This window comes from Ursus arctos, unplaced genomic scaffold, assembly GCF_023065955.2.
Source record: "Ursus arctos isolate Adak ecotype North America unplaced genomic scaffold, UrsArc2.0 scaffold_28, whole genome shotgun sequence".
NCBI classification, from domain to species: Eukaryota; Metazoa; Chordata; class Mammalia; order Carnivora; family Ursidae; genus Ursus; species Ursus arctos.
The window spans coordinates 5308089-5450392 of record NW_026622963.1 but is presented as its reverse complement, the minus strand read 5'-3'; the positions used below and the strand labels follow the sequence as shown (position 1 = coordinate 5450392).

General features: G+C 48.6%; 3 protein-coding genes and 1 long non-coding RNA gene across 6 annotated transcripts; 1 reads left to right on the top strand and 3 right to left on the bottom strand.

Moving 5' to 3' along the window:
* Positions 1–17290: 17290 nt before the first annotated feature.
* On the bottom strand, positions 17291–19810 carry RPLP1 (ribosomal protein lateral stalk subunit P1). The gene is made up of 4 exons (XM_026478413.4): positions 19596–19810; positions 18818–18892; positions 17634–17751; positions 17291–17409 (listed from the first exon to the last, which is right to left on the bottom strand). The coding sequence occupies exons 1-4, from the start codon at positions 19665–19667 to the stop codon at positions 17330–17332; spliced, it is 345 nt and encodes a 114-aa protein (XP_026334198.1). The 5' UTR covers positions 19668–19810; the 3' UTR covers positions 17291–17329.
* Positions 19811–19860: 50 nt separating this feature from the next.
* On the top strand, positions 19861–46806 carry LOC130541949 (uncharacterized). Its single transcript, XR_008956092.1, has 3 exons — positions 19861–20326; positions 36438–44040; positions 44195–46806. It is a non-coding gene; the product is annotated as an uncharacterized LOC130541949 (long non-coding RNA).
* KIF23 (kinesin family member 23) lies at positions 36964–63355 on the bottom strand. 3 transcript variants are annotated; one of them, XM_044391945.3, is made up of 24 exons: positions 63151–63355; positions 61628–61697; positions 60407–60535; positions 56844–56949; positions 56318–56454; positions 55999–56108; positions 55388–55558; positions 54073–54114; positions 53238–53350; positions 52964–53085; positions 51593–51695; positions 47513–47592; positions 47308–47427; positions 46953–47079; positions 46457–46615; positions 45362–45519; positions 44508–44681; positions 44039–44218; positions 43439–43750; positions 40462–40692; positions 39505–39587; positions 39242–39320; positions 38561–38631; positions 36964–37524 (listed from the first exon to the last, which is right to left on the bottom strand). In XM_044391945.3, the coding sequence occupies exons 1-24, from the start codon at positions 63159–63161 to the stop codon at positions 37509–37511; spliced, it is 2904 nt and encodes a 967-aa protein (XP_044247880.3). In that variant the 5' UTR covers positions 63162–63355; the 3' UTR covers positions 36964–37508. The 3 variants fall into 3 exon arrangements, with proteins under 3 accessions (XP_044247880.3, XP_057159689.1, XP_057159690.1); XM_057303706.1 differs by lacking the exon at positions 54073–54114; XM_057303707.1 differs by lacking the exon at positions 43439–43750 and having other exon boundaries at positions 63151–63354.
* Positions 63356–68357: 5002 nt separating this feature from the next.
* On the bottom strand, positions 68358–140996 carry PAQR5 (progestin and adipoQ receptor family member 5). The gene is made up of 8 exons (XM_026478401.4): positions 140880–140996; positions 108938–109098; positions 91427–91554; positions 88641–88846; positions 84535–84661; positions 77083–77179; positions 74909–75050; positions 68358–71592 (listed from the first exon to the last, which is right to left on the bottom strand). The coding sequence occupies exons 2-8, from the start codon at positions 108986–108988 to the stop codon at positions 71351–71353; spliced, it is 993 nt and encodes a 330-aa protein (XP_026334186.1). The 5' UTR covers positions 108989–109098; positions 140880–140996; the 3' UTR covers positions 68358–71350.
* Between the last annotated feature and the right edge of the window lie 1308 nt (positions 140997–142304).

The following is a 142304-nucleotide window of genomic DNA, read 5'->3' as shown; positions in this document are numbered from 1 at the left end:
AGGCCGAAGGAACAGCATGTGCGCAGACCTCAGGGCAGGACAGAACATGGCACCATTCAGGAACTGAGGTGAGTTCCTCCTTACACGTCCCCCATTGCACTGCCCACTGGCCTGGGCTCACCGTGTGTGCTCCCGAATTCACAGACTCCCACGACTGCTCCTTTGCTCCCACGCTCATCCCTTTAGATAACTTAAACTGATCACCTCGGGTCACCACTGCAGATCCCCTCAGCTGCATTTCTTAGCCCAGCTGGGCCCACGGCCACCAGATGCATCCCAGCTTTGCTCAGTTTTGTGACAGTGAAACTGCCTGAGTCCCTCTTCGGTCCTCCCCGCTCTCCCCTCCGCATCCTGCCCCAGGCCTTCCTGCCTGGGAGACGAGATGCCCACCAGAACCCCCTTGTTGCAACGTAAATGCAGCATGACATGACCAACCCATGGGTAGGTTGTAGGCAACCTACGCAAGTCCCGGGCTGGGTCCCAAACCCCCCCATCCACCCCCCGCCCCGCCTCTCTGCTCAGCTGCCCCACCCCCCACTGGACCACGTTCGAACACCCACTCTGGCCCCCATGCTGAGTTCTGTTAATAACCAGTCGGGTGCTTACCAAGAATGTGTTGACCTTTACTTTCCAACGGCAGGGACAACGTGAGACATTTCTTACTTGTTGTTTGGAGGTTGCTTCCCCAAAGGCTAAGCGGCCACTCCACCAAACCGATCTGGTGGCCTGTATTTTCACGGGCCGCTCCAATGCAGCCTGAGGTCCTGGTGTAGAGCCCAGAACCACCACCTGGATGCTAGGCGCCTCGGCTCCCAACCAAATTTGGCCGTGGGTACTATGCAACCTACACAAGTGCCGGCCTCTTTGTCTCTTCCCTGTGCACTGAGAAAGAATGGCCATGCTCCCTCCAGTGCCCAGAGAAAATCAAGTTCAGGTCTGCCTGACAGACCACCTCCCCAGTTAACGTTCTCCCTGTAAATCACTTCTTTATAGTATCTTTAATACCATGCTTGTTGTCTGGGATTTACGAGAGGTAGGGGGTGGCAGTGTATGCGCATGTCTCCCAAATTCAATGCAATATTTTTTTTTTTTAAGATTTTATTTATTTATTTGACAGAGATAGAGACAGCCAGCGAGAGAGGGAACACAAGCAGGGGGAGTGGGAGAGGAAGAAGCAGGCTCATAGCGGAGGAGCCTGACGTGGGGCTCGATCCCATAACGCCGGGATCACGCCCTGAGCCGAAGGCAGACGCTTAACCGCCGTGCCACCCAGGCGCCCCTCAATGCAATATTTTTTAACAAACCAAAGTGTCAGAAAAGAATCAAGACGCACTCCAAATACAACTCAAAAAAGGTCCAAATCAAGTTGTGTTTTGAAAAACATGAAAGGATGGGGCGCCTGGGTGGCTCAGTCGTTAAGTGTCTGCCTTCAGCTCAGGGCGTGATCCCAGGGTCCTGGGATCGATCCCTGCATCGGGCTCCCTGCTCTGCTGGAAGCCTGCTTCTTCCTCTCCCACTCCCGCTGCTTGTGTTCCCTCTCTCGCTGGCTGTCTCTCTCTCTCTGTCAAATAAATAAATAAAATCTTAAAAAAAAAAACAAAAACATGAAAGGAGCAACAAAGTGGGCCGTGCCTCTTGGCTGTCACTGGCACACAGAGAGGCCAGATTCCTATGTGGGGACAAGTGCTTGTGACTGTCCCTAGTAATGACGGGGTGACCTGGGAGCCAAGCTTGAAGCATGTGACAACCTCACATGATTGTTTCTTACATATCAAAGCATTTTACTATAGTTTATAGTTAGATCCAGGGCATTGGTTGGGATCGGGGTTGACAGGTAAAAGAAAAAATGTTCCCCCTTTAAAAATAATAGAAAGAACATAAACAGAAGGAAAGGAAAGGAAAAGAAAGATGTTCCCAGAAGCGTTTTCACAGAACAGCTCATTTTCGGAGATAAATGACTGACATTAAGCCGGAGATATTGTGAGCTCGTCCCATTTGCATGGTAGTAGTATTCCGGGGAAACGCGGTGTATATTAAAGCCTTGCAAATATATTTGGTGTTTATTATGTAAATCAGAGTTTAGTTTTTAGCTCAGATAATCATCTACATCAATGTCTGGAGAGACGTTCTAAAGTCATGTGGAATGCGAGACAATTCTTCATTGTGAGATGGGCTCAGGCACTGCAAAAGAGCTGGCATCCTGGCCCCTCCCAGGCTCCCCAATGCCAGCAGCACCCCTGTCAACCCTGTGACCACTGGAAATACCACCCCCCCAACATTTTAATCCCCTGGGTTTTTCCTACCTTCATGGTGAAATGATCTGAAAGAACACAGTCACCAAATGCATTAGGGTGGGTGAGGACAGGGCATGGGGATGATTTCAAGGGCCCCACCATTCTTTCCATGGGCATTTTTTTAATTGAGATATTCACATACTATAAAATTCCCCCTTCGAAAGCGGTTTTTAGTGTATTCACAACGTTGTGCAACCCTCACCGCTAATTCCAGAACATTCTTATCAGCCCAAAGAGAAGCCTCCTACCCACTAGCAGTCACTCCCATTCTCCCCTCCCCCACGCCCTGGCAAGTTCTCATCCACTTTCCACCTCTACGGATCTTCCATATAAATGGAATCATATAACATGTGGCCCTTTGTGTCTGGCTTTTTCACTTAAAACAATGTTTTCGAGATTCTCCTATCCTGTAGCATGGACCAGTACCTCCTCCCATTGAATGGCTGAGTAACATTTCGTTATATGGGTATACCACAGCTCATTGGTTCATTCATCCGTTGATGGACAGTTGAATGAGGGCTATTTTTGACTACCAGGAATAGGGCTGCTACGAACATCTGTGTATAATTTTTTGTGTGGATATACATTTTCTATTTTCTTGGGTACATACCAAGTTGTTGCTGGGTCATATGGTAACTCTACACTTAAATTTTTGAGGGCCTGCTTGTTCTGTTGGGTTTTTTAAAGTGTTTATACTATTTTAAAATTCCACCAGCAATGTATGAGGGTTTCCAATTTCTCCACATCCTCACCAACCGCTTGTTACTGACAGTCTCCTGGATACCAGCCACCCTCGTGGGTGTGAGGTAGGGTCCGATTGGGGGTTTTGTTTACATTTCCCCAGTGACCAATGATGGAACACATCTTTCCAGGTGCTTAGTGGCTTTTTGTATATGTTCTTTGAGAAATGTCTGTTCAAGTCTTTTGCTCATTTCTAACTGGGTCACTTGTCCTCTCTTGTTGAATTGTAAGCGTTCTTTATATATTTCGATACAAGTCCCTTAACAGATGTATGATTTGTGAATTTTTCTCCCATTCTGTGGGTTGCCTTTGCATTTTCCTGATCATTTCTTCTGGAACACTGAGGTTTTTAATTTTGATGAAATTCAATGTATCTTTGCAGTATGCCATGGACCTTTGAACCAGCTGTCCCAGGAGCCCCACCTCACAGCGCAAAGCCAGAGAATGGAGGCTGCTGTGATTTGAATGGGGGGCCACACCCTTCCTGCTTCCTAGCCTCTTGCTGGGATTCCATAAATAGGGTTTAATTTCTCTAGATTAAAAAACCTCTGTCCCAAGAATGGGTAGCACCAATCCTACCAGTCATTCAAATCTTAGAGGCAACTACCCTCCCGGCCCTTACTCTAAGAGCAAACCAAGCTGAGGGTGTGGAGACTCTGAACCCTGAGCGGGCACCACGTGGGTAAAGGGACACGAGAGGGGCAAGCCAGACAGTAGGAAGGCCAAGGTCACCGTTTTGCAGAGGGAAGTCACCACAAGCTGTGTCCTCCATGGGTCTCAGCTGGGAACCCGCCCCTTCCCTAACTCAGGCCACACTCGGGTTTCACAGCAAAGGGCCCTACTAAAACATAAATACGTCTGCAGGCTGGGGACACATTCCTGGACGGCTGAGGCTGGACTGTGCTGCTCTCCTACAGCCCCTGCAGCTGGGAAAATCGAGGCCCGGTGACAGCAAGGCACTTACAGCGAGTCCCCACTATCCTCCTGCTCCCCTCGCTGACCTCCAGTGAGCATGTTGGCCAGAATGAGGTTCATGGGTCTCTGGCAACAGGCAGGGCCCGTAGGACATGAGCAGCTCGCTTGGACAGAAGAGGCACAGAGAGGTCCATGTTCCAGCAGGTGAGCCCAGTGCCGGAGCACAGCAGGGGAGCCCGAGCAGCACAAGGACACTACGCCTTGGCAGGCAGGAGCCTCACCTCTTTGGACCATAACAGCGGCCATTCCTTATGCCGTTCCTGCTTCCTTGTGCGCCAGGTACGGTGCTAAGAAATGCACACGCACCGAGGCACGGATCCTCCCAGCAGCCCCAGGAGACACACAGTAAGTTTTTTCGACGAGGACACCGAGATGACAAGAGCTTCAGTGACTTGCCCATGATCAGGAACTGTAAGAGCTGAGCAGTCTTTCAAACCCCAGCTCGCCAACTCCAAAGACAGTGCTCGTAATAGCCATACTTCCTGGTTTCTGGAGATCCCTGGGGTTCTCAGCTCTCTGGTCGAAGATCCTCGAGGGAGTGAATGGGTGGACTGCTACTCTTAGCCGGCCTCATCAAGCTGAGCCTGGCTCTGGAGCAGTCAGAACCCCAGTCTGTCCCCAGAAGGAAGCCTTGGCTCTCCTCTGGTGTCACAGCGCCCCCTGCTGCTCACTCCCTCTCTCTTCTGCAAGATCTCTTACTGCCAAAGGGCTGCCTGTTAACAGAGGCTCTGCGGGTTCCCACATGGGAACCCCACTCCCTCACTAACACACCATCCTCTTAAAAGTCCTCCTAGGGCCTGGAGCAAAGCGGAGCGAAAATACGTGTTTATTTCTGGGTGCTGAGGTCTGCCCCGGGCCCCATATCCCTCCAGCTTGCCACCCTCCTGTCCCAAAGCAGGCAAGAGGAAGCACACTGGAGGTCAGCGACCCCACTCCAGCTCTTCACGTTCCTACAGACGTGTGTAAAACCGAGTCTCAGTTCCGTCATCTGCCAACAGGAGATAAAAGTACCTACTTCCCTACTGGGGTACGGCTAGGGTCCAGCACTCCATACAGAGCTCCTTCCCTTCCCAAACCTCAGCTTCCTCATCCCCTGACGTTTCTTGGGCACCTGGCCTTCACCTGCATTACCTCTCTCGATCATCATGGTAATCCACGAGGTGGAATAAGGAAATCAAGGCTCAGAGGAGTCAAGCAAGTTGCCCGAAGTCACGCAGCTGGCAATATATGGAGCCAGGATTCCAACCCAGGCAGCCTGGCTCCAGACGCCTGGCTCATAATCATCATGTCACAGTGTCTTCTGGTGGCAAGATGCCTTAGATGCTATGAAATGTGCAGCCCCTGCATGGGGCTGGGGAGATGCGGAGGAGGAAGAAATTAGACAAATTAGTAATTAGAAGAATAATGCCACAGTGGGAAGACTCCTGGGCTTGCATCCACCTTGGCAGACTTCCTGGAGGAGGTGGGGGCTGAGCCAAATCTCTCTGTGTTACAGGGTCCAGTGCTCAGAATGACTGGTGGAAAAGGGCCTGGCTGCCCTCCATTTGCCCGTCTGGAAAGGGGGGGGTCCCAACTTCACAGGAACTTCAAGAGAACAGGCACGAAGGGACTGTCACACTAATAAACACATTTACTCAGTGTCTGTATGGGCCAGGCACAAGACTAAGTGGGATATCTTTTTTAATCCCCCAAGAGCCCTGTGGGGTAGGAACCATGAATATGGCCCCTTTACACTTGAAGAAACTGGGCTTCCCGAGACTTTGAGTGGCTTTCCCGAGTCCTCACAACAACCAAGAGGAAAAGGCAGGATTTGAACCCGGGTAGCATGACTCCATGCCCTGCATACAAGCCCAAGCCATAGAGCTACACTTTCCCCAGGAAGAAAGCCCCTGGCAGCAATCCTCACTCTCCTGCCATGTCCGTGTGGGTGGGCAACCTGCCTAGATGTTCTTCCTGGTGACTTTGCTCTCGGCTGAAGCCGTGTCCCAGCATCCAGAAGGTGTCAAATGGAGGGTGCTCCCAGAATGAACTGTTCTTGTTTGGCGAAGGCAGATTATCTATGTCTCTGGCGCCCCCTCCTGCCCCCACGGAGAATTTCATGGGACCGCAGCACTAAGGGATCACCCCAGTGCAGGCAGGCAAAGGGGGTCAGGAGCAGTGCTTCCCAAGCCATCCGTGAAGACGGACCAGGTTGTCATTGTTTGTTTGTTTGTTTTAACTTCCAGTCTGCCGCAGACCAAGACTTTTTGTAAGATGCAATACAAATGAATTAGGGGAAACAGTGAAATGCTGCTTAAATCGTACATGGAGCCATGTCAAATTGCTATAAAAGTTTCTAAATGTGATTTTCAAGATCTCAGTAAGAACTTCCTGGGCCTGTCTTCAAGTAACAATCGTCTGTGAGCCCGCATGGGCCCAGGGACCTCGGTTTGAGTAGCACTGGTCCAAAGGGCCGCTGGGCAAAAGGCTGGCCCAAGATCAATGGCTAGCTAAGAGGAGTCCATCCCCTAGGGCACTGCCTCAGTGGACAGCAAGGATCCCTGTGCCATTCAGAGACTCGGGGCTGCTGCCAACTCGGGGGACAGCTCTGCACCTGCAGTTGGGGGGAAAAAAAAGGAGTAGCTTCAGCCTAAGAGAGGCCCAGGGCCAGCGTCCCAAAGAGGGTGCCCAGAAGCCAGGCCCTGGGCTCTGCCCTCCCCATCTGTAAGAGAGATGAGCAGAAAGGTGAAGCTGTCTGATCCAAGAAGGCCTCTGGAAACAGCTCTATCCTCTAACAAGCTGGGAGGTTGGGGGTGGAGGTCTGAACGGGCTGTGAGACCAGGATGGTGGATGCCCTGGTTTCTGGTCCACGCTGGATGACCGCAGCATCTCCCCACACTGAGCTTCCTCTTCCACAAATATTAAAAAGGAGGGGATCGGATTGTCTCTGAGGGCCCTTCTAAATCTGACACGCTGTGCTTATCCCGGAAGATCTACTGCCTGCACTCGGCATGGGGTGGGGGGCAGCAAGGTAACGCACAGCCAGGAGGAGAAACCAGAGTGGAATGGAAACGCATTGGTTGTGCATTGCAGGCTGTGCCCTGGGCTTCTTGAGGACAAGGAGCATCCAGGGCCAGGGATACCAGACCGGGCTTCTGGGCGGGGTGTGCACAGGGCTCCCTTGGAGGGCACAGGTGCGGTGGATTGGTGGGGCAGAGGCATTTGCTGGAACTGAAAGAGCACTTGAGGGAGGCGAAAACAGCTCCTTCTGCGTTAGCGGCCACACACCGCTGCTCTCGTTCCCCCCCCATCTCCACCCCCCCCAACCGTCTCGGGCCCCGCCCCCACCTCTAAGCAAAGCAAACCCAAGCAAAGCTTGAAGGAGAGCAAACAGCTGCGGAGCAAGGAGCCAGCTTCCCACCCATTCCCAGCCAAGGTGAACAGGCTGCGAGTTTGTTGACAGAGAAAAAAGTCATCAATTTTTCATTACCCAGTGAAGGCAACAGAATGTCTCGGGATGTCAACAGTTTCCAGGCAACAAAGACAAACCAAATACACAGTCCCTGCACCTAAAAAGATGTGTCCTTTACAAGCATCAGCTTGGACGGGGAGCGGGGGGAAGACGAGAGGCAGACACAGGTAGGATCACTTGGCAGCCACGGGGCCTGATCCAGACGCTGGGGCTTTGTGGCTGTCTACAGTGACCCTGTTAGCAGACCTTGTCAGACTATGACTCAAGCCGAGCCTGCCTTTTGGAAGCATTCAGGCACAAGACGTCAGAGCCAGACCCAAGAGATCAGCTGGGGTAGCTTATTCTTCCCTTCATTCCAAACAAATACTTGGGAGCATTCTTAGGGCCTGTGCTCAGGCCTGGGGCCCAGGCTCGCTGCGGAAATGCGTCTGCAGACCACTTCCCCTCACCTTACAGATAAGAAAATGGAGAGCCAGAGGGAAGAAATGACTGTCCCAAGATCACGCAACCCCGTGGAGGCCATGCTGCCCTTGAACCCACAGCCGAAGGCGTTCTGCCGCCGTGCCATGGTCCCCAGCATGCTCAGGGCTGGGCTCTTGGCAGGAGGCCGCCCGAGTGGCTGGCCCAGACAGAGTCTTGTCCAGAATCAACACACGCTTTCTAGAGACCTTTAGCAAAAGCGTTCAGATATCGAATCTAAAAACTAAAAGGAGATCATTAGAATCTCTGGTGGTGGGTATATTATTGTGATTTTTAACTCTCAAGGTGGTTCTAACCAAAACAGGAAGGATGGCCCTTTCCGGAGCACTTTGTCAGGCCTGCAGGCTCCCAGGATGTCTCCTTGTGTTTGCGTTGACATTTCCCAGTGAATGTCAATGAAGACTCAAGAATAAGTCAACACAGGTCCTCACAATAAATGCCAAAGCTTGTTAGCAGAGTAAACCGTGTGCTTAGCCTGTCTTAAAAGAATCTTTGCTGAGTAAACAGAAGGAAGGCTTTACTTGAGAGTAAACAGAGCGCGGAGCTGGGCGCGCCCGGAGGGCTGGTAGGTGACTCTGCCGGCAGAGGCTGTACAGACATCTTCGAGGGGGGCCGCGAGGTCAGGGGGCTTATCTAATGTCACACAGCCCGTTCAAGCAGAACAGACCTCTCTCCCCAACTGCCTCTGATCCTTCAAGGAGTCACTGTCTTGGGAAGGAGGCAGAAACCAGGAATGAAAGGAGAACATAGAGGTGCAGCTCCTTTGCTCCGAGGTGTCAAGGAGCGAATGTCTTAACCTTCCCAGGATCACTTTTATTTTTAAACACGATTACAATGAAATGGAGCCCTGATGGTGGCAGTGGGAAAAACAGGCTACCAGCTTTCTATGTCTTACTGTCAGCACTGATTCAATATTATCCTTGGTGGCGGTGGATAAGGGAATGAACCTTTATAGCTGCTGAGCTTTTGCCCACAACTTACCACTTCCTTCACGGCCTTATTTACACGAGCTTCTCGTTTTCCCAAGTAAAGACACAATACAGTCTGAAATCTTTGACCCATAAACTTGTTAGTCTCAAAAACCCAAGTGCAATCACCGACTACAAGTCATCTCAACTATCTTTTCACCAAAAAAAAAAAAAAAAAAAACCTCAAATATTCTGCTTTTCGTTTAATTTACGGATGCCTCGCCTCTTTCCTGAAAGAACATGAGAACGTAGATCAAAGCCCAAATATGCAGTGAAAGCATTAAAAGAGCCACACACAAAAAAATTTTTAATTAGCACCAAGAAAACAAAGGGAAACATGACCCATCTTGGGTTAATTTAGCTGCCGAGAATAGGCATCCGGCCTGGCACTCTTTCCAAGTAGCCGAGGCTGAGAGGCAAGCAGGATAAGTCACGGAGCTCTTATTAGGATAAAAGAGGCATGGCTGCCAATTCGTCAGAGGATACGAACTTTCTCTTGGCCCCAAATTTTAAAAGAATTTTCACATGAGACCTTGTAACAACAAAACAGCCTCCGCAAGTTTTATGGCAAAAGCAGAAGTGGTTTTCATGTGGCTGTTTCTTCCAACAACCTTGGAGGAAAGCCAAGGGCACGCCAGAGAGCACAGCAGCTCAGTAACGTGCTTCTTCTGTTTTCTGACAAGAAATGAACTTGAGCATGTTAAGAGGAAAAGTCAGAGGCCCTAAGTAAATTACACAAGAGGCACGACCATATTAAATAAAGTGCACTTGATTTCCTCTTGGCGGAGTCACTCGTGGGCATACAAACATGCCTCTCCTTTCCTGAGGTGTGGACTGACTTGCTCACTCCTGGGCCAACAGCCCACCACTCCAGCTCGCCTGACTCACACCCCACCCAGCCTCCGTGTGCTCTGGTAAGAAAAGGCCAACTTATCGAAGTAGCCAGTCCAATGATTGGCCACTGTGGGGCAGCACTGAGCCAGCAACTGGGAGACAAACTTCCAAAAAATTCCCTTTGTAAGCAAAACCACCAGTGTATATGCAATTGTACCAATCCACTAAATCCATTAAACCTGACAATCCCCTATTTGGCTGTTCCCATAAATATTTAAGGGTGGAAAAATAAAATAGCCCCTCCGATAGTAGAAATGTGTTCTGTGATTCTGCGCTTACGTGTACCATAGCATGTAATGCTACAAGAACCCCATGAGGTAGGTGTCATCGTTATCCCTATCGTATAGGTGAAGAAACTGAGGCACACAGAGTTTAGACGACTAGCCTAAAGTCACACAGCCCTATTCAGTGGCAGAGTGGGATTTGAGTTAACCCAGGCAGTGTGACAGCATTTCACCTCCCTCCTCCTGTGGTATCTCAGAGCCGCAAGACTTGTCTAGTCCACACCCCTCCCAGGAGCAGACATTGTATTCCCCATCACAGCCTCAGGCTAATGGCCAGCAAAGTTCTTCCTTACTTCCCTTATTTTGAGCTAAAACTGTCTCCCAATTGGTCAGAATTCTTCCCTCCAGAACTATGTAAGTTCAGGTTTTCCTTCCTTTTTTTTTTTTAAGATTGATTGATGGATTGATTGATTTGACAGAGAGAGGGAGCACAAGCAGGGGGAACAGGAGGCAGGGGGAGAGGGAGAAGTAGGCTCTCCACTGAGCAGGGAGCCTGATGCGGGGCTCGATCCCAGCGACCTGAGCTGAAGGCAGGTGCTTCACCGACTGAGACACCCGGGCGCCCCACGTTCAGTTTTTCCTTCTATATTGAAGACCCTTTGCTTTTTAAAAAAATTAACGATAGTGTTAACTGTTGCTCCCCAACCGCTCCCCCTCCCCCCAGAAAAAATAGCCCTGTGGCAGGAATGGGTCATTATACCTGATTTACAAATGTGCCCCATTCCATTCCTGCTGTCTAACAGCAAGTGTTGGAATTTCCCGAAGCAGAGGTTTAACAGATCAGTTGCTTTCATTGGCTAACCAGTGCCTGAGACAACAATGCCATTACCAAACCAGACTTAAAGGCTATTAAAAGTCGTGGTTTTTAAAAAGCCAAGCAATATGGAATGGATAAACTGAAATGGAAAATCTCACTCCCCTCCTCTCCAACTCTTCTCAGAGGCAATCTTTTTTTTTTTTTTAAGATTTTATTTATTTATGTGACAGAGATAGAGACAGCCAGCGAGAGAGGGAACACAGCAGGGGGAGTGGGAGAGGAAGAAGCAGGCTCCCAGCAGAGGAGCCTGATGTGGGGCTCAATCCCGGAACGCCAGGATCACGCCCTGAGCCGAAGGCAGACGCTTAACGAATGCGCTACCCAGGCGCCCCCTCAGAGGCAATCTTTTACCTTTTACTTGTTTTTTTTTCCTTTAACCCTTCCAGAATTTGCTTTACACATACAAACACATGCATGTGAATCTTTCAGGGTCATATTACATATACTGGTCTTCAACTTGCTTGTTTCCCTTAACAAGGTATTTGAGATATCGTTCAATAGCAGCACTCCTGTTAATAGCCACATGAAAGCCTCCTCTCACGCAATTTTCTTCTCTCTTACAAAAATTGCTTCATTGAAATTGCACATATATTTTTGGATGGATTTCTACAAGTGAAATTCCTGGATGAAAGAGCACTTTAAATTCTGAGAGATGAAACCCAATCACACTCCTTAAAAAGTGGTAGTAATTTACACTCCAACCAACAGTCCATTTTCCAAGTGTGGTCAACGTGGTCTATTATCCAAATGTTACCCCGTCCTTCAATATTTAAAGACAGTTATTAATTCAGTCGTTCTTTCAGACCGTGTTTATTATGCACCTTGTACTTGTCAGACACCGCGTGAGCAGCTGGGTTTGCCCTAAACCAGGAGTTCCCAACGCTAACCATCAGACTCTTCTGGAGGGCTGGTGAAAATGCAGACTTCCTGCCCCCCATCGCCTCCCCCAGGTTTCCGTTCCTCGGCCTGCGCAGTGTGCAGGGGCCCAGGAAACTGGGTAGTTGTTGCTGCTTGCTTCTTTCGGGTGTTTTGTTTTGTTCTGTTTTGTGTAACAGCTTCCCAGGTGACTCAGCTGGATGGTGAGCAGCCAAAAGCAGAGCAATCTCACTTCTTAATCTGGGCGGAAAGGCTTTCTGGAAATGAAGAGTTAGTACCCACTTCCCTAAAGTAAAACAGGGAACTAGTTGGGGTGATAGTCACTATCAATGTCCAACCGCCCCTTCTCTCGAAAACCAGCCCTGGGGCAGGAATGGGTCATTATTCCCAGTTTACAAATACGCCCCAGCCCATGCCTGCTGGTTAGCGAAAGTGCTGGAATCTCCCGGCAGAGGGGTTTCACAACGGGCTAGGTGCTTTAGTTCACTCACCAGCACCCGACCCCGCGAAACCTCCACTAAACTAGGCTTAAAACCTATTGCTTGCGGGACCGTGTTAATGAGCATGCGCAAAAGGCTCCCCGGACCCGCGCACGCCCCTAGTGGTCAGTAGGCCTCGGTGCAATCGAAAGTTCGGCTTCGCTCGGCCGCATTCGGCTTTTAGCCCCGCCTCTCGTCCCGCCCTCCCAACACGGACGTTGATTGGCGAGCGGCGGGCAATAAAGGCTCGAGTGCGGGCGCTCGATTCTCAGGCACCTGGGCTGGTTGAACACTTTTCTGGTACGTGGAACCGAGGCGGGCAGAGGAACCTTCATCCCGCCGCCTGTTCTCCGTCTCCAAGCTCGTGCACTTTCTCCGTCCTCCTAAACGACGTGGACGTGGCAGGGAGGGTGACAGGTCACTACGTCCGGAAGGCAGTTTGTGGGCTCCGGGGCGCCACATCTTTGCTTCTGCTGCCTCACCGGCTGAGAATTCCCGGTTCAGCACTGAAGCCTGGCTCAAGCCTCACCTGGGGAAATCTCCGGACGCCCCTGTCTTCCGTTCACGGAGCCGGGTCCCGCGGGTTCCCAGCTCAGGGCCTGACGGCCCACACCTGTACTTGGCAACCTGGAAGTTGCGAACTAAGTGCGGAATGAATGAATGAATGAATGAATGAATGAATGAAGCAAGCAAGCCTGCGCTGGGGGGCAGGCCTGGTTTTGTGCCCCTGTACGGCCTGCTACAATGATAAGAGCATTCGCGGCCTGCTACAATAAGAGCATTCGCTGGTCCAGGGACTTGGGTTCCAGTTCTGGCTGTCCCATTCACTGCTGCTGAGCAAGGTCCTCCTCTCGTCTGCGGCCCGCGGAGAGGGTTGGAAGATGTAATGAATGCATACTGAACACCAACAGTGAGTTAAACATTGTGATAAATACTGGGGGTACAGGTGAGCAGCACAGACAGCCCCGATCCCCAAGCTTACTGTATGGATGGAGGAGGAAGATACTGAACAAACGATCACAAACTCATAAGTACACCTCTACTCTAAGAAGAGGAAAGGCAGGGAACTTTCAGCAGAGGGTTTAACACAGCCTGGGGTGGGCTTCCGAAGGCTTGAAGGAACTGGATTAACTGGGGTAGGTAGTCGGTGGCTTGGCGAGAGTGGGAAATAGCAAGTGCGAAGATAGGGAAAGTGAAACACGCACATTATTTTTTCATTGTAATTGGATGTCCTAATAACCCTCAAAGTATACAAGCCAGAGGAGTGGAAGCTCAGGTGAGTTAAACTGAGTGGAAGTTGGAGGGTTCTTTGGAAGCCCCTAACTCTTTGAGCAATCCTGTGAAAATACGCGATGGCCCCTGACCCCCGTGTCCTGATAGAAGTGTTCAGGAAGATTGTTGAATCAGACCTGACCAGCTCAGGTTTCATGATGCAGGCCGTGGGGTGCCTGTGATCTGACCCTGAGGGGCATCTCCTGGCTGCTTCAGAAGGACTAAAAATACCAATGCTCTCTTGAAAGTGGCCCATGTCCCCCTTGAGCTGAATTATCCAGGCTTGTTTGCAAAGATAAGAAGATGGAGAAGAGGCTTGAACCGTGACGGAAAAAAAATGAAAGGCTCCTCACCTTACAAAAGCGCACGTGTGGAGGGGACGCTGCGTCCTGGTGTAACTACTAGAGACAGTGGGGGGAGGCCCAGCGTTGCCTGCCATTAGCTGTGCGAACCTGGCAAGCACTCAGACTCTCTGAGCAACGGTCTGGTGTATGGACAGGGCGAATTAAGTGCTCCCGGTGTGGTCAATTTCAGAATGGGAAAACCCCTGAAGGTTATTTCTGAACTCTAAAGCACTATGCGACCAAGCCCACCAACACCTGGCTCACGTTGTTCCCTCAGAATTTTTACTGTATATGCTCCTACAAATTATGGGGAGAAAGGATTGGACGTATTTTATTTGAATTTGTAGCAATATACCAAGTTGTTTTGTTGCATCAATATTTTGAATTCTTTCATTTTAATTAGAGTGTTTCTCTTTTCCAAAAGGTGGTTTTAGAATTTCATGTGTGGTTCTCTCATCATTTTTAGAAGAAAGAAGAAAAAAAAAGGGTTAAACAGTTGACAGGAGCTTTGGATTTTTTTTTTTTTTTTTTTTACTCCAATGTGCAACACATTCAGTGACAATATGGATTTTTTAAAAAATTGTTCTTAGGGGCGCCTGGGTGGCTCAGTCGTTACGCGTCTGTCTTCGGCCCAGGGCATGATCCTGGCGTTATGGGATCGAGCCCCACATCAGGCTTCTCTGCTATGAGCCTGCTTCTTCCTCTCCCACTCCCCCTGCTTGTGTTCCCTCTCTCGCTGGCTGTCTCTCTCTCTCTGTCAAATAAATAAATAAAATCTTTTTTAAAAAAAATTGTTCTTAGATGGTTTGTCAGTGAGCAAATCTGTGCCTAAAATTCTCCCCTACACCTAAACCTGGCTCCTTGCTGATGCGAGATTATAAAACGGGTGAGTGAGCCAGCCATGGACCTGGGTATGCTTTCAGTGGAGAGAGTTGAACAGAATCTTAGGAACGATGGAACTTTTTAAACAAAGAGTATACTTGGTGAATAATCAAGAGCATGAAACCAGTCATGAGAAACCATAGCTATTGCCTGATTGCAAAGGACGGGCAGGGAGGGGGTTTGAAGAGCACAAGGCTTAGGCTTGCTGCACCTCAGGATTCTTTTTTTTTTTTTTTTTTTTAGTTTATTTATTTGACAGAGATAGAGACAGCCAGCGAGAGAGGGAACACAAGCAGGGGGAGTGGGAGAGGAAGAAGCAGGCTCACAGCGGAGGAGCCTGATGTGGGACTTGATCCCGTAACACCGGGATCACACCCTGAGCAGACGCTTAAGGACTGTGCCACACAGGTGCCCCTCTGGACCTCGGGATTCTGAGAACCAGCGATGCCAGCTGTGTTCTTTGTAGGTTACCCAGAGGGGGAATAGCATCTGCATACCAGCATGCATTGATGGGCAAGTTCGTTTCCCAATATCAGCTAGTTATTATTCCCATTTTGCTAAGAAGAAATTAAGGGTCACGAGAACTAAAAAAGGGAGTGGAACTGGGCAGACTTTTAAACTCAGTATCAAATGAATAAAAGGTTAGCATTTCTACAATGTGTAAGTGGGTATCCTACTTTAACAGATCATTCTTTGGAAAGGTTTTTAGCTCTATGTAGATTTTTACTACATTAAAAGATTTCTTTTCAAAAGCTGGGCCCACCCATGAGAGCACGTTAACATTTCAGTCTTGCTGTAGTGAACATTTGTCATTGTGTGGTTTGGGTAACTGAACTTGGTATTGATATCCCAATTTACCACTTACTTTTCAGCTGTTCTCAATACTATTTTCCTTTATCTTAAGTATTCTTTAATCCAAAGTATTTCCTTAGCTCAGTGTCCCTATTCCCTCCTCACACTGAAGTGCCCACCGAGTGCAAGGAATTCATTATCTCAGAACTCTCTAGAACCCGGTGAGGCAGGTCCTATAGGTGTAGAGTACTGATGCAGGAGGGGAGAGAGGAGCAGAGACATGGGAAAGATGCTGAAAGCAGGGTTAGCAGAGCCTGGTCTGAACCCTTCCATCCATTTACTAGTCTTGACCTCGGGTTAACCTCTGAACTCCCACTGACCCATCTGTGACATGACAAAGGATTCATCTCTAATACACGAGAACTCCAAAATGTTAATGACAGTAACATACACGGACTACTATTCATCACACTTCCTCAAGGTCTTACACTGACCATCCCTTACCTTTCTTATGTCTGATCCATCTTATTTTTGAAGTTTAGGGAAAGGGCAGTGTGCTGTATGCAGTTTACCAGGACTTGTTCTTAATCTAACCTTACTTTTAAGAATTCCTCTAGTTCATTTTCACTGCTGGTAATTAGGATCCTTTATTTTCTGGTTGTTGGACCCTTGAGGTTTTTGCAATCTTTTAAGTACTGCTTTAAACATTCCCAAAGATGCATCCTGATGTCCATTTGTAGTTTCTCTTGGGTAATACATTGAAGCAGAATTGCTGGGTTGTGTTCAAATCTGTAAGGTACACCAGCCACTTACCCATCTGGTCTAAAACTTTAACACTGTCTTGTACCCTGGACAGTTGGGGCTATGACATCCTGCTTTTCACCAACTCCTGATTTCCTCTATTAAATGGAGATAGGAAAGGGCAAGATGTTCACGTGCCTGGCACCTAATAGGTGCTCTGAAGATAAAGTAATCGTGTTTTAGAAATCCAAATCTTTAGGAGCCCCCACCATTTTGAAGTGAACCAGTCTCCACACTAGGGCTCAGCCACTCCTTCCCCAAACCCTACTTCATTAGTGTGTGTCAAAATACAGGTTTGAACTTTGGTTTTAGTCTCTTTGTGTAAATGGGGCCTCAAACCTGAATTTTTTTTTTCCTTTTGAGTGAGAGCGAGAAGCAGACTCGCCGGTGAGCAGGGAGCCCGATATGGGGCTTAATCCCATGGCCCCCAAAATCATGACCTGGGCCCAAGGCAGATGCTTAACCAACTGAGCTCCCCAGGCACCCCATCAAACCTGAATTTTCACCACTCCTTCAGTATTGCTGAATTATAAGCGCAGGGATATAGAGCATTCTACCTCTGATGTCTCAGCACAGCTCAAAAACCTGCAGCCAGGATTATACTTGGGATTTTTAAGAGGCCTTGTTTTATACCACGAGCACCACCGACCCTTACGCCTGTCAAGGGGACAAACCCTGTTGTCATGGACTCACACAGGTGACCCCAACAAGGTATCTACTCTGATACTTCTCCCACTTCTCCATGTGGTTCTAGATGCAATATTAGGTACATTCTTGGTACAGCATCTGGCTGGTGTACTATTTCTCACCATGAGACGGTGGCAGGGGGAAAAACCCCAGCGCTGGTGTCATACCACAAAGGGCTGAAAACCAGTGTTGCAGAAGGGAGATCAGCCGTAGGCAGCACACACCCAAACAACTGGCAAAACCAGCAGCAACCAAGAGTTCAGCTTTTTATTGAGCAGCTTACAGAAGAGGTTTAGTCAAAAAGACCAAAGCCCATGTCATCATCAGACTCCTCAGATTCTTCTTTCTTGGCTTCCACTTTCTTCTCCTCAGCTAAAAAACAAAACAGTCAATCACAAGCCTGCTCCATATTTTAAACTCCAAAGAGCTCCAGGCCCTTCAACTTAAATGGTCCAAAATACCCTAGCTCTCCTTCCAACCATGCCCCTGGTTTTAAGATTTCTACACATCATCTACTCTTAGCAAATTAAGTACTGTAGGCAACGCTGCTCTTCATCTCCACACTCCTCCCTCCAATACCAAAAGAAATGGTCTACCTGGGGCAGCAGTGGTGGAAGGAGCAGGACCTCCTGCTGGCGCAGCGCCAGCTGCTGGGGCGGGTCCACCAGCTCCTACATTGCAGATGAGGCTCCCAATGTTGACGTTGGCCAGGGCCTGCGACACACATGCATACACAGATCACACTCAGTTCTGGCCTTGTTAGAGCACCCCGCCCACACCTCCAAAGGTACCCCCACTTCTGAACTGACAACAACCAATTCCCAACACTATATTGTTCTTCCTTCTCCTTCGCTGGAGTCTGCCAGTGACATTTTGTCTGCTACTTAGATTCCCTAAGACTGAGATTAGATGGGGCCACGCAGCTATATTAAAATTTAGTCACGAAAGAAACCACTCAAGCTTTAAATCTTACAATTGCATTGCTGTATTTAAGTAGCAAGACAGAATAACTGAATTCCTTCCTTTTATAGATGAGAACACTGGCCCCAAAATGCTGACTTAAGCTGTTGGCAAAAAACTCGGGCTTCCTTAAACTCTCAAATCAGGATTCTTTCCACGGTTCCAAATCTCCTCTTAACAGTGAATTCAATTTTTCAGACTGCTAAGTCCAGGGACTTTATTAAAGAAGAGTATCTTTATTAAAGGCACAATGTTTTCAATCATTCAAAACTCTTTGGACACAACCTGAAGATATGAAGCTAATAGCCTCTTGCCAGAGTTTAAGTAACAGAAAAGGTAGCCAGTGCCAAGTTCCTTGGGTAGGAATCTTGTCTTCGTCTTTTTAGATCCCAACAAATAGTAAATGGTCAGTGAAAGGCCACCACACCCAATTTCCATGAAACCAGACTATCACGCAGCAAGAATCTGCTTGGAACGGCATGCGCGGTATCATCCCGATTGACCCTTTTAAGGAGAAGTCATTTGGTGTGTGCACGTGTTTATGTCACACACACACACACACACGTGTATGTATGTGTGTGTCATGGTTTCAGAACAGAAGGAAAAAGAAACTGGATTGAAATCAAGAAGGAAAAGACAAGATAAACTTTAATTAGGCTCTAGATATGGAACTATGAGGAAACAGCACTTAAACCTACAAAAGGTCCGGTGGAATAATATGGCACCTCAGCATTTCTCATGTTACATGAATACCTGACTTAATAAATTAGTAACGTCCCCAAATTTGCTTCTCCAAATCACTTTGCTGCGATCACCTTACCTTTGCAAACAAGCCAGGCCAGAAAGGTTCAACATTCACACCCGCTGCTTTAATGAGGGCATTGATCTTATCCTCCTAAACAAGGCAAAACAGCAATCCATCAGAGTAAAGTGTAGTTTTCGTAAACGTCTCCAAAATACTGCAACTGAAAATCACTCAAAACGTGTGCACAAAACCATGTTTAACCACTTCAAATATTCTATCTGTACTTCGTGTATGCTCATTTCAAACGACCGTTTCTTACACTCTTACGATTACCAGAAGCAAATGAAATGCACCCGGCTCCCGTGTGCTAGGCACCTTGCAAGGCGGCCAGCCCGTCCTGCCATTTCGCAGGCTGGGGCTTGACCAAGTCACGCCGCTATTTTAGGTTACGAGTCAGGGCCGGAGGCGGAGCAAGCTAACGTGCGCTTCACATCACGCAGCCTGGCCCAGCCAGGCCTACTAAGAGGACTACAGGAATTCAAGGCCATCACACCAAACAGGGACAGTGTCCCTAGGTGAGGGTGAGGATACCCACACGCCACGGAGTTTCGCTAAAGCAAGCTTCCAAAGCCGCAGCGCGCAACCCAAGTGTACTCCAGTCCCCCAGGAAGCTGGAGCACGTGGCCGAGGGCCCCGACCACCCCGCACGTGGGCCCGCCCCGCCACCTCCGCCGCCGCCGGGGATGTCGATGGCCGCGGCTCCGGCTGGAAAGGCCTGGCAGGGACGCCCGGCAAGCGGAGAAAAACGACCGCCCGCAGGCCGACCCCACGGCCGGCCCAGGCCCACACTCACCGTGACCGTCACCTCATCGTCGTGCAGGATGAGGGCCGAGTAGATGCAAGCGAGCTCCGAGACGGAGGCCATGGTGCGGGCGAGAGCTGAGCGGACGCTGCCGGGCGCGGTGCTAGTCGCCGGATGAAGTGAGGGCCTCACCCCAACGCGGCCTTAGCTTCCTCGGAAGAACCGAGCACCTTAGCGGCAGCTGAGGAAAGGAGGTGCCGCGCCTGCGCGTAGCCTCTTATACTGGTCACGCGAACCAATCGGTGCCTGCGCCTGGCGGAAGAGGCGGAGCGAGAACCGCCCGTGCCGACCACTGTTGGCGCCTGCGCACAAAGCGCGACTGGCTCGTTAGCGAGTTCAAAAAGTTTGGGGTTTTCTGCAGCTGTGAGTTCCTTGGGTTCGGCTAAACCTCAGGGCTTGTGAACAGTGAAAAAATTTTTAGGAAAAAGTTATCTAAGTAAATGGGTTTCACTCCCATCTACTGCAGCCCGTGTGACACTATTTGGACATTTAATGACGTCGCCAGCCTCCCCTAGCTGGCTGTGACCACCTGGAGCGCAGGAGCTAAATTTCAGCCTGGGGGCCTCCGGTGCTTAGCGCGGCGTCGGGGATAAATTAAGTGACGTAGGAGGAGACGAGAAGCTTGCAGCGTGACGATAGCAGTAGCGTTGGAGCGCCTGCTGGGGCCCAGGCACTGAGCCACACTCTACAAGGATTCATTTAATCCTCACACCGCATAAGAGGTAAGTACTATTATTATCAGTATAAAAATCTATTGGGAATGTAGGGGAACTTTCCATGTCAGTTTCATTTTTTTTCTTTTGTAACCAAGGCACTCTGTGTTTGGGTGGAAGTGTCTTGAAACTGCCCTTAAGATGTTCAAGACTTCTTGAAGTAACTGTTGTTTGTCTAGGAGCTGCATTGCCATTTTGTGTCTTTTGAAGCTTAATAAAATTGGTGTTGGATTCACATTGAGAGTTGGGCTTTTTTTTTTTTTTTGAGGTGTAATTGACATAACTTTTATTTCTGGTGTATGGCATAATGATTCGATGTTTGTGTGCATTGCAAAACATGTCAACCATTTTTGAAGTTTACACTCTTAGTAGCTTTTAAATATGAAACACAATATTATTAACTATGGTCACTGTGTTGTACATTACATCCAGTGACTTACAACTGCAGGTTTGTAACTTTTTGAGCCCCTTCACCCATTCCACCTCCCCTCTGGCAACCACCAGTCTGTTCTCTGTATCTCTGAGTTTGGTTTGTTTATTTTGTTTGTTGTTTGGATTCCACATACAAGTGAGATCATACAGTATTTGCCTTTCTCTGACTTCTTTTGCTTATTAGTATAATGCCCTCGAGGTCCATCCATGTTGTCTCAAATGGCAAGGTGTTATACTTTTTTTTTTTTCACAGCTGAGTAATAATCTTCTGTGTGTGTATCACATTTTCTTCATCCATTCATCCATTGATGGGCACTTGGGTTGTTTCTGTGTCTTGGCTATTGTAAATAATGCTGCAGTGAACATGGGAATGAATATATCTTTTCAAATTAGTGCTTTTGTTGTCTTCTGATAAATACCTTAGAGTGGACTTGCTTGATTATATGGTAGTTCTACTTTTAATTTTGGGGGAACCTCTGTACTGTTTTCCACGGCGCCTGCACCAGTTTATATTCCCACCAATAGTACACAGATGTTTCCTTTTCTTCACATCCTTGCTGTCGCTTGTTATCTTGTCATCTTGATGACAGCTATTCTAACAGGTGTGAGGCGATAGCTCACTGTGGTTTTAATTTGATTTCCCTGATGATTGGTAATGTTGAGCATCTTTTTCGTGTGCCTGCTGGCCATCTGTATGTCTTTGAAAAAATGTCTATTCAGATCTTTAGCCCATTTGTTTGTGGAATTTTTGTTGCTATTGAGTTGTAGGAGTTCTTTATTCATTTTGGATATGAACCCCTTATCAGATACATGATTTGAAAAAATTTTCTCCTGTTCAGTAGGTTGCCTTTTCATTTTGTTGATGATTTCCTTTGCTGTGCAGAAGTTTTTAGTTTAATGTAGTCCCACTTGTTTACTTTAGTTTTTGTTGCCTCTGCTTTTGGAGTCCGATCCAGAAAATCTTTGCCAAGACCAATGTCAAGGAGCTTACCGCCTATGTTTTCTTCTAAGCGTTTTATGTTCCAGGTCTTACGTTCAAGTCTTTATTCCATTTTGAATTAATTTTTGTGTATGATGTAAGATAGTGGTCCATTTTCATTCTTTTGCATGTTGCTGTCCAGTTTTCCAACACCATTCATTGAGGAGACTTTCCTTTCCTGATAATATGTTCTTGATTCTTATGTCATAAATTAATTGACCATATATGAATGGGTTTATGTCTGTGCCATTGATCTGGGTTTTTTTTAAGATTTATTTATTTATCTCAGAGGGAGGGAGAGAGGGAGAGTGTCCGAGCAGGAAGAGGGTGGGGGGGGTGGAGGGAGCAGAGAGAAGGGGCAGAGGGAGAGGGAGACAAGCAGACTCCCTGCTGAGTGGGGAGCCTGACACAGGGCTCCATCCCAGGACCCTGAGATGGTGACCTGAGCTGAAACCAAGTGTCAGATGTTAACTGCGCCACCCAGGTACCCCTAAATATCCCAAAAATTTTAAAAAGCTTTAAAAACTACCAAGCTTTCTAAACATAAAACTTGTTTTGAATTTCATCCAAATCTAGAAGCAATTATAGTGGAATTTGGGTGGAAAAAGGTAAAGCTATCAAGTCAAACATTTCCAAAGCCAAAGTGAATCAGTCTAAAACATAATCACCCCCTTTCCCGCCCCCAGTGTACTTCAAAACAAAGCAAAAAACTGATCTGGCAAATAGGAGACAGCAACACAATGTAAAACAAAATATCGCCTGTCTTAAACTATACTAATAAGAAACCTTTTAAATCAATGTTTTGTTCCTCAAATTGTTTTATAACTGTAGTAGCAAAACCTGAACCTTAGAGTGTAAGAAAGGTAAATTATAAGTTCTTCTCACTTATAAGTATAAACACAAAAATCTAAAATGTGAATGTCAGTTATATCAGTAAAACTGGAAAAACTTAAAGCTTAATGAACTGAATGCAGTTCTGTACATCAAACCGTGGTATATCATGACTAAGGATAGTTCAGCATAATTCTGTTGAAAGTAATCCATTAACCAAGAGGAAAACCTAGATGAAATTCTTAAAGATTCAGAAATACCACTTGATAAAATTAAGTAACTCTTAACATAGACTCTTAGAAAATTGGGAGAAAAGTTAACTTCCATATCCTGATAAGATATCTACTAAAAATCTACAGCAAACATTATACTTAATGGTGAAACTTAAAACCTACTCTTTAAAATCAGGAGCAGACAAGGATGTGTCCTTTCTCTGCCTCTACTTCAATTACTGTTTTAGAGTTTAGCCATATCAATAAGACAAGAAAAAGGTATTAAATTGGAAAGTTGTGAACTCTCGTTATTCATAAATAATATGATTATTTACCCAGAAGTTCCAAGAGATTCCATAAACAAAGAAATCAACCTAATAAGTAGTTCAGCAAAGTAGCTAGATTCAAGATTAATACACAAGAGCCAGCAGCATTTCTGTGTTCAGCAGAAGTCAGTTACAAAATGTAGTATTAAAAAATACACCTCATACAATAGCAGCAAAAATCATATAGTTTCTAGGAGTATACCTAACAGTTTGTGCATGGTCATTATTTTTAAAATTATAAAACTTTATGGAACATCATCAAAGGCAACCTAAATAGAGTGATATACCATATTCACAGATGAAAAGATCTTAAAGTGGGTAATTCTCTTCAAATTATGTAATTTCAGTCAATTACATAATTGTAATTATGGCAGTGTTTTAGAGTAAGAATAGAGGCTTTACTTAAATGTCAGTTCCATGGAGGGCACACACTTTGATTTGCCACTGCATTAATTGTGCCTAAAACAAAGCCTGGCACATAGGGGGCACTCAAATAACTACCTGCTGAATGAATTAAAACTGTGTCGTTAACATTAAAGATGATAAACAGACCAATAAGACAGAGACCCTAAAAATCCACTCTCATACATAAGGGAACTTAGTAAGTCAGAGGTATGGCTCTATAAAACGGGGAAGTGAAGTGGTTAGGGGGGAAGAGTACCTTTTCAAAAAAAACAGCACTGGGACAATTGATTCTCTATCCATATGGAAATGTGGAAAGAATATTTTTAAGTCCATCCTCATCATATATAATGTGAAAAGGAAAACTCTAAAATTATAGAGGAAAACAGGAATTTGTTATTATTAAGAGTATATGAAAAATTTCTTAAGGCACAAAACATAAAGGAAAGATTCATAGGTTTGATTACATTAAAATTGGAAACTACGAGCCAAAAGAAACCGTAAGCGATGTCTGAAAAACTGTCACAACCGAGAACCCAAGGAAATACAATGACTGAATGTGACGTGGTTTCCTATATGGGACCCGGGGAAGGACAAAAGCCATTAGGTGAAAACTAAGGAATTCTAAATAAAATATAGACTTTAGTTAATAACAATATATTAATATTGGTTTATTAATTGTAACATATGCTGATATGTTAATAATAGGGGCAGCTGGTTGTGACTATAAGGGAACTCTTTATCCTCACAATTTTTTGGTAGAACTAAAATAATTCTAAAAATTAAGTTTATTTTAAAAAACACCATAACCAAAGTGAAAAAATGTCAGCTTGGGAGAAGATATGAGGTCCAAAGTCCCCAAAAGCTATATAAGTCCCACAAACCAGTAAGAAAAAATATAACTGTCCTGTTTTGCAAAACATCAAAAATTATCAAGTAAGGCCAACCTGGCTGGCTTAGTCCCTAGAGCATGTGACTCTTGATCTTGGGGTCCTGGGTTCAAGCCCCACACTGGGCATAGAGCTTACTTAAACAAAACAAAATTATCAACTAAAAGTAACTATCTAGGGTTAACAAATTTTTATTTAAGCTGTAAAAATGAGACGCAATCATTAGCAAAGTGGTTAAAAACTTTGATGTCAGGCTCAGACTTGGGCTTAAATACCAACTCCACCATTTATGATTTTGGGGGTCCTTGAGCAAGTCATTAATCCTCTTGATCTGTTTCTTCACCTGTAAATTACAGGTAACACCTGTACAGGGTGTCAAACACTGAGCACCCAGTTAACCACAGCTGTTCTTCGCAAATGTTTAGAACTATTTAAGCAAAACATCAATTGCCCATGCATTTCCCTTTATTATGTGTAGTTATGGGACTTAAAATGGATTCAACATCGTACTTTTACTTTATTTTTTTTTTTAAAGATTATATTTATTTATTCGACAGAGATAGAGACAGCCAGCGAGAGAGGGAACACAAGCAGGGAGAGTGGGAGAGGAAGAAGCAGGCTCATAGCGGAGGAGCCTGATGTGGGGCTCGATCCCATAACGTCAGGATCACGCCCTGAGCCGAAGGCAGACACTTAACCGCTGTGCCACCCAGGCGCCCCTACATCGTACTTTTACTTTAGACAGATTCTGCTACCCCTCATTCCCCTATCGTAGTACAAATGTCCTGTTGAGATGTATTTTCAAAAGACTAAGCAATATGCCATTTAAAAAATTAAAAATAAGAAATGGAGAGATTAAATCCAGTCACATCTACTGAAACAGGATTAAACTTTAGTGCTCTGGAGCATTCTAGAAACACAACTGTGACATTGCTTACCACTGTACTATTAGTGACGAGTGGATTTGGTGGACTAATATCACACCTTCACTATTAATAAAACAGATTATCATTGTAAAAAAAAAAATTAGCCTCCGAAGAAACCCTAATTTAATCAGAGAAAACTGTGTGTTTACCTAGCTAAGAATGTCTCTTTCACCATGTTTTTCAGTAGTACTTTTTCTAATTTAAGTTGTCCCCCAACCAGGTTTTTTGATTAAATGTCTAGAAGAGCAAATGCATAAATATAATGGTGGTTACACAAAAAAAGACATTATCAATTTAATGTCAAATTACTTTATATTTTCTACTGCCTTTTTTTTTTACAATTGCAACAATTCTACTTTTCATTTTTTCTACTGAAGTGTGTTTGACATAGTATTTTGTAAACTTACAGTGTACAAGACCGTATAGTATAGAATTGGATACATTTGCATATGGTAATATGATTACCACTGTGGCAGTAATTAGCATCTCTATCACACTACATAATTATCCTTCCTTTATAGTACTTACAATAATTAAGTTCTGGTCTCTTAGTAAGTCTGATGTTTGTAATACAGTATTACTGTCTGTAGTCCATGCACCGTGCATTAGATCTCTAGGACTGACTTACTACTTGGTTTAAGTTTGTACCCTTAAAAACATCTGTCTTGTCTCCCCGCCCCCCATCCCATGATAACCACCCTTTTATTCTTGATTTTCACAAGTTTGGCTTTTTAAAATTCCCCACGTAAGTGATATCAGACAGTACTTGTCTTTCTCTGTCTGGCTGACCGCACTTAGTATCAGGTGTTCAGGGTCTGTCCATGTTGTGGCCAGTGGCAGCACGTCCTCCTTTCTCGTGGCTGAATAATACTCTGTGTGTGTGCGTGCGTGCGTGAGTGCCACGCACCGCGTTATGTTATCCATTCACCTACTGATGGGCACTCGGTTGTTTCTGTATCTCCGCTGTTGTAGATGGTGCTGCAGTGATCTTGGGAGTGCAGCTGTCTTTTCAAGAGAGTGATTTGATTTTCTTCAGGTAAATGCCCGGAAGTGGAATCATATTGTAGTTCTAATTTTAATTTTTCGAGGAACCTCCATACACTGTTTTCCATAGTGACTGTGCCAGTTTGCATTCCCACCAGCAGTGCCCGAGGGTTTCCTCCGCTGCACATCCCTGCCAGCACTTACTGTTCCGTCTTCTTCATGATAGCCGTTCTAACACCTGTGAGGTGACACAGCATTTTTGGTTTTGATTTGCGTTTCCCTGATGATGCGTGATGTTGAGCCTCTTTTCATGGACCTGGTGGCCGTCTGGATGTCTTCTTTGGGAAAATGTCTATTTAGTTCTTCTCCCCATTTTTAAATCAGGTTGCTTTTCTCGTATCAAGTTGTATGAAATCTTTATGTATTTTGGATATTAACCCTTTATCTGATGTACGATTTGCAAAAACTTTCTCCCATTTTGTAGGTTGCCTTTCATTTTGTTAATTCTTTCATTCAAAAGCTTTTACGTTTGATGTGATCCCTTCTGTTGGTTTTTACTTCTGTTGTTGGATGTCGTATCCAAAAATCATTGCCAAAACCGGCCCCAAGGAGCTTCTTCCCCATGTTTTCTTCTCGGAGTTGGATAGTATGAGTCTTTACTTTCAAGTCTGTAATCATTTCACTTGAATTTTTCTGTGTGGTGTAAGATAGGTGTCCAGTCCCAGTGTTCTGCGTGTGCTCATCCAGTTTTCTCAACATCATATGTTGAAGAGTCTGTCTTTTCCCCATTTGGTGCTATTGGCCCCCTCGTCGAATATTAGTTTAATGTATAAGCAGAGGTTAATGTTGGGCTCTCTGTTCTGTTTGTCAGCGTGTCTGTTTTTGTGCCAGTACCGTATGGTTTTTAAGACTATAGCTTTGTAGTGTAGTTTGAAATCAGGAAGTGCAGTACCTGCAGTTTTGTTCTTTTTCCTCAGGATTGCTGTAGCTACTCGGAGTCCTTTGTGGTTCCATACAAACTTCACAGTTTATTTTCTGTTTCTGCGAAGAATGGCATTAGTATTTGGGATTGTGTTGACTCTATAGATTGCTTTGAGTAGTATACACATTTTGACAATATTAATGCTTCCAATCCATGAACACAGGCTGTGTTTCCATTTGTTTATGTCTTTTTCTATTTTTTCAGCAGGCTTGTAGTTTTCGTTTTACAGAACTTTCACCTGCAGGGTGCCTGGGTGCCTCAGTGGGTTGGGCGTGTGCCTTCGGCTCAGGTCATGAACTCAGGGTCCTGGGATTGAGCCCCGTGTCGGGATCCCTGCTCGGCAGAGTGTCGCCTTATTCCTTTGCCCTTTTCCCCCCACCCCCGGCCTGTGCTCGCGCGCTCTCTCTCTCAAATAAATAAATAAAATCTTAAAAATAACAAAAACAAGAACTTTCACCTCCTACATTAAATTTATTCCTAAGTATTTTATTGTTTTCGATGCTACTGTGAATGCAAAAGCTTTCTTTCTTTTTTTTTTTTGTGACCATTATTCTTTTTCTTAGACTTAACAGTCCTTTTATTGAAACATAATTGACATACAATGTTTTATTAGTTTCAAGTATATAACAGATTGATTCCACGGTTCCGTACGTTATTCATTGCTCACCGTGATAAGTGTAGTCACTATCAGTCACTACACATTATTGCGGTATCATTGACTGTATTCTCTAAGCTCTACTTTTCATCTCTGTGACTTACTTATTTTACAACTGGAAGTTTGTACCTCCAGTCCCCTTTATTTTGCCCGTCTCTCCACCCATCTCCCTTCTAGCAACCACCAGTTTGTTCTCTGTACTTAAGAGTCTGTTCTGTTTTTTAGATTCCATGTGTAAGTGAAATCATATGGTCTTTGTCTTTCTCTGTCTAACTTATATCACTTAGCATTATACCCTCTCAATCCATCCAGATTGTTGCAAATGGCAAGATGTCATTCTTTTTTATAGCCAAGTAACAGTCCCCTTGCGTGTGTGAGTGTGTGTGAGTGTGAGTGAGAGTGTGTGTGTGTGTGTATGACCCATGTTCTTTATTCATCCACTGATGGACATTCGGGTTGCTTCCATATCTTGGCTATTGTAAACAACCCTGCAATGAACATAGGAGGAAATAGATCTTTTCAGATTAGTGTTCATTTTTGGGGGGTAAATATGCAGTAGTGGAATTACTGGATCATATGGTATTTCTATTTTTAATTTTTTGAGGAACCCCCATACTGTTTTCCACAGCGGCTGCACCAGTCTGCATTCCCAGCAGCAGTGCGTGAGGGTTCTGTTTCCCCCACACCCTCACCAGCACTTGTTATTTCCTGTCTGTTTGACACTCGGCATTCTGACCAGTGTGAGGTGATGTATCATTTCAGTTTGCACCTGCATTTCCCTGATGATGGGTGATGTCGAGCATCTTTTCACGTGTCTCTTGGCCATCTGTAGGTGTTCTTTGGAAAAATGTCTACTCAGGTCCTCTGCTCCTTTTTAGGTCAGATTATTTGTATTTTTTTGGTGTTGAGCTGTATGAGTTCTTTACATATTTTGGACATTAACCCCTTATTGGATATATATATTCATTTGCAAATATCTTAGCCCATTCAGTGGGTTGCCTTTCTGTTTTGTTGATGTTTCTTTTGCTGTGCAAAAGCTTTTTATTTTAATGTGGTCTCAGTGGTTGACTTTTGTTTTTGTTTCCCTTGCCTGAGGAGACAGATCCATATATATGTTGCTAAGGACAAATTCCCTGAGATGACTGCCTGTGTTTTCTTTTAGATTTTTATGGTTTCAGGTCTCACATGTAGGTCTTTAATCCATTCTGAGTTTATTTTGGTGCAAGAAAGTGGTCCAGTTTCATTCTTTTGCATGTAGCTGTCCAGGTTTCCCAACACCATTTATTGAAAAACTGTCTTTTCCCCATATATTCTCGTCTCCTTTGTCATAGATTAATTGGTCATGTAAGTGTGGATTTATTTCTGGGCTCCTTGTCGTGTTCCCCTGATCTGTGTGTCTACTTTTGTGCCAGGACTGTACTGTTTTGATTACCACAGCTTTGTAGTATATCTTAAAATCTGGGATTGTGTTACCTCCGGCTTTGTTCTTCTTTCTCAAGATTGCTTGGGCTATTTGCGGGCTTTTGTGATTTCATACAAATTTTAGGATTGCTCATTTCAGTTCTGTGAAAAATGCTGTTAGTATTTTGGTAGGGATTACATTGAATCTGTAGATTGCTTTGGGTAGTATGGACCTTTAAACAATATTAATTCTAATAATTTATGGGTATATCTTCCCATTTGTGTCATCATCAGTTTCTTTCATCAGTGTTTTAGTTTTCAGAGGACAAGTTCTTCACCTCTTTGGTTAAGTTTTTTCCTAATAATTAGTTGTTTAAAGCCACTGTTCCCTTACGGATTTTCTGTCTGGATGATCTAGCCGTTGATATAAGTGGAGTGTTAAAATCCCCTGCTATTATCATGCTACTGTAAATTTCTTCCCTTATGTCTATTAATATTTGCTTTTATGGATTGAGGTGTTTGCATGTTGGGTGCATAGATATTTACAGTTATTACACCCTCTCAAAGGAGTGATCCCTTTATCATCATGCAGTGCTCCTTTGTCCTCTGCTACACTGTGTTAGAACCTGTTTGTCTGGGGGCACCTGGGAGGTGCAGTCATTTGAGCGTCAGACTTGGTTTTGGCTCGGGTCGTGATCTCAGGGTCATGAATGAGCCCCAGGTCAGGCTCTGCATGGAGTCTGCTTGAGGTTCTCTCTCCCTCTCCCCCTCCCCCCACCCATGTGCATGTGGGCTGTGCTCTCTCTCTCTCTCTGTCAAATAAGTAGATCTTTAAAAAAAAGTAATGAAGTTTGTTTTGTCTAATATAAATATTGCCACCATGGCTTTTGTTGTTGTTTCCATTTGCATGGCATATGCTTTTCCATCCCTCCGCTTTCAGTCTGTACGAGTCTTTCAGTCTGAAGTGAGCCTCTTGTAAGCAGCACATAGGTGGGTCTTGTTTTTTTTAACCCACTGAGTCACCCTCTGTGTTTTGATTAGAGCATTTAGTCCATTTGCATTTAAAATAATCATGATAGGTATGTACCTATTGCCATTTTGTTAATTGTTTTTCGGTGGTTTTGTAGCTTTTCTCTGCTTTTTTCTACTTCTTCCCCCTTTTCCCTTGTGGTCTGATGGTTTTGTTTAGTGTTATGCTTGGATTCCCTTTTTTTATTTTTTGTGTATCTGTTATAGGGTTGTTGTTTTTTTTTTTAAGATTTTATTTATTTATTTGAGAGAGCACAAGTGAGAAAGCACAAGCAGGGGGAGCAACAGAGGGAGAGGGAGAAGCAGACTCCCCACTAAGCAGGGAGCCGGACATGGAGCTCGATCTCAGGACCCTGGGATCATGACCTGAGCTGAAGGCAGCTGCTTAACCGACTGAGCCACCCAGGCGCCCCTCTGTTACAGGTTTTTGACTTGGGATTACCGTTGGGTTCATGTATAACATCATATGTATCTAGCAGTCTGTATTAAATGATGGTCTCTTAAGTTTGAACACATTATAAAACCTCTAAATTTTTACTCCCCTCTCCATGTTTTATGTGTATGATGTCATATTTTGCATTCTTTTGTGTATGCTTTGCTTAATTTTGTAGAGATAATTGATTTTACTACTTTTGTGTTTTAACTTCCATATTGGCTTTGTAAGTGGTTAACATGCTACCTTTCTTGTATGTTTATTTTTATCTTTGAAATTTTTTCCTTCCATTATTTTCTTCTAGTTATGCCCTTTTTTTTTTTTTTTTTTCCCAATTAAAGAATCCCCTTTAACATTTCTTATAAGGCCAGTTTAATTTCAACCTTTGTTTGGGAAACTTTCTCTCTCCTTCCTTTCTGAGTGATAACCTTGCTGGGTAAAGTATTCTTGGTTAAGTGTTTTCCCTTTTAGCCCTTTGAATATATCTTGCTACTTTCTTCTGGCCTGCATAGTTTCTGCTGAAAAATCAGCTGATAGCTTCAGGGGTTTTCCCTTGTATCTTGTTTTGGTTTGGTTTGTTGCTTTTAAAATTGTCTTTATCATTACTTTTTGCCATTTTAATTATTATGTGTTTTGGTCTGGACCTCCTGTGGTTCACCTTGTTAGGGGCCGTCTTTGCTTCGTGGACTCAGATGTTTGTTTCCTTCCCCAGAGGGGGGATATTTTCAGCTGTTATTTCTTCAGACGATTTTCTGCCCTCTCTCTCTCTCCGTCTGGCACTCTAGAATGTGAATGCTATTATACACGATGATGTCTTTTCTCAGGTCCAGTGAGCATCTTTATGACCATTACTTTGAATTTTTTATCAAGCATATTATCTCTGTTTCATTTAGGTCTTTTACTCTGATTTTTGTCTTATTCTTTGATTTGGGACATATTCCTTTGTCTCCTCATCTTGTCTGTTTGTGTGTATTAGGTAGATCAGCTCTATCTCCCAGTCTTGAAAATAGTGGCCGTGTGTAGGAGAGGTCCTGCGGTGCCCTGTGGTGCAGCCCCCCCACCCCATGCTCAGCAGGACCAGGTGCTCGGAGGTGTCCCGTTTGTGGGCTGTGTGTGCCCTCTTGTGGCTGAGCTGTGCCTGCCTTCTGCCCCACCAGCTGCACTTGCCTGCATCCCTGCTGTGGCATCCTGGGAGTTACACCCCCCCCACCCCCACCCCCGTTGAGGGGCCTCTGCAGTGGTGGCGGGTTTCCTGAGCGGACAGGGCCGGCAGTCGGTCCAGCTGTCTGCACCTGGCGTCTCTGCCACCGTTGTGGGCGCACCGACAGGCAGGGCTTAGCCCATGCGCTGTCAGCTAAGAGGCTCAGCTGCAGAACCGCCGGCACGGTGGTGTGGGGCTCCTTGCCACCACGCCTCAGGACAGGAGTCACTTCGGAGGGACACCTGGGAGGCAGGCGGTTGGATTGGGCAGATCTGCAGGAGAGCACCCGGGCGGAGCACGCAATGCTAGCGAAGTAGATGGAGGGTTCCATGAAGGGTTCCGTGCCGGCCCCTGCGAGCATCAGCTGTCTAGGCTGGGGGACAAGAGAAACGGTGCCTGCCAGCACTTTTGTTCTGCAGAAATCTCCTGCAGATCCCCACCTCTCCAACATGCATTCTGAAACTAGTCAGTATGTGTCTTTCAGGGGCACCCTAGGTGCTTTTCCAACTGCTGTTTCCGTGCTGTGTCTCCAGCCAGGTTATTTAGTATATTGGTTCTTTAAGGGTGGGGACTCAGTTTCCCATCACCGCCCTCTGAATTTTAAAGCTCCTGGGCTGAAGGCCTGTTGGTTTCCAAGCCAGATGTCATGGGGACTCCTGTTCCCCAGTGTGGGTCCTCAGTGCTGGGCGTGCCTTGTGTGGGCTGTCATCCTCTTGCTTCTTTGTGTTTGTGATGTCCCTCCTGTCTGTGGCCGGGCGCACTGGGGGTGTGGTTCCCAAGCACGTCTCCGCCCCCCTCCGCTTTCTGATGTGGCCTTCCCTGTGACTAGCTGCGGAAGGTCTGTCCTGTCCGTCCTCAGGTCATCTGTGGAGTTAGTTGTGTAGATGCAGCTGTTGGCTCAGCGTGTCCGTGGGGCAAGGTGAGCTCAGGACTCTCCTGCTCTGCCATCTTCCAAAATTCACGCAGGAAAAGGTTATTCTTTTGCAGTTGTTTCACACCTCGTGTACGGAAATGCAACTGATTCCAGTGTGTTGGTTCTGTGTCCTGCAGCTTTATTGAAATCATTGATTAGCTCCAACAGTTTTTTGTTTGAGCCTTGGGATTTTCAATGTGCAGAATCCTATCATCTGAAAATAGTGACAGTTTTACTTCGTCCTTCTCGATTTGAATGGATTTTAGTTCTTTGCCTTGCCTCATCGCTCGGGCAAGGACTGTTGGGTAAGACTGCTGAGAGGGGACATGTTAGTCTTCTTCCTGATGTTGGCGAAAAAGCTTTCATTTTTTTCTTCCATTGAGTATGATGTTATCTGTGGGTTTGTTGTATATGGCCTTGATTATGTTCCATTTGTATCCCATCTGCAAGGGTTTTTACTGTGAAAGTATGTTGTATTTTGTCAAATTGCTTTTTCTGTGCCTTTTAAGATCATGTGGTTTTTATCTCTCATTGTATTAATGTGATATATCACATTCATTGATTGGCATATATTGAACCATCCTTGTATCCCAGAGATAAATCCCACTTGGTCATGGTGTGTACTTTTTTCTACGTGTTCTCAAATTCAGTTTGCGAAGATTTTGTTGAGAATTTTTGCATTTATATTCATCAGGGATACTGATCTAGTTTTCTTGTGGTGTCCTTCTCTCTCTTTGGTATTTGGCCTTATAGAATGAGTTTGGAACTATCCCTGCTTCCATTTTTTTTTTTTTTTTTTTTTTTTGCAAGAGTTTGAGAAGGACTGCTGTTAATTCTTTGAAGGTTTGGTAGAATTTGCCTGTGAAGCCATCTGGTCCTGGGGTTTTCTGTGTTGGGAGGGTTTTCGTTACTGATTCAATCTCTTTATTCATTATTCATCCTTTCAGATAGTCCCTTTCTTCCTGACTCAGGCTTGGTGGATTGTGTATTTCTAGAAATTTGTTCATTTCCTCTAGGGTGTCTGATTTGTTGACATACAGTTGTTCATAGTAATCTCTTATGGTCATGTGTTTTTCTGTAATGTCGACTGTAATGTGTCCTTTTTCATTTCTTACTTGAGTCTTTCTTTTTTTCTTAGTCTGGCTAAAGATTTTGTTTACTGTTTCAAAGAACCGGCCTTTAGTTTTGTTGATCCTTTCCATTTTTCTGGTCCCCGTTTCATTTGTTTCTACTCTGATCTTTATAATTTCCTTCCTTCTGCTAACTTTGGCCTTGTTTTTCCTATTCATCGGGGGGAAAGGTTATCTGTGATTTTTTCTAATTCCTTAACATGTGCATTTATTGCTATAAACTTTCAGAACTGCTTTTACAGCATCCTGTAAGATTTGGTATGCTGTATTTCCATTTTTCATTTGTTTCAAGGTCATTTTTTATTTCCTTTTGATTTCTTCTTTGACACATTGGTTATTCAAAAGCATGTTGTATAGTGTCCACATATTTGTAAGTTTTCCAGTCTCCCTCTTGTTGATTCCTAGTTTGATACCATTATGGTCAGAAAAGATAGTTGATGTGGTTTCAGTCTTAAATTTGCTGGGATTTGTTTTATGCCCTATCATGTGATCTGTCCTGGAAAAGATTTCATGTGCACTGAAGAGGAATGTGTATTCTGTCTCTGTTGGATAGACTGCTCTGATACGTCTGTTAAGTTACTTTGTTCTGTGGTTCAGTTTAGTTTTTTTGTTGATTTTCTACCTGGATGATTTGTTCGTTGCTGACAGTGGAGTACTGAAGTCCCCTACTGTTACTGTATTGTTGTCTGTTTCTCCCTTTAGATCTGTTAGTATTTGCTTAATAAATTTTGGTGATGCAACGTTGGGTGCGTACATCCTATTGTTCTGTCTTCCTGATGTATGGACTGTTTTATCATTATGACGTTCTTTCTCTTTTTGTTTTTAGGCTTGACCTCTATTTTGTCTGATATAAGTAAAGCTACTCCTGCTTTCATTTGGTTTCTGCTTGCTTGGAATATTCTCTTAATTCCTTCACTTTGATCCTGTGTGTATCTTGAAAGTTGAAATGAGTTTCCTATAGGCAGCATATGGTTGGGTCTTGTTTTTATCCATCAAGCTACTCTGTGCCTTTTGATTGATGAATTCAATCCATTTATATTGAGTGATTATTGATCTGAAGGACTTAATACTACTGCCTCTTATATTTAGCTTTCTGGTTGTTTCTTTTTCCCAATGTTTCTGTCTGCCTTTATAACATGATTTTCCATGATGATTTGCTCAGTCTCCCTTGTTTTATGTTTTATGACTTTTCTCTAGATTTTTGTTTTGTGATTACCATGTGGCTTACCTAAAACATGTAAGGAGTCCTTTTTATGGACTCCTTTATATTATTATATTATATTATATTATATTATATTAATTATATTATATTATATTATATTATATTATATTATATTATATTATATTAAATAAAGTGGCTAACACATCATTCCAATATACAGTTTTCTAAAAGTTTTTCACCCCTGTCCAGAGTGTAAGTTATTTCATATGCTTTTTTGTCACTAATTAGCATCTTTCCACTTCAGCTTGGAGAACTCCTTTCAGTATTTCTTGCAAGGCAGGTCTAGTGGTGAACTCCCTCAGTGTTTGTAGGGAAAGCCTGTATTTCTCCCTCACATTTGAAGCATATCTTTGCCAGATAAAGTGTTCAGGGCTAGCAGTTTTTATTTTTCAGCACTTTGAATGGGTCGTTCCACTCCCTCCTGGTCTGTAGAATTTCTGAGAAACCCGCCAATAAACTAATGGAGGTTCCTTTGTAGGTTACTTTCTTTGGTCCCTGGGTGCCTTTAAAAAAAAAAATTCATTATAATGTGTCTGGGAGATCATCTTTTTGCATTGAGATAATAGAGTATTCTGTTAGCTTCTTGGACTTCTCCAGTTCCTTCCCTAGGTTTGGGAAGTTCTGTTGTGTTTCCCTGTATACACTCTCTGCTCCCTTTTCCCCTTCTCCTTCTGGCAGACTATTATATTTTCTCATCATATGTGAGAGCTCTTGGAGGGTTTCTTCAGTTTCTTTTTTTTAAATCTTAGCTCTTCTCTCCTGGGTCATTTCTAAATTCCTATCCTCCAAATCACTAATTCCTTCTTCAATCTGATCTGCCCTATTTCCTAGGCTCTGTAATGCATTTCTTCGTCTCATTCACTGAATTCGTCAACTCTAGAATTTGTCTGGTTCTTTTTAAAAATTTCAAACTCCTTGGTAAAAAAAACACCTCCTGTTCAGTAATTTTATTCCTAAATTGAATCCCGTGAGTTTTCTTATAAGCTCATCAAATTTCTTTATAATAGCTATTTTGAATTGTCAGTTAAATCACAATATTTTGCACCTTTGGGTTCAGTTGCTGGAGAATTTTTTTTGTGATACCGCATTACCGTGATTTTTTATCGTGCTTGATTAAATGTACCTCTGCTATTGCGCTGAAATAGCTCACTTGGTTGTTGACTTTGTTACAGTTCGACAGATCGGGGATTGCAGACCTTTCTTTTGTTTCCCAGAAGGTGGTGCAGTAGCTCAGGTTTTTGGCTTCTCCTCACCTGAGCTGGTTCTGGAGCGGCACTCTCGGGCCCGCACGTAAAAGCAGCCAGTCCCGAAGCCGGCAACAGAGGAATGCGGTGAGGGCACACGTAGGCACCGTGCTTTGTGGTTGCCGACAGGCTGGTAGGGGAACGTGGAACAGGGTACTCCCACAGGGCCTTGTGCGGACCTCCTGCTGAGATCCCACAGCAGACCCAGGGATCCTTCAGTGTCCTTTGATGGTCCTGCGTGTTCCCCTTCCCTCTCCCTCTCCCCATCAAGGAGGTCCCTCCTCAAAGCTGTGCTGTGGGAAGAAATGGGTCCCTGGGCAGGAGAGGTACCCTGTTTTGAAGCTGTTCCTTTGTGTGCTTTCAAACAGGTAGCCCCAACAGGAGAGAAACAAAAGCACATCAGCTCAGTGCAAGGCGTGACACTAGAGGATGTGTTAAATGACGGTCACACATCTTTGTATTTCTTAGTGTTTATTTCAATCTTTTCGCATATCTAAAGGTCAGAAAGTGGATATATATATATATATACACAAAATTCAAAACAACTTCCTAAAATGGCTTTAGTATTGGCCAGTTACTGACATCCTTATTTTGAAAGTTTGAATTGTCAAATATGTCTAAAGTGCATTCTTGCAAGCTAATCTATAGCAGCATTTGTTTTGTTTATAAAACCTTAAGAAGTATTCAGACAAGAGCAGGAAAAGTCACACACACAAATAAAGTGTGATCTACATATATTTTTCCTTAATCACCCAGGACAAAACACTTGTGGGAATTAGTTATTAAGTATACAAGAAATATACAAAACAATAGCATTATTAAAAAGTTCATATGGCAAGGCAGAGAATATAAAGAGTGTGCTGAATCCTAGATATCTTTGGAGCCATAGGGGGATCTCTGATCTGCACCAGTGTATGAGGTCTCTGAGGTCTGTGATACTCAACAGAGCTGTGAGAAGATTCCTGGCATGGCTTTGGAGACATCACCAAGACTGTCAGGTTACGGTTTCTTGCGCCTAAAACGTGAAAACCAGCATTTAGTATTGACTTTTGGAATCAGTGACACATTCATAGCAATTGGATCTCCTAGGAGAGGCTTCATGAGAACTCAGGTTTTATCCTGAGACAGTTCAAATCCTGAGAAAGCAAGTAACAGTTATAAGATATGTGTATCCAGTGTTAAGTTTAAAAAGCAGGATTCCTGCCTTCATCCTATTGCAGTGATTTTCCAACTTGCCTAAGGAATACGTGTATTAAAAATGGACACGAAGGGGATGCCTGGGTGCCACAGTGGTTAAGCGTCTGCCTTCGGCTCAGGACGTGATCCCGGCGTTATGGGATCGAGCCCCACATCAGGCTCCTCTGCTATGAGCCTGCTTCTTCCTCTCCCACTCCCCCTGCTTGTGTTCCCTCTCTCGCTGGCTGTCTCTATCTCTGTCAAATAAATAAATAAAATCTTTAAAAAAAAAAAAAAAGATTCTCTCTCTCCCTCTCCCTCTGCCCATCTTCCTAAAAAAAAAAAAATGGACAGGAAGACTTATATAGGTAAACATTTGAAAAGGGGTTTTACTAATATGGAAAAAGAATAGACCAGACCCTTAGGTATGTGCTTCATAGAAGGAAAAGTGTGATTCCTTCCCCAACCATAAATGCCACTGTTCCATTTTATTCTAGTGAACACTTACCGCTATAATGAGACCAACAGGCAAGTTTGGAAAGAGTGAATTACACGAAGAGCTGTCATCCCTGACTAAAGCCTCCCGCCTCCCGCCTTACAGGGGCTCTCAGCCCACCTCAGAGAGCTTTAGGAGCCCTAGCAAAGTGGGACCGAGCGTGAGCAATCTTCCGTCACCTCCTGTTACTGCTCCCACCAAGCCCTCGGAGGTTCTCAGCCCTGCTGCGGCAGTCTGCTAGGGAGCCCACATATTCCCAGGGGTAAACAAAAACCACAAACGTCCTCTTCAGTCAAAGTGGAGAGTACGGAGAAGGGGTGATAGTGGAAATACTGGAGGAGGGAGAACACACAGAAAGGCCCAGTTAGTCAGGACTCACTTGGGTTGTGCGTGATGCTGATATCCCGGTCCCAGCTGAGATCCTGCTCTCATCTCCACAGCCACAGAACACTGAGGAAAATTACAGAAGAGGGAAAGATCAGCTCCTCTCTCTACAGTCTACAAACTCAGTTCTGCTCAGATGGTTCAACCGCGGTGGAGTCCCACATTGCTTTCTAGTACAGCACAGACACCTATGTTAAAGTGCCAGGCGCGTGCGGTTTATTTGACATAGGCCACAAAGATGGTGAGCTGGAAGGGTCTCTAGGGTGTGCAGGTAATTTCCTTGGGAAGGTTAGCGCCCAGGGCCAGCGCTTGGCCTGCCCTTCCTGTGCTCTTTCAGAGTAACAGTAACAGTTCCCTGGGAACCTGTGCTTCTGTGAGGACTCCCATCAAGTTGATGTGAATTGTTACTCTACAGTGATGCGCTCTGACTCGATTCTCAGGCCCTGTCCCTCTCCACTGCAAACAGGGACCTTGAACCAGAGCGCTCCAGTAGGAGCAGACCCAAACAAACGTGAGAACCTTGGCAGGTTTGCGGAGAACGGGCCTGCAGGCTGCACTGGCGATGTGAGGTCAGACCTCAGCTGCTTCCGAGAGCAGGAAAAGCCGGAGCCGGGGGGTTAAAATAGGTTGCCCCTAACTTCTATGAAGCAGACAAATATTTAATTTTTACGCCTACCCTGGTTTCTACATCAGTCCATTCAGACTCTGTGCCATCTGGTGGGGCAGGTGCCGCTGTGGAAGATCTTCGTTTTCGACTGGAAAAAGGGGCAAGAAGATGCAACAATTATTTCTGCATCTAAGAACAGGAAAAATACTAGAACTGGGATATCACTGCACTCCTTCCGATAATGCTACCTCTTAGAGGATGTTGTGTTCTGCAAGAATAAGCAGCTAAGAAAACTACAGCCCTCTGAAGAGAGACATCCGAGGATCACTCACCCAGTTGGCGATTCTTGTTTTAAAGTCTCAATATCCGTAAACTGAACAGATTGTCCACCACCTCTTGTTTTATAAACATCACCCTGAAGCCGAGAAAAGGTCAGCGTTATGCTTTGATATACCTGAATGATAAACATGTAATTCAAACTGAACTTAAGATTCTCCATGAAACAGTAATAAAGTCCTATTCACAAAACCAGATGGTGCTTCAGACTGTGCTATTAAAATACTTCAGAAATTCTCTCACTAACCAAGGAAGTCCAATGCAATATAATCAGTAACATTCTTAAATTGCAAAAAATAATACTCCTTTTTGTTCAATCTATAATTTAAAGACTGCACCAACGATTAAGAAATCTACCAGAAATTTCTAAATGTTCTAAGGCATTATACTTTCCTCTGGGTGCACCACCCCCTCATGTTATAGTCTTATTGATGACTCTGGCTGTAATTAAGAACCATCCTCTAAACTTTTTCCGGTTGGCTTTTACTTCCGTGATTATTCATTGACTCTCTGATCAAAGGACAAATTTTCTACAGGCGAGGGAAGGGAGAGGGCTCTGGGTAGCTCAATAATGAGAAATTTTGATAAGTCACATTTTAACGTGGGCTTTTTATCTGGAACTGACAAATGGTAAGAGTTCTTTGGGTTTACTTTGAAGTAACTGTTAGTAAAACTAACTGTACAAGCACATGGTAGATCTGGAGTGGCTCGAACAGAATCCCGAGAATCTGAGCCTCATTCCCTAGAGAGCAGCTGATTGAGTCCTTAAGTTTAGCAGATTTACAGCCTGAGCAGTTCCTTTAGTTTTCTAACGAACAAACAAAAAGGTGGTACCAACACCCATTTATCTTTGTTGACACTGCCTGTGTGTCATCAAAGGAACAGAAAAGTTAGTGGTTTTTTGCGAAGTTGACTTTCTGTATGTTTTTCGTCCTGTGTCAGTTTGTTTTTACCTTGATTAGTTTAGTTTCAATCTCCCCATCGGAGGCTAGTTCCTGGTGGGTCAGCATGTACTTCTCACACTTAGCTAGTGCCTTTTCATTTGCAACAGATACTGTGATGGCATGAGGGACATGTGGCTGCATGACTGTTTCAGTTTGCACGTTAGAGGCAGGCTTATGATCTACCCATCTGTCCCCTGCAGAGCGAGATCGTCTGTGGCGGAGACGAACTGGTGGTGCGTTCTGATCAGGTTGAAAGAGGAATCAAGAAACAAGCATAACCCAGAATTAATTTAAGGGTATTAGAAGTGCAGCAGGTTGGGCTACATTAGTTGATGACAGTATCAAAACAAACCCACGAACCTTTTCCAAAAGCTAAATATGTTCAGATAATGTAAATGTTCTCTTTGTATTTAACCACAAAACCAATAAACATCTTTGAATACCACTTGTCTATTATACATTCTACCAGGGAGCTTCCCTTCCAACAGAACTGGAAGTTCTGGTTATGCCGCTAGGCTTTCCTGTGTAAGTGGTATTCAGGAGAATTCATTTTACATTCTCTGTCAAGGCCGTTGTGCCTGCTATTGTTAGGGAATCTGTCAGGTCCACAACTATGTTAAAAACTTCAAATAAGGTCAATAAAAGCCCTAAACATGGCCACAGACCTCTAAACAAAAGAGAAAACACTCTGTATACAAAGATAATAAATAAGTAAAAACTAATGGACAAAATGTTAACATAAGGTATAATAAGAACCATATGTATAAAATGATTGAGAATATAAATGAAGTACTTCTGACTACTTTGAGATCTTAAAATCTCAAATAGAACTTCATGACAAGTTCAAACACAATAACGGCTAAAACATACCAACTATCAAACATTTCATGAAGATTCCAAGAACCAAACTAAAAATGTAGGATCAAATCAGTCTCAAATCAATCATACAATAAAAAATTAGTTGCTTCCAGTCAACTATCATGTAAATCTGGGAAAGTTAAATTTAGCACATCCAGTCTAAGAAAAAGTATTTCACGTACAGGACATAGTTCCAAAGACAACTCATTGCTTCAAACGTCTCCTGTTTGTATAACTGAAAGCTAATGAAACAGTCTGTCACAGGCCAAATCCTTCCAAGCTGGTCACGTACAAAGATCCCAACTTTAAAATGCCTGTCTGGAGAACTGAAGCATTTCCCTTATGTAATCGCAAGCAACAGCTGACGTGCTAGTGGTAAGTCATTGCTCCTGCAGAACCTGGGTGACAGAGCTGGCCGTGAAAGATGCCCACGCCTCCAGCAACCCAGGAAACCTTCCGTTCTTAAAGTGGCCTGATGTTGAACAAAGAAAGTCAGGCTCTCATGGCCTACCATTTAGCAAAGGTGATCGTTCTCCTGAACACATTTAGCAATAAATACATTAAGAAACTAGCTTCAGAAAGATAATTGTTACAATCTACTATCATTTATGGAATCAAAGATATTTACAACTTCTTTCTCACTGCAGTATAAATTCAGCCCACCTGACAATTTTTGGCCAATAAACCTCAATGCATAGACTAGCCTTAACTTTGCTGCACTTCTAAAGAGATTTGATTTCAAGTGAGAAGTTAAAGGGTCTCTAGTAAATCCTCTTAAATATCTAAGATCCAAATTAGATACCACATTAATGATGACCAGGCATAAGCAGGCCTTGAGTAGTATTCACTCTGTAAACTTTCATGAAAAATAAAGGGGATTTATTAGAGTTGATCAGAAAGCCCAGTCACCATAATTTGCTCCCTAAAAAGGTTTCAAGCAAAATTTGCAAAGTAAAGAACTTAGGCTTTAGAATCATCTGTTGTCTTGGCAAATACCTTGCAATTCATCACTATCCCTTAAAAAGCAGGAGTGCAGGCCATCTAAATGAAGCTTATCTGTACCCTAAATTATACAAGAAAATCTAAAAGCAAAATAGTATTAGATTAATTTGTAAAAAACAAATTCTAAAAGAGCTACAGTAAGATTTTACTAAATATAAATCCACAATATTAACTTGGTCCGTTTATTCAGAGTCAAAGGAAAAACTTTACCTTAATCCTTAAGAAGAAGACTTAAACATGAATTTCTTTAAACACCCTTGACTGAGGCCGAGCCCTTATAAGTTGAGATAAAGGTCTTGAGATTAAAAGCAATTTACTGGACATGCAAACCTTCAGTAGTTACAAAACAACAGGCCTGGACTATTCAAAAACAGTCAATGTCATGAAAATTAAAAAAAAAAAAAATGTGTGGCGGGGGGACTCTTTTATATTAAAAGAGATTGAAGACACATAACAACCACATGTCGGGCATTCACTCTGTTAGGATCATAGATTAAAAATAGAGGATATTTATTCAGTTAATGTTAACTTTCTTAGGTTTGCTAAAGACTGTTTATACTGGACAATGTCCTTAGTAGGATGGAATGTCACAAAGTGTAGGGACTTTCTTTCAGAAGTTCAAGGAAAAAATGATTATATAAATGACAATTGGTAAATCTAGGTAAGGGGAAAGGAGGATACTGTCTGTACTATTCTTTCAACTTTTGAGTGTGAAACTTTTCAAAATAAGTTTGAGGAAACAATTTTAAAAATAAAAGTTCAAAAGCAGCAAAAAATTTGAGGAAGGAAAACAAAGAAAAGAATGGAAGATGTGCTCTGAGACACTGATTTTGCGGCTGCTCATTAGCTTATGCAAATGAGAAGCCCGGATTACTCTGGGACGCGCCCCAGTGACCCACGGTCGCTGGTGGTCCGCTGTGGCCAGATGTGTTAATGGCTTTTTCAGACGAAGAGCTAGGCCTCAGTTTCAGGGCGATTTTTTCAAAATATCAGAAAAATTAGACCTTGTTTATATTTGGAGCTCGTCCATCTTTCCGTTGAACTTTCTGAACAAATCGAGTCACAAAAGCCCCCACCAAACCCCGACGCTAGGGCTACGACGCTTTGAGAGAGCGCTGGCACTGACCCTGCAGCAGAGGTCCTCTTCTAGCTCTACCTCATTTCTGAGTGTGGGAACCACCTCCCTGCCTTCCGGCCAGTACGTCCCTCGCCTTCTGTCTGACACGACACAAGTTTTACTTTGTCCTGGCTCCTGCTGCCTACGCCTTGCAATAGAGGTGACATGGGCAGGTGTGTTGTACGGAGGAATTTTCTGCTCCCATTCCGAAATACAGGAAGCTACAGAAATGCTGCTGCAAGAGTTAGAGCGCCTATGTAGCTGCGGCTGGCTCAGGAGCTGCTGGCCGGCGGGAAGCTGAGCAAGATAGTTACTAGAAAGCTAAAAAAATGGAAGAGAAATTAATGAGCAAGACTGAAACACCGACAGAAACAATTCACTGCTTTTCTATCATTTTAGCACGTTAGAATTATTTTTACGGAGTTATTCAATGTTTTATTCTGAATTTGCACTAAATTTGTGTTTCTGCTGAATTTAGAACTATTTACATAGAGAAGTTGGAGAAATACAATAATATAAAACAACAAAGGGAGCGCCCTAGAAAGTTGCCTCATCTGAACAAATGTTCTCTAATGCAAGTGACTACCCAGCAACGGACGAGAAACTTACAGGTACTGGTGATGGGGAGACAGCTCTTTGAGGGACTTTTTCCCGGTCCCGCTCCCGAGAGGGTCTCTCTGGCTTTTCAGCTTTGGGTTCAGTGACAATAGCCTTCAGTTGTTTCAGCTTCTCATCTTTGACCCAGAGTTTATTTTGCATCTCCAGCTGCTTGGCTGCCACCCGGCGCTCCTAGGTTAGCGACAGGGACACACGTCTAATTCAGTCACACCAGGCGGACAGCCCAGACCACCCAGCCACCTCGTTTCCTAAGAATGATCGTCCTCCCAGAGCAAGCACACATTGTTGTGCCGGCTCACTGGTCACGTGTTTTAAGGGCAGAGAAAGGAAACAGGATGGACCGAACAGTAGCTCCTGCTGCCGCTGCCACCAAAACCCTAGGCCTCGGAACACGGATTCAGAACACCACGGGTGGAAGTCGGTCACCGTCCCGGAGGTAAGCCCCGCAGGGGACACTCACGCATTCTTTCTCCCACTTCATGGTCGTTTCCGTCACCATGCCTTGTAGCCTGGCTTCCAGTCTGCGTTTGTCAGAAAACTGCCGCTGAAGTTTCTGGTTCTGAGTCTCGAGTTCCTGTTGCAGAGTGCGCTTATCTTCTTCATAGATAGTAGTTGTCTTCTCTAAAATCTCAATCTGGGAAGGCAGACCGTTCTGCTCAGGATCTGGCTTGTGAACACTGCGTGTAGCTGTGAACTAACCGCTCTCGTGATGTGCTCATGCAGGCATAGTTGTGGAAAGAAAAATCATGGAGAGAGCGGTTCCCTCTACGGTGTCATCTGAATTCCTACCTCTGTGCCCAGAAGTGAGAACTTCTAAACAAGATCCTCACAGAAAAGAGAAAGCTTTCCGGGACTTCTTGTGAAAATGATTTTCCCCTAAAATTAGACCTGAATTTTGTTTTTAGGCTGTTTTCAGAAGAGAGAACACTGTATTGGTTGAGATGAGCTTCTGTCTAGAATGAATGGGTACCCCCTAAATGATACTCTACAAATAAGAGAACCTAGAGTCCTAAGTCAAAAAGCAAGCCATAACCAGAGCTAAACTCATGAAAGGCCTCTAGAAACTCACTTGTTTGGTCCAAGAACATTCTCGCCAATTGCCAAAGTCTAACTCAGAAAATTAAAGAGTATATTACCCCTCTAAAGCCCTTCACTCACATTTCCTCTTCTGGGGTGAGGTGGAGATTAGTAAGGAACCCGGTAGTGTCTCTCCCTCAGTAAGCGGTGGAAGGCCAGGAGGCCGAGAGCCAGGTCAGACAGAGAGCAGTGCCGACCGGCCAGCACGCACATCCACGGAATCATGCCAAAACAAACCTTATACTCTAAAGTTTTGTTTTTCTTCTCCAGGCGTTCTATTTCCAATTTCTGTCCGGAGATCACCTTTTCTTTTTCATTTAATTTTCCTTGAATGTAGTTTTCTTTATTTAAAACGGCACTGTCGAACTCTTGCAACAATGCTTTAAACGTAACAGCTGAAACAGAAGCATGCAGGCCAAGTTTACTCCAATCCCAAAATAGCCAGTGCAACCGGCTTGTGTGAACCGGTATTAGCTACTCAGGCAAGTCGTGAGCATTAGTCTGCAGCAGAGGTTGAGAAGGGAGTCAGGAGTTTGGTTCCCAGATCTACAGGAGAGAGTCCTAGAAGCTGGTTTTTACTGAAAAACACGGAGTCTTTCATGTTGCACTCTGGCATTCCCTTGTCAGCCCGTACGGGTAAGGAACTTGCTTCAGAACAAATGCAAACACAGAAATAACAGCAGATTTAGGATCCACTGGATCCGACTTGAAGTCCCTGGTATAGCAATTACGAATTATGGCACTTGGGCAAGTTACTTAATTTTTCTGAGCACATTTCCTCCTTTCAAAATGGGGATATAGCTACCACTCATCTCACACCTTTCTCTGCTGATTCAAATGAATCAATGATTAAAAATCGTAGACCTACTCACTGGGCACTTGTACGTACCAGGCTGTTCACTGTTCTACGTGATTCTCACATATTATCTCACTCCCACAACACCCTCTGAGGTAAGAACAGTTAAAATCCTCACTTTGCAGATAGGGAGACCAAGAAATGGAAGATGAAGTCATTTGCCCAAAGACAGTTATTAAAATGTAATACTTATGAAGTGCCTTGCAAGTAAGTAGTAGGAACGAAAACCAAGGTAGCTATTATTCCTTCATGTCCTTCACTGTAGGTTTAAAAAAGGGAGAGAATACACACCCACCTGTTTCTTCTGTTTTACGAGCTGTGGGGAAAGTTCCTTGTCAGTCTAATTGAACAACGCCTTGAGCACTACAAAGTGCAGAAACAGCTAACCCTTCCTCAGAGATCTGCCCCACCACAGAACTCCGACTCATTGCAAATTTCTGGAGGGGCAATGATCGCAGACCGCGTTTGGCGCTTACCTTGTTTGTGAAACTCATCGATCATCATCTGCCGTAGGTGGTGTCGTTTCTCTAACGCCTCGATCAGCCGGGGGAGAGTTTGCTCGTCGTTGACATCCAGAAGTTCACAGGACGGCAGAGGTGGGAAACTCTGTAAAACCACTTCTGTAACCAGTGGTTCTGCGTTGAATTATAAAAAATTATAAAAAGTTACACAGGAGAGAAAGCTTATTTAAACAAGGTGAACACTTGTGATTAGACCCCCCAGTTCAGTGAGCCATGTACTTTCTTGAGTTGCCAGTCATACTTCCTTAAAAATGAGTTATAAAAAAAGGAAAAGGGGGGGGAAAAAGTTATAGTATGTAACAAAAGAAAACTCATTTATACTTTGGTTTTTTTTTTTTTTTTTTTTTTGCACTTGGTTCTTGAAGGGGAGTTAGTAGTTCTCTAATATGAAATAGATCTTAAGAGAGACTGAGAGACGTCAGCGTGCACACGATGTGACACCAAATCATACCATCTCCGACCGGACCTCCCCGAGCCTGGTTTCTGTATCTCCTTCCAGGCGTCAAACCACATATTGCCTTGTCCACTGGTCTTGCCACTTCAACTTCTTGGGTCACTTCTGCAAATCTCATGACTTGCTAAGATACAAAACACATCGGAGGGGGTTTTTGTTTTTACAAATCAGCATATTCGAGTCCTTCACAAATTACTTAATGAAACAATAAATTGGTCATTAGTTCTTTTCTGTAACTAATGGTCCTGTATCAACAGTCTTAAAAATATTTAAAATGTCATTCTTCACATCCAAATAGTTGTTTTCTCCATAGGAACTTTGAGACTTTATAAGCTAAATACATCAGAATTACCAGGCTCTCTTCATAATCTTCAGCCTTCGGATTCACACACACGATCATGCGTACTTTACCTTCCCCATCAAAGTAGTTCTTGAACAGATGGGTTAACTTTGAATCTCGGTATGGAACCATCTGTAAATACATTCAAACCCAAATATGTGAGGCACAAAACTGCACACGAACGAAGCTGTACAAATGATGACAGGCTGTTGCTTACTTTGTTAGTTCCGTACATTTGGTTCTCTCTCAGGACCTCCATACATGTTCTTAGCGTCATTAATGACTGATTAATGTTACCTGACAGGAAAATACAGACAGAAGACATGTGAAACAAGAGAGTAGTTACAATGGTCTGTCCGCCTATAAAATCCCCACCGCGTAGAAATACCGTATGGAAATTACAAATAACAGGTTTCAGTGGCTCAGTCTGAGGCGCTGTCCTTGCAGTATTTCAGGACTATTTTAATAGCAGTGTTTTAGGAGGGGGCTGAACACCATCCTTCAGGGATTCTATCAAAAGGACTGCCCATGGAATGCAACATTATATATTCGACGGCCCATAAAGTTTCTTCCAAATCTTAAATTCTATGAAAGAGTATATTAGATGAAGATGTTTAATATCCTCATATTAAAATATTATCTCAAAAACATGACCATTTCAGGCTTCATCAGCACTGAAGTGCCCCCAGCACCCAAAGGGGCTCCTGTTTCCAGCTGTCATGTGTGTTAGGATCCAGCGGAGTCTGTCCCCTCCACATCCAAACAAGGATTCCTTTTTTTTTTTTTTAAGATTTTATTATTTTTAAGTAATCTCTACACCCAATGTGGGGCTCGAATTCACAACCCTGAGGTCAAAAGTCCCATGCTCTACTGAGCCAGCCAGGCACCCCCAAACAAGGATTACTAAGGCAACATAGCTGTTACTTCTGACCACTCCTGTTTGGATTTCTGAGCCAAGGCAAGCCTGACAGATTCATCAAGTAATGCAGGAGATCTCACTTGCGGAGACCTCCAAATGTATCCGCTAACTCCCACCGTGCTCTCATCTTTGGTCACCTCTCAAAACACAGAGCTCATCTGTGCCTCTATAATGTCCCATGATTCACGATTCCTCTTCCTTAACCCCTACTCCCGGTATCCTTCCTGCTTCCACTGTGCTCTCTGGAACCCATTCCTCTGAACAGACTTCCCTACATCCTCACACCTGTCAGAGAGCTCTACCCATCTCTCTCTAAGTGCCAGGGTTTCTAAACCTGGGGTCCATGTTGTCCATGGGTACATTTCAGGAAGTCTGCATACTTGGATGGGAAATAAATTACACCTTTATTTTTTCTTGACTTCTGAAATTTAGCAGTGCCTTTTAATTATGAATGTAGACCAAAAATATTAGTGGTACCTGTGATTTTTGTCAGTGCAAATCATAGGTAATTTTACAGCACATTATGGTTTATTGCTGATCAAGATATTTATGCTCATTACTACTTTGAAATTATGTAGTTATAAGACCTACTAGTGCATCTTTAATTAAGGCATTAATAAAGAAGCATGTAAATTACTGTAATGACAAATGCCTTAAGAATATTTGGGGGGGGGGTGCCTGGTTGACTCAGTCAGTCAGCCACCAGACTTTTTTTTTTTTAAGATTTATTTATTTTAGAGCACAAGCGGGGTGAGGGGCAAAGGGAGAGGGAGAGAATCTCAAGCAGACCCCCTGCTGAGTGTGGGCCCCAACATGTGGCTCGATCTCATGACCAGGAGATCATGACCTGAGCTGAAACCAAGAGTCAGACACTGAACCAACTGAGCCACCCAGGCACCCTAGGCATCCACCTCTTGATAGCAGCTCAGGTCTTGATCTCAAGGTCATGAGTTCAAGCCCTGCCTTGGGCTCCACACTGGGCATGGAACTTACTTTAAAAGTGTGTTGCGGGGGGGGGGTTGTGCCTGGGTGGTTCAATCACTTAAGTGTCTGACTTCAGCTGAAGTCATGATCTCAGGGTCCTGGGATCGAGCCCCATATCGGGCTCCCTGATCAGTGGGGAGTCTGCTTCTCCCTCTCCTTCTGCTTCCCTCTGCTCATGTGCTCTTTCTCCCTCAAATAAAAAACTTCTAAAAACACACACATTTCAATCTAATCCGTTTCCTTTGCAGTCCTATGTATTTTATGTCATTCACTCAGGGATATTCCGTGAAGTGTCCATGCAGCCATGGGGCAAAGCCCTGTAAGCTTACCCTCTGCTATCAGGAGAGTGCTCCCCCTGCAGCCTGAGTGCAAGTTGCTTGTTTTCTGAAGCCCGACATTTTATAAGGATGGTGAGCGGAGGAGGCCAGCAACATTCTCCTAGTCCCTAGCTGCCGCCCTTGCATGTTCCCCCACACGCCGGCTCCTGGGTCATTCTGGTGTCCACGAGGACTACTCCAGCATGCTGCCAGAGGGCCCACTCCCTCAACTCCAGTCAGGCTCTCGCTCTTCACCACGGGAGCCGCACAGCCATGCCTGCACCCCGAACCTTTATCACTCGGAACGACACCACCTCTAGAAACCTGTGGCCCAACCACCATCTCTTCTTCCCATGCTCATGCCCTCATTTTTGTCCCACCTGTTCCCCATCCGTTATCAACACTGCTAGTACTTTCTGGTTTTTTCCTAAAGCATCACAACTCTCAAGTCTCTACTTTCTTCCACTGAGATAACCCTCTTTTCATCAAGGTGAATCCTTCCTCCTGTGGTCTGGATCCCAGAGTCTCTATCTTATATACACATATATAATGGGGAGGGTTTTTGTCATCTCACTTGGCTACCACTTTCTTTCTCCTTCCTAGGCTCTTTAAATCAACCACCTCAAGCATGTGTTCCTCGAGGCTCTGCCCTCAGCCTGTTCCCATGTGTCCTCCAGGAACAGTCTCCCCTGTTGCTTCCATGTTGGCAAAACCTAAACCCAAATACCTCAAGTTAAATCTCGCTCCTTCCAAATGCGTGTACATCCGGTGACTGGGCGCTTCCACTGGAATGAGCTGAACACTCCAACATGAGCTCTTTAACGGCCTACACCTGCACCTCGACGGCTCTCTCCTCAGCCCAGAGCTTGGATCTGCCCTCCCCTCCTCCTCTCCACATGCAGGTCGACTTCCTTCCTAACTAGCTCTCACTTCTCTCCCACCCCTGCCTCCGGGGCACATGATTCCTCCTCTGAATTACTGCAAAAGGCTCCCAGCTGCTTTTCATGTTTCTGAACGTGCCTCGGTACATTAATTCTCTTCACAGGAAAACAATCTTTCTGAAAGACTAATTCTTCATTTTCTTTAAGGGGGAGGCTGTGTAGAAGAGTAGAGAGACAAAAGTGTTGAGAATCCGGCCAACCTGGGTTTAAACCCAAGTTCCAATCTTGGGAAAATTACATAACCTCTCCCAACCCATTTCCTCATCTGAAAAATGGTTATGACACAATCCTGAAAGGTCAGAATCAAGAAATCGAGCCCATGCATAGTAAATACGGTGATACACACCAGTCTTTTAATAATTGGCAACCACCATTACTCCTTCAGGACAAAATTCAGACTTGTTAATATGATTGACAAGAGTCATCACGGCCTTGCGTCGCTCTGCTGCCTCAGTTGTCATGGGTCACCGACCCACACGCTCCCACCTCAGTGACCTTGACCCTGCCATACTCTCTCAGTTTACAAGTGGCTCCCTCCTCTGCCAAGGATGACTTTAACCCTGTCCTCCATTTAGCTCATGCAATTTAAGTGTCCACTTCATGAATTTCCCCCCTAAACTTTCCCTCACACACCCCCAGACTAAATGAGTGTTCAAATACTGGCACACAGTACGTACTCCATAAACGCTATTATGTAAAACATAACATGAATGGCTACACTAATGAAAGATTTTAAAAAACCCAAAACACAAAAAAACTCAGATTTCCTTCCAATTTGCTTTTGTGTTCAAAGATTTTTCCCACCTCCAGCAGCCAATTTTCACCAGTATGAATGTTGGAGTGACTGTTAAATCACTTAATTTTAAGATCTAGTACTTTACTGGCAATAGATACAAGATGAATATGACTTGCTTTATATTTATTTTAATCACTTACCCTCAGTGATAAGTCAGTGTATTGTAACATCCTGATACCAAACCAGCATTACTAAAAAAAACAGCAATGACCACTAAACCTAGCCTCAAAATTACCGAAATTGAAGACATGCTTAAACCACCTATCAATAAGCAGATGACAGACTGGCATTGCAAGTTTTTGGAAGTTGTAGCAATAAATCAGTACTATGCTGTGCTCACCAGCTTCACGTAATCTGTTCCCTTCTGCTTTTGTCCGGTTCGTTCTTTCACTTCCAGCAAGATCTACCAGGGACAACTGGCTTATAGTGATTTGTTCCTTTTCCTAAAGGGAAGATCGTAATGCCAATAACATGAGGTATAACTGGTTTACAATGTTCTTTAAATGTATCCCAGTCAACAAATTATTAAGTCTTATGAGTATCACATTTGCACAATACAAAACAGTAGGGCCAAAGGACACAGGTTTTGGGGGAAGAGTCTGCTAAGAGCATATGCTCAGTATACTCATGGTAGTGACAATGACTTGCCCATTGGCTGGTCTTGCACATTATACTCTAAGCTCCATGAAAGCAGGAACTGCCTCTCAACCAATGTTCTCATCTCTAGCACCCTGCACAGCGCCTCACGCATAGGATCTCAGGCTGTGTCTGCTAAGTGGTGAGTCTAGGACAGGCCTATCCTAAATTTTTCTATAACCAGGTACTTAAATTTATGATTGAAAAATTCCATAATACTCCAGTTGTATAAGAAATAAAAAGCAAGAGGTACATAACTGATTTGTAATATTAGATGTGTTCAAAGGACAGCAAGTGTAGATGGAGGCTTGACTTACAAGCATTACTGGCTAACATTTATGAGTGCTAACTGTATGTAAGACACTGGCCTAAGAACTCTACATGCATTGCCTGCTTTAATCCTCACATATAAAGAGTTTGTAACAGGTCAGACAGCAAGCAAATTAATAGGACTCAGAATTCGAATCCCGGTGGTCTTCAGTACGCTGCCGTACCATCTCCTCATGCCATGTGGAAACCTTCATGATAAGGTTCAAATGGAATTACACTTTAATAGCTTAAAGTTATTAAATGATTCCTGTTCGGTTCAAATGCTTTTACTGATTGATATAAGCCTTGTAGTGTGGCAGGCCCAGCAGTAAAGGATGATCAGCAGATGGGGCCCTACTGGCCTATCAGCCAAGAGAAGAACAATTTAGAATTGTCATCTCCTAAACTGTACCTACCCTGGAAAGGTAACCACTGGCATTTTAAAACCATTAACTGAATTACCACATACAAAATGAGTCTTCAGAGATAAAATAATGACTCATACATACTCATTTTATCTCCTCTATTGAAGAGGTTAATAAAGATTTGTAAACCTTTTTCATAGCAAAATTCCAGGTTCTCAGATTCAATAGCCAGTTTCCCAAAGCTGCACTCTCTAATGGAACACTTTTTAAATGTCATCACCCACATATAAAAATTCTACAGTAGTCTTCATTGCAGTCAGTCTTACCTGATTTAACCCTACTTCCAAAAACCAAGGGTTCAGTTAAAACAAGAAAAACTCCACACACTACAACAAATTTACCTGTAAGACATTGTCTCCATCCGCGTCCAAGGGAGCCTGAACTAATTTAATGTTGAACACACTATGGGAACGGCTGGACTCCCGATTCAAATGTGTGTTAGCAATACGTCTCTTTTTCTGGCCTGTGATGACAGAGACATCGTTGATCAAACCTGAACTCCGTCATTACAGTATTATATGCTTTCCACTAAAAAGTACTGCCATCAAATTATAGTAGCAACTCTCAGGATTATGTTTATTTTCAGATTTTCCTAATTTTAGCTCAGTTTCTAACCTCTCCAGAAAACTTCAAAAGCCTCCTCAGTAGATTTCACTTCCACTTCTGTACATCCTGCAACATACATGTTGTGGTTCTTATCTTCACGAAGCAATTTAGATTGTGGCGGTCTGTGAGAAAGAAAAAGACATCAGTCTCCTAAATGGTGAGATCCTAATATCTCAGCTTAAGACTAGGACTAAAATGCCAGGCCCCATGACATCGATTCTTATGATGGGAATAGACCTAGGCAAGAGCTCCCCCCAAAAAAAACCAAAAACAGGACACTTGGGTAAGTATAAGGGTATAGAGTCAGGATTAGTTACGTAACAGGGTCACAGGAACCTATGTTGTTCTAGAAGCTTTGCTCTAATTTGTTCTAATAAGCACACAAAACACTGACTAAACAAGTAGAGGACAAAACAATATTACAGCAACATCACATGCACAGGTTAAGCATCACAATCTAGCATTTCCCTAATTTTAAAAGATCAACAGAGAGCTGGTTCTCACATCAGAGTCAGCAAAAGACAAATTCAGAAAGAGTTTGGTGTATACCAGGAGTGGCAGTCTTTTCAAAGTGGCTGGTCAAGTTTTGATCTGCACAGTAGGATAAGGCTGGAAAGGGTGCCGCCTGTTCGGCCTCAGTCTCAGGAGCGGTGGGGGTGGAAATGCGTGCCAGCCACCATCACTCAGGACAGGGCAGACTTCCCAGGCAGCAGGGAGGGGCTCAGAGGTAGCAGCCAGCCCAGTGCCAGCGAAAAACCACCTACATGCAAACATGCCACAGACGCCAACCACTAGTATAACTGCACCCTTTCTCCTCAAGAGAAGAGCCAACATCCTCACATACACAAAATCTGTGTTCCTCATGGGCGTGCTGCAGCTGTTCCACCTACCAAAGGAATAAGGTGTAAGTTACTGTTCCCACCGCAGCCGGCCTCAGTCCACAGCAGTGCCGGTCATGAGGGGTCGGCTCTTAAAAACCCTCTGCTTGTAAGATTTCTTCACCGTATTTAAAAAGACTTTAAAGTTAACCAGCTCAAAAAAGCAGGTTAACCACTGCCCTAACCAATTAAATCCAAATTCAGTACCAAATATGCACGCAGTGAGTTCATTCAGGGAGTTACCAGAAAGGGGACAAGGCATGCAAGGCACATCTGTCAGTCTTCCTTTTGTAAAACTAAAACCAAGATAGGCTTTTTTGAAAATAATCTCATTTAGAACAAACCAAACAGAAACTTGGCACATGCGCAAAAAAGTGAAACAGATTGGTAGCAACGATGACATCACAACAGGTGAGAAAATGGGTAACATAACTGATACTCTGAAACAAATGGAGAAGGAAGTAATCTATAAATTGCTTAATGTAATTTATTAAACCCGTTCTCAGTCTCATGGTTTTCTAAATATCCAGCTGTTTCTCCAATAATGTTGTTAGTCTTCATATTATTTATGTTCTGAGAGACCCTAACAAAGACAGCATTAAGGATAAGCATTTAGCTTAAGAACAAAACTGTCAACTCAAGAACAAAATACTAATATGAAATGAGACTCCAGAGTCCACTCTGGCACAATCACGGATTGTGATGCCAGGCTGTAATTGCTCTTCAGTCTGAGCCAGACAAAACCCAAGGAAATCTAAGGAGTTGTCTTTTAAGTCTGGTGGAATGAGGACACAGATGTCACTTTATATTAAACAGTGATGACAGATCTGTATCAGTTGTATAAATAACAGCTTTGGGCTCCGCTCTGTAGAGATCACCAACCATAGATGGTTAATAGGACTACAAACTCCCAACGCTAAGTGGTAGGCTCCTGAAGGATAACCCCAGGTAACCCACATGCATAGGACGCTTCCGTACACAATTACAGTCCTTCTCAAAATACAGCCCCAAGGCCAGGAGTTCTCAAAAGTAATGTCTAAGATGAGTATTCAGGTCTGTCTTCTCCTTAGATGCCTTAACCCCCTGGTTCCCTGATATAGCTGCCTATCTGGTTAAGAATGAAACTATGCATTCAACACCAGCCGCATGATATACAAGTTGTATCTCATTGTGAAAACAAAAGCATTATCACCATTTATCACTGAGAAAACTAAGGCTCACTGAGGTAAAGTGGCTTCCCCAAGGTTAAGCAGCTAACACGAGACTCTCTTCACTACTTACTTAGGCTTTATGGGATCAAACGGCACCTCTTCCAATAGATCATATATGTAATTATTATATATTTCAATATAAGAGACAAATACGCCATAGACACTATCTTCATCAACCTCTTCTGCTTTGCAAAATTCTTGTACGTTTATCATATCTGCAAACTCTGGGTCTACTTGTCGTCTGGAAAAAGAAAAAAGCCAGAAAGTCTGCTCTTACACATTGAGTCAGTATCAAAAGTAAATGATCCCAAGGGGAAAGTAAAAGATGTAAGTTAAATGACCTGTCACTGCAAGCAGAAATGCACAAAGCAACCTATTCGTACTCATGGTCGGCCAGTAGTACCCCCTCCCACCCCGTGTCCTCCTAGGTACACAGCACCGGCTTTTATACCCTCTCCCACCCAGAGCGGCACCTTCTCTCAACAGTAATTCAAGGACCATGTGCTCAAAACCAGAGAACATCTGAGCAAATAAACTTAATGAAGAACATTCCTCAACTTTGACCTCACTACAGTCAACTGTCAGACCAACTCCTCTTCATGTTATCATTCCCTGGGCCTGAGGAAACCACCAGACAGGGTTCCTGTCAGGCCAGTGTCACATACGAGTATAATCACTTACTTGCTAGAGGGAGTCTTTGGGTTGGGCATGGCTTCTCTTTTCTGCCGTTCTAACAAGGCATCAACTTCACACTGTATATCCATGCTATTCCGGTCATTAGATTTAAAAACCTGAAGTGGGGGTAAAAATCAGACCATGAATTTTTTAGCATTTGACTTAAATAATAAGAAACATAGTTAAAAAAGAAGCAGCATTTGATATTTAAGGTTTCAAAATGTATCCAGTGTATTAGTTTTCCTTTAAAACTACTGTATCCACAGGTCTCTTGGTCCCTATGCCTGCAAGTGAAATAGTCACAACACAAAAAAATTACACTTACGTATCGTTTAGCTTGAAATGACCCTATACTGTTAAAGATCATGTCCAAACAACGAGGAAGCAGACCTCCTTCCCCTGGAGAACCAGTCATCGTGTGCGTTTTCCCGCTTCCTGTCACACCATATGTGAAAAGGAGACCTGTGAGGTAGCAAATCACATGTAGTTATATACTGAAAGTCACACTGGGTTATATCTTAAAAGTCTCCACTTTCAGTATTTCTTCGCTGTGTTAAGAAACATTTAAAATTAGCCAGCTCGAAAAAGCAGGCTGTAGGGGCTCCTGGGTGGTTCAGTCGGTAAAGCATCTGACTCTTGATCTCAGGGTGGTGAGTTCAAGCCCCTCACTGGGCTCCACACCCAGGGTGGAGCCTACTTAAATAAAAATAAAAATTTTAAAAAGCAGGTTTTATACCACTCTAACAAATGAAATCTGAATTCAAAGCCAAACATAACCAAATATATAAGCGTCAAAGTTTTTTCAGAGGAGGACAAGAAAGAAAACATAACAAAAACTCTAGTAATCGTACCATTTTTGCCATGAATGAGGTCATCTACCAAGGGATTAGCCACAGCATCAAAGAGCTCCTTCTGGGTGGTATGAATGCCAAATACTTGTTTAAATGAATACTGAGTCTGTGAAGAAGGAAAAAATAAAAAGCATATGAATGGAATTTCACTCTAAGCTAGAAATACATCTGTTTAAATGTATTCAGATGTTTCTTAGTGAACATTTAAGATCTAAACACACAAAGAAAAAACATGAAGTCTTTAAACTTGGAACCCTTAAAAAAGTCATGCTATAACTCCATTATACCCCTTATAAGGAGAATGGAGAAGTCTTAAGTCCACTAATGCTTCACAGACCAAGGCTGATTTTAGACAACAAAGATCAGAATTATCATGACTCAGGCACAGACTCGTGACAATCATTAAGCATTACTCCATATACTCATTTACTGCTTGCTCTTCTAAAATGCCACAGCAGCATAAAACCAAGTGTTTTGGTGTACCATTTTAAAATCAAACGAACTGTAAATAGAATCTCATCTGAGTTTTTCTGTGAAATAAACTAATTGTGACCTTTAAAAAAATCAATACTTCAACTATCAAATCTCTATCAAAATGATTATATAACTATATTACCAAAAATATTACCAAACTCCTACTTGGAAATTAGATTGGGGACTGGGGAATATAAATATATTTTCATGTAAAGTAAATTGTCCTCATTGTCCAGAGGCTGGAGTTCTATTATTCCTGTTTTTGTTATTTTTTAGTTTTTTTGTATTGCAGACATTGTCATTGTTTCTGTGACCTTCCTGAATTTTGCAGTTTTTGCTTCACGGAAGGTCAGTGCTAAGTTATTGTCACATGAGCATTCGCTAGAATTTATTACGGATTATAGCCTTTGTCAAGCAGCACCCCCTTTCCTGTTTTATATCCTTGTCCTTAAATTCAACCTGTATGGATATCACTATTGTGACCCTTATGTTTTTACAGTTAGCAGTTTTGTCCCCGCGAAAGGAGACACGTACAGATTAGTGCTCAAACCTACACTACTGCGACATGCGCCGAGCACTGCCTTAGCCTCATAGTCAGTCATTTCACTCTAAACCCTTGATTACATCCTGTTAATTATGATGCTCATTTTGTAACTTGCTAAAGATCACACACCTGCTTCAGCTAGGCTAACTCTCGCTTCATGGAAGGGTTTATTCCAATCCCGTAAAACAGCTGTAGAGTTCACAAGAAGAATAAAGAATCTTAGGACGGAAAGGATACACATAAATAGTGCTGACAGATCAGTCAGGTGACCTCCAAGTTCTTGTGAACAAACCCCTCCTTACCAGTAAAGAAAACCGAGGCCCAGAGGAGGAACTTACCCAATCCTACAGTGCTCACTGGTGTCCCAGCCATTTCCAGGCCAGCGCTGCCTTCTGTGATGAGGCAGTGAGAACTGCTAATCCCCGCCAAACTCTCTGTTTACTTATACATACATGAAATTACTCTGATAGAGAAGCAAAGTTCTTCACAGTAAGTCAGTTCTCAATTATTTGACATCTTTGAAGGCCCACTCCTCTGTGAAGCCTTCCCAGACTATTCATTCATGCTTCACCCATATTCATTGAATGGGGAACAGGACAGATAAGGGGCATATCCCCGCAAAGCTTACATTATAGCAGGGGAAAGAGACAATAAATCTCTTGATGTGCTAAGTGCTATCAGGGAAGCACATAAAGGGCAGACCAGGACAGAAGCAGGAAAGGGTGCCACTTCTGATCAGGTAGTCTGGACACTGTCTCTGACGAGGTGATGTTTAAGCTGAAATCCACAGATGAGGAGCCATCCATGCTAAGAGCCAAGAGAAAGAAAAGTCCACGCCAGGAGAACCGCCCTGAAGCAAGATTCGGGCTTATCCAAGGAACTCAAAGGACAGGATGACTAGCAAGGGATGACCGTGGAGAAACAGGGGACAAATTAAGCAGGATTTTGCCTATTTAAAGATTTTATGCCTTGAAAGATTTTAAACAGGAAAAGGGTCAGATCAGATTTACACTTTAAAAGATCTCTCTGGTGGCTCTGTGGAAAATGAATTGGAGAATAACATTCAGAGCAGAAGCAAGCAGTCCAGTTAGATTTCAAAGTACAGTCAGCATACCAGTGCCCCTCTGAGAACTGTTTTGTTCCCTGTCTAGGAGAGAATGAGAGAAATCTGGAGTAAGTTTAGAAACTTTCGTAGCCATTTGACATGGCTGCCATATCCCAGCCCTAGGCTCATCTCGTTGAACAGATTATCAGGTCACTTCTCTTGTGGTCTAACTCAGCTGCACGAAAGTATCAGTCACGATGCACTGAAAATTTTAAAAAGCTGTTTCTTCAGCACAGATCATTTGAGAAGCACTAGTCTTGGTAATTAATAGCAAGACTAAGACGGGCAGTGGCAGTGGAGATAGAAACAAAAGGACAGTTTCACATTGGAGCAGAACGGATAGAATGTACTGGTGAATGGGATATGAGGGGGGACACATGGTGCTACCATTTATTGAGAGAAGACAAGGAAGGAAATGATTTAGAGGGGGTAAAAAATCAAGAGTTCCTTTGGACATGTAGACTTTGAGATGCCTACGTGACATCCAAATAGTGGATGTTCGAATTTAGAGGTGGGAAAAGGTTTAGGCCGAAGATAAAAAAAACCTCTGAAATTATTATTATTGTATAACCAACATTTAAAGCCATGGGGAAGTGCAGAGGAGGGAGCCCTGGGTGTAGCCCACCCCAGTCCTGAGAGGTTGGAAAAGGAAGAGGAGCCCGCAAAGGGTGGCGAGTGACAGCCAAGAACATGAAGACTTGGACAGGGAGACGGGAGAGGGCTTCAGGAAGAACAGTCCTGCTGAGAAACGGATTATGAGGACAAGAGGTGTCCATCCAATATGAGCAGCCCAGAGGCCACTGGTAGGCTTCTGACAAGCTCACAAGAGCAGGGTGCACGAGAGTGAAAGGCCGCTCGACAGTAGAGACAACAGCCTGAATCAGTGCTTCCCCTGCATTCCCATAGTCCCTTCTCTTTCAGCACACCGGTCTGTCTTCCATCTGTGCCCCCAACTCAGCTGTAAGCCTGGTAAAGGCAAGGACTGTGTCTTACTCATTTTTTAAAATCTCCTTCTGCCCTGCAGCTTTAGTGCAATGTTTGTTGAACTGAGCTGACTCACTTTGCTCAAGATTTTACTAAAAATAACACTTCATACAAATACACAGTGCCTAGGGCTATTTTAATCTGCACATGAAATTGTGTGTGTGTGTGTGTGTGTGTGTGTATAGCCACCTAGCACAATCATTCATTAAACGATCCCTAACCTATGCTCTAAAAAACAGTAAATAATCCAGTACAAGAAATTACCTCGTAAAAGCAATCCTCTCACTCAGGTATACCAAACGTATGCCTACCCACACTTTATATATGGTGGTTATAGGGAAGTAAACAAGTTTTTCAAAACAGTGGAAACATGAATTGTGTTAAATGGAAAAAATGGAAAAGCCCTTCAGGAGAGAACGTCTCAAGTAAAAACAGCTTGGTTCCCATGGGAATTACCTCCTTATAGTCTCCATTTCGGTTGAGTCTGTAACCCTCAGGGGTATGAAGCTGAACGGTTGTATTATTGATCACTTCTATGCAGCACTCTTGATCAGGAAGGCTCAGTGGGCGCACCCTACAGTACACCTGAAATTACAGGAAGGTGCTTCCAGAACGAAGGTTGACTACTTTTCATTTAAGCTTCCCATTCATTCATCCAACAGTTGATCTCTCAACATAAGAGACTTATATGAACTCAGAGCTATGAAAACCAAAACTTGCTCCCAGAAATTGTCAGATGTAAACAGATATATCAGATACGAGGGATTTTAAATACACATACAATTAAATTTGGATAACAAAAGCATCAAATCACACAGCTTCTCTTCGCTATTACAATAGAACAAATTGAATAAAGCTATATACTACCACTAATATAAAAATCTCTAAAATCAATGACATCACACACTGAGATTTGAAAAGCTGTTAGAACTCTTTGAAATTGGATGTCAAATAAAACTTGACAGCTTAACACAATATACAAATCAATATAACACATATACAAATAAGTATAATAATATACAAATACACAAATAACCGCCCAAAGCACGACTTCTTAATCAGTGACAGGGTTGAGGAAAAACTTATCAGCTGTATGTGCAAAGTATCTGGTTCCCTCAACTTAGAACAAGAGACACATTTCAGTGCCAGTGAAGGAGAGAAAAATACCCCAGAGCAAACCAACCTTCTTTTATTTGTCATTTGCCTTTAAAAGCAAGTTCCCAAACCTGAAACTCGTGACTTACATGCAATTATGATTAGTTACTAGACTGAATTAAACTGTTCTACACCAGGGTCTTTATGAAGCGGGCCATCAGTTACTATTTAACACCCCTGAAGATGGGAGAGGATGCCCATCCAAGCAGAAATTTCCCTGCCTTCCGAGAGAACAGGAAGAATTCTCTGGGACAGTTGAAGACTATGTTTCATTATCTAACTTTTCAAATTATAATTAGTTATAGGAGTTATATGGTTGATAACCAAAGACTTCATTTTACTAGACTAATGAATCCCACATAGAGACAAAATTTTAAAGCTGGAACCCGCCTTACCTATTTCACTAAACGTTCTCTAAGTCTGCTTCCACATCTCCATCCCTTCCAAGCATACCCAGAGGACAGAAAAGGGCTGAACATACACACATACACACACACACACACATTTACAGGAAGACCTTACCCCAACTGGGTCTTTAAGACTTGTTTGGGATCCTTTCTTCACTAGAAGTTTCCTGGGCGTCTTAGTCCTCCTGGTCATAGGTTAAAAAAAATTTCAGTTCAAAAATAACACACAAAAACCTCACCTATAATTCATACAGAGACAACCTTCCTAGGGTTTATAAAGTTCTCCCTTAGCAGTTCCAAAAGATTACACCTCAAATAACTAAGACTAAGCTGCATTAGAAGAAAGTTTGTGGCACACGTAATGCAAAAGTAAGGAAAACTGGGTTCAGGAGACGTTTTCAGTACTAGCTTGCATTTTTTCTTGAAGGACAATTTTACAGAAGCACTACAAATTTGAAAAATCTACAGATAATAGACCACGCTTATCTTGAAGGCATTTATATAGGCGCCCAAGCACACACACAGCTGCAACAGCCATTGCCAACGCAGACCGACAAGCAATTAACTTCACCAAATGATAAAAAAGCAAATGGGGAAATCCATTCTTTCACCAAGATCTGTCAGTACTTTTAAGGAACAATTGTTTATTGAGTTCTCCAAGCTATCATCCTTTGTCCCCAAATTTTAGTCTCCAAACTGCAACTTCTTGCTCTCTTAGAATCAAAAGAAAGATATTTTGACTTCACCAATTTCGCTAGCATGCGGCTTTCCTCCACCGCCAGCACCCACATTTATCTATAGTGCAGATGAACATTTAACACTAAAGTTAGTTATTGGCATGGACTACAGGTTATTGAACTATTTTCACAACACGCCCCGAGATGAAACAAGCAAATTAGTGTTTTCAGTACAAAATATTATGGTGAGTTTCCTTAAACTCAGTATTTTTTTTTTTTTTTAAGATGACAGATTTTGACTTTGGCCCCTTAAGAAAACCAGCTGCCTCTTTCCCCAGGAGGGGTCGGGACGCGGTGCTGCGCGGCCGCCGGGTCTGGGGCAGGAATGCGGGCTTGGGCGCTCGGGGGCGGGGCGGGGCTGTCAGCCGGCGCAGGCCCCCGCCCCAGTACCGGGTCTCGGCCTCCAGGCCAGGGCTGGGCTCGGAAGAGCACGCCGCGCTCGCGGGGGCCAGGGCCCTCCAGGGACTGAGGCCGCCCGGCGCCCCCAACACCCGGGGCACAGCCCACAGGGCGAGCCCCGGCCGCACCAGCCGCGGCAGAGTGCAACGTAGGCGCGCCGGCGGCCGGGCGGGAAAGGGGCCCTTCGGAAAGGGCTGGAGGCGGCCGTCCCGGAGCCAGCGGGTGGCACCCCGGCTGACAGGAGCCCACCCGGCCCAGGGCTCCCCGTTCCCCCCGACGTGGGCCGGCCTCTCCTCCTGCCCTCGGGAGGCCCGGGGCGGGACGCCGGACTCCGGCGGGGAGGCGAGGGGGTGGAGGGCGCGCCGCGGACCGGTCTCCGCCACCCGGCCTCCCCCTCAGCGGCCCACGCGGGGGCTTCCACTTTGGGGTCCGCGGCCCGGACAGCACGGGACTCGGTGCAGACCGAGGGGACGCCGGCCCCAGCCCGCGGTCCGGTACTCACGCTGGCTTCATGGCAGCGGGCTCCGTGCTGCCGGGACGCGCGCGCGGGGCGCCGGGCTCGATCCGGGCGGGCTGGTGAGGGCGGCGGGCCACAAGGACGGGCCGCGGGAAGGGGGACTCGGCGGCTGAGGCGCGGCGCTGCGGAAAGCCGGCAAACGCCGCCGCGAGCCCAGGTGAGCTCGCGCCCGGCGCATTTCAAACGGGCCAATCAGCGCCCGCCCGCCGGGAAAAGGGCGGGGCCTCAGAGGAAGTGACTGCTCTGCCGGAAATGGTGCTGGTCTCCTAAGCGACCGCCGGGCCGGAGCGCGCGGCGTACCGGTGTCAGGGCTGCGGGGCTGGAATACGGACCTCATGCGTAATAAAATCCACCCACTTCCACTTTCCCAGGAGGAAACTGAGGGTTTCTTTTCCTACAGCACCAGAAGTCCAAGGGAAGGGCAAGTCCAGGGTCGACTCAGAGGTCAACGGTGTTCCCGCACAGGAGTGTCCTGTTCTTGTGCTGTGCCCTGCATCTCTCTCTCCCTCCTTGGCTTCCACATCACGTCATGCTGGATTCCGTCCTCTCCTTCACCTTCCTGGGTGCTTCCTCCAGCCCTTTCGTACATATACATTGTGTTACGAAATTCTTAACAATGTTTGATCCTGGGTGTTGTTCAAAAGAAAACCACAGGCCCAAGATGGAGTCCCTCATGCTAGGCCAAGTCACCAAACCCGACCTTACTGTCTAACCTAAGTGCAGTTTCTACCTCCCCCGGAAACGTAGTCTGTACTTGCCAGTCAGGAACTTTCCGCACAGCGCCCATGACGTCACCTCCATCCCCCCTCTCCCCCTGCCCCCCACTAGAGGAAGATGAGAGGATCCTCCAAGTAAGACCCCCTGCCCTTCACCCTGAGGGAAGGTGACCTGGTCTGAAACAATCCCATCTTTTCTTTCACTAATGATTTCCTTTTTCCACCCTCCTTCCTATGAAAACCTTTCATTTTGTACAGTTGCCGGGAGCACCTCTCTGCTCGCTAGACGGGATGCTGCCGATTCAGGCGTCACTTAATGAAGCCAAGTTGATCTTTTTAAATTACTCAGGTGAATTTTTGTTTGACAGCGTACAGAGATGAGTAAAGTTTGGTCCTCGTCCTTGAGGAGCAATGTCCAGAACCACTCTTCTCAGATGAACGGGTTCTATCCCACTTGGACGTTTGCCCCTAAACTGAGGGCTATCAAACAGGTATCATCTGTGCTCTCACGGGGCTCTACTCCCATCTCCTGAACCAGGCACCAGTTAAACGGCATAATTTCATATCCTTGCCCCATATTGTTCTACATAAAGATGTTTTTTCCTAATGCTGTTATTGCTTTGTTTTTTATACATGAGTCTTTGAGCCATTGGAACTTTGTTGTTAAATGGCAGGTTGGGATTCGTATTATTTAGGGATTGGGCGTGGCTGCTGGCGACTTACCTCTTAATTACCCCGCAGTCTGGCTTTGGCCTCAGCCTCTCCATTGGAACTCTTCTCACCGAGACCACCACCTCCTTGATGCTAAACCTAATTGACCCTCCCCACCCCTATCTTACTGGACCTCTCAACAGCACTAAAACTCTTTCTTATTCCTCTTTTCCTATGCCTTCATTTTTTTTTTCCTCCTAGCTCTCTAAGCCCCTCTTTCTCAGAACTCACTTGCGAGGGCATTGTTTGCTTTTTGGGTTTCTTGTTTTTTGTCCCTTAAATGCTGTTGCTTAGGGTTCTCACCTGGTCGCTAGCTGAGGCCTCTCCTCAGGCACTCTCAGTCACTCCCATGGCTCCATATACCATTCAAATTTGTTCTTCTCAGCTCCAGAGCCGTATGTCTAACTGCCCTCTGGGTTCTCCACTTGGGTGTCCTACAGGCACCTCACACCTACCGCACCCTAATCTCTTCCCCAGAACCTGTTACACCTCAGTGGACCCAGCCACCCAAGCCAGGGTCCCAGCGACCATCTTTGACTTTTGCCTCTCCTTCTGTTCCAACATCCACTCCCCACATCTTGATAGTTCTGCCTATTAAATAGCCTTCGAAGCTCTCCATCCACTTCTCTCCATCCCCTTGGTTACTACCATGTCTTGTCTGGAGGACTGCAACAGTGACCGAACAGGCTTCTCGGCTGCTACCCTCCAAATCCACTGGTAAACCACAGATCTGGTCCTGTCAGGCTCCTGCCTGTGACACCGCAGTAGCTCCCCAGGGCTGGACCACCCCGACAGGGCCCTGAAGCTCTTCCTCTCCAAGCCCATCACTTATCATTGCCACCCACCCCCCCCCCCCCCCCCGCCCCCGGTGCACTCCTCCCTTTAGAGCCCCGGGCTCACGTAGCAGTCGGGCCTTCCTCTGACACCGCCTCCTTACTCTCAGTTCTCAGCAGATCTTCGTCAACGACCTGGCACTGGATGCTGGACCCCTACTCTATACCCCCAGTCCCCTGCTCCTGCTTTGCTTCAGAGCTCCCATCCCAGTTTGGTCAGTGTTCCTTACTGTGTCCTCTACCGCCTTATCCCCACAGCCTCACTAGGTGGCGCTGTTGCACCCGACGCCCAGCGATGGAGGCCCTCTTGTAAACGTTTGGAAGGAATGGATGAACCCATTCCAGCTGAGAACCCAGTTACATGAAGCCGCCACCCCGGCTTTTCTTCTGGCCAGTTTCTTCTTCCTCACCTCTATCCATACTAAAGCTCTCTGGCTTATTTTCTTCAAAAAAAAAAAAAAAAAAAGGCAAAAGCAAAAACAGGTATCTCACACCTAACACATTCTTATCTCTTCCCCCAAAGGGTTCCCCACCGCCAGTAAAAGATTTGCACTTTCCCCTAGAATTAGAGATCCAGACCAGGGATAATGGTAGGAGACAGGGAGGTAGTAGAACCGGGAGGCTTCTACTAAAGTCAGGTTATGGAGTAGAATTTAAGTCCAGTAAAATCCATCCTTTTCAGTTGTACCGTGTATGTTATGTATTTGGCAAACACAGCACCCTGTAGCCACCGCTATCAGATGTATACTACTCCCACCACTCCAAAACTTCCTTTGTGCCGCCCCTTTGTGGTCAATCACCTTCCTCTACCCCCAGCCTTGGCAACCACTTTCCAGACTTCCTCCCTTAGAGTTTTCTCTTTGCCAGAAGCCCTCTTCTCTAGCTGAGCAAAATGCTTTTGAGATTCACGCACGCGTTGCACGTATCAGGCACATGTTCCCTTTTCACTGCTGAGTAGTAATCCCTTGTATGAATACATGACAGTTTATCCATCCACTAGCTGATGGACATTCAGGTTCTTTCCACCCTTTGGCAACTATGGTCTAGTTATTTACATAAAGGTCTTTAAGTAGATAGGGACTTTCATTTCTCTTGGGTGGGATTGCTGGTCTCATCGTAAGTATAAGTTTGACTTTATGAGAAACTGCCAATGGACTGGGAGGGTCCTATGCCAATCACAGGGGAGAGGCTGACACTTCACCAATGGAAACCATAATGAACTCCAATACCCAGCCACGCGAGTCCAGCCTTGGGAACCACATAACCACTAGTGACCAGAAACTGCCAAAGCCTAGAGTGTTTGACGCAAGGTGGTACAATGAAAACAGAACGCCTGTGGCACTTCCAACACACTCAACACTGGGGCGCTCTCTCCCTGGCCCGGTGGCTGTGGCAGCATGGTCTCACATCCATAGGCCATGTGACTCTCCCCAGGCCATTTGAAAAGGAATGACTGGATGTTAATGTCTTACAGACTCAAAAGACAATAAAATCAGCAAGCTTAGTGGGGGGTGGGGAGGTTGTAAAATTGATACAAAAAGAAACAAATGATCTGAACCCTATTTCAAATGAATAACATACACATAAATGGGCCATAACTAACCCAAGTAATTTAGACTATTGAGACCATATGCCCTCAGGCTCAAGACAAAAAGAACTTGAAACATATATTGAATTCTAATTAGTAAGCCTTTTTGCAGACATGGGTTGGTAATTCTGAAATGACATTCTGTACATTCTAAGATTGAGCAAATAACATTGTGGATAATGGGAGCCAAATTTCTCACTGTTGGAGAAGAGAGTTACATAAATTGCAAAAGCGCCTGAGAAGTCTTTTTCTAAGATTTTGTTTTTAAGTAATCTCTATCCCCAACGTGGGGCTCGAAACTACAACCCCGAGATCAAGAATCGTGCTCTACCAACTGAGGCAGCTGGATACCCCAGCACCTGGGAATTCTTCATACTATCTGGCAACATTTTTCCAAATGTGGGGGGGAGAAAAAAAGAATGGCTGGACTACACCAATGTTTCTTAAACTCCCTTATGTTAAAAATCACTTGGGGCTTTTGGTAAAAATTTAAAACTCCGGGACTACGTTTTCCTCCCCAGGTTTTCTGCATCTGTCCGTTCGGGTCTGAATGTGCACTTTACATCATCAAACAGTTTTTGAAAGCGGGATTAAATTATCTTTGAGGTTCCCCGTTCCACGCTCTAGAGGAGGAAAGAATTAAGCCAAATTTAGAAATCTGTTGCCCCGAGTGAAGAGAATGGGCGTGGCAACTCTCTCTTTATCTGAAATACATGTATTACAGAGTTGAGGCATTCATACATGTACCCAGAGGCCAGAGGAAAGCCCCTTGCACAATCCCCCAGGGAGAACATCCAGGAGAAATTCCAGAATTCTTCAAAAGTCAAATGCTCCGTACATTTTCTAGAGTTATACATTTCAGGAATGAGTGGCTTGATTTCCATCCTTCCAGCAGGACAAGTACCTACTGGTCTTGGGGCCTGTGTACATACGCCACCTCGACCCCAAACACCTGCCCCGCAACATACTGGCAAAGCCGGCCCTTTTTTGCCCATCAAGGCTCTCCTCAAATGTCAGCTACTCCGAGTGGCCATCCAATCTCATCTGCCCGTCCCTCCCCCCTCCATTTCTCCACCAGGCTTATTTCCTTTAGAGCACTCACCCCTATCTGGACTGATCTATCTTCCAATCAGCACATTTCCTCCACACGAGTGACATGGGTTTTCCTCACTTCTCTTGTCCCCAGCCCCTAAAACAGCATTCGTTCTATATAGATCAGGCACAAAATAAATATTCACAGAATGATTTAGCAATACACACACACATAGGAATCTCTTTCTTACGACGAATGAACACGTGGCTGTGTGACAGGTGAAACATAACCAAATCAAGCAGGAAATAGGCCTTTATTGTAATAAATAAATTTTATTTTCTTTTGCCCACACAGTTTACAAAAACCAGACATTGCTGTAAGTGCCATAACTGCGTTTGGAAATGGGTCTTTGGCTTTTCGTCCATGATGGATCGTTGGCTAGAAAATCAGAGGCTGGCATTCAACTAATATGTTACAAAGTATTGTAATACAGTGCTAATAGGTGTTTCATATAGTGCCGTGGCCAAAACAAATTTGGGACACAAGAGAGCCAAATGAAGTGTCTCTCCAACACACGTGACCACACCGTTCTCCTCCACCTTGCCTTCCTTAGAACTGGATTCCACAGCAAGGACTTTGAGAAAGTCTCCAGCAGACCAAATATTTAGACCACCTTGTACTCAAATGATTTCTAAAACCTCCCGCTTCTCATTTGAATCCACACTGACAAATTCGTTTCTCTCTAAACACTGAGCAGTGGAAAGTGAAACTCTTAAGATGAGCGGAGGAAGGTGAAGTTGACTACAGGGCCTCATTCAAACACATTCAAGTTTTATCACAACTGTGGCATCAGGGAAATTTTGGAGCAGTGTTTCTCAAGCAGGGGGAGGAAGAACAACGACATCCCATTGGGAGTCTGTCACCCCCCACACAATCCCTTCCGAGGCAGTGCCATGGGGAGCAGTCACTACCAATGGGAGTATGGCGTATCTCCGGGCGTATGGAGACACTCGAGAAACACTGAGAGCCGCTACGTGAAGAGACATCTTCCCAGCAAAGTCTTCAGCTCACCCAATGCCAGACTTTTTAACTTTCTGGGATGGCTTAAGCAAAACTCTACCGCCATTACTCTTAATACCTAATGGTAATTAATATATGTGAACCTATTCTCCATATCTAGAAGTTTCCAAGTCAGTACATTGGAAACTTTTCTCAAATTTTAACTTGTAACACTGTCCAAAAGTATACCAAGGGACAAAGTTTACCAAACATCTAAAAACATAATGAAACATGGCTCCTACTTTGTGGATTTAACATTTCTTTTCCATCATGAAGTATGATGAAAAAGCCACATAACCAAAAATTAAATAATCTAAAAGGTCCTTCACATGAATCAGCTATGATCTTTCAGCTATTTCTGAGCTAAACAAAGAACATTATTTTACTCTCTCTAAATAGGAGATATTAAAAAGCTTCATGTCTTTGGTATTGCTAGAAAAGGGTATTTAAACTTTGTACTTCTCAGCATAAAACTGCAGTTACAGCAAAATGAAATAGAAGCCCACAGACCCTGCTGGGGCAAAATTCCACTAACAATGTCAGATTGTTGCCAAAAACCAAATTTCGTCATGCAGCTGGCATTTAATGTACCAAAAATTTATCAGCCCATATAATTTTATCAGTCCACATTCCCCAGAGGAAGTAAACAGATAATAAAACTAATGAAATCATATTTCTTGACCACTCTCATCCAATATACATTTTTACTTGTCCTTAGAGGATTGGACGATGAGCTACTCACAAGGCCATTCGAGTTTCCAGGCCAGTTAACCACAGAGGCAGTATTCTAAGATATGGGGGTGTTCCTGAGTCAGCAGAGAAGATCCTGCTTTGTGATGGGCAGCCCCCTAAGTCATGAGCAAGTGCAGATCAGGGGTTGAAGGGCCTCTGTTAAAAACTGTTTTGTATCAGCATTTTCTATACTCCAAAAACACCATGAAATACTAAATTTTAACTCCCAATGCAAAAGATGAGAACACGCTCCATCTCATGCAGAGTAGAAAGCAGGGGATACATCCTTAGGTGCTAAGTTGCTGAAAATTAGGTCAATCGCAGCAACGCTGATAGGCCCAGTGCCTTCTGGAATTCTCGAGGAGAGCATCTCTTCACGTTTGGCCTGGGGCCCTTCTGCATTAGAGTCACCTGGGGACTTGCTCCGATTTAGGGCAAATCTCCACTAAAAGACCTACATTTTAAACTACGAGTGCAGAATCTTCTGATTTTACCTAGAAATCTGCATTTGTCACCACGCCACCGGGTGCTTCTGATTGACGGGAAAGCTTAAGAATCACCACAGTCGACCGACCCTTTAGCAAGGTCTCAGCACCTGTGCACGCGAACCCCAATGTTTGCGGCATATCCGAAATGCTGACGCGACATCGAATGTATAACATCCCAGGTCTAGTGATGCCACTGGTTTAAAAGGTGACAGACGAACACGGCCAACTGGGCCTAAGTCGGCCAGCTCCCGCACATGACACATTTGACCTGTACTGAACAATGCCATACGGTATCAAACTGGCAACAAGAAAACAGAAAACAGAAAACAACAGAACATGGACACCCAGCCATGCAGACTTTTCAGAAGCTCCAAGTCCACATGACATGGGTATTGGCACTTTGAGGCACAGAGACTGGTGGAAAAGAGGACTCTTTCTATTCATTCCCTTCACTAGGTGGGAAAAGGAAGAAGACCCCTCCCCAAACCAGGTCTCTTCATTCCGGAGCGCCTGCCCTGTCCCCAGAGCTCCCACAGACCCAACTTCCTCTTACCCAGGTTCCTTACACTGATCTTTCTGGCTCATTCTCCTCCCACTGCGGACCTCTGGGCAGAGGCCGTGCTATGTGGAACTCATCAAATGAAGCAAGTTCCATTTGCAAAGGGTAATTCAGCTGTTTAATAGTCAAGCTACAAGGGCGGGATGCTTAATCTAACTGTTTAAATAGAATTGAAAAACCCATTGTAAATAAATTTAAAACTTAATGAAATATTAAGAATCTGCCCTAACAAGGACTTACAGGAACCCATCTTCCCCTTTTAAAATCATAAGATAGAATCAGTGCACATCTAGAGAAATTTCCCCAGTTCAATACCTTATTGACATGAACCCACTCAAAAATGCCAAGACATCAGCCATTGTGAATACTTTAGACCTTTGGAAACTGGTACCCGACCGCTGGCTTCGGGCGGTCAGGATGTTGTAGCCTAAGGCTGACACCTGGCATGAAAAGCTTATGGTCTGAATCATGTTTCTTTTTTATGTAATTCTGGCTCAGGAATCCGATACAGAGCAGCTGAGAAATAAATTATGTTGCTGAGGCTGAAGACGAGGCACAGGAGTATGGCCGCAACCATCTGAGGGAAAGACAGGGGCCTGGAGTGGGCCAGGAGCCATTCCTTCCTCAGGGTCTTGTCCAGAAGTATGGCTTCCATCTGCATGTGAGTGGCCAGGATCACACACACATGGAACAGCTGGTGACTGTGACCTACGGCAAACACAGAAAAGGCCACCAAGATCAGCAATAACAAAGGAATGGACTGTCGATACTATACCGGGGCCTGCAGGCCAGACGCATTATGCTGGGGGAGAGAAGCCAGGCGGCAAGGGACCACGCAGTGTCAGGTTCCATCCTTATCAAATATCCAGAAAAGCCAGGTCCACAGACACAAGGTGGATTAGTGGTTGCTTCAGACGGGGGGCGCAGGAATCGGGACCAACAGTACCCGGGCATGAGGGATCGTACTGGGGCAATGAACATGTTCTAAAACTCATTCACGGGGATGGTTGTACAACCCAGTAAGTCCACCCAAAGTATCGCTGAATTATATACTTGAAATTAGGTAACTGTTTGGTATGTAAAGTTTGCCTCCATAATTTATTTTTAAAATGTGGTGTGAGGAAAAATAAAAAAAGCCATCCAAGCAAACCAAGTCCATGTTCCAAACACCTTATCCACCAGTCCTGCATTTCACGTGAAGAGGTCTGAAATCAAGTCCTGCCAAAGTTCACCTCTTCAGGGCCAGCGCTCATCAGCTCCGATTCTGACTTTGGGGCAAACAGAGAACCAGCCAGACTTTCTGTGGGCCACTTACGAGGTGGTCCTCACCCTACTGCCGGTTAATCCCAGACATGACCGAGAGCTCTTCCTCCCCATGACCTGTAGGACCCCGGCTGGCCAGCTCTGCGGGCACAGAGGGGAGAAGCCGGCAGAGGGGGCAGGGGTGGGGGTGGGCAGGGACCAGCTGAGTTGGTAGTGGTGAGAAAATCAGTCCATTGCCCAGGGACAAGGACGGTGTGCGGGACAACCCTCAGAAACCCGAAGATGAGAAGACAGCACAGACCGCATGTGTCCGGACTGACTTGTGTCTCCCTCTCCCCAGTTTCAAAGGTTGAGTTCCCAACCCCTGGTACCTCGCATTATGACTGTATTTGGAGATAACGATCTTTAAAAAAACAACGTTAAAATGAGGTCACCAGATTGGACCCACAGTGACTGTGGGTCCTCTAAGAAGAGGAGGTGAGGGCCTGGGCAGGCACATACACAGAAGAAAGACCACGTGAGGGGCGACAGAGAAGAGGGCCATTTGCAAGCCAGGGAGACAGGCCTCAGGAGAGCCCAACCCCTCCCCTGCCTTCGTCTCAGCCTCCCCGCCTCCAAAATCATGAGAAAGTACATTTCTGCTGTGTCAGCCCCCCAGTCTGTGACTCTTTGTCATGGAAGTCCTATAGCACCCGAACACAACACAAGAGTTAAAAAAGGGTGCTTTCAGGGGCGCCTGGGTGGCACAGCGGTTAAGCGTCTGCCTTCGGCTCAGGGCGTGATCCCAGCGTTCTGGGATCGAGCCCCACATCAGGCTCCTCCGCTATGAGCCTGCTTCTTCCTCTCCCACTCCCCCTGCTTGTGTTCCCTCTCTCGCTGGCTGTCTCTATCTCTGTCGAATAAATAAATAAAATCTTTAAAAAAAAAAAAAAAAGGATGCTTTCAGTAAAAAAGAGAGCGAGAGACAGAAAGAGAGGTTATACCCCCAGGACTCATCCCAGAGTAAGTATTCAATAACCGTGTCCCGGGAAGGGAGCAGCCTGGGCACCTGTCCTCCCGAGCAGAAGCAGAGTCGGGAATGGGAGTGTGGGGGAGAGAGCCCCCTCGGCTGCGTGGCCCCCTCAGGCTGCGTCCCCAGGGAAGAAGGTGCACCTGGCTGAGCCGCCCCTGCCTCGCTCCGGCTATGCTGTGTAGGACGGCCAAATCCATTTGGGAGGAGCAAACTGGCTTCCTGTCCAGCAGAAAGCCCAGCTCTCCAAGGACACATATCCAAGCACAGAGAGGGGAGCAGCTGAGCTCACCGAGGCTCAGACCTGTCTCCATCAGAGCAGGAGATAAAAAGGACAGAAAACGCCACGGGCAAGGGCTGCGTCTGAAATGTGACTGCAGCAAGCAAAGCGATATCAGCACCCCGGCCCGACGGGAATGTGGCCGAGCTTCCTCTGGGCCAGCGCTCACCAGTCCGCACATTGGCCCACGTTGGAGAGGGAGGCCCACGTCTGGCAGACTGCATTAATGCAGGACAGAGAATCTTCCAAACAACCCCTTGTTACTGATTGGTCACTAACAATTGTCTGGCAAATGTCCCGTCACAGGGGTGTCTTTCTGCTCAGCACCCTAAGGCCCAAGAGGATGGGACTAAGGGTGAATGAATGAAACGGTATTAAGAAACCAGGGAGTTGGCCAAACAGGGCCCAGGGCTGCTTTTCCTGGGCCCCCAGATTTCATTTACAGCCTCCTCTGCTTCATCTAGGCGGGGCTGGGGGGTGGCCGAGGCCCCTGTAGGCAGGTTCCAGTTCCCTGGCCCCCCGGTCTCCCTCTTTTGGGGAACCTGCCCTCCAAGCATTTTGGTCTTTGCAATCCCTCCTGGTAGGAGAGAGTAAGCGGGGGAGATGAAGCTCTAATCAGAGTCAACAAAGCAAATGTGGCCATGTCTCAGGTGGGAGAAGATGGAAAATCACCGGGCAAAATGGGCCTGGAGAGAACCAAGGTCCCTGCCCACCATTTAAGGACAGGGCTGGACCCTCGGAGGCCCACGATAGCTTATCTAAGGAGCGCTCATCCCCGGGACTCATCGGCCTCACCAGAAGTGGCCCAAGGGTGCCTCACCCCACTTCCCTAGACAGGGAGGGAAGGAGCTCTCCCAGCAGGTGGGGGTCCCGCGGCTCGGACGGCCCCTCCCCCACCACATCACTTCTGTCACTGTAGTGAGCTCAGTTTCCCATGGAGAGCCACACGGCCTGAGTGAGGGCTGGGCCCCAAGCTTCTGGTGCGGGATGTCTGGGGTGGGGCCTGAGAATCCGCACGTTGCCAAATGATGCTGAAACTGATGGTCTGGGGGCCAGACTTGAGAACCACTGCTCTACCAAGCCCCCCGGCCCCACTGCACCCACCTGAACAAGACAGACACTCTCCCCTCCTGAGCATGGGCCCTGCCATCTGGTCGCCTCAGCGCCAACTGCACTCTGCCTGTCCCGTTCCTCTCCGGGGCTGTCCTCAATGTCTGTTTATTAATGGGATTTCATGTTCTGGGTAATAATGGCGCTCCCCGGGCCCCAAAAGCCATAGGAATGCCTAAGAATCCGAGTGGCCTGCTCTCCATCCTCCCCCACCCTCGCCTGCCTTCTGCCGGCTGCATACATCCTGGCCTGATTTGCTTCTCTCCCTGGCCCTGCTTCCCCTACACCCTGCACACACTGGTGCCGGGGGCAGGGGAGCCTCTCTCTGGGTTGGAGGACACCAGGCAACAGGGCACACTCACCGATGTAGTCGAAGCGTCCGGGTGCCAGGCGCTCTGGCAGGTGCGCGGAGTAGAAGAAAGAGGCTAGGAGGGTCATGGCCATGTGCTTCTGGTGGCTCAAGATGGCTTCGTTCTGCGCACTCTCCCCGGGGAGCAGGAACAGCTGCAGGCAGTTAGAGAAACATCAGATCTTGGGGGGAGGCCCGCTCCCTTCTCATCGCCTGAAGACGTCTCTGCACATGTGTGGACGCCATCGGCCAAGGCCCTCACCTCCTCGGGCTGTGGCTGGGAAAGGGAACTCAGGGCCTGTGTGGACAGAATTCCCGTCCTGGCTGTGGTCACCTGAGACCCAGGGCAACGGTCTTTCGATCCTCCAAACGCTCATAAAGGCTTTTGGGTTATTTAGTTAGAAAAGAAAAGGCAAGAACTGAAGGAAAAGAAAAATGCTATTAGATCTATTGCCACTCTGCCGTCTGGGGTCAAATGCAAGTAGAGTAAAAAGTGGTCTATTCACCCTTGAACTCACTTCTTTCCAGCGCATCGCCAGGTTTCATGTTCCTAATTAAGGCTTTAAGGCCCAGAAATCCCTGGAAGGCCTCTGAGTCATCAGAATGTATTAATTACGGCCATTATGCTGTTTGAGAGTTAAGCGTCGCTTTTGTGTTATCGTTATGAATAGCGACAGCTGCCGCCCCTAACCCGGGGCGCCGGGCCAGCCCCCTTCCTGCGTGGTTTCATCAGAGCCTCACCTCAACAATTACCACGAGGCGGACTCCAGCGGATTCCCATTTTGCAGATGAAGAAGCCAGGCCAGGGGGTGATGTGCAAACCACTAATGAGCGGTGAAGTCAGGACCTGGATCCCAGGCAGGCTGATTCCAGAACCTTCATGCTCATCAGCACCACCATTCAGGCTGAGACCTCCCCTCCCCACTGCCCACCGTCTGCTCCAGCCGCGCGCCAGGAACTCACAGTGTCGTAATCACCAGACCTCTGGTTATTAATAACCACATGGTTTGGTGGTGCGCGGACCGGCTTCTTCTCTGCTCTGGTTTCCTATGTGTGTTCTGTGTCCTCCGGGAAGGACGGCTTCGCCCCCAGGCCCACACAGGTGGAGCCAGCTCTGGCCCTCCCCTTCCATCCCTGCCTCAGGCATCAAGCCTCAGGCTGCCCCTGGGAGGGGAACTTCATTCACTGGAGGCAGGCCATGTGAGGATTAGATGAACCCTCGCCACCCCCCTGTGCAGGAGGGGATGTTAGCCTCATTTACAGACGAGGAAACTGAGGCTCAGAGAGGTTATGTGCATTGCCTAAGGTCACACAGCCAGTAAGCAGTGGGACTGGGATTTGAACTCAGGTCCGTCTGATTTGCGAGTACCTGGACTCTCCCCCTTCTTGTGTCCCTCCTAGACCCTCTTCCTTCGTGTTCTTTCGCTAATCCCCATCTATCCCTAAGACCCTCATTCATCCTTCTTCCTTTGCTACTGGTAGGTTAACTGATGATAATACATAATAATGGGTTTATTGGACACTTGCCACCAGCTAGCATTTTACATGTTCTCTCATGTAATCTTCCCCACCGCCTGATGGACCGAGCTGTTACTCCCATGCCCATTTTACAGATGAGGGAAATCAAGGCACAGAGACAGTACATAATTTGCCCAAAGTCTTGCCATGAGTACGTATTAGAAATCTGGCTGCAGGGGAGCCTGGGTGGCACAGCGGTTAAGCGTCTGCCTTCGGCTCAGGGCTTGATCCCGGCGTTCTGGGATCGAGCCCCACATCAGGCTCCTCCGCTATGAGCCTGCTTCTTCCTCTCCCACTCCCCCTGCTTGTGTTCCCTCTCTCGCTGGCTGTCTCTCTCTCTGTCGAATAAATAAATAAATCTTAAAAAAAAAAAAAAAAAAGAAATCTGGCTGCAGAGCCTGCTCTCCTGGTCCCTCCACTGAACCCCAGGCTGCTTCCCCCACCTAGCCCTCCATGATTACTTCTGAGCCCCCAGTCAATGCTGGCCATTGAAGCAGCCCCTGTGGTTTGTCAATACTTCTAACTACTCTGCACGTGCTATTAAGAAAGGTCTTGACTTCCACGTGTCTCGCAGGGACCAACCTGGTGCTCTGACCCCCAGGAGCTCAGGAAACAACAGATTCCCTGGTGTTGCCAACAGGCAGAGAAAAGACAGAGCTGGGCCCTTACCCTGTAGAAGATGGGGAGGGAGTCCCAGGTGTAGGGATAAGCAAAGGCGAGGACGCGAAGCATCTTACAGAGCCCGGGCTTCTGGACTTCGAGAAACCTAAATCAGGAAAGGAAAAGGGTTCAAGAAATTGGAATGAAAACAGTTTCAGTAAATGACACGCAGGCATGCACATTACAGTAACTGGGGGCAAGTCATCAACAGAAGGCAAGTGTTTTGTGCAGCCTCTTCCTGAGGCCAGCACTTCTCCACCGGCCTCTTCCATTCCTCCCGCCCCGACCGCCGCACGCGGAAAGGCCTCAGGGGAAACCGTCTCCTGGGGCCACATCATGAGAAGCAATGGTGTCCAACGAAGCCAGGGAGGAGGTACTGGGATGGAAAGGCCCTTCAAGACGCAAGTTATCTAACTGCCTAAGAGCCTTTTCGAAGGCCAGTAACAACAGGACAGGGAGACGTGTGGGGCGTGGGTGGCCGCCCGGCACGCGCTCCTGGGGTGAGCACGTCTGGGAAGGATGAGATGTCTGCCTAGTCAGAGCTGCCCAGGTGATCGCTGTGCAGAAGCCCTCGGTTCAGGGGAGTGTTTCATGACTTGGCAGAACTTTCTGGAATCCCTAGTACACCCAGGGATACTGGCCTGGGGAAACTGAGTAAATGTGGCCTCTCCCCCTCTTCTTCATCAACCCGCCTCCAGTCCAAAGATGAAGCCAACGTTAAAATGAGTGGTGCTGACTGTGGCGGAGATAGTGGGGCCTCCGGACAGAGCGCCACAGGGCCTCAGCTCGCTCGGGCCCGCAGCCCAGGGTGTGGGGAGTGGGGCAGCACAGACGGCCGGCTGGATACCAGGAGGACACTGGAGGAGCAGAGAGAATCCCCACACAAAACCACAGCCCTGCACTGGGGCTCAGGGAAGGAGTGCTCGGGCCACAGGCTGGGCTGCCCAGGTACCCCCTCCAATACCACAGTGTACTGTGGAGAGCTAGTTCCTCCCTCGGTGCCCACAGGGGTCCCCACAAAGGTGGTGTGCAGAGTCAGGGCGCCAGGGCTGGTGGGGTGGCTGTTCTGGGGCCGTCGGTCAGACAAGGCCCTCTGAGCCCTCCCTGACGGTCCTGCCCTCAGCACGCTCTCCAGCAGGGATGGAATCTGTGTCCCACCACCGCTCCCCGCCCCTGTTCCCCAGGCGCCCTGTCCCAGCCCAGAGCCTGCCCCTTCCCCCACCAAAGACAGTCTACTGCTCCATCCAGCTTGGGCCCTTGGCCCCTGTTCCCACAGCCGGTGCAGTCACCTGACTACAAACCCCACTGTCCCCCGTGTCCTATGGCGTGGGACATGGCAGAGACTTCCTCATCCGCCTCCTGAGCAGTCAGGGGACCCTCCCGTCCCCCAGGCCGGTGTGTTATGCTTAGCCCTCGGGGTAGCCAAGCATGAGGTTCCCTGCCCCAGAGTAAGAGGCAGCCGCTGTGGGCCCCGAGAAGGGGCCCAGCCTCCAGGGATAAGCACCAACTTCCCTCAAGCCTATGTCTGCATGTCTCTCCTTTCCTGACCCCATCCTAAGTCAGAGAAGCACATGGCAGTCATGGAGTAGAGAAGGAGGAGAAGCCGAAGGAAAAGGAGGAAGAGAAATAAGGGACCTCAATGTATCATCCCCCCAAACAAGACCCGCAGCCTTGGAGTAAACCACCAACCCTGGGAGAGGTGGGGCGGCACCGGGCCATGATTCACATGCAGTGTCTGGCCTGGACGGCCTGGGTTCGAACCCTGCCTCTGCCCTTTGTGATCACGTGACCCCAACAGGTTAGATAACCTCTGTGCACCTCAAAATCCTTGCACGTAACACAGGGACACCAACCGTACCCCCTCGCGGGCTTGTTGCAAGGATTTGATGAAACTATACTTGCAAGGGGCTTACTCATGTCGCAAAGGAACACTGGCTAAACGGCAGCTCTTAATAAAAGATGTGTAGTGGGATTCATTCTCTTCCCTTCCCCACCTTACAGCTATGCTGTGCCAGAAAACAGGAACAGGAAGAACAGACAGGTTCTGGGAGACTTGCCTGAAGTCAGATGAACTGATAAGAGGCGAACCTAGGATTTACACCCAGCGAGGTCCGAGGTCCGGCTTCCAAGTTTCACAGCCCCACCCCTCCGGCAGGCTGAGCAGGCCTCGGACCACTACCCAGCCTTCATCCTTGCCTATACCCCCTCTGCCCCAGGGAGCAAATGGGACACACGCCCCCTGCCCCCCACAGCCAGAGCCTGTCTCAACAGCTTTCGCAGCCTACCCTGTCCAACCCAGTCCAACCACAAGCCCGCTCCCTCCTTCCCCATGCACGGTCACCGTCTGTCCTTCCTGGGTTCGAAGAGGCTCACTAGGAAAGCATGCTCTTTCTGTGACCACTTACACAGGAAGAAAGCTGGCTCTGGCTGGCGAGGGCCATCCCCCAAACCATGGATTTCCTGTGACTTGAGACAACATTTCGCCCGGCCTGATAAAGTGCTTCCCCAGGGGCAAACGAACCAGCCTCTCCATCTGCAAAGCCGAGTCTACAGGGAAAAAAAGGAGAAAAAGCAGAACAGAAGAGAGACAGCAACAGAGAATAAAAGGCAGAAGGGCCAGCAGCCACAGAAGGGGGCCTCCCACGACCAAGGTGCAATTCCACAGTTAGCCACAGGGTGTCGCCCCAGCCAGAGATTCCGGGAGATGCCCCCAAGCCTCCAAAGCCCCACCTGGTAAGACAGTCCCTGCACCACCGAGTGGAGAGACCAGTTTACAGGAAGTCAGGCCTCCTCTGCCTAGAACCAGGTTGGCAGGAAACACCGGATTTTGGCAGAAGCCTCCACCAGGAGAGGGTCAATGCTGCATCGGTCTGTTCTAAAACCTGATAAATCTTGTTGCAGCAAAGCCGGTGGGATTTGCCAGCAAATTCTAGAACCAGGGCTTGAAACCAGTAGGCCTTGGAAACATTCTATCGCAGAGGGTGCATGTGTATATGTGCGTGTGTGTGCGCGCGCGCACGTGTGTGATGACGGCTGTTCCAGTGTATGGGTGACATCGCGAATGCAGACATTTCCACATGCTGGCCCCTGGGCCTAGTAGCACTTTGTCATCTGGCTGAGCCGTCCGACCTCTGGAGGTGTCTGAGAACCACTGACTCCTGTCTCCAGCTCTGACCTCTGAACACTCTCCCGGGTCTGCTCCCGGCCACTCTAAACGGCCACCGCCACGGCACAGCTCTCACAGTGCAGTGCACTTTCCACCAGGGATGAAAAGTCCCCTCTCTCCCTCACAGCACTGACCGCAGGGCATTGCACTGGGCAACTATTTGTCAAAACAAAACAACGTTTGGACGCCTCGGATAAACGAGGCGAATGAAGTGCCTGCGGTGACTTGTGATGGACAGCAAACTCCGGGTGACTGATGTCCCTAAGGGAGTGAGGACGCCTTCCTAGGCTTCCGGGTGTCCGGCCGGAGGGGCAGGCCAGGTCTCCGTCACCCCATCTTGCTCAGAGAGCCACAGAGAGGTCCTGCGTTCTCTCCTCTCCCTTCTCAAATGCTACAGAAGAAGCAAGCAGGTTTCTGGAACATTCTTTTGAACTAGATTCAAGGGAGTCCACAGGGCTCTATGGGGAGATTTTCCTCAAGGACAGGTACCACAAAGGAATGAATGCCATTGAGACCGTGATATTCTGGTAGGCAGGTGAATAACTCAAAACCACTCCGGAGGTCTGTGGTCTGCTTCTTGCTCAGGGAAGGAGATGGCGGTTCTCTGCCTGGCCACACCGTGGACTGCTGGAGCCCGGGGCCGAGGCAACGTGGGCTTGGGGGAGGAGGAAGGCCAGGAGAGAAATCTTGGAGAAGACTCTGAAGCCCTGGCGTGGTAGAACGCCCAGAGACATCTCAGCTGCCCTTGTTTAAGGTGAAGCCAGAAGTCTGTGAAATCCAGGACCGCAGGGCGCCCTGGCCCTCCTCTCCACCTGCGTCTCCGGAAGTGAAGGGGGGCCGAGTCACTCGAGCACAGGAGCTAGCTTTCTCACTCCTCAGACCCTGAAGACGAAGAAAGGGATGAAACCAGGGAAAAGAAGAGGACCAGGTGAGAAGGGACCCCAAAGGGCCCTCCGATGGGACATCCCACTCTGACTCTGGCCCCCTGCCTCGGCTTTCTTCAGCACAGGCCTCCTCCAGCCCCCACACCGGAAGCCGTCGACACGCCTGGAAGCCCCTCGGCTCAGAAGCTGAGGCCATGGAACGGCCCTCCTGCAGAGACCGCTGTCCTTCACCAGCACGGGACCAGTCCACAGCAGGACACACGAGGCACTTCAAATCCCAGCCACTGTTGGAGACCCTCTCTAGCCACGCTCCTCCTTCCAGCTGTGTGGGCTCCAGCAACTCTGGAGCCCCCTGCCGCCTCCCAGGGCCGTCTTCTCCGGCCCCCTCACCCTGGGCAGGTTGTTTGCTCTGTCCCAAGGGCCCTTCCCTCCTCTCCAGCTAAGGTTTCAACCTCCCTCAATACTCAGTCCTAGTACCACTCTGCAGGAATGTGTGTATCCAAGCAGGTGTCATTTTGTATTATCATTATTTGCATACATTACATTCTGTAATGCTATACTCTAGATGCCATTTCCTTTGGCTTTTAGAGGAAATGATGACTCCATCTGGGCTTCTGGGGGGTCTGCAGTCGGCTTCAACTACTACACTGGGTGCTGTCTTAGGGCAAGGGCTGTGCCTCACTCTTCCTGGTATTCCCAGATCTTAACATGATGCCTGGAGTATGGCAGGCATTTAAGGAATGTTGAGTGGTGGGTTGTTTGGCTGGTTGGTTGGATGGATGGATGGATAGATGGATGGATGGATGGATGGATGGATGGATGGATGGATGGATGGATGGTTGGATGGTTGGTTGGATGGATGGATGGATGGATGGATGGATGGATGGATGGATGGTTGGATGAATGGATGGATCAATGGATGGATGGATGGATGGTTGGATGGATGGATGGATGGATGGATGGATGGATGGATGGATAGGTGGATGGATGGCTGGATGAGTGCACAGGTGGATGGATGAGTGGATGGATGGATGAATGGCTGGCTGGGTTGGGTGGGTAGAAGGATGGATGGATGGATGGTTGGTTGGTTGGATAGGTGGATGGGTGAACGGGTAGGTAGATGGATGGATAGGTGGTGGTTGGGTAGAGGGATGGTGAATGAGGAGGTGGATGGATGAATGGTTGGACAGACGGAATAACAACAGATGTGACCCATAAGTAAACAAATAATCCATTTCATTGACAAGGGAGAACCCTCCAAACACAGGCATCAAGAGATTCCTGGCTAGTCTGCTCTGCCAAATAAGTATGTCCAAACGTAACAGGCGTGCCGCGTGCAGAAGACCCATTTATTATTAACAACCAGGATGGACGTCTGGCTAGAAGAAAGCCATCTACCCTGGTGGCTTATAGGTGATTCAGAAAGCTTTAAGAAAAAAAAAAAAAGGCAGCAAATTTGCTTTGGGCGTTCCTAGGAAAACAGTCCTGGATCCTGAACTCTGGGACTGTTTCTTCAACACTCATGGCGCCTTCCATGCCCCCTCAGCCCACCGTGCTCACCTCTCTCCAGTCCTAAACTGCAAACAGCACAGCTGCACAGCCAACAGGAGCTAACCAGACAGGACCGTGACTCATCCAGGTGTGTCTGCACATCGGGGCCCCATGCCCCCAGGGCCTCTTCATCCCTCCTGGGCTGTTGCTGGCATGCTGGTTACTCTCCTGTGTGTGTGTTATGCCTTGTCTCACCAAGGCAGGGCCCGACCCCCACCTCCCCATCAGCCGTGCAGCCCTCAAAGCTCCAGCCTGGCACAGAGGCTGCGCTCCAGAAAGAGTTTCTAATCGACACGAGTCCTTGAGGAAGTGGGGAAGAGGCAAAAATAACCCGGTAACGTCTGATTCAGTTTCTACCCCAATGGGCAGACCCTATGTCCTCACAGCTGTAGGGGGGCCTCTGCATTTCCAGGGAGAGGGAAGAGAGTTCAGCTCCCACTCCCTCCCCCAGGCTTGTTTTCATGGGATGAACCAACCCTCCTGTTGACACTGAGCCTAGAAATGAGACGCCCTCCCACACAAAGCAACTCCACGCTCCCAACCTGTCTCAAGACAGGCAGGTGGAGACAAGTTGGGGCAAGTATTCTTTTTTTTTAAAAAAAGATTTTTTATTTATTTATCCAACAGAGATAGAGACAGCCAGCGAGAGAGGGAACACAAGCAGAGGGAGTGGGAGAGGAAGAAGCAGGCTCCCAGCGGAGGAGCCTGATGTGGGGCTTGATCCCATAATGCCAGGATCACACCCCGAGCCGAAGGCAGACGCTTAACGACTGTGCCACCCAGGCGCCCCTAGGGGCAAGTATTCTTGACACTCTTTAAGAATCTCTATCTTTCCATTTTTTAAAGAAAACCAGCTTGTCAAGTTTGAGAAACCTGCCTATCTTCGGTCCCACGACACCCAGGTGTCACCCAAGGAAAGGTGGAGCCACGATCATCGCAGAGAAGGTACAGAAGTTTCCTTCCCTCTCCCTTTCCTCCTGGGGGGCGCAGGGACAGTGGACGGCTGCCAGGAATAGTAATTCTCCGAGGTGGTTCAATGGGGAGACTCCAGCTGGCTCCCCGGAATCGAGACTGGGGACAGAGGATCGGGGGCCCCCAACCAGCCTCCCATGGGCCCTTTCCTAAAGCCACCCCCGAGAGTCCTGAGCCCAGGGAGCACCCAGCACCCCGGCACCATCCAGACAGGGCTGTCTCCCCAACACCGCCATTGGAGAGGTTCCTAAATCGTTTAGGGAAGCGGACACTTGGACAGTTCGCTGTTACGAAATGCTGAGTAAACTACAGTCGTGACCCCCCAGACAACGTCTCTTGTATTCACGCTGCGATGAGCTTTCTTGAGCGAAAGGGAGAAACCAGAGGGAATGAGAGCCGGTGACGTGGACCTTCCCCAGGGACGCGCAGCCACCTGAACATCACCGGCCAGCGGGCGTGTGTCCAGACGCGGGTCCGCTCCGTCACGGTCAGCAGCCTGCCCACGGATGGGCCGCCGGCTCTGGGCCAGGCGTGCGGGGCACGTTCCCTGTCACCCTTACATCCATCTCCCGAGGCAGGTAGACGCGTGGCCCCCATTTTACAGATGAGCAAACTGAGGTCCAGGAAAGCTAAATAAGCGACCCGCCCCGCAGCGGGACCCGCCATATCATCTGCGGGGCCCAGTGCAGAAGGCAAGGACGGGACCCCTTGTTCAAAACTCATCATGAATTTCAAGACAGTGACGGCAGCGTGTTAAGCCAAGTGTGGATCCCCTCGAATGTCCTGATGGGTGCCCGCAAAGCGGGTCTAGAACCCAGCCCCAGGCTTCCGAGCGTCCCTTCCACGGAGCATCCTCCCCCGCCCCTCGGAGGCACAGCCGCCGGGTACCTGGAGTAGCAGGAGAGGCCGGTGCTAAGGATGGTGTTCAGCACGGCCAGGGGCACGTAGCAGTCGTGGAAGGCGGTGCGCACCATCACGTCCGGGATGGAGTAAGCCGAGTATGCGATGGCTGAGCCTGGGGAGGGAAAAACCAGCCTTGGGCCAGAAGCCAGGCCGCCGCGGAGCCTGGACCCTTGGCAAGCCCACCGCCAGCTGGCTGAGCCCTGCTGCCACACCTCGCTTGCGCCATGCCCCCCCCCCCACCATCCTCCCTCTCTTCTCTGCCTGCCCAAACCCTACCCTGCGCGTTTACTATGAGCCCAGCATCGCCCCCGAGACTTTACGCTCGGTAACTCACGTGATCCTGACAATCGCCTCAAACATAAACCCTGCACTTAGCCTCATTTACAGATGACGACGCAGAGGCACAGAGAGGGTTAGCAACCCACCTGGGGGACACACAGCTAGAAAGCGGCAAAGCCAAGCTCCCACCCGAGGCAATTCAGTGACCTTCCCCCTTTTAACCCGAAGCTCTGCTCCATGATGACACGTCAGGGTGCTCAGCTTTTCTGAGGGTGCACCTCTCACCTGCCGATGACACGGGGCACCCCTTGTGGAAAGACAGACATTGCAGGGAGGGAGGGGCCCTGCCAAGGCAAGGAGGCGTGCAGCATCAGTGGGCTGGGGGACTGGCCAGCGGAGAGGCGGGTCTAAGAGGCTAGCCTTGGTGTTCCATTGTTCTAGGTTTGGGACTCTGTGACAGGAGGGTCCCTAAGGGCCCTCAGGAGGCCCGTCTGCTGCAGCTGTTCTTTGAAAGAACAGAAGAGACCGCTGTCCTTTCCAAAGGGGCCACGTGTGTCCGGGGACCTGGCCCAGAAGGCCTCTCCAGCTACCCTCACCAGGTCTCCTCTGGGGGACACAGCCACAGGCCTGTCGGCCAGGGCCTCAGGGGTCGGCCCTACGGTGACCTGCTACTCTGAAGACACAGAGAACGCTGGAACCCTAGCTCAGGGCTGAAGCGGGCCTCGGCCACGCCAAGTTCAAGCTTGGCCTCTGACCCCACTTGACAGACGGAGTCTGGTGCAGCCAAGTGCTCTTCCCAGGGTCACACAGGCAGAAAGGGCTGAGAGTCCCCAGGCTGCCTGTGGGATTTCAGCTGGGAACCCCCTCCAGGGGACAGCTTCTTCCTCAGCCTGACAGAAGCAGGACGTTCACTCTGGCTGGGGCCAAGGGCACCCAAGCTCTGCGCGTGACGCAAGAACGGGGGGAGCCTCAGACCCTGCCCAAAATGGCAGTGGGAAGCCAAAAGACTTCTAGTAAGAAATAGACATTCGGTCTTCTCCACTGTTCCTGGCGCGGAGCGCTTAAAACCCCTGGAATTTCCTAAGCCAGGAGCCACGGAAGGTGTCTTGTGTTATGTTCATGAGGTGATCTGGAAAGCCCCTGAAGGAGGGGAAGGTTTTCAGGAAAACCAACCCAGTTCCTAGAGGGCTGGAACTTCCAGCCCCACATCCCTGACCTCCAGGAGGGAAAGAGGGGCTGGAAGTTGAATCCATTGCCAATGGCCAATGTCTTCATCAATCATGACTAACGAGGTCTCCATAAAAACCCAAACAGCGGTTTAGAGAGCTTCTGGGTTGGTGACCACGTGGTGATTCAGGGAGAGGGGTGCGCTCAGAGGACACGGAAGCTCCGAGCCCTTCCCCACCCCCTGCCCTGTGCACCTCTTCCATCTGGCTGTTCCCGAGTTCTATCCTTTCATAATCACCTGGTAATTCGGTACGTAAATGTTTCTCTGAGTCCTGGGCATCTGGGAGGGTACCAGACCCTGAGGAACGCTTACGGATCCAGAAAGCCAGTGACGGGAAGGGGGACAATTCAGGGTGGCGGCTGACCCCCTGGGCCTTGGGTCGAACCTTGGCCTTGGCTCTGCCATTTACAAACCATGTGACCGGAGTAACTTCCCTTCATGGTGCCTCATTATTCTCCCCTGTAGTGTGGGTATAATGACAGCCGCCATCCCAGGGGACGGACGTCAGGGTTAAGGACACGGTCGTGGTAATGGCTGCCCTCCGATGCTAAGCGCCCGGCACCATGTTGTACGTTCCACTTGCCACGCTCAATTCCTCTTCATGCCATCCCGTGAGGAGGACACGATGCCGAGTTTGTGGACAAGAGGACTGGGACCTAGTGACGCTAAGAAACTCACCCAAGATTTAGGGGGGGTGGCGGCGGGGCCCCAATCAAGTGCACGATGACACCCCTCGTGACGTGTGTCAGGGGCCATCTAGCGGGGCCTCCAAAATGCCTGCTCTTAGCGTGAGTCTGGGCAGGTGATCAAGGGCTCTGGAAGCCTCCAGACTAAGGAGTTTGAACTTCATCCGGGACAAACGGGGGTCCTGAAGGGTCTTAAGTCAGAGATGAGCCATGGTTAGAAGATGTTGGAGAAGCCTCCCGGGGGAAGTGGGCAGGAGTGGGGGAGGGGCAGGAGGTGGAGGGGAGGCTGTTGTCAGGGTGCAGGGGAGAGGCGGGAGGGTCAGAGCAAAGCCCAGGCACGGGAGCCATCCAAGAGGAATATGGGGAAGAGACTCACCTGATCTTGCTAACAGGATGGCAGGGGCATGGGAGGGAAGGGAACTCGAGGGCTCTTTAGAGATTCTGACTTGAGAGACCAGTTTGGGGTGGAACCACGAGCCAGGAGAGGCACTGAAGAGGGGGAGCGGGTGTGCGTGGTGGGGGGGGAATGTGGACAGTCTCGGTCACACGGCTGGACACGGCATGGACCTCAGGTTAGTGGTAAACTAGGACGGGGTTGGGAGAGCCTGGTGCAGAGGTGTTGGGGGATGTTGGGAGCTCAGCCTGACGCCGGACCACACAAGAGCAGAGGCCCAAGGCCTGGTTCTGAGCTTGCCTGCTGCCAGGGCAGCAGAACGGGGGAGTCAGCCAGGGAGAATGAGGACGTGCACAGGCAGGAGGAGAAGCAGGAGTGATGGGACGGGGACCAGAGAAAGGGAGGTGGCCTGGGAGGCACGGAGGGGCCCCTACGTCAGAGGCTGGCCACAGAGCCTGGAAGAGAAGCTGGGTGTCCGCAGGCGGGGCCCCAGCAACTGCGGCTTTAGTAAATGGTAGGGGCTGGACACAGAGCCCGGAGGAGTGGGAGGTGACACGGTAAAGCCTGTGTGTGTGTGTGTGTGTGTGTGTGTGTGTGTGTGTGTGTGTGTGTCTGTGCGTGTGCGCGCGTGTGAGCGGCGCAGGGAGGGAGAGGAGGAAACGGGATGGAGGCAGGCTCCTCACGGACCCCCTCGTGGGCAAGGGAAGATGATGCCTTTGCCTTCATACCTGGAACAGGAGCAGGAGGGAGAAGAGGCCAGAGCAGGGATACTTGGGGACAAAGGGACGCCCACCAGTTGGGGAGAGAAGCGGAGCCAGAGGAGGGGCCCCCACAGTGGAGGGGAAAACAGGAGGAGGCTTGGGAGTCAACACCCAACCTCACCTGTTCTGGGTTCACCCCTCGGTTCCCATGGCACTTTGAGCACGCTGCTAACCCCTCTAAGGCTCTCGACAAGGGGGGTTCGTGACCCCCCTTCTCTGCCGGGCAGGACAGAGACCAGCCCTGACGTGCGGAGCTGGCTCACCCTGGCCTGTGATGGCAGACGGTGACGGTTGCGGAGATCTCCCCAGACGACTGTTAAACCCAGCCGATCACATATGCTTACAAAGTTAAATAACCACATTAACAAACGTAGTAACTTCCCGTGAATGCGTCTCCTCTGTCTGCGTAGAGGAATTACCGCGGTGTGCTCCGTGTCTCTCTCTCCAACCATGGGCAGGGGCATCCCACTGGTGGCCGCAGGGCGGCCATGGTGGGAGTACTTACACTGCACAGGTCAGCTACCCCCCAGATCGGGCCTTTGCTCCCCGCTGAAATCAGTTCGTGTTGGCCAGCACAGCTCTGGACAAGTTTCTTACAAAACACTCATCGGGAGCCTGGAGGAGGCATGGGCTTTCCTGCGACTCTTCCGCAAGCCCCTCCAAGCCCTGTGGTGAGCCCAGCTCCCAGGCGAGGGGCAGGCGGCTCAGGCGCAGGGAGGGGAGAAGGCAGGGGCCCCACGTACCCAGGCTGAAGAGGTTGACGGCCCCGTAGTCCAGGAAGTAGCAGATGTGCCGGGCGTTCTTGGACATGGAGCTGAAGGTGTGCGCGCAGCTGGACGCGAAGGGGTACACGCAGCTGGTGCCCATGTACACGAACAGAGGCCAGGAGTAGCTGTCATTCTGGATGTCCGTCACAGACAGGGCGGTCACAAACCTCCACACGAAGAACCTGGAACAAAGCATGGCCCGCTCAAGCTCCGAGGCTGGGGGCTCCTCTGGACGCCTCACCGGACTATCTGCTGCCCTCCATTCCCCTGAGATAACTGAACCCTGTGTGTTCTCACTTCAGTGAAATACTATGAGGGAGGGAGGATGAGTGGGATCCTATTTTGGTTGGAAATGGGCAGAAGGGGCAAGAGGAGAGCCTTTAGATTCATCTAGTGCAGGCCTCTCCCCACCTTGGAATGACAGAATCTCTCCTACAGCATCCTGCCTAAATGATTCTTCAGGCTCGGCTTGCATGCTTCTGGGGATGGGGAGCTCACTACCTCTCAAGGCAGCTCTGAGTGTCAGAACGTTCTTCACTGAGCTGACACCTGTCTCCCTGGGATCGATCTCCATTTGATCAGCCCTCGCTCCCCCTCAACGGGACCACAGAAAACTAGCCCATCAAATATCCAAGGCAATCTTCATAACCCCTCCTCGCCTCTTTGAACTTTACATTAAAGAATCCCATGGCATTCAACCACTCCTCAGAGGATCCATATGGGGCCTGTCACCAGTCCTGTGGTTTGTCTTTGTCCCTTTGCAGGAAGGCTCCTCAAACAGAAGCAACCTTCCGGGGTGGGGGGGGGGGCTTGAGAGTCTAGAAGACAACAGGAAGATCTTCTCCCTCCTCTCCAGGCCATTCCTCCGCTCACACTGCCATCGCCTTTCTGAGTGGACTGGTCCCATGCTGCGACCTGCTGCGTCTAGGTCTCTGGGTCCACCCCCACATGGAGACACAGCACAGCTCCGCACCAGATCTGCCCGCCCTATGACCCAGGCAGGGGGGCTGCCGGCAGAGCTGCCCACTTCCACAGACTGCCCGCTGCCAGAAAGCCAGCGCCTCTGCCCACGGGCTCTCCCAGGGAAGGAGACTCCAAAGCTTTTCCCACAGGAACGCAAGGAGCATCACTTCATCTTCTGGCTACACTTACGAACTTTCCCCTCCTGTCCCAGCAAAAACAGAGCTGAAAACCTGTCCAATCATCTCAAGATGACTCCCCGGCCCCACTTTCTCAGGGCATCCATCTCACTCCAGGCTCTCCCAAACCCTCCCCGCCCTGTGTTGCTGGGTGATGACCATCTCCCAAGGCCTGGCAGTGTCAGGGGGCTGAATGTAGCGGGGGGGGGGGGGAGCGGGGGAGGGCCTCGGCCAGAGCAGCCCAGCTTCGGGACAGCTACAAAGTCACCCCAACCCCACAGGGGTCCGTGCCCAGGCGCTCCAGACCCAGACAAGCAAGGAAGGGCCGGCGTTCCCCAGCAGCACAAACTGTAGAAACGCCTCGATCACTGTGGTTCATCCACAAAACGGAGCCCCGCGCAGCCTGAGAGGCCGGGGGCCGGACGGAGATGGGACAGCAGAGAGGCAGGGAAGAGCGGCAGGACGCAAGGACTCGGGGCGGGCTGTGCACACGCCCCAGGGGCTCACATCTCCAGAGGGGCTCTGGGAGGACGGACAGCCCCAAGGAGGAGAACAGGGACCAGGGGGAGACACTGACTCTGTCCCCATCTGCAAGTTATACTTTATGAGCATTTAGACTTTTTACTAATGTGTACTTAGGTTTGCTTAAATTTAAAAGGACACACACACACACACACACACACACACATAAAGTAAAATGACAAAGGGCCTCCCTGAGCAGGATCTGGAGGCCACCCTGCGCAGTCTGCGGCCCTAGGGCTTCCTTACGGATCGCCCTTGGCCACCCCAGGCCTAGACCCTCTCTCCTCTGGGGAGGCTTCTGGCTCCAGCCTTGCCCTGCATTTTGGCCCTGGATCTGTCTTCTGACTTATGAGCAAGCACGGCCTTCCCCGAGCCCACCTCTGTGTGCAGCACACCCCGAGGTTCCTCCTATTCTCTTGGCTTCTGGGCAACAATCAGCAGGGAGTCCAGAGTCTGGCCTGTGCCGGGACTTGCCACAGGATGGGAGCAAGCCGCCCCTTTCCCTGGGCCACACCTATGTCAGCCGACAGGGGTCTTCGTGGGCCTCTGAGCTGGTGGCTGCCCCATGAAAGTGCTACCTGACCAGCGGCCTCCTGGCCGCTGTGGCTCCAAAAGGATCACGGGGCCTCCACAGCTCCATGTCTGATGCCTCTTCCAATGCTTCCCCCACCCCCACCCCAGCCGCCCTGTAATCCTCACAACAACCCTGGGCAAGGCAGGGAGATCTCCTGCTTTACAGACGGGAAAACGTGAAGCTCAGAGAGGTTAAGTGACTTGCTCGAGCTCGTGACATTTTAACCAGGGCTTCTGGAGGACTCAGAAAACCTCCAAGCTGAAGGGGATAAGATCAAACCAGGCCCCGGTGCTGGGAAAGACTGGGGAGCTGCCAGGAGCCCCTTGAAATCTACTAGAATCCGTATGTTAATGCCCTCGCCCAGCTGCCAGGCCCCAACATCTCCCAGCTCCAGGCTCATGCACCACAGGGGAGTCCTTAAAATGCCAGCATGGACCCCCAGCCTTCCCAACGCCCCTGAGTTTTAAGGAAGCCCCAGTCCCCCGGGCTCCTGAATGACATGGCCGGTCAGGGAGGCTGGAAGGTACCAGAAGGGCAGCAAGTGAGTCCAGATGTTGAGGGTCTCATTGGTCATCTGGAAAAGGCTGAGGACACAGGCAGTGGCGGAGCTCTGTGGGTGTCGGTAGCCGAAGAGGATGCCCTGCTCATGGAACACCTGTGGGGGAAGAGAAAGGAGCACCGAGGTGAGGCCAGAGGGTGGCCAGAGGGTCTCAGGAGGGACAGCTCTGGTGGCGTCCAGTTTTCTCCCAGGCTGTGCACTTGAACTCTGAAGCCTGGAACACGAGACCCCAAGTCCTTGGGCTGTCAAGCTGCTTCCCTCCCCCACTTCTCTCCTCCTTCCCGTAGGTTCTAAAATCTCATGTCCTTCCAGAGGCCTGGAGCGGCTGGAGGAGGGAACGCAAGACCCCGGCTCCCTTTGGTAATCCAGCCAATCTCCACATTCCCAGACAGGCACACTTACTCTTGTCATGAATATTGCCTAAGAATCTGGTTTTGCGCCCTCTGCCTGGGGCCTACAGCCCAGTCTCTGGATGCCTTCGTGGTTGGATGGCATATACGCTGTCTGTCTGAGCCAACATGCCCCAGATGTCAGGAGCTGGTGGGAAGGTCTCTGCAGAAGATCCCCGGCCAGGGCCAGGATATATTCACCCAGGCGCTTCATAAAGGCCTTTTGATGATGAAGACAGTGATGGCATTAGCCTGGGATACGCGGAGCAGGGGCTGCCACAGCTGGGCCTGCCCAAGCCAGCCCCTGCCCATGCAGCCCACCTGGCACATCTCTGGGTCACCACCCCCGAGAATACAGGTGGACTGGTCAGCTGACCTGTGGGCGTCAACCCGCCCAGAGGACTCCATTGGACCCATTAAAAATGTAATTGTGAAAAGGAGGCAAGGGGGATGAACCCAGGTGCCCCTTAAAAAATCTTAAAAAAAAAAAAAAGGGACACCTCGGTTAAGCATCTGTCTTTGGCTCAGGTCATGATCCCAGGGTCCTGGGATCGAGTCCCACATCAGGCTCCCTGGTCAGTGGGGAGCCTGCTTTTCCCTCTGCCTGCTGCTCCCCGTGCTTGTGTGCTCTCTCTCTAATAAAATAAAATAGAATAAAAAATCTTTGAACAAAACTGTGAATACATTCCCTTCTTAGTTCAGTTCTGGGTTCAACTGGTCAACCAGGGGGAGGGGGACCCATGAAGCTGGTTCATGGTCCAGTGAAAAAATACTATTTGAATTAGGTTTGGGTCTTAGCTGATTAAAGCAATTTGTTCCAGTTTCTGATTCACCGTTCAATCCTGCTGACATCCCCAGTTTACAGTGGACAGGCCTCTGTCCCAGGCAGCAGGAATCCTGGCTTGCAGCTGCCCACCCCACCAGGGCCACTGACAGGGAGGCAGACGGGCCCATGGCCTTCAGCCTTCGATCCATGAGAGGAGGGTAACGCGTGCTTGGTGGGCATGCAAGGCCCTGCGGCAGAAATTGGGGGTCTATCATTCCATCTCACGTTTCAGTCTTCCCTTTATAAAAAAAAGAAGCTTATGAAGACATTGGCCTCTTATTAAAACGCGAAGACTCCAGAACGGAGCCGCTGTTATTGATGATTCATTCCTTCACATGAATGAGTTTAGCAGATCCTGTGTAGGAGATCTCATGACCAGGGACCTGCAGAGCGCTGGGCACATGGGAGCTGATGGCACGAGGGGGTGTGGGGCAGTGCTGTGGGATGACAGCCTGAACACGGGGCCCAAGGGTGGGCAGTGGATGGACGGGAGCCAGAGGGAGAGATGGTCTACAGTGCGACTCAGGGTGTGACTACCGTTCTTCTCTCTTTGGTTCCTGCATTTGGGGAAGCAAGAGAAGGTGCCGACACAGTCAAGAGCCAGAGGGGAACAGAAGGGCTGGGAAATTCACAAGCTGGACAACTTGACCGCACTTCAGAATCTTGTCCCAGACCCGGGGAGGCTACCTGACCACCAACGCCAGGACTGGGCCTGTATTGAAAGAATCTCCTCTGAACTGCTATCCTGACCCGAGACACGGATGGGAAGCCCACTAGCCATGCCATAGAGGGAGAATTTAAAGCAGCCCCTCCAAGAAAAAAAAAAAAGGAGAGATAGATAAAGAGTGGATAAAAAAAAAAGGGGGGGGGGAGTCCTTCAGTCCCAGAAGAGCCAGGTTCTGAACTGCCCCTTCCCTCCTCAACTTGAACCTCAGTTTATTAGGCCAAAATGCTAGATGCACTCTTGCTCTGAGCCCCTCTGAGCAGAGGAAAGGAGCGGCATTCCCTCCATCTTCCCGCTCCGGCCTCGCCAAGGCACTTTGCATAGAGTAGATCTTACAAGAAGACGTGTTACGTAAATCTAAGCGACCAATGAAACATTGGAAAGCAATTTTGTATTCACACGGAGTCCCAACCCCAAAAGGCAAATTGCAATCGCTGTCCTTAGTACTCTCCTAGCTGGGTCTCATTCCCAAGCAGCCCCGGTTCGCAGATGCTGGCTGATTTGCACAGTGGAATTGATCTGTAGGAATTCGCCTCGCATCCCTGGTTGCAGGCTAGGCAGTTCCATGGGAAAGGAAATCAAATGGTGTGCCGCCTATTATTTAGAATGCGAACCCCCAGGTACCCGCGGTGGAGGGCCACAGAAGCGGGTTTTCCTTTTAGTGCCTGCCAAGCCTTAGTTTCCAGGAAAGACGCCGTGCACCTGCCGGCTGACGCCTGAAATTCCACTGCGACCATTCAAACCCTTGGTTTTTCTAGCTATGAAAGTGCAAGTCAGCTGGGGAAAACCATGGAGCGTTCTGGCTCGCGGTAAATAGGAGCGGATTCTGACAGCAGGCAGCGGGGCGAGGCAGAGGGGGGGTCAGGTGCCCTCAGTGAGGCCATCCGCCCTTCCCGCCCAATCTCAAGCAGTCCTCATGGCCTTGTGAAGGACAGCCTTTCATTGTCCCCATTTCACAGAAAAGGAAACTGAGGCCCAGGGAGGTTAAGACGTTTTCCAAGCTCCCAGAAGTAGGGGGAGCCAATCTGAAAGCGGCAGACACACCACAGCCTTCATTTCTTCGGCCTCTTACGCGCTATCCTGCGGCCTCTCAGAAGGGCTCTGTAGGAGAGGAGCTCTCATCTCGTGGCTGGTGGCGTGATTTTGGACTGTCAGGTACTTCCCTGAGCCTCAGTTTCTGCTTCAAAGTGGGGTCACAGGCTGAATTGTGTCCCTCCTCCAAAATTCGTAGGTGGAGGCCCTCACCCCCAGTCCCTCAGAACGTGACTGTCTTTGGAGACAGGATCTTTAAAGAGGGGATGAAGTTAACACGAGGCTGTTAGAGTGGAACCTGGTCCGATCTGACTGGCGTCCCTCAGAAGAAGGGGTGACACCAGGGGCGGGAGCGCACAGAGGAACGACCACATGACGGGGCAGCCCGGAGGGGGCGTCTGCAAGCCAACGAGACAGGCCTCCAGAGAACCAACCTTTGTCGGCACCTTGATCTTGGACTTCCAGCCTCCGGAACTGTGAGAAGTAAATTTCTGTCTGTCCAGTCAGTCTGTGGCACCCTGTGATGGCAGCCTGAGATGGCTAAGACACGTGGGGAGGTTAGAGACGATGTGTCTAAATCAGTGCCTCGCAAACGTTCTTCCACAGGTGTCGGCAGGTGGCCTGGGGATCTTGCTATGACTCGGTGGGGCGAGGGGAGCACCTGCTGTCCTCACAAGCTCCCCGGGGCATGCCTCTGGTCACGGCCCACCCCGTGCTTCAGCATCCAACCGTCACCTCCCTGCCCAGAATCCAATTCATTGCAACAGAGAAGGTTCCCTTTAGGTAAGAGGGACAAGATGCCCCCAAAGACATGGGCACGAAAAGCCAGAGCAGGAGGGAGAGACAAGGGAGGAGTCTGGTCAGGTGTTGGCAGGCAGAAGACACAGAGGAAACAGAGAAGCCAAAGGACAGGCCGCTCGCTGATGCTCCAATTATATCCTGCCATGCAGGGAGGCCTGCAGGGTCCTTGGCACCGGCTTGGACACAAAGCCACTGTCTCATGCAAGACGGACCATGCTTTAGCCCCGGCAAGACAGAGCACTTAGGATCTCAATTAAAATACCATAAAACCGCTCGCACGCAACTCACGTGCAATTACTCGAACTACAAAATAGGCTGAAGTCATAGCCGACCGTTGTCGGTACTAAGCAATGACAGGTGAATGTCGCTGAGAACATCGGTGTCGTGTTTTTAAAAAATAAGCCTCTGATGTTGAGTCAAGAAGAAGGATGCTTTTTGTACACGTGCCCCAATATTTACAGGAAACGAAGCTACATTTCTCCTGGCTGCACATAAAAGATGGCTAAAAAGTAATTAACCAAATTACATCTCACTATCTAGGACGGAGGATCCAAAGGATATTAGCAATTTAATAGACAATAAAGTGACAAAAAGACATAAAATGTCTTAAAAAATTAATATTGCTGGTGGGGGTGTTCAGGTGGGGTGTACCAGGGTGAAAAGTCCCCTTGAATGACCAGCACCGTACACAGCACAGACCCACAGAAGAAGCAAGGAAGGACGCTGAAACACAGGCGCATCCCATCGGTTTCCCATTTGTTGTAAAAATGCGGTCTTTGATTTAAGAACCAGGAAAACAATTTTCAATTTTAGGCACTGATTTAAAAATCTGCCATGGGCTAAGCTGTGGTAACAGTATAACACGATCGGAAAGTCTGTGGCAGGCAGAATTACAGCCCCCCAAAGCTGTCCACACCCTGATTCCAGAAACTGTGACTATGTAAGGTTAGCGTGGCAAAGCGGAATGAAGGTTGCAGATGGAATTAAAACTGCAATCAGCTAACCTTAAAATAGGGAGATGATCGGGATTATCCGGGTGAGCCTGGTGTAATCCCAGGGTCCTTAAAAGCGGAAGGAGGGGCCAGAAGAAGACGGGCAGAGGGTGATGAGGCCATAGAGGAATGGGCAGAGACACCCCTCTGCGGGATTGAAGGCAGGCAGGGGCTGGGAGCTGCCGACGCAGGTGCTCTCGAGAAGCTGGAACAGGCAAGAAAACGGATTCGCCCCTAGAGCCTCCAGCAACACCTTGATTTTAGCCGCGTGAAAGTCATGTCACTTTTCTAACTTCCACAACAGTACGATAATAAATTTACCCTCTTTTTAAAGCCACCAAGTCTGTGGTAATCTGTTCTGGCAACAAGAGGAAACTAATACAAGGTCAGAATTCGACCCGAAATCCAAAAGCAATTTGAGAGCTGGAAATAAATGGCAACATGCGGTCTCAGCTTCTTACTAGGAGGACTGATGACTTCCTTTGGAACAATTCAAAGATGATGTGTGACATTCTCCGAAGCTTCTCCAGTGCGGGACATCTTGCTGAAACGCATCTCAAACCTGACCATAAACTACTCCGATTCACACCATGGGAATGCCAAGTAAATGCCATTACATTCTTAGATTTCATCTAGACAAGATGCAAGATGATGGAAAGAAATCAGTGAAAGGGAGGGTCCTCAAATAGAGAGCAAGCCCCGTCTTGGGGAGGAAATGACATTAACTTTGAGTCTGAGCGCTTCACGCGTATTCGTTATGGGATGTTGTTAGCAAAAGCTTTCAGAAGGTTTGGCCATTTCACTTTTAAAGGGATTCAAAGTACGCATTTATTATCTTAGGTAGGTATAGGCTTTTTCTAAACCAAAGAAGCCACATGTGAAATATGTAACAAAAATGACATTTAAATAAAACAAAACTTAAAAAAAAAGGAACACAAGCATCTCTGAACAATGAAAGGGAAAACTCACATACAAATAATCCTGAAATTAGCTTCCATACAGATTACTTTTCAGAGAATTATAGATTATAGTATAATTTTGACTAAGCAAAATATTGCTCTTTTCAGTTTTCCTTATGGTATCTTTTTTCTTAAAAAAAGAAAAATCAAATTTAAGTACTTTACGGATCTAGATATTGTGTTAAGAGAGAGTAAAAAGAGCCATATAGAAGAGGGTAACCTATATGTGATTAAAAAATAATTTTTCTTTTTAATCGTAATTATCATCTACGACCTCATTGTGTTTGAACTTGATAAAATGTATAGTTCATTTCTGATTCTAAATATGGCTTTAAGAATATTTCTTGATAATTTCAGTTGCTCTAAGTTAGCAGAATTGAGCAGAAACTTGGCAGAAGCTTCTCCCAAATGCAATTAATTAAAAACAAAACAAAACTAAGACTCAGTGACTCAAGAATAGAGGTTTAATTTGGAATCACTATAAAGAGAACACAAATTACGTGATAATGTTGATTACAGCAATATAACCCATAATTTTACTGAAGTAAAGGCAAAAAAGTAAATGGAATGGAATAAGCATGTAGTAATTTATAAATTATGTGCGTCTTAATTTGCTACTCACCCAAACATCACTAATACCATCAACGTAACATCCGGGTATGTGCAACAATCATTAAATTTAGTTATCTTTGATGTTTTGCTGACTTCCACTATATAAAAATTAGAGCTCTACATATACTCTTTGGGGATTATGAAGGGATATTTGTCAAGGGAGAACAGAACCATCCTATATAACAGTTTGCTAACTCCGTACGTGACTTACCCATTCAGACACACAGTCTGTGGTCTCCGTGGTTCTCCCGATTCAGACCCAGCCCACGGTAGGAGCAGACCCTGTTTCATCGGATCATCACGAGAGGACTACACGGTCAAGACTGTCAACCCCCTTTTATAGGTAAGGAAGCTGAAGCTCAATGGGAGAAGTTTCCAAGGCCATTATTAATAACAGAACCCAGATGCAAACGCCAGTCTGTTGGCTTCCAAATGCCCATCACACTTCACTGCATCCACCCAAGGGAAACGGGCGACTGTTCTAGCTGATGGAGATGCTAAGTGTGAGCAGAGTTCTCAGAAGGGAGAGATCCCTGGACCCAGAGTGATGGAGGAAGAACCGGGAAGAATGGCTGGGGGCCTCCCAGCTTGGGAAGAATGATGGACCATTAGATGTCACAAAAGATCCTTCTGACTAAACCAATTAAAACGCTGGATGAACTCTGCATCGTGTGCTGGATAAATGTGTCAGCGAGAAGACAGCAAAAGCAAGAAAGTCACAAAGCCCCTAACAGAGGGCAGCCAGGAGCCCCGTTCAGCACCAGAGTTTCTGCTGCCAGGCTCTGCCAGTAAGAGATGAACCCCAAGGCCCATCAAAGGCAGGCCTTGCCATTAAGATTAGGACCCTAAAGATGAGAGAAGGTGAAACAAATCTCACCAGGCAGAAGGAGACAATAAGGAAAATTGTCTTTCCGAAACAATCTGGCCCCAGAATTCACAACCATCGGCTAGATTTCAAAGAGTTTCTGATCCAAATCCACGCTACCTCTACGGTCCAAGAAATCGCCAGTAGTAATATTAAAGTGGTCACAAATAAACAGAGGTCAAAGTTCTGCGGCTCCCTCAGGTACGTAACGAAAGCAAATACAGATCCTTTCGGGAGGATTTCTACTTTAACACGAGCATGCAAACGACACCAGGCCTCAGAAACCACAAAAACCGTGGCTGGCAGAAAGAGGGCTCGAGGAATAGAGGCTGAAATATAAAATCAGTATGGTCAATATGTTTAAATAAACAGCTTAAAAATACGAATGCAAACGAACAGACTTAAAAGGAACCTAATATAACTTGGAAGTTAAGAAACCTTGAAATAAAAAGTCATTGAAGGGATAAATAGCAGACTAGATCTCGCTGAAGAGAAAATTAGTGAACTGAAAGCAGATCCAAAGAAAGCAGTTCAGAGAGATTAAGAGAGAGATACAAAAATCCAAGGGCGCCTGGGTGGCTCAGTTGGTTAAGCAACTGCCTTCAGCTCAGGTCATGATTCCAGGGTCCTGGGATCGAGTCCCACGTCAGGCTCCCTGCTCAGCAGGGAGCCTGCTTCTCCCTCTTCCTCTGCCCCTCCCCCCACCCATCCTTGCTCTCTCTCTCTCATAAATAAATAAAATCTTTTTTTCAAAAAAAATAAATAAATAAGAGACAGACTATTTCTCCAGAAAGAGAAAAACACAACGGTTTTGTTATGATATTTGAAGACAAACTGATAAGCTTCTAGGAGTTTCTGAATGTTGCCAGTGGTCAGATCCAAGAAGTGAGGTGTGGCAGGGACAGCTGATGCTCACCAAATATTCCATCTGCTTTCCTACAGTTCTCAGCCTTTTCTGCAGTTAGGCTGGGGCCACGTGACTATTACTACCCAATGCGACATCTAGGCCAGGTCAGTTCAAAGCAGGGTGTCTTCTTGTAGTAGATATCACGATGCCCTCAGCAGGGAACCCTTCCCTCCTTCAGAACTGAGCCACCCATCCCTCCGTGGAAACTGCTTTTCACCAAAGGCCACTACACTGACCACATTGTACTCCCTGCCCAGGGGCAGCACACACAGCCACTGATAGTGGATATGAAGTCCTGGCCTCCTTTACTCATTTGGGACAAGTCTGAAGGACGCACCCCATTCTAGAACATTCTGTGCGATCAGCTGACACCTTGCCCTTCCTGCGTAGTACAATTCTTCATGTTATAATGCCGGAACAGCCACTAAACTAATAAATACAGAGCATATTTCTAGATATTAACTATAAAACAAGCGGAGGAGAACATCAGATCTTAAAAGGAAAAAGGAAATAAGGATGTAAAACTCAATCCAAAGAAAGCAAGAAAGGAAAGGACAACTCAACAGAGAAAATAAGAAATAGCAACCACATAAGGCGATCAAAATAAATGTAACTATATCAGTAATCTTTGTAAATATAAGCAGACTAAACTGCCCAGTTAAATGGCAAATACTGTCAAACTAGATAAAACCCAACTGTGTGCCATTCACACGGGACACAGTTAAAATATAAGGACAGGGGCACCTGGGTGGCGCAGCGGTTGGGCGTCTGCCTTCGGCTCAGGGCGTGATCCCGGCGTTATGGGATCAAGCCCCACATCAGGCTCCTTCGCTGGGAGCCTGCTTCTTCCTCTCCCACTCCCCTGCTGTGTTCCCTCTCTCACTGGCTGTCTCTGTCTCTGTCGAATAAATAAATAAAATCTTTAAAAAATATATAAGGACAGGGAGAGGTTAAAAGTCAAAAGAATGAAAGAAATAAACCAGACAAATAACAAAAACAGTAAAGCTGGAGGAGTCGCTACATGACTGTGAGACAGATTCTAAGACAGAAAGCATTACTACACAGCAAGAGAATCACTACAAAATATTAAGAAATTTACTGCACCAGGAAGATATTTACGTAAATTCGGATGTACCTAAAAAACACAAGCTCAAAATATATAAAGCAAAAATTGACTTCTGTACAAGGAGTAATTCACAAATCTGCCATCATGGTAGAAGATTTTAACATATCTCGATGATAGATAGATCACGCAGAATAACATTAGTAATAATATAAAAAATATTGGATCTTGCAGGACACATTTGCAATACCGCCCCCAACGACTGAAGATTATACATTATTTCCAGGCATACTTAGAAGATTTATAAAAATTGATTATATGCTAAACCGTAAAGCTAGTCTGAACAAATTTCAAGGCTGGGAATGATACGGATGACACTTTCAGGCTGCAATTAATTAATTTAAATCAATAACAGAAACTCCAGACTTTGGGGAATTAAAAAAACACACACATACACTTCTAAGCAATTGTAAGTTACATAAGAAATCAAAATGGCAATGAGAAGTGAATTCAAACAGCACATGTGGTCTGCAGTTAAAACAACACTTGAGGGAAATACATGTATCCAGCTGCTTACATTAGAAGCAGAGTGATTAACCTTAAAACTTAGAGCAGAAACAGCAAAAGGAACCCAAAGCAGAAAGAAAATAATAAAAAATAACAGACAATAGAAATATAAAATACATAATAGGCTCCACTGAGCCACAAACGCGCCTCTTTTCAAATGTTAAAAAAAAAAAAACAGACAAACTGGCAAGATTAATAAAGAGGAGAAAAAACCAAAACCACGTGATTATGTCAATAGACACAGACAAAGCATTTCACAAGACCAAACACCCTTTTGTGATTAGAAGACACTCAAGAAAATAGGAAGAAAACTTCAACTCAGGGGGACCTGGGTGGTTCAGTCCGTTAAGCTTCCAACTCTTGATTTCAGCTCAGGTCATGGTCTCAGTGCGTGAGATCGAGCCCCGCATGGAGCTCCACCTCGAGCCCTGCGATGGGTTCTACACTCAGCAGGGAGTCTGCTTGAGATTCTCTCCCTTTCCCTCTCTCTTCCCCTCTCCCCACTCTATAAATAAATAAATATTTTAAAAAATTTTTTTAACTTCTTCAACCCAATAAAGGCCATCTATGAGAAACTCACAGCTAAGATACCTAGTGGTGGAAAATGGAATGCTTTCCCCCTAAGATCAGGAACAACGATGTCTGCTCTTGCCGCTTCTATGCCATATCATAGTGGAGGCTCCAGCTAGGTCAACAGGACAAGGAAAAGAAGTAAAAGGTGTCTAGATAGGAAAGCAAGATGCAAAACTATACTTGCAGGTGCTATAATCTTACATATAGGAAATCCTAAAGGATCCACTAAAAAACTATTAGAACAAATAAATGAGTTCAGCAAGGTTGCAGAATGTAGGATCGATATTCAAAACTTGGTTTTATTTTTGTGTACTAGCAATGAACGATCCGAAAATGAATTTAAGGGAATAATTCCATGTACCGCAATATCAAAAACAAAGCAATGCTTGGGAATAAATTTAACAAACTCTTTTAATGGTGTGAGACCTGTGCACTGGAAACTACAATATATCACTGAAATTAAAGACCTAAATACACGCAAAGATATCCCATGTTCATGGATTAAAAGACTTAATATTGTTAAGATGGTAATGCTCCCCAAATTGATCAACAGAGTCAATGCAATCCCTAAAATATATCCCAGCTGCCTTTTTGTTTGTTTTATGGAAACTGACATGCTGATCCTTAAATTCGTATGGAAATGCAAGAGACCCTAAAAGGCCAAAACAATCTGGAAAAGGAAAAACACAGTTGAAAGATTCACATTTCCCAAATCTTATTACAAATCTACAGTAATGAAGACAGTGTGGTATTGGCATAAGAACTGAGAAATCAACAGAAGTTAGAGTCTAGAAGTAATTGACTTTCAATAAAGGGGCCAAGATAAAAAATGATGTTGGAACTACTAGATATCAACATATATATACATAAAAAGAAGAAAGCAAGAGAGAGAGAGAGAAAGAAAGAAAGAAGGAAGGAAGGAAGGAAGGAAGGAAGGAAGGAAGGAAGGATGGAAGGGAAAGAAAGGGAAGGAAGGAAGGGAGGGAGGGAGGGAGGGAGGAAGGAAGGAAGGAAGGAAGGAAGGAAGGAAGGATGGAAGGGAAAGAAAGGGAAGGAAGGAAGGGAGGGAGGGAGGCAGGGAGGGAGGAAGGAATTAAGTTGGACTCCTGTCTCACGTCACATACAATAATTAACTCAAAAATGAATCACAGACCTAAATGTGAGAGATAAAACCCTTAGAAGAAAATATACGACTAAATCTTCATGACCTCGAATTAGCCAAAGGATTCTTAGATATGACACCAAAATCACAAAGAAGAAAACAATTTAAAAAACAGACAATAGCAATATTTAAAACTTTTGTGCTTCAAAAGATACCATCAATAAAGTGAAAAGATGGTACACAGAATGGGAGAAAATATTTGCAAATCATCTCTGAGAATAGATTTAAATCCAGGATATCTAAAGAACACTTACGATTCAACAACAAAAAGACAAATGACTCAATTTAAAAATGAGGAAAGGGGGGCGCCTGGGTGGCACAGCGGTTGGGTGTCTGCCTTCGGTTCAGGGCGTGATCCCGGTGCTCTGGGATCAAGCCCCACATCAGGCTCCTCCACTGTGAGTCTGCTTCTTCCTCTCCCACTCCCCCTGCTTGTGTTCCCTCTCTCACTGGCTGTCTCTATCTCTGTCAAATAAATAAATACAATCTTAAAAAAAAAAATGAGGAAAAGACTTGAACAGGTATTTCTCCAAAGAAGATATATGAACAGCCAATAAGCACTTGAAAAGATGCTCAACCTCGCTAATCATTAGGGAAATGCAAATCCAAACTACATCCTACACAGCACGATGGCTACTATCGAAAAAACCCAAAGAAACAAAACCAGAAAACACGCGTTGACAAGGACGTTGAGAAACTGGAGAACTTGTGAAGTGTTGGTGGGAACGTAAAATGGTGCAGCCACTGCGGAAAACAATATGGTGGATCCTCAAAAAATTACATATAGAATTACCAAATGATCCAGCAATTCCACTTCTGGGTATATACCCGAAAGAACTGAAAGCAAGATCTTGAAGGAATATTTGTACCCCTATGTTCACAGCAGCATTATTCACAATAGCTAAAACACAGAAGTAATCCAGGATCCACCGTTGAGGGAGTGAATAAGCAAAACCTGGGAGATACATACAAGAATATCGTGCAGCCTTAAAAATGAAGGGAATCCTGACATAAACCACATGAACCTTGAGAACATTATGCTAAGTGGAATTAATAAGCCAGTCACAAAAAGACGTGTATGATTCCACTTATAGAAGGTACTAGAATAGTCAAAATCATAAAGACAGAAAGTAGAAGGATAGTTTTCAGAAGCCAGGGGGAGGAGGAAATGGGGAGTTATTGTTTCATGGGTATAGAATTTCCGTTTTACAAGATAAAAAGAATTATGAAGATAGGTGGTGGTGCTCGTGCACCACAATGTAAATATATATATATATTTTTGAAGATTTTATTTATTTGACAGAGAGAAAGCACAAGCAGGGGCAACGGCAGAAGGAGAGGAAGAAGGAGACTCCCCGCTGAGCAGGGAGCCCGATGTGGGGCTCGATCCCAGGACCCTCGGATCATGACCTGGGCCGAAGGCAGATGCTTAACAACTGAGCCACCCCGGCATCCCACAGTGTGATATATTTAATACCATTGAACTGTGCACTTCAAATTGGGTAAGATGGTAAATTTTATGTAAAATGCACTTTACTACAATAAAAAAGATAGTTCAGCATAGACTGAGCACGTGATCCACCATTTTGCTCCTAGGCGTGTACCTAAAAGAACTGAAAACATGTTCATACGAAACCGTGTGTACGAATGTTCATAGCAACATTTTTTGTAAGAGCCAAAAACTGGAAACTCAAGGGTCCATCAACTAATGGATGAAGAACAAATAGCGGTACGTCCATACAATGGAATATTACGCAGCCACAAAAACAAATGAAGTCCTGATACACGGACCTTGAAAACATTTATGTGCAGTGAAAGGAGGCATCTGCGAAAGGCCACCTACTATACGATCCCGTTTATACGAAATCCTGAGAAGAGGCAAGGCCATAGAGACAGAAAGTAAATCAGCGGTTGCCATGGCAAGTAGGAAAGGACTGCTAATGGGTACAGAGTTTCTTTCTAGGGTAATGAAACTGTTCTAAAATGGACCGTGGTGAGAGTTTGTGCAACAGACTTTGTGTATGTCACCATCCTGAACCCCCCAGGCTGTGTACTTTGAAAGGATGAATTTTATGGTATGTAAATTAAATCTCAACAAAGCTGTTATAAAAAAAATCTTTCTAAAAAGAAAATTCAGCTGCAAGATGAGCTGTCGAGTCCACCGCTCCACAGGCTGCCGTTCTCGTGGCTTAGCAGGCAACGGTGCTCAGGGTGGGGGCCCTGCGGGACAATCGTGCAGGTCCGTCCTACCACCCGCCCAGGACATGTTCTAACACTGTGCCGTCTTCCATAGAATAAACAGGCAGTGCTCTCCAACTCCTTGCGGTTGGCTCAATCTTAGCCCAAATCCAGGCAAGGGCAGTATTTGAAGGAAACATTACAAGTCAACTCATTAGATTTAAGCCTCCTTTACTCTTTTTTTTTTTTTAAGATTTTATTTATTTATTTGACAGAGAGAGAGAGAGAGAGACAGCGAGAGGGGGAATACGAGCAGGGGGAGTGGGAGAGGAAGAAGCAGGCTCCAGGAGCCTGATGCAGGTTTCGATCCCAGGACCCTGGGATCACACCCTGAGCCAAAGGCAGACCCTTAACGACTGAGCCACCCAGGCACCCCAGATTTAACGCTCCTTTAAACAGGGGCGCCTGGGTGGCTCAGTTGGTTAAGAGTGCCTTTGGCTCAGGTCGTGATCCCAGGGTCCTGCGATCGAGCCCCGCGCCCAGTGCCTGGCTCCCTGCTCAGAAGGGAGTCTGATTCTCCCTCTCCCTCTGCCTCTCCCCCTGCTCATGCTTGCTCTCTCTCTCTCTCAAGTAAAAAAGAAAAAAAAAATCTTAAGGTTCCCAAACAAAACACTAGCTGATTCCAGCAATAGATTAAAGAGATATTTCATCATGATCAAGTTTTATTTAAATGCAAGGTTGACAACATTATTAAATTGGTCAGTGTAATTCACCACAGTAATAACTTAAATAAATCATACACGACCATCTCAAAAGATACACTGATAGAGGAAAAAAACGGTTCTGTAAAATTCATTCCTAATTAAAGGAAAAAAATCCTAGAAAACAAGGGGTAGAAAGGAACATCCTTGACTCGATAAAGGGTATTTACATACATACACACAGAGCTACATTATTTTAAATGATGAAATGCTGAAAGCATTCCTTCTCCTTAAAATCAAGACCAATATAAAAATGCCTGCCATCATGCTTCCTAGTATATATATATATTTTTAAGATCTTAGTTATTTATTTGAGAGAGAGAGAGCGCATGTGAGCAAGAGCATGAGAGTTGGGGGGTGGGGGGAGAGGGACAGGCAGAGTCCATGGTTTAGCAGGGAGCCCCACACGGGGCTCCATCCTAGGACCCCAATATCATGACCTGAGCCAAAAACAGATGCTTAATCGCTGAGCCACCCAGGGGCCCATTCATATTGTATTTTAATAAGCTCCTGATGATTCTGATGGTGGTGATCCCTGAGAAACCCTGAGCTGGAGAAACCATTTGTCTAGTGAGTGGGCTCCTCGTTCCCCAGTGCCCAAGCCCACCTACCCAACACCACAGCATCTGGCTGTGCTTCCTCTCTTTCCTAACAATCCCGCTGTTCCAATTCATTTTTCTTGGATCTTCACAGTAGCCCTGTGAGACTAAATTAACAGGTATTATCTCCCTTTTACAGATCAGGAAACTGAGGCTCAGAGAGAGTGGGGAAGTGGCCCAGTCTACACGGCTCCTTAATATACCAAAGGAGATGCTATCCAGGGCCTCTGTATGAAGAGCTGATGATGGTAACGGCAGCCGACATTACTGACTGGTCCCCATGTGCCGGACACTTCACATGGGCCATCTCATTACCATAACCCCAGGAAGCAGGTATTCCCATCACCCCATTTTACAGGTGCGGAAACTGAGGTAGGAAGATTAAGTATCTTGCCCAAGGTCACTCCACACACTGGGTATCAGAACCCAAAGAGCCCACCGAAAGTAAGCTTAGCATCGTAGGAAGTCTATTCTAAATATTCATGCAAATTATGTACGCATTTTTCTCAACAGACTAGCACCTGTTTTAACAACAAACATTTCTGACTCCCTCCCCCAGCAATTCCTCAAATAAAAGTACCCTTCAGGCAGGCAGAGCCACTGTTTGCTCTGTGGCTGCAGGAACCTTGAACATGGGGCCCCAAAGCCCAGTCGTGGATGCAGACACCCAAAGAAGGTTTCGAAGCAAATGGTGGATGTGAAGTGGGATGTTGGTTCTCTGCCTCTGGCTGGTGCCATTTTACTAAAAAGGATACTGTCGCCTCCACTGTCTATGAAACCCTGGAGGAGACATGTTCCTCTTTAGGGCTCTGGGGTTTTCTGGTCCTCGTCTTCAGGATCCCCACACTTCAGAGGCCCACAAAGTACCCACTGAGACCGTCACCTCCCTTTCACGTCTTTCCTGTGCACATGCTCTGAACGCAGCCTTGCCCGAAACACCCAGGGAGACGTCTCAGCAGCACCCATAATCCCTCTCCCAGAGTCCCCACGTCTGCCTGGGGCTTCCCTGTGTCCAGGCCTTTGCCCACACCGGGCCTTCCACCTGCTCTGCTCGCCCCACCTCCCACATCCTACCCACTGTCAACCCATCTTAAAGATCTCCCCCCTGGGGCGCCTGGGTGGCTCAGTGGGTTAAGCATCTGCCTTCAGCTCAGGTCATGATCTCAGGGTCTCGGGATCGAGCCCTGCATCAGGCTCTCTGCTCAACGGCGAGTCTGCTTCTCCCTCTCCCTCTGGGATCTCTCTCGTTTTCACTATCTCTCAAATAAATAAAATCTTAAAAAAAAAAAAGATCTCCCCCATCACAGGGCCTTCCTTGAGCCCTTCCTCCGCCGTGATGGAAGTGACCGACCTCCCCTCTGGTTCTTTCAGGACGCACTTGGCAACAGAAGCATTCGTCCATATTCTAAAATCCTTAGGGGCAGGACTTGCGTGAGATTATTCTGAGCCCGGCATGGAGTAACACCTTGCACATAGCAGGCTGTCAAGAACAATTCCGTGAGTGAGTGAATCAAAGAATCACCCCGTGCTCCCACTAATCGCAGCCACTAGTGGTCTGTGAGTAGAATCCCACCAGGAGGAGACAGGGCCCTGGGAGAACACAGGAGGCGTCCTGGAGGCCACCTGCCTTGTCCCTCGTCTCTTCCCACCAGACAGCTCGTGCCCCATCATCCTCCAGTGCCACCTGCCTGCCGCCCCCCAGCCGCACAGGCTTTCGGGACAGAGCCCGGCGGTCTGCCCGCTCCCCATCTCCATGCTCGGGGCTGAGGGCGCCCAGGACTTAGGCTTCCAAGGTAGGTCGGAGGGGCTTGGCAGGCAGCTGCGTGGAAAGGTCTCCCCTCAGTCTGTGGCATCCTCCAGACCAAACTTGCCACCCTGAAATAACACTTGCTGCCCTTCAGTCAAAAGGAACGGAATGTGACACGGCGACAAGGGTGTATATGAAACGATGCCTTCTCCGCCGGGGAAGGGGGGTGCGCCAGCTTGACACGCAGGTGTCTCGGGGTGGCTGCACATGAGTTCCCGGGCCCAGGAGTCCACGATGGGGCCAAGGCTAGGGCCCACGAGACCACCCTCCTCCTCGCCCCAAGCCACACGGGGCCCGAGTGTCCTGCCAGTGATAAGGACAAGGGCAAAGCCACACATCCGAGGTGACTTGGCCCCTGGCCTGCTTTCACGCACCCAGGGAAGGGTCCCAAAGAAAACTGCCCAGCCGGGTGCCACTGGCTCCATGTGTCTCCGGCTCGAATGTATAAACAGATGGACGTCACAGGGAAGGGTTACAATGACAGCAGGCTCAGAATCCCTCCCATTTCCAGGTTCACCGTAGGTGGGGGGAACGGGAGGCTCTACTTCCAGGGGTTGGGGAGGCTGCTGGCTGAAGACAAAGCCGGCACCCCCCGGGGCAGAGACCACACCATGCCCTCTCATCGCTGCCCGCAACTCCACCACCGGACCCACGGCGCGTACCTGGGGCATCTGGTCGATGGTGAACAGCCGGGGGAGCTTCAAGCTCAGCATCTCGAAGCTGGGTTGGGAAGGCCGGGGGTGGACAGCTGCTCCCCGTCACCGGCTCAGAGATGTGACATGGCCCGGGGTGCCTGTGGCCAGCCAGTGCCCGAGCTGCTTCCCTGGAAGAGGAGCGTGGAGAAATCGTCAGCCTCAGCCCAACTCCAGCTGGATCGAGACTGTCAGATTGTTTAACCACGGAACAAACACTTGCTTGTGATGGCAAAATAATCAGGCTTCCTTAAAAACAGCAGCAGAACGATCAGACCGCTGAGTCATTTATTCCAAGAGGGCTGGAGGGAGGGCATGAACTCATACTATGGGCGATCATAAAATTGTAGAGCCGGAAGGGCCGTGGAGGCCACCGGGTCCCCTCACGTCGGACATCAGGACAAGAGGGGTGGAGTGACCTCTCCCAGGCTGCTCAGCTAGGGGACAGGTGGAGCCCACTGCGTCGCGGGCTGCCCCTGGGCAGACCGTGTGATCCCAAGTCTGTGTCCACTCAGTGGGCAGAAGAGAACGAGGGCCATGCCCCAGATCACCCAAAGAAAAGCAGCTCTTCCAGAAGGCCGACGGGGGCATTGTTGCCCTGAGACACATACAAGAACCAGACAAGCAAATCCAAGGCCCTTGTTGGAGACACAGCAACTCCCAGTAACATGGTTGTTCAAATGCAGGATTAAGACTGCTTAACAGCTCTGAGTGATGTGAGCTAGAGGGACCCAAAGCCCTCAGGACAGGCCTAAGCAACAGAAACATGCAAGCTGGGCTTAGCAAAGAGCGAGCAGCACCAGGAATTTACCCTGGTTAACACCTCCCCTGCTCCCATCATCACTGGGCCAAGATCTGCCACCCTCCCAGAGCTCCCCCAGAGGAATTCTGTCCCTGCCTCTGCAGGCGGGGAGACCTTGCCCGTACCTCTCGTGTGACACCACCCACCTCTGCCTGCAAGCAAAGCTACCCGCCCTGCGCTTGGAGAGGACCCTCCCGGGATGGCTGGAAACCCACGGTGTAGGCCTGGCTTGTGCTGGGCCTTCAGCAAAATGTGTGTTCAACACCACTCATTAAAGCAATGGCGCTCGTCCTCTGAATGTAAAGTGTGTTTTGGTCTTTGTGGTTTTATACTTTTGCTGCTTATTATAGTTCTTTATGTTCTGTGTGTTATTCTCTGGAGCTCTGTAGCAAACTGCCCTGCATTTATGTTCCAGTGCCATAAACTTGTTTGTTTGTTTCTTTTTTAAGATTTTATTTATTTATTTGACAGAGACACAGCCAGCGAGAGAGGGAACACAAGCAGGGGGAGTGGGAGAGGAAGAAGCAGGCTCATAGCGGAGGAGCCTGATGTGGGGCTCGATCCCATAACGCTGGGATCACGCCCTGAGCCGAAGGCAGACGCCTAACCGCTGTGCCACCCAGGCGCCCCAATTTGTTTCTTTCTTAAAACCATTGTTGTAAGTATTATTCACAATAGTCCAAAGGGGGAAACAACCCACGTGTCTACCCATGAACGGGTAGACAACGTACCAGAACATGGTCTATGCACACAATGGAATATTATTCAGTCTCAAAAAGGAATGATATTGTGATCTGTGCTACCACATCAATGAAACTTGAAAGCACTCCACGAAGGGAAACAAGCCAGTCACAAAAGGACAACTGTTGTATGATTCCACTTCTGCAGGGTCCATAGAGTAGGCGAATTCACACAGACAAAAAGTAGATTAGAGGCTGGGCTGGCGGAGAAATGGGGTGTGGTTGTTTAAGGGGTACTGAGTTTCTGTCTGGGATGATAAAAAGTTCTAGAAATGGGTGGTGGTGATGGGTGCGCAACATTCTGACTGTGAGTCACTGAATTATACACTCGAAAATGGTCAAAATGGTCAATTTTTCGTTGTGTGTATTTTACCAGCATAAAAACTTGTGTACTATTTCCAAGTTACAGAATAATAAAGAAAATACTTTTTTAAGAAAATAATTTTTTATTTATTTATTTTTTAAGATTTTATTTATTTTTTTAAAGATTTTAAAGAAAATAATTTTTTAAAGCACATTTTACCTAGGTTCAAGAAAATAAATGTTAATTCTTTGCAAACAACATCGACGGGAGCAGGCCACAACACACCTTGGTTCTCTCGGATTTGCAAGCCTAATTACCAAGATTCCCACACTCTCCAAAGCACCCCAAATTCACCCCGTGGCAGGACACAAGGCAGAGGTCCGTTACTGGGGGACCTCAGGCACACCAGGAAATCCTCCAACGATAATGGGACCAAGGCTGTTCTCCACAGACCTGCCCGCCTTGGTCCTCTGGTTCTCCCTCGACTGGCCTCAATGTCACGGGCAAGACAAGGAAAAGGAATGGTCCCCTACCCTCCCAGCGCACACCATCCCGATAGGATGACCAGACTAAACTACAAACATAAGGGGTAATGAGAGTAGCGTATGAGTCACCCATTTCTTCACGCAGCCACTGTTTGCTGCGTGTTTATCATGTGACAAGCAGGGGTAAGTCTAAATGCGTAGCTGAGGATTCTCTGTGGGCTGCTGCAGCTGTGACAAGGTGAGAATTTTACAGATACAAAAATTGTATGGGTTTGGGGCACCTGGGTGGCGCAGTCAATTACGCGGCTGGCTTTTGGTTTCTGCTCAGGTCATGATCTCAGGGTCCTGGGATCGAGCCCTGCGTCAGGCTCCACGTTCAGCGGGGAGTCAGCTCAAGGATTCTCTTTCTGCCTCTCCCTCTGCCCTTCTTCCCCCTGTTCATGCTCGCTGGCTCTCCCTCTCTCTAAAATAAATAAATAAATCTTTAAAAAAATTGTATCAGTTTGTAACACATTGAATGGAGGGAAGTAGGCATCCTCCATACCATGCCCTTCTTTCACTGCACAGGGAAACAAGACGAATAAGACCATCACTGTTCCCAAGAAACGTATAAAGAAAGAGACGAGACACCCAACTAGCTAGCACAAGTCACCCTGAGAAGGAGGGAAACTCTTACCCTCTGCACCAAGCCCATACCTGTCACCTTGCTCCCTGGCCCATCTCATTCACCCCCACTGTGGCCATCTCAGGAGGCGAGGCAGGGCAGGTAAGGGCCTGGGGGCTGGATTCAAGCCACTTGCGTTCAAAGACAGGTCCGTCATTTCCCATGCAACCCCGGGCAAGGAACATTAACTCCTGTGCCTCGGTTTCCCTATCCGTAAAACGGAAATAACTGTAGTACTTTCTTCGTGGGAGTGTCGTTAGGATTAAAGGACAGAATCCATGTAAAGGGCCTGCCATAAAGGCAGGGTCCGACAAACACCTGCTATTATTATTCATTTTCAGAGAGGAAAATTCATCTTCTGTTTTACAGGCAGGAAAATGGAAGCGTGGAAAAGCTATGGGGCTTGCCCGAGATCACACAGCTAGTGGCGGGTAGAACTGGGATTTGATTTCTGGTTTCGTAAGTTTCCTTTTCAGAAGAGAACGGACTCGGAATCAAGGTTATGAAGAGCTAGCACAGAACACTGGGTCTTCATTTCCCTTCGTAACAGAGAGAAGACGGACAATGCAGAGTGTGTACGATGATGTTTATAAGCCAGCGGCTAAAGGATGTCCCTCCTTGTCTGTTCATCAGGTTGACACAAACTCTCCAGTAAGACTCCATGTGGCTCTTTCAAAACCGGGAGAGTTCTTGTGTCATGACTTCGTGCCAAGGAAGCAGGAACTCTTCCGTTAAACCATTGTTAGGTTGCATCTGAAACGTAAACTTTCTGTCTGTCGAAATCGTGAGACATCCCTGGATGGTCATGGAAAGTCAGAAAGCGTGGCTGATGATTCATACGTTGCATCCATTCTTAATCACGGCAGATAAAACTGAACATCAAATGAACCCACTGGTCTTTTCAGTTCCCATCACACGCCAAGCTCCTCATTTCACCAACACTATAAAAACCAGAGTGTAATTTCCAGTATTTCAAACAGCAGCTTGGCCTGCTGTCTCTGTCTACAGAGGCCTAGAAACAAGAGTGAATAAAACAAAAAGGCTTCGGACAGTTCCCATTAGAGACACAACGTGGAGCTTTGCCAATATTTCAATGGTATATTGGCATTCCATGTGAGATTTCATTTACATGAGGGTGCTACAGCTTAAAAATATGTTTTAAAACAGCTTAAAAGGGGGGAAATGGGCTATAACATGCTCTCTAAGACCTGCCAAGTTCTCTTGAAATAGCCCTAAACAACATTTTTTTTTAAGCCAAAGCATCACAACAAAATCACCATCAGATTTCCAGCTAGTCCTCTCAGATTTAAGACCAAAGAAAATTAATACAAGGTGAAATTTGCACCTGACCACCTCATCCCTCTCAGGCTAGCGCTCCATCCATATTCCTGGAGGGCCCTACCCCCCAGAAATTTCATCCTATATGCTGTGGATCCCAGGCCTTGAGGACTTGGCTGGCAAAACTTGTAACCTTCCAAATACGTCTACATAGGAGGAGGCTGAATAGAAGTTGACGGGCTATTTTCCCAACGAGAGGGTCCAAAAAACGTATAACTTCTAGGGATGCAAATGAACGAGTACACAATCTCTCTCTAACCCTAGCTTACTAATGTGGCCAGACATATTAGAATCCCTTCCTAGATCCAACATATTAATTTTACAATACTGCGTTTTCCACTCACATCTCAAAGAAATAAGCGTCTTCAAAATCTTCACATGCACCTTTGATAACAGTATCTTCATAACTACGGCCACATTTTGGAATTCCTAATATAGTTCAAGTGAAAAATATTCTCATTTCCATATAAATTATTTGAAGACTGCCTTTTTTTTTAAAGAGAGAGAGAACATGTGGTGGGGGGGAGGGGCAGAGGAAGGGAGAGAATCGTAAGCAGGCTCCACGCCCAGCGCTGAGCCTGACATGGGGCTCCATCTCACAACCCTAAGATCACGACCTGAGATCATGACCAGAACTGAAATCAAGAAATCAAGAGTCAGGGCCCTTAACTGACTGAGCCACCAAGGCGTCCCCAAAGTCTATACTTTAGAGAAGCTGTGTTCAGTGCTGCTGCTACAAAATGTATCCTGAGTCGGAAGTATTCATTTGCTATTATTATCCGGCCCATGATTTGCTTTCAAACACTTCACACAGATAGCGTGATACAAAATTGTTAGGTTTAACCCATACCCCTGGGTTGAAAGACTAACCATACGCTCTCAGTCCAGAGGCCACACCTTTGGTTCAACGGGGGTTATTTCTGATCCACACCAAAGGGTTTGTGAATTAGCACAATGGGTGCTGTTTAACTGGAGAAATGAGTGGAACAGAAGACGTGGGAGGTGATGAGAAGGACTGCCCAGGCGCCCTTCCTCTCACGTGAGCAGGGACAGCAACGGGATTCCCCAGAGTGGCTCTCCTCTGAATGGCCCAGGGGAGCCCTGTAGGGAAGACAGAGGGGCCTAAAACCAAGGAGAAGTCCAGCTGACGCAGGCCCCTTGCCAAATGTTGCATCAACCTTGCACGTGCTTCCAGAAAAGGTGCGCCGAAGTGTTCCTAAAAGAGCGTCGAGCTGGGACTTCACCTGCCCGCAGAACAGGCTGTCCTTCTGCTTTTGCACCTGCTGAAAACTATGTGGATGGCGGGGGGACTCAGCCTGACACTCACTGCGCCATGCCTGTGCCACCTGGCCATGAGGGTGTGGGGGTCCCCTCGCTCTCAGGTACCTCTAAACACTGAGGGAGCCCACCACTGCATCTCAACATACTCTCAGTCACTGTCAGCTGGAAATCACACCACTATGTTGTGCACCAGTGGGAAAAATGCTGCCAATCCTAATCAGGAGATGACGTCACTGATTGGAAATGAATCCTGATTTCAGAGCTCGTAAACCACCACCACCATAGGAATTGATGACATAGAGAAACTGTAAATGAGCGATTGGCTTGGGTCAGTTCACAATGGCTACTCTTTCCATCTTCCTTTTTTTTTTCCCCCAAAGATTTTATTTATTTATTTGATGGAGAGAGAGACAGCCAGAGAGAGAGGGAACACAAGCAGGGGGAGTGGGAGAGGAAGAAGCAGGCTCCCAGTGGAAGAGCCTGATGTGGGGCTCAATCCCAGGACTCCGGGATCACGCCCTGAGCCGAAGGCAGACGCTTAACCGCTGTGCCACCCAGGCGCCCCAATCTTCCAACTCTGCTCTTGAAAAGGATCATTAAGGTCTCCTTTATAACGAAACCAGCTCTTACAATGGGAGGCCACGTCCCTGGGAATAAATCTCGATCTGGGTTACGCTTTCTGCCTAAATCTCCAACTGTATTACATCTTCTGTCTCTGTCAGTTGCTTGTGTGTGTCAGGTGCCTTCCGGAAGGATCCCAAACAAGCATGGATGTTTCGGGTCACTGTGTCTCCCCCAAACAGCCCATACAGCCAGCCAATTGTTCAAAATAAAGGAATGCAGTGGCCCCAAATGTGAAAAACTCTGGATGGACCCAACTATTATGCCACTTCCTCTTTTCTGAAAAAAAAAAAAATTATGCTGGAAAACAAAAAACTCATAGTCAGGCATATGTAGCAAAAACAAAGGCGGCTGTTTGGTAGGGACTTATTCCCATACTTGCTTTCAAAAACTAGAAACATGAGATCAGGGAGCTCCCGAGAGGTCTAATCCCAGTTACCACCGGAGGCATGAATTTCATCAATGACATTTCAGACAAGAAGTCATACATTTGACCCAAAGAAGCAATGTTTGCAGAGGGAGTTCAGGTTTCATGAGAGGACAGTGGGGAGGACCGGAGAAAGGACGGGCGGCCCCTTTCTGCCCATACTGCATGGTCAGCCCACTTCTTCTGATTCCCTCCTTCCCCTGGGGCACCTGTCTGGGTCTCCTTCATGTTGAACAGAAAACAGCACAGAGTCCAGGAGGCAACAGGGGCAGAGTTTCCATCCCATCCCTGTGCCAGAAGGCCCCTCCCAGAGGACCACTAAACGGTCCTCGCCACCACAGAGGGTTGAATATGCTCTAGGGAAGGTGGGGGAGAGGGGTGGACAGAGTCTAAGAGCAGCCCCAAGCCTCCTTCAGACTCTTGCTTTACCTTAAAAATGCATACGAAAATCAAAACTTTTTGTGCATCAAAGGGTACCATCAAGAAAGTGAAAAACAGAAAATACTGCAAACCATATACCCGATGAGATTAATATCCAGAATATATAAAGAACTCCTACAACTCAACAACAATAATAACCCAATTCAAAAATGGGCAAAGGACTCGAGCAGACATTTCTCCAAGGAACACACACGCATGGCCGATATGCACTTGAAAACCTGTGGTTCAGCAGCACCGGTCATGAGGCAAACGTTAAGTCAAAACAGTGAGATACCACTTCACCCCATTAGGATGGCTATTATCAAAAAAGAAAAGGAACAAGTGTTGATGAGGATGTAGAAAAATTGGAACTTAGGGCATCACTGGTAGGAATGTAAAATGGTGCAACCACTCTGGAAAACAGTATGGCGGTTCCTCAAAAAATTAACCAGAGAATTACTATAGGATCCAGAAATTCCAGTTCTGGGTATATATACCCAAAGGAATTAAAAGCAGGGACCAAACACCAAACAGAGAGCCGTGCCCCCATGTTCAGAGCAGCAGTACTCACAATAGGCAAAAGGTGGAAACAACCCAGGCGTCCATCGGCAGATGACGGCACACAACGCGGTACATGCAAGCAAGTGGCTGTTATTCAGCCTTCAAAAGGAGTACGATTCTGACACGTGCTGCCACATGGCTGAACCCCCAAAGCACCATGCGAAGCGAATAAGCTAGACAAAAATGCTGTATGATTCCACTTCCAAGAGGTACCTGGAGGTGTCAAATTTATAGGCAGAAAACAGAACAGAGGTTCTAGCCAGGGGCTAGAGAGAGAGGGAAATGGGACGTTGCTGTTTAATGGGTGATGATGAAAACGTGCTGGAAATGGACGGTGAGGATGCTTGTATGACACGTGACTATAAGAAATGTCACTGAACTTAATACTTAAAGATAGTTGAGATGGTGGGCGCCTGGGGGGCTCAGTCGGTTAAGGATCTGACTCTTGATCTCAGCTCAGGTCTTGCTCTCAGGCTCGTGAGTTCAAGCCCCGTGTGGAGACTACTTAAAAAAAAACAAAACATGGTTAAAATGGTAAATTTTATATTATGCGTATTTTATCAAAGAAAAAAGTATCTAAAAAAAGCTCGTGAGTTTTACAGTCTGCTCCATCGCTGGGCTATGTTTGTATTAATACAAACATTTATTTTCTCCAAGGGTGCCTGCGTGGCTCAGTCATTAAGCATCTGCCTTCGGCTCCGGGTGTGATCCCAGAGTCCTGGGATCGAGCCCCGCATCGAGCTCCCTGCTCAGTGGGGAGCCTGCTTCTCTCTCTGCCTGCTGCACCCCAGCTTGTGTGTGCTCTCTCTCTCTGACAAATAAATAAATACAATCTTAAAAAAAAAAAAAAAAAAACAACCCAGCAAACATTTCTCGCCCACAGTGCCCGAGGCTGGAAGTCCAAGATCGGGGGACAGCATGGTCCAGTTATAGGGAAGGCCCTCCTCCGGTTGCAGACTGCTCACTCACAGCCGTGTCCTCACAGGGGCAAGGGCAACGGAAGCATCTCGGGCCTCTTTCCTAAGGGCATTAATCCCACTCACGATGGGCCCCCACCTCCTTCCCTTCCCTCTAGAGACTTTCGCTCACTCCTGCTGCATCCCGCCCCCCCCCCCAGTCGTGTGTGTCCTCAGCTCCCTCCTTGTAGAGCTGTACTTGCTGGGGTACCTCCTCTCCCCTCCCGACAGCCACCAAGACTTGAGATTTGCCCAGCTCTCTGTCACCTGCCACATGCTTGCCCTCTCCCCGTTCTCAGCTGCACCCAAATCAGTTTCCCTGGAAACCCCAGACCCAGCGCATGTCCGAGCACACAGTGAACCCCAAAGCCCTCAAGGCCTGTCCTAGGCACTGGGGGGCTGCTGACTGCTGGGCTTTCAGACTTCTCTGACTGCCTCGAGGAGCTCCCAGTCGGCTAGAGACGAGAGAACAGCGCACCATCCCTGTGCGGGGACAGGAAGCTTCCCGGGCCAGAAAGGTGAGAAGAGCTGAGCCCAGGGCGGGGAAGAGAAAATGAACAGGAAGCGTGCGGTGGGATGAAAGTATAGAAAGCAGAGGCTCTGGGCTTCTCAACTGTTTTAACAATAAGAGGCAACAAAAAATCAAATCGCTCGCATGTTACAGTAGAGGTGGATACAGGGCATTATACACCGGCGAGAGCGCAGGGAACGTACAACAGGAACGCACAGCAGCGTGAACCCTGACGTGACCACGCCTCTCAGTTAACAATGTATCCGTGTTGGTCCGTCGGTTGTAACCAATGTACCCCGCCAATGGAAGCTATTAATCAAAGGGGAAGGGGCTGGGCGGGCAGGGGGCGCTGGGAACTCCTTCTACTTCCTGCACAACTTTTTTAAAAACCTAAAACTGCTGTAAAAAGAAGAAAGTCTATTAAGAAAAACAAATGTCGGGCAACATCAAAAAATCAAGGCAACTCGTAGAAAAACCTGGACTCCAGTTTCTCTTGACAAATCTGAAGGTCAAGTTCACAAATAGCTACAACTTGCTGTTCCTTCTTTCCTGGTAACCCCCCCCCCACCTGCCAGGCTTGGCCCCGAGCTCTGCGTTTGGGGCTCCGGTGATCAAGGTCAGGTGTCTGATGACAGACAGAGTCAGCCAGGGTCTCCGAGTGCCATGTCCCACGGGCTGGGAAACAGGGACGCCCACGAAGGAGGGAGGAGCACCAAGGCAGTTTTCAGTTGAGTTTGATTTGCACAGATTTGCAGGTTGAAAATACGTGACCGCATCTTGAAGGAGACATCAGGGTACAGATTGATATAGGAGGCAGAGAGAGATGATTTTCAAAGGTCCTCCAGACGGAGAAGGGCAGACAGAAGATCCAAGGGATGAGAAGAAGTCAGGTTCGTGGGACTGATGGAGCAGAACTGACAGAGTTGGGGGGGGGGGAAGCAGGAGCAGTGATCTAGAGAATTCGCCCAGTGCCTCGGTTTCCCTGGCAGGGCAAGATAAGGAACTGTGAGAGAAAGGGGTGAGTGGTCTGGAGGAGGGTGGAGGCTAGGGGCCGGTGTTGACGGGCAATGTTGGGGAACCAGCCAGGTGAGAGGCCGGGAAGCTCGGAGCAGCAGCTGGTAGACAGGGCGCTCACCCAACATGCCTGGTTAAAGTCACCCCTCTGCTCCCCTGTGGAGAGCTGCCCGGGGCAAGGAGCAGAAATGGAGAGTGGACAGGAGTATGCCTGGCCATTTACTCATTCATTCAGCACCCACTTACTGAACACCCACTACGTGTCCGAGACTACACAGGACATGGGGATGGACCCTTCCAACCCTTAAGAGCTCACATTCTAGTGCAGGGGCTCGGCACTGACAAGTGACATGAAACACATGCAATGGTTAGAACCGTCAGCTGCTTCTGGCGGGGGGGGGGGGGGGGGGCGGATCGCAGAGGACAGGCATCACAGCAGGGAGTCAGGAAAGACTTCTTGAAGACAGAAAGCTTCAGCTAAGTCTGGGAGAGTAAACAGGAGCGCAGCATCCATGGAGGAGAGCCGGCTCCAAACTGAGGCTGCAGCAGGAGCCAGGCGTGGAGGGACGCGGAGTGCACATTCGGGGAGCTGTCCGTAGTTCAGCACGGAGGTGGTGCAGGGGAGGGAGCCTGGAGAAGAGCCCACAGGCAGGCTCAGTGTGCACCATCTGAAAGCAGTGGGAACGAACGCGCTGGAGGTGGGGAGTCAGGACCGGACAGCACAGGGATGCTGATGGGGGAGAGGCTGGCACCGCAAGGTATAGTAAGGAGAATTCTGAGCGGTGGATGCAAGATAATTTCAAATCCTGGCTCCATCATTTCCTGTGTGCCCTTGGACTGATCGACTAATCTCTTCGACTTGGATTTTCTTATCAGTTCAATGAGGACAATGAAAGTATCAATGACTCTTGCGAGGATGAAACACCCGCGTATCTACCAGATAACGAGCACTCAATAAAAAGTGACTATTAATGCCCCTGCACCCTAACCCGTCTCAGTTCTGCGTTAACAAGTCCTCAAGCCCTCCTGCCCCGGCTATAGAATTTTGCTTAAAAATAAACTGTTTCTTTTGGGCTCTGACCCACCTCTCTGGCTGGAGGTGTCGCTAATGGGCGCTCCACCTGCGGGGAGAGGTTGCCATGGTGACCTCCCAGCGTGGCTTTAGGACTGGGTGAGTGAACCAAGCCTCTTCTTTGTTCCAGCCATCCCAGCTATTCTAGATAGTGACTGCTAGGCGATTAGCGCGCGTCTGAAAAAGCTGAACGATACTCTTTAGCACATTGTGAAAAGTTGGAGACAATCCAAATTTCTGGCCGGCTGTCACGGCACAGCCACGTGGAATTGCACCGCACGGCTATTAAAAACGTTACCGATCTGTGGTTACTGACAGGAAACGGTGTCACGACAGGTTGTTAAATGAAAAAAGCAGGTTATGGAGCAACATAAATCTTGTAACACCATCCATATAAAACCGTGTTACATTTAACTGCTTGTGTTTAGGGACAGAAAACTGTTTGGAAGGAAGTGCCCCCAAGCATTCGCAGAGGCTCCCTCTAGATGGTGGTGGTTAGCCCTAGGGACGGGCTCTACTCCCTTCCTCCTCCGTTTCTAGGACCCCGGAGTTGGCCCACAATGAGCACGCATAATTTTTTTTCCGCCAAAGCAACAAGGCTGTTAAAAGGGAAATCAGCGAGCCCTCGGCAAGTCTCGGAGAAATGACCTTTGTGAGCCACAGTGTGCGAATACCAGCCTTTCCTCATATACACGCCCGAGAATCTCGTATCTGAGCCTCCCTCCATGTGCCCCATCGTACCTGCTGGCCCAGGGGCAACCCTGGCCTTGCAGTCCCCCATTTGGGGTTAAGTGGGGAGCAGGTGCATAAAACCAAACAGCTAACCCATTTGGGAAAAGCCGCCACATTTCCCCCAGCCACAGTTTAGGGGGCTCCCTCTGTCGTGACCATGGTGAAGGGGGGGTGGGCAAGAGTGCCCTGCACTGGGACCACCGGGAGGTCATCAGTCCCCGGACACATGGTGAGCCCTCTGGGTGTGCCCCGCTCCACGCCAGCCCCGGGGATCCATGGAGTTGAAGACAGACACAGGCCTGGCCCCGCATGCGGGACTCCTGGTCTCGTGCAGGGCTCCAGGAAGGGCTTGCAAATCCAAATAACTCTTCATAGTTCCTACAAGGCTCTGCTCTCCTAACCCATGGTCCAAACTTCAGGTTCCTATGACAGAGTCATGGGTCTCCTCCTGAAGGGCCTAGAAGACCCTGCTCCTTAGCATATCCTCAAGCCCTCCACAACCCACCCAGCCTCTGCATCACCTCCCACCAATCCTGCCACAGGCCCCACATCCCATCACACCCCATCACTCTTCTTGGTCCTTGAACGCGCCATGTTTTTGCCCTTGCCGTTTACGACAAGTGGGACATCTCTTCCTCCGCTCTCTCTTCTTGATGAAATTCTCCCCATTCTTCAAGGCTAAACTCAAGTATCACTTGCAAAAGTCTCTACCATCCCATGGGCAAACTTCACCGTGAACTGCCCTGGCTCCCCGCTGGCAAGACTGGCCGCGTCTGCCTGGTTCACTGCTAGGTCCACGGTGCCCAGGCCAGGACCGGGCGTGGTATCGCTGTTGATTGCGTGTTTGCTGAAGAACTAAATGTCTTCCACTGCCCACCACGCTCTGAACCCCCAAAGCAGGGTCTGGCCCATTTGTCTAGACCCTTCTGCCCAGTGGTTGCCAGGGTCTATTCATAAATCCTGCACCTTGGTCCAAAATGTTTATTTCAGAATTTTTAAGATCTGAAATCTCATACAAAGTGTAAAAAAAAAAAAGTACGAGACAACTGGGGAAATCCAAACGCTGGATATTTTAGGACAGTGAGAAATGATCAATTCTTAAGGTGTAATCACAGAACCACAGCTGTGCTTTTTAAAGAGCCCTTTTCACTGGGAGATGTACAGGGAAGGAACGACAGACGAAATGATACGGTATCTAAGATCAGCTTCGACAGAATCCAGCTGGGGGCCGGGGGGGGGGTGCAGGGTGACGAGGAAGGAAGATTGGCCACGAGTTAGTCACTGTTGAGGTGAGGCACGGAATTTCTGTGTCTGTCTCAATTTTTGTATATGTTTTACAAAGGAAACAATCACGACGTCAAAAAAACCAAAACCCAAAACCCAAAACCCTTGCAATGTGAACTGCGTCTCGAGTCGTCCTCAGACACTGCAGGGAGGCAGACAAAGCAAAACCCTGTCGCAAGAATAATTCTTACGCTGCTCGCTGACTTTCCTAACATGTGGAGTATCAACACGACGCTTCCAAAACTGATACAGGAAATGCTGCGTCAGACTCTCCATCTGAACGAGATAAAACCAGAGAACTGGAGGACAAACCGGAAATGCTTCGGGAACGAGAGCTCTAGCTCCTTATAAATAAAAGACAGCAGTCCCTGCAAAAAAGCCAGAAGGCCTCGTCAGCGGAAAATATTTGAAGATATCTCACAAATCTATCTTCTCACCATTCCCTGGCTAGGGTAGAGCCAGGAAAAGCTTTTTCTCGAAAGTTTGATAGGAAAAAAACACACTTGAGACACAATGATACCACCAGCGTATTCTGCTTTAAAGAGCGATCAAATAGGGGCGCCTGGGTGGCTCAGTCGTTAAGCATCTGCCTTCGGCTCAGGTCATGGTCCCAGCGTTCTGGGATCGAGTCTAAATTCACAGATAAAAATGAAGTGATAAAAACACTAAAATCTACATACCTCAAAAACCCCAAATCCAGTCGTGAAAAATTGAAGACGAAATGTTATTTGATCCCTCTTTACTTTTTTTATTTTTTTATTTTCTTAAGATTTTATTTATTTATTTGACAGAGAGAGAGGCAGCGAAAGAGGGAACACAAGCAGGGGGAGTGGGAGAGGAAGAAGCAGGCTCCCGAGGAGAGCAAAGAGCCCGATGCAGGGCTCGATCCCAGGACCCTGGGATCACGCCCTGAGCCCAAGGCAGACGCTTAACCGACTGAGCCACCCAGCCACCCCATTACTGACTTAACCTTTTAAAAAATATTTATTTATTTGAGAGAGAGAGAGCAAGTGAGTGGGGGGAGGGGCAGAGGGAGAGAATCTTCAACAGGCTCCACACCCAGTGAGGAGCCCTGCACGGGGCTCCATCCCATGACCCATGAGATCATGACCTGAGCTGAAACCAAAAGTCGCACACAACCGACTGAGCCACCCTGGCGCCCCCGACTTAAATTTTTAAATACCTTCTTACAAAACGTATAAAATGCATGTCATATAAAATACCATTTCAGTTATTATGGGATATACAGAGTAAGAGGGCCCTGGCTCTTTTACTCCCGTGTAACTATCCCCACGCAGAGTCGGGGCTGGCCTGATAGGTTCCGGGCATGGAGCCTCGCGGTCCTCCACTTGGGATGCACCTTAGAACCACCTCGAAAGCTTTAAAACATAGTGCTTCCCTGGGCCCACCGCAGCTCAGTTAAGGTCAGGGAGCGAAGGTGGAGCCCAGTGACCGCAAGCATAGCCAGAGTTGAGACTGCTGAGGTTCTAGTCCAAGGTGGGAGCACAGCCCACCCAGAGTGGGTCTGCCACTGAGCTCTGTGGGGTGAGGACCAGGGTGTCCACACCTCGCAACTCGTTGGCTTTCAGGCTGGGTGCGTAGGTGGGTTCCTCCCCCCAGACTGGGAAAGGGTGAGTGCCTGCCAGGCTGATGGAAGTTGAATGCACGTCCTAACTGTTGGGGTCAAACGTCAGGCTGCCGAAGAATGCACGATCCCATCTTCACCCACTTCCCAAGCCTCTAATCTGATCAGAAACTTAAAGTCTAGATAAGGCTGTCAGCCCGCAAGAGAGCCCAGACCAAAGCGGGAAGGAAAGGAGGCAGACCGGGCGAGGATGAGACACCCAGCACCTTCCCACATCCTGGGAAAGCAGGTCTGGAACCCTGGAGGAGGCCATGCAGCCCCTAAGGTCAGAACCAAGATCCCCAGGGGGGTTCTTCTGGGAGGCGGGCTCTGCTCACACCACAGAGGCACTGCTCCCCAGGGAGAAAGGCCCGCTCCGTGGGCACTGAGCTCCCCACCTGGAAAATGTCCAGGTGGGGTCTGGGGCCCCTACCCTGGGGAGGAGGGTGAAGTTACAGGTCGAGACAGGGGCCTGGAAAACCTCTTTCACATTAAGTCCCAAACTCCACCGTGCATGCAAAGACCCAGAGGTTAAGGCTGAAAACACAGAACAGACTAGGCGAGCCCACCTCAGGCTTTCGGAGTCAGAATCCTCAGGGGGGCCGCCTGGAAACCGGCCTGGTTACCCAGCTCCAGTGCTGAGCCCCACGCAAGGCCCAGTCCTGGGACCACCAGCCTAGGTCCCTCGGGAGACAAGACACTCCGAGCCCAAAGCGAGAGGAAGGATGGGGAACTGGGGACCAGGGCCGGCAGGAAAAGGTGGAAAGCATGTGCCCGGAGGGGAGAGAGGCCGAATGAGACAGGGTTCCGTGATGGGCCCTGAAGGAGGCGAGTTTTAGATTCAGTTCCCCGAGGGGAGCAGGTGCCCCCGACTTGCTGAGCGGGATGTTAGAAATCGTGGCTGCCCTCAAAGAGATCCCTTCTTTCTGAGGAGACACACGCAGTAATCAATGGTGAGGGATCCATGGGAAGGAAGGGGACAGACTTCTCTGAGGGGCCACCTGCCTCCCAGACACACCCACTAGGTGATTCACAGGTGCCTCGAAGGCCACACATCCACACGGGAATGAGCATGTGACCACCCAACCATGCCTCTATGTCCTGCTCTCTCCGCCTCCAGATGTCCGTACCCTCAGACGCTGTCTGCCTGGAAGATTCTATCTCCCGCTTCAGTGTCCACCCGGGCCCCTCAGACTCCAGCCCCTCACCTCCCATCTGCCTCCAAGCCTCCTCCTGCACCCCTGCCGTACCTTGGGCTGCACGGGTGCTCTCGGGGCAGCGTGTCTGTCCCCCTCCTGGATGGCAGGCTCCTGCCACGCTCACTGCTCAGTCCCAGAAACCAGGCACAGTGCCTGACATGCTAGGGAGAGCTCAGAAAAAAGTCAGCCCAACTCTGCAGGGGAGTTCAGAGAAGGGGCCCAGAGCATGGATGTCGGGTAGTCAGAGAAGGCTCCTGGAGGAAGTAAAGCTTGAGAGGGGAAGGCTCTGGCCGAGGAGGGAAGGGTGCCCCTAGGGAGGGGGAACCATAAAGCAAAGGCCCGGGGCAGGAAAGTGGGCCGGCACACTGTGGGGCTGGATTCAGAGAGATAAGAGCTGGACAGCAGGAATGCGAGAGAATAGTGGGGGGTATGGGGAGCAGACCCGGACACTGGGTGCAGCCCCCCTCCAGGCCAAGTAGCTCAAAGCCACCTCCCTCCCCGACTTCCTCCTAGATGATTCGATTCGTGAGCCGATTTCCTGAGCAATCATTAACCCTGAGCTTCACACACTGGGCCTGGGGGGGATCGTTAACTGATCACACTGGTGGGTGAACTAGTCCATGTAATTATTACCCAAAGAACACAGCACACAGGTGCCAGGGAAACGGTCAGGGGTGGCAAGGAGCCAGGGAAGTGTGAATTGGCAGAAGGAAGAGGTTCACATGGACTGGGGGGGGGGGCGGTGGTTGGCAGGCATGTGCCCAAACCTCAGCTGACTAGAGGACACTGAAGGTCAAAGAAGGACAGAGGGCCCAGACAGGAAAGGGTGTGACTTGTAGTGGCCCCCAGCCACTGAGGAGCTCAGACAGGCAGGGGCCTCCATGACACACAACACGCACGATCATTCCCACCGGTGACGGGGGAGTCTGGGCTCTGGAGTTGGGTCGACCTGCCTCTGAGCCCCCGAGTCCCATTTGATCTCACTTTTCTCCTCTATAAAATGGGGATGATGTTGATTTCAAGTCCCGTTTATTGAACACTTGGTCTGTTCCAAGCCCTTATGGGCATTTTACGCTCTGATGTATTTTCACAACATGGCCCGGGGTGGGCACTTCTACGATCCCCAGAGTGAAGACCTCTCTGGTCTGTTTCGGGGGTGAACAGGAGCCGCCGTGTAAGCACTTGGTAAGCAGCAGACATTCAGTGGTGCCTGAGCCAATATGATGTCCTGATGTCTCCAGCTGGCCACAGGCAACCAGGCAGATGGCAAAACGGACCCTCCTTCCTCCTTACTGGAATGGTATTTTTCCTGCTAGCCCAATGACATAAGCAATATCTTTCACAATATTTGAGCACCAGTGGCTGACATGTGACATAGGTCGTTATTCTAGCATTAGTAGTGAGTACAGGCTTTTTTCAAGGGCTGGGGCAAAATGCATTATTCAAAAACCTCTGAAAAATGGGAATAACAGGTCCTTCCAAATCAGCCCCCAACACCGTGCGGCCAGAGCTCAGAAGGGCATACACAGTAAACCCCCACCTGCCCTGAGGCTCCCGCTGGCCCACCAGGGTCTACGGCGTGGAACTGGCGAGCAGGGGACGGTGGGAAGGGGGGATTCTGGCGGCATCTGTCCCTGAGCTCTGGTCCTCCCTTCCTGCACCCAAAAGCCCCTACAGCGGCTGCTTAGGGTGGACACTGACTCTCTTTGCCCAGGGAGGGAACGCCCAGCCTCCGCATGAAAAGTGAGAAGGAAAAAGTCATTTTCATGCTGAAAACACCTCTCCCCACCACATGTCCCCACAGGGTCCCACAGAGCCCTGTGACGCAGGAAGTGCCGGCCAGGCAGACACACACTCGGGAAAGGGTCCCCCGGTTCTGGGCCTTGGGATGCCGTGCTGGTTTGGCATGAGTGTGAGCAGGGAGGAAAGTGAATTGCACCACGACGGATTCATGGGTTTGGGGCTTAAAGGAAGGGTCTCAGGTGCACTGCGGAACACTGGGGACAGGAGAGGTGTCACGGGGATGAGCTGAGATTATTAGAGGAAATCTTTGTCCTCTCACTGTTCCCACAGAGGCCCGGCTCTTCCTCCGTGAGCAAAGTGAATTCACTTCCACAATCGCTGGGCGCCGTTGGTCCTCCAGGGGGTTAAAGGAGGGCAGGGAACGCAGCCTCGATAGGGCCCGTCATAAACAGTTTGTGGGAAGACGACACGGGCAAGGAGTCCGAAGACCTGGTTCACGCCTCACCGAGCCGTCCCTGGGAGGCCCAAGGGACGCTAACCGAGCCGCATGACCGGCCTGTGCCATTTCTCACCCCAGCGGGAGGACCTGGGAGGGGTGCCTCTGCTCGCAGCCGCGGTGCTCAGGCAGGGGTGCTGAAGGCATGGCTGGCCACGCATGACCAGGTGCACGAAGCGCTTTGCCCCCCACCCCCACCCAGCTGCAGCAACCATGTCACCCGCAGAGCCCTGAGCCTCTGTCCTCACACCAGCCCAGGAGCCCAAACAAAGCTGGCTTGAATGGAACAAGGCCCACCTTATCAGGAGAGGTGCTTTCCCTTTGAAAGTCAAATCTGAGGTCTTGCAACAATGAAGGGTGGGTGTTCTCACTCCGCACACTCAGGGAGGCCGGGTGGAGGCCCACTGGCCCCGGGCCCAGCCCGACAGCTCCCCCACACCCCGGGAATTCACTTCCTCAGACCCCTCCTCTGCTCTTTTCAGACCCTTCAGGAAATCTTGAGGATGGCAAGCCAGGGGACCTAAAAGGCAAAACTTCTCTTCTCCAGGAGAGACGCCGGGCGTGAAACCGGGACCCAGAGACGTTGGGCCGCTTACTTGAGATCACACAGCAAGTTGGGTATGGGGAAAGTCCAGAAGCCCCCAGTCTTGTTAAGCAACTTTCCAACATTCAAGCGCCTGTTGGACTCGGAAGAACTGTCCCCGGGAGGACAGTGAAGATTAAGCCCAACCGGCCTGGGAGGGAGGAGGGAAGCCGGAGGAGGGAGGAGGGCCGCTGAGCAGTCACTTTCTCCCTCCCACATCCTCTCTCCAGCCTCGCGGTTAAGCCAAGTGTTTCATCCTCCTTCACACAATTTCCTTTTTTTATCACTTACATTTTTTTTGAACCATCAGTCAGGTTCTAGAGAGGATATGTACCGAAAACATTCAAGAAATAAACTACCGCCATCCCACATTTCAGAAACCGACGCCCTCCCCCTCCACCCCGCACCCTCTCTTCTCGCAGCTGCAGCTCCCCACCTCTGCTTTCAAAAGGACCCCCCGCAGAAGCATAGAGCCCCTGATCTGGGAAAACATGTGTTTCCTGTCCTGGGGGCAACCGAAGAATCCTTCCGGAGGCAACAAACCCTCCCTGGGTGTTTCGAGGCTTCACAGAAACGCCAGGTCACTGAGTCCACCCCCGTCCCATCCAGCTCCAGGGTCCCCAGGGCGCCCTTGCAAGCAGAGAGGGGGCAACGTGCACAGCTCCCCCACCACACACACACACACACACACACACACACACACACACACACACACACCTGACAAAACCCACAAGGACTCCACGGCCTCCTATCCCTTCCCATCCCAGCGGCTCACCTGTTGCCCCCCGGGTAGCCATTACCACCCTCCTGCCACCCCGGACGCCTGCCCCTCTAGCTCCCCTCACGGATGGCTGGCCTGTGGACTGCCAGAAATGCGGGGGCCTCCTCGCCAGACCTCCTGTCCCGTCCTTTCCCCTCTGCCCCCTTTTCCGTACCCGCGGTCTGCTTGAGCTCTTCCTCCTTCTAGAAGTCTGCTCTGCCAACCACAGCCCGGCTGGCTTCCCTTTATTCTCTGCACTGGCAGCTGGGCCTACACCGCATGTTGGTGAATCATTACACGGTATCTTTCTTGGGGGGCGACAAAGCAAATACAACCCGATTCTCAGCCCCACGGCCCATGGCCCAGTTTCAGAGCTCATCAGAACCCCACGGGCGCCTGCCGCATATGAGATATTTCCCCGCAAATTGCACCCTCAGAAAGGCAAATAACGCTATGGGCAACACTAAAGAAATCGGGAGGTAGCATGAGTATTGCCCGGCTGTGGGCATGCGTTCACGAGCTCCCTTGACTCACCAACTCAGAACACACAGGGCGGGGATCCAGACCAATATTGTCAGAAGAGGCACCTTCTGCCCCCCAGCCCCCCCAAAAAAGATCCTGTGTGACCTGCGGCAGTGTGGGTCAGGGCCCCAGCGCACCATGCCACTGCCGGGCACTCCACGACCGTTGCTCTCTCCGCCATGTGCCCAAGGCTGTTTGGCCTTCAAGAATTCTCTTCTCGGTTCAAATGCCATGCCGCTGAGAACCAGCGGGCCTGCGTGGCGTCTGATCCTGAGCGAGAGAGGCTCTGGAAGAGAGGACAGGGTGTTCATGGAGGAGGCAGAAACCACGAGGATGGTGGACCTCCCTTGAGATAGGAGGGGACACATGGCCGCCGAGTCACGGGCAGAAAGGGGGGCGGGGTGCCGCAGTGGGGGTGCTGGTGGTGACACTGAGGGAGTGAGGCAGAGAGTTTGAGCTTGTGCAGGGAGGGGTGCTGTGAACGAGGCATCAAAAAGGCAAGGGAGCCGGGGAGTCTGCTGTCTTAGCAAGAGTTGGGTTGGACCACCGGGCACCGCTTAGACCCCTCATCATAAGCAGCCCCCCCGAACTGCACCCCCCCGGAGGGTGTTAAAGCAAAGTCAAATTATTCCTGGGAATTAAAACACTGTTTTCAAACAGTACCCACAGGACCCTATCCCTTCTTCTCCGTCTACATGGTCAGGCCCACCTCCTCTCGTATCTTTCTCCCCAGCCTCGGTTCTGACCACTGCCCACCCTCCTCCACAGACACTCCCCTGCACCCCCCAGTTGGCGTGCCTGCCATCCCCACCGTGAGGCCTTGCCTCATCGCCAGGCCACCTCCTCCAGGAAGCCCGCCCCGAGAGCCTACTTATTTAACCACCTACACTGTGGCTGTTCTGGAACCTCCCTGGGACCTGCAGTTTATGGGCCCTCACACCCTGTCCCTGTCCTAGGGCACTGCTGTCTCAACTGTATGCACAGGATTTTAATTTATGAAGGTGACCAAGTGACAGAGAGGCTAACGCCATCGAAAGATTTTCCTTACTCCCGTTTCCTGAGGTGGGCGTGTTACGCCACACAGGGCCACTCGGAGAAGCACCAGTACTGGTCACGAGGCAGAGGGCAGGGAGGGGAAGGCGAGGCAGGGCAGGGTGACTGGCTTCGGGCTGGCCAGTTTGAACAGTTCAGGTGGGCTTCGGGGTACAGGGGCTGCCCCTGGTTGTCGGGTCGCTGGGCCTGGGTGGTTCAGGGTGGGAGACGTTGGTCTGGCGTGTCAGAGCGAGATAAGGAAGACTCCAGATCACAGGCAAGACCTAAGCAACTGCAGCCGTTGGTCTAGCGCCACGAGGAAAGGGTGCTCAACAGACAAACACGGAGCCGGAGAAAGCACACCACACCATCCACTCGCTCCCCTCGTCCAGCTCAGTTTCGAGGGCTTTTGTTAATCCAGTTGCTCTCTTGCTAATACCATCCTTCCCCTGCCCCTCTAACTTTCTGACACCTCGTTACACAACCCCATCCCTGGACAAAACAACTCTCTGCCCGGCAGCCTCCTCCCTCCCTCTGCCTGTTACACAGCAGAGAGGAGTTTCCCAATCTGGAACCCACCCCAACGCTTCCTCAGGGACCTCCCTGCCAGGGACCTGCCACTCAGGTGACTCTCTTGCTGTTGGCATCCACGATTCTTAAAAAAATAGCAGCAACAGCAAAAAACTTGATCACCTGCTGGGGAAGCACTTGTAACTGATATTCTAGACAAAAGACGCATTTCCTTAATATATAAAGATCACTTCCAATTCAATAAGACAAAGACCAACGACCAGATAGAAAGGAGGCAAAACAGGGGCACCTGGGTCGTGCACTTGGTTGGGCGTCTGAGTCTCGGTTTCAGCTCAGGTCATGATTTCAGAGTCATGGGATCGAGCCCCACGTTGGGTTCCATGCTTAGCTGGAAGCCTGCTTGATATTCTCTCTCCTTTTCCCCCCGCCTCAAAAATAAATAAATAAATCTTTAAAATAAAAAGTAGGCAAAACACATGAACAAGACAGTTCACAGAAAACACAAGTGGCTCTTATGTGTGTGAAAACATGTTCACCCTTATTCATAGCCAAAGAAATGCAAATTAAAACTCTATTGAGAAACTATTTTTGTCTTCCAGATTGGCAAATATCAGCAAGTTCGGTAACATGTCATGTCAGAGGGCGTGGGAAACGAGCACTCTTGTACAATGCCGCTGGCAGAATACCTTCCTAAAAATTCTATGGAGAGCACTTTGCTGATGTCTTTCAAAATACAAATGCACACACCATCTGGCCCTTCAATTCCACTTCTGAGACTTTTATCCCACGGGTAACTGCAGGTACTGCAAACCGCCAAAGCACAGGTGATTCAGTGGGACATTGTTTGTGAAGTCCAAAAACCAGGAGATTCCTTAAATAAATGATGTGGCAACCGTACAGGGGAACATTCTATAGGGGTAAACAAGAATGAAGGAGCACCCTACGTACCCATCTGGAAGCATCCCAAGACAGCTAAGTGGGAAAAGAACGAATGAGGGACAGAAAAGAACCCACACTGTGCTACCATTTGGGGAGAACGACTCTATGTATGTACGTTCTGATTCTTGCACGAAATACAGGACCCGGGAAACTGGTAAAGTTGCTTCCAAGAAGGCAGAACACTAGGAAGCCGAGGGAGATGGGGGATAGAGACTTTTCACAGTGAAATCTGTGCAATTTTAAAAATTCTGAACCATGTACATTTATTTGCAGAGAAAAAAGTGCGGGGGCCAACAAGCAGATTAAATTAACAAAACGAAACCTTCCCTGACCCACGTTCCTTTCTGGCTTCCACACTGTCTTCTCACCTCTACAGGCTTTTGGAGAAGCTGTCTGCCAGCTCTCTCCCTTCCCTTCTGCCCCACTCCCCGGCTGCTTAGGCCTCATCTGGGCGAGCTGCCCCAGGGGAGCTGGCCTCTCCGATTTCTGGTCTTCTGCCTCCAGCGGCCACTTGCCAGTCCGTGCTCTGGCCCCACTCACCTCACGGCGGCCACGCCCTCCTCCTCGAACACGCCTCCGTGGCTTTCCAGGGCACCACGCAGTGCGAGGGTTTCTCTGCTCCCTCTCCGGGCAATCCTCCCCAGTCTCTGGATGATGGAGTTCACCTCCAGGCCCTCCTCTTTCCTCTTCTCTTCTTGGTCCACCCCGAGGCTTCACTCATCATCAGTAGGCAGGTAACTCCCAAATGTATATTTCCAGCCAGACCCCTCTTCTGAGCCCACGGCTCCATATGGAAGTCTCCAGGGGTCTCCGACCCAACATGCCCAAGTGTCACTCACCAGCTTCCAGCCAGTTCCACCCTCCACATCAGTGAGGCTTCCTTGCCTGTGCTCCCTTCCAAGTATCCCTAGAATCCAGCCACTTTCCCCACCTCCACCAAGGCTCCCCTAGCCAGTTTCCCTTCATGCTCTTTCCCACCTCGGGGCCTTTGCACACGCTGTCACCTATGCCCTGAATACTCTTCCCTCTGCTCCTCACACCTGCTCCTGCTTTGCCTTGATTAATTCTTATGTATCTTCTAGAACTCGGATTAACATTCCTTCAAGAAGCCTTTCCTGGCCTCCAAACCAAAGGACGTCAACTACAGGTGATTTCTGCCCCCCCCCCCAGGGGACATTTGGCAATGTCTAGAAGACATTTTTGGTTGATACAATGGGTTGGGGGTGTGTGTGGAGCTCCTGGCATCTAATGGGTATAGAGGCCAGGGTTGGGGCTAAACATTCTATAACGCACAAGACAGCCCCAAGAATTCTCTGGTCCAGAATGTCAGTAGTGCTGAGGTAAGAAACCTCAGACTAAATCATGTCCCCCGTGACACACTTTCAAAACACGCTCCATTATCACCCATCCCCAATGTAATTAAATGTTTAATTGTGCAAAGGTATTGGCCAAGTTCCATTTTCTAAGCTTTAGAAATGAATGAATGAATGAATGAATGAATTCGAGTCACTGGCTCATGTTTATCTCTGTATCTCCATCCCCAGTGCCCAGCCTCAGGCCCAGAGACTGATTGTCTGGATTGATACGAAGTACACAGGGCTGGACCTGTTCCAGGCAGAGGCCGCTCCTTGTCCTGGCCTCCAACTCCGCTGGGTCCTCTGTGCCGTCCCATGGCAGTCCTTCACCTGGCCCCTTGACCAGCTCCTCTCCTTGTCCCAGCTCTGCCCACCCCCCAAACCCTCGTCCCTACCCAGATGGTTCGAAGAGACCCTTCAGGCCAGCCGGCCCCGGCTTCCCCCTTCATCTTCTTGTCAAACCGGCCACCCCCCCGTAAGCTGACCAGCAGTGGCACCGCCAGTCACTCCGCCGCCAACGCACAATCCCGGGCACCCCTGTGCCGCACACCCACCCTCACACCTGCTCCCTCCACGCACCCCACCAATGTGGCTTCAGTCTTACCCGGTTTTGTTCCGCTTGGTTCTTGGGCTAAGCCTCTTTCCCTCCCGGTCCACCTGTGACACCACTCCCTGTGACATTCTTCTAAGACGCCACTGGCCTGTATCACTTCCTGATTAAAAACCCCTTCCAAAGGAGCACCTGGGGGGCTCAGTCTGCTAAGCGCCCAGCTCTCGGTTTCGGCTCAGGTCACGATCTCAGGTTGTGGGATCGAGCCGCCCACGGGCTCTGTGCTCAGTGCGGGGACTGCTTCAGAGTCTCTCTCTCACTCGTGCGCCCTCTCTCTCTCTCTCTCTCTCAAATAAATAAATCAAATCTTTAAAACAAAACAACCCTTCCATGCTTCTCAGAGCCTGGTCCCAGACCCTTTATACTCTACCCTGTCCGTGGCCTCCTGGCTCGCCACACCCCTGCTTCAGCGCCCCCCCCCCCACACACACACAGGCACTGTGTTTCATGGTACCAGTTAAGCTCTCCCCTCCCTTCCCCTCCCCCTCCTCCCCTCCTGCCCTCTCCTCTACCTAGATGCTTGGAAATCTCATGTTCATCCTTAAAACCTGGTGCTAACACTTCTTCCTCAACGGCACAGCGATTCCTCACAAAGTCAAACACGGTTTCCGCGTGATCCAGCTATTCAGCTTCTGGGAACACACACACAGAAGAACGGACACAAAGCCACGTGCGCGCCCCCCCTGACCGCAGCCAGAAGGCAGAAGCACCCAGAGCGCTGCGCACAGATCAATGGGGAAAGAGAATGTGCTACACCCACACGGCGGACATACTGGTCCTCGAAAGGAAAGAAAATCCGGGGCCCTGGGTGGCGCTGTCGGTTAAGCGTCTGGCTCCATTTCGGCTCGGCTCGAGCCCTGCTCCCAGGGTTGTGAGATGGACTTGGAGCCCAGCCCAGAGTCGGCTTGGAGATTCTCTCTCTCCCTCTGCCTCTGTCCCTCCTCCCCGCACCCTCTCATGCTCTCTCTCGCCCTCTCATTCTCTCTCTAAAATAAAGAAGTAAATCTTTCAAAAAACTCCAAAAAGGAAAGAAAATCTGATGCGCCGTCAACGCAGATGAAACTTGCAAGAGGACGCTAAGTAAGTCAGATGCAGGAGTTCGCGCATCGCGGGACCCTGCTCACACGGGGTACCCGGGACAGTCAGATTCGTGGACACAGAAAGCAGCACGGTAATGGCCAGGGGCTGGGGGATGGACGAGATGGGGAGTTAGCGTTTAACGGGCATCGAGTTCTAGTTAACCGTTCAGTGGGCACGGAGTCTACCGGGGACACTGGTCACACTGTAGTTCCAGACTGCAACTCTGTCCTCCCGGACTGAAGGCCTCTGCAGGCAGGGACTGTGTCCGATTAACTCACTGCTCCTACCCCCCCCCCCCCCGAGAGCCATCTACAGGCCTTATGAGGACGATAAGGAAAGGGAGTCAAGAGGTGCACACTTCCAATCACAAAATAAAGAAGTCATGGGGAGCTGACGTACAGCATGGTGACCAGAGCCAATAATACTGCTGTATGTACTTGCAAGCTGTCAAGAGTAGATCCTAAAAGTCAGCTTGGAACGGGGACAGATGGTAACCAGGGTCGCCGTGGTGACCCCCCCTACAGCGCACACGGACGTCAAATCATTACGGTACACCTGAAGCCGATATGCTTTCATACAGCAAGTATGCTCAATAAAAAAATTCAAAAGAAAAAAATAAAAGAATACCCCAAACCCATCACTTCGGTTAACCTTACCCCAAATCTCACAGCCTGTCGTCCCCAGAACAGCGACTGACTTTCAGCATCCATGTTGAAGCCCTCCCGCCCCTGGAGAAGAGACATCTTGACCTTTCCGTCAAGCAGGGTCAGAAGGGGCTTCGGCAGACAAAGTTAATAAACCACTAACTTGGGAGGAATATGCAAAACCAAACCAGGGCTGGGTGGGTGCAGGCTGTGTGGCCCTTGCGTCTAACACCACTGGGCTCTGCCTCCCCCTCCGGCAGCGGGGGGGGCTGATTCGCTTCCTGTGTCCTCTCCAGGGGCCGCGAGAGAGGGGAGAGGGGCCTGGGCGGGAGGAGGAGAAGCCGAGTCCTTAGGGCACAGAGAGATGATTAGTCACTGGTGGAAGGCTGCTGACCTTAGCATGTGTGCCCAGCTACAGGCCTGCCCCCCCCCACCTCCTTATGTAACCCAAGGTCTGGAAGGCAAAGTGGACTTGGCCTTGATGTTCAGCAAGAGGCAGTGGCCCAGAGCCTCCCTTTTTCTCATAGTTCATGTCCACACTGCAAGCCCTCGAAGCCCTGACCCCCAGGCTCCTTATTCACGCACAGCCCATATTTATAAAACAGGGACTAGAAAAGACAAATGGGTCACCCATCCTGAGGGGAATCATTCGGGGGTCTTCAGGGATCACCCAACTCAGAGGTTCTCAACCAGAGAAGATTCTGCCTCCCGGGGACATCTAGCAACATCTGGAGAGATCTTTGGTTGTCAAGAAAGAAATGAGAGGTGGTGCTCCTGGCACCCCAGGGAGTAGAAGCCAAGGACGTGGCCGAGCATCCCGCAATGCACGGGACAGCCCCCACAACAAAGAACTATCCAGAAGAACAGTCCTAGACATCGGCAGTGCTAAAGTGAGAAACCCTGATGGAAGCCAAGCTGTCTTTTACAGACGAGGAAACGGAGGCCCAGGAAGCCACCGGACCGAAGTCGCACTGTGACAAGATAGGACCAGAATTAGAATCTGGTTCCCCGCCGGCCACACCAGGCGTGCAGTGACCAACTCAGAGGCTGGTAGCAAGCTAGCAGAGGGGCCGAATGTGGGACCGCGGGAAGGAGAAGCCCGTGACGGCCGGGCTCTGCACCTCTGACAGGCTCCCAGTCATCCCAGCAAGGTCAGCCTGGCCATGGGGCTCCCGAATAATGAAAGAGGAAGACCGTCTCCCGGGCTGTGGTGTGCCAGGCATCACGCCTGGCAAAATTCACAACTCACTTCCCTGCAGAACACACCGGGGGTGGTCCTGGCCTGCTTCAAGGCCAGGAGCCAGGACAGCGCTCTAAAGCAAACCCTGCCTTAGAGGACACGGCGTGGGCAGGAATTACACCTTGGATCAGTGCTTTGGGGGACCCCCGCCTCCTCTCCTAGATGCTAAAAGCGATTGTCTTTCTCGCACCCTGCTGGCTTCTCACTGCCATCCGCATAATTTCAAAATAACGTCTAGAGTCACCCTTGTCCTTTCCCCCTCGAGGAACCAGCAACTGTAAGCCAAGCGCCAGGGCGCGGGTCCAGGCACCAGAGCTGACAGAGCACCCCATCATTGAAGGACTGACTCACATGATGTCACAACAGGCGTACTTTTCCATCCCCTGTTGCTGAAAGCCACCGACTCGTCGTGATGGCGGTGATAAGGAGAAGGCCAGGGGTCAGGAATGCGTGAGCTCTGTCTCTGGCCGGGGCCTCGCCCGCTGCGGGGCAACGGAGCCCAGAGGGAGCAGCTGCGGAGCAAGGATGGGGGGCGCTACGGTGGCTTGGGACCCAGGAGCCACCAGAACTGAATCATTTCTTTAGGCAGGTGTTGCCTTTGTTCCCTCCACCTCCCCGTCCCCTTCCTCCCCAGTTTTTCCAAGCGGCTGGGCAAGTCCTATACACCCCAAGAGATACAACTTCTGGGTGTCTGTCCCAATGCCAAGGCACGAGGGCATTCCCACTCTTAATTTGGCAAACCACAGTGACAATGGAAAAGGATTTGGGGGTCAAGAGCAGGGCTTGGGGAAGCAGCCAAAGCTCCCCCCGAAACTACTGTGTGGGTCCGCACAAGACGAGTTTTCTCTGTTGGGGTGGGGGGTGGGGGCTGCCACCGTGGCCTCCAGGCTCTCCATCCCATCTGTGTGGCCTGCTGGGTCGCAGTGCCTGGCAACCAGCTAATAATTATTGAATGCTTATTACTCGTATTAAAAATGCAACCATCCCCGTCTCCCCCCAGGAATCAGGAAAGACAACAGGGGCTATATTTCCCAAGAGTGTGAGGCAGAAATGCCTCCAGGGACCCCACCTCCTGCCTATGCCCCAGCCAGCTTCCTTGGAAAAATCTTCTTGTCCCATCTCTCCTCCAGATGACTCCACAGGGCCCCAGATTTTTGCCTTAAAACACAGATAAAATTCCTTCCCTGAAAAATAGCAGCAGAACGAATGACTGGGGGAGGAATAGGGACTGAAGCCGCCTGGTGCGTGTCTAGGCACGTCCTGTATATTTTGATCACGTAGAAAGTTCCAGCTTCTACTGTAGAGAATTCTTGGCCCTCCACTCCACCCCCACACTCGAGTTTCTCCACCCTGCTTGTCCCTAGACCTATGTAGTTCTTGCGTCCTCCAAGGAAACCACTCTTATCAGATTCTTAAGTGAGGCCTCAGAGCACCAAGCTTTCCCCAGGACCTTAGTGGAATAACATCCTCACTCTTCCTGGCCCACATATCTGGTCACACCTTCTCAGCCTGGTCTGTCATCCCTGGCCCAGTGATCTGGAGCTCTATCCCTTCCCCCAGGGCTGCCCGGGGGCGGGGGGGAGGCGGCTTTGGTCCTCCTTGGTTCTCCAGTGTCCTGGAGAATTTTAAAGGGCTGCCTGGAAGGGGCACTATCTTCCCCACTAACAAAGGAACTGCCCACCTTTGGAGAGCAGCATAGTGTCTTCTTCTGGGGATGGGGGTCTGACGGGGAGCACTCCTCCTTGGCTCTCTCAAATCACCCTATGTTGGTGGCCATCTGCTCAGCCAAGGAGCTGCCCCTCTCGGTGACCTGAATATTCTTCCCAAGGCAGCTCTTAAGCACCCCTAACCGCCAGGTGTAGGGAACAGAGACCGGGCTAAAATAGTATGTTAAATGGTGATAAATACTATGGAAAGTCGAGCAAGGAAGGGGTAGAAGGGATAGGACCTTGAACGCTGTTCCAGCTGAGAAATTCTGGGTCAAAAGCTCTTCCTCTGCCGGGTGCTTGTTAAGACTCGGGCCCTGGCAGTAGGAAGCTGGGCAGGGCGCCACCTGTGTGCGGGGACAGCTGGCAGGGGTGGGGGCGGTGACAGGGCCTGCAAAGGCTTGTACCCCAGCTACGCTCTCACTGGCCTCTGCCAGGGAACCGAACTGACCATCTCTGAGTGCCCTGGTCTGTCCTGAGGCCAAAGCAGACACCTGGGTCTGCGGAGGAAGGAGGTCAGGGGTACGGAGGGCCTGGCAGGGCCTCAGAAGTCTTCGGGGCGCCGCCATGGAAAGTCCTACACCCCCTGCTGTGCTTCTCCCACTTGACCGTGGCCTTGAATGAGCCAGACAGGACTACCTCCACCTCTAGGGGCTCTCAGACCCCTCCGGGTCCCTCCTCCTGGAGCCTCCCCTATGTGGTAGAATGTCCTCTCTCCTTACATGGGGACGGGGAGAAGGATTAAAAACTCCCATTTTCCACCAATTTTAGCAAATTCTCTTCCTGCAGAGACGGGTTCTGCTCAGTGAGTACTTCCTGTGAACCTACTGTATGCTCAGGATAAGGCCAGCTCTCTGAGGGAGGCCAAGACGCTGTGCAGTCACTTCCCAGACGGAATGTACAGCCCGTGTGGGGAGCTCAGGCGAAGGCCCATACACGGAAGCTTACAGAGCCCTTTGGACCGCTCACTCACGAAGTCATGCAGGCTCTCTTGGCCCCATGTTACGGATGAGCAAACCCAGGCTCAGGAAAGCACGTTCTCTGCCCTCAATCCATGGTTGCTCCCATGAATGGGTGAGGAGAGGGACGAGGCAGAGAGGAGTCAAGCTTCCAATAAGGCTTCCTGGGGGGCTGGGTAGGACACTGGCGCAGATGGGACAGGGCCCCCTCCTCCCAGGGTAGGGCCAAGCTGGGCACGTAACCCATCTTCCTCTGCTTCTCCTTGGCCTGACAAGAAGTGGATCCATGGTACAGGGAAAGCCCACCTGCCGGGAAAAGCACACGGGATTTTGGATGTGCTCACTGATTTATACAGCATCAGACTGCCCCAAGTGGGTAAGGAGGTCAAGGACCGTCAGTGGAGGGAGGCCCTTTTCGGGTCCAACTTTCCAGAGGACCCTCTTTCCCCGCCGAGGGCAGAGATCCTCCAGCTGGAAAAGAACCTCTGTCATTTCAGGTTAATTCCTTCGGTGCTGCTGAGCACCTCCTGCGAGCCAGGTCCGAGGGCAAGGGCAGCGAACCCGACAGGCGTCTGCCCTCCTGTGGTCCTCGCAGCTCGGCAAGGAGCTGGCTCTCTCCCAGGACCTACCTCACCCGATGTTATTTCTTCTTGGGGGGGCCCTCTCCTGACCTACCCCTTCTAGGGGAAGACCCTCCAGGGAAGAGGGGGGAAGAAATGAACCCCTGCTGAGTCAGGGGTCCAGCAACACTGGAGAACCAACCCTCCGGCTCGAAGTTCAGATCCACCATTTTCCCCAGCAAATTATTTAACCTCTTTGAGCCTCTTTTTTTCCATTTGTCAATGGACTAAGACCCCCCGCCTCACTAGTTTATGGGGGGGGGGGATGGAATCAGAGATGCGTCCATGTTACCGCTCCTCTGATCTGCCGACCTCTCTGGTCTGTTCTCTCCCGTTCTGGGGCATCTTTGACCCCAATACCACACTAAGGTGGGGCTGCACGACGCCCCTTCTGCTCACATCTGCGAGGCTTTTGGAGCTCTAGATCGGTCCGGGCCCCTGCCTCCTGCGCTCATCTGACTGGGGTTTGGGGGGTGCTTGGGGGGAGCCAAGGATGCCCAGCCGGGCGGCGGCCTTCCAGAAGCCAGGGCAGAAGCCGGCATCTACCCGAGGCTGGGCACCCGCTTCAGCAGGGCCCAGACGGCCACCCTGGGCAGAGGCCGCCCCCTCACCCGCACCCCTCCGGGCGCGGCCGGCTCCCCCTCCGTGTATCTGGCCAGAGGCGGCGGGAAGCGCGAATGTAAACATCCCTCCAGAAATCGCCAACTCCGCAGCCCCCATCGCAGGACTCCACTAAGGGACGGAGTGGACACAGCGGGACGCCAACGCTCAGGGGAGAGAGAGATGGGACGAGCGAGGAGGCCAGCATCCCCCGTGCCGGCGGAGACCCGGCGCTCCCGCCCCATCTCCGCACCGGCCCCCAGCGCGCCAGGACCCCGGGGCGGGGGCGTGCAGGGCCGCGGCTGCGCGTCGCTCCGCCCGGTGCGCGGCCGTCCCGGCGCAAACTTGCCGAGCGCGGCCCTCGGGCGGCAGGCAGCGTGGGGGGCAGCGGGGTGCGCGTGGACCCCGGGCGCGGAGGACGCGCGCGGCGCCGCCCAGGAATCCCGCCCTCGGTTACCTGGCTTCTGAGGGTCGTCGGCGGCCGGCGAGGGGGCGCAGGGACGCGGCACGGGCCGGCCGGACACCGGGACACTCCTCCGGGGCCGCGGCCGCCCCCAGACACGCGGGCGCTGCACCTGGCCCGGCCGGTCGGCGCGCCTCCCCGCGGGTCCCGCCCCCGGTGCCCTCCCGCGCAGGGCGGGGCGGGGCGCGCCAGCCCCGGGGGAGGAGCCGAGGGCAGGGGGCACCCCTCCCGGCGCCGGCCCCGGACCTAACCGCGTGCCCTCCGACGCCCGGCCCCGTGACCTCCGGAGCGGCGCCCACCACTTGCCCGCCTGAGATGCCACTGAAGCCGTGCGCCAGGTGGAGTCGGGAGGGGCGCACTGGCCCCCACCACCCCCTGGACCCCTCCACGCGCTCCACGCCCACCCCCACTCCCGGGGGCCAAGGGCTGGGAGCCTGCCCTTCAGAAGAATGCACGGGGTGGAGCACAGGGAAGGAAAAAAACAACTGGGTACCCGCAGCCCCACCCCACCACGTCCTCTCCCCACCCCGGGCTGTTCTTGGCCCTGGCGTCAGCTCCACCGGCTCTCTCCGGAATGCCCCTGCCCAGGGGAGCTTTGCCACCCTCCGCCTTTCCCCAGGACTCCATTTCCCAGGTCTGGAAGGTGCTGGGCCTGGACTTCTGCCACTCGGTGGACACAGCGAAAAGAGTTGAAGGGACACGGGGACGTAAAAGAAACAGCCCTCCAGCCTGTGTGGCTGCTCCCAGGTGCTTATAGAGCAGGTTGCAGCTACTTCCTGCCTGCTCCCCCCCACTCCCCCTTAGGAATTCTGGAAAATGCACCCTTTGGACAAAACTTCTGAAATGGAGGTCGTCCTTCCTTGCCTGCCCAGGCCTTCTGGGTTCTTTCTGCTTCCTGCCTTGCCTTGTTTGTTTCATGTGCAGACACAGCGGACGGAGCATAGGACCAGAAGTCCAGAGGCCTCCATTTAGCTCTGTGATCTTGGACAAGTCTCTATCCCTTTCTGAACCTCAGTTTCCCCATTTGCTGTGAGTTCACTATCTCTAAGGCCCTTTTCATGGATCCTGAATCGTGCCATTGGGCGTCGTGCCTACGTTTCCCGGTAGCTGCACATCGTAAAGAAGTGGGTGTACGTGCATGTGTCTCAGTCTAGAGCAGCCTGTCCTTTCAGATGTGAGTTCTCGAGGGGAAGTGACGAGGGCCCTGCAAACAGGCGGCCAGCCTGTGCACCCAGGGCTTGACAAGAGTGGTCGGCATAGGGAGAAGTGGATCCCAGTCCCAGCTTTTGCTGAATTCACAGTGGCCTCGGACAAGCCCCTCGTTAATAACCCCGACTTTGCCTTCCCAAGGGCTTGGGGGACGAAATGACATATGAGATGTGAAGCCCTTTGAAGGGGAAGGCAAGGCAAGGAGCTGTG

What these genes read in the sequence shown, in the direction of transcription:
- RPLP1 (XM_026478413.4), bottom strand. Translation starts at nt 19,667, where the DNA reads ATGGCCTCCGTCTCGGAGCTCGCTTGCATCTACTCGGCCCTCATCCTG. An exon ending in GGCCTGGCTTGTTTGCAAAG is followed by an intron (nt 17,752 to 18,817) that starts GTAAGGTGATCG and finishes TGTGTGTCGCAG; the next exon opens with GCCCTGGCCAACGTCAACAT. An exon ending in TTCCACCACTGCTGCCCCAG is followed by an intron (nt 17,410 to 17,633) that starts GTAGACCATTTC and finishes TTTGTTTTTTAG; the next exon opens with CTGAGGAGAAGAAAGTGGAA.
- KIF23 (XM_044391945.3), bottom strand. An exon ending in CATTTCAAGCTAAACGATAC is followed by an intron (nt 56,109 to 56,317) that starts GTAAGTGTAATT and finishes CCCCCACTTCAG; the next exon opens with GTTTTTAAATCTAATGACCG. An exon ending in TTTTGAAGTTTTCTGGAGAG is followed by an intron (nt 53,086 to 53,237) that starts GTTAGAAACTGA and finishes CTGTCATCACAG; the next exon opens with GCCAGAAAAAGAGACGTATT.
- PAQR5 (XM_026478401.4), bottom strand. Translation starts at nt 108,988, where the DNA reads ATGCTGAGCTTGAAGCTCCCCCGGCTGTTCACCATCGACCAGATGCCC. An exon ending in CCATCGACCAGATGCCCCAG is followed by an intron (nt 91,555 to 108,937) that starts GTACGCGCCGTG and finishes CTTCCCCCACAG; the next exon opens with GTGTTCCATGAGCAGGGCAT. An exon ending in GGCCTCTCCTGCTACTCCAG is followed by an intron (nt 77,180 to 84,534) that starts GTACCCGGCGGC and finishes TTCCTGATTTAG; the next exon opens with GTTTCTCGAAGTCCAGAAGC.